Source organism: Glycine max, chromosome 15 (assembly GCF_000004515.6).
Source record: "Glycine max cultivar Williams 82 chromosome 15, Glycine_max_v4.0, whole genome shotgun sequence".
In the NCBI taxonomy this organism is placed as follows: domain Eukaryota; kingdom Viridiplantae; phylum Streptophyta; class Magnoliopsida; order Fabales; family Fabaceae; genus Glycine; species Glycine max.
This window is the reverse complement of record NC_038251.2, coordinates 17,119,903-17,264,081: the sequence shown is the minus strand read 5'-3', so window position 1 is coordinate 17,264,081 and position 144,179 is coordinate 17,119,903. Positions and strand designations below refer to the sequence as shown.

At 32.5% G+C, this 144,179-nt stretch overlaps 7 protein-coding genes, 1 long non-coding RNA gene, 1 other non-coding gene and 2 pseudogenes across 18 annotated transcripts in view; 5 read left to right on the top strand and 6 right to left on the bottom strand.

Annotated features, from left to right (window-relative positions):
• LOC100791187 (probable polygalacturonase) overlaps nt 1-4,412 on the bottom strand; it is a 5,831-nt gene extending 1,419 nt beyond the window's left edge. Inside the window, exons 1-4 of the mRNA XM_003547462.5 lie at nt 3,645-4,412; nt 1,940-2,060; nt 452-700; nt 1-73 (exon numbers count right to left, since the gene is read on the bottom strand). The exon at nt 1-73 is cut by the window's left edge and continues 81 nt beyond it. Of these exons, the coding sequence (XP_003547510.1) occupies nt 1-73; nt 452-700; nt 1,940-2,060; nt 3,645-4,064 (863 nt within the window). The 5' untranslated portion in view covers nt 4,065-4,412. The remainder of the gene's footprint in view (nt 74-451; nt 701-1,939; nt 2,061-3,644) is intronic.
• A 9,057-nt stretch (nt 4,413-13,469) lies between these two features.
• LOC100812066 (photosystem I chlorophyll a/b-binding protein 6, chloroplastic) lies at nt 13,470-16,404 on the top strand. 2 transcript variants are annotated; one of them, XM_003546465.4, is made up of 5 exons: nt 13,470-14,004; nt 14,141-14,308; nt 14,840-14,877; nt 15,137-15,651; nt 16,174-16,404. In XM_003546465.4, exons 1-5 carry the CDS (start codon nt 13,958-13,960, stop codon nt 16,186-16,188), a joined length of 783 nt encoding a protein of 260 aa, XP_003546513.1. In that variant the 5' UTR covers nt 13,470-13,957; the 3' UTR covers nt 16,189-16,404. The 2 variants fall into 2 exon arrangements, with proteins under 2 accessions (XP_003546513.1, XP_040866071.1); XM_041010137.1 differs by lacking the exons at nt 13,470-14,004; nt 14,840-14,877.
• An 11,423-nt stretch (nt 16,405-27,827) lies between these two features.
• LOC100790660 (pollen receptor-like kinase 3) lies at nt 27,828-30,775 on the top strand. The gene is made up of 2 exons (XM_003547461.4): nt 27,828-29,156; nt 30,207-30,775. Exons 1-2 carry the CDS (start codon nt 27,878-27,880, stop codon nt 30,773-30,775), a joined length of 1,848 nt encoding a protein of 615 aa, XP_003547509.1. The 5' UTR covers nt 27,828-27,877.
• LOC106796046 (uncharacterized) lies at nt 29,853-37,571 on the bottom strand. The gene is made up of 4 exons (XR_001384922.3): nt 37,153-37,571; nt 36,825-37,025; nt 32,162-32,584; nt 29,853-30,727 (listed from the first exon to the last, which is right to left on the bottom strand). It is a non-coding gene; the product is annotated as an uncharacterized lncRNA (long non-coding RNA).
• Nucleotides 37,572-38,584: 1,013 nt separating this feature from the next.
• On the bottom strand, nt 38,585-40,741 carry LOC102665474 (protein DEEPER ROOTING 1). The gene is made up of 5 exons (XM_006597817.4): nt 40,606-40,741; nt 40,434-40,509; nt 39,376-39,872; nt 39,078-39,267; nt 38,585-38,879 (listed from the first exon to the last, which is right to left on the bottom strand). Exons 1-5 carry the CDS (start codon nt 40,609-40,611, stop codon nt 38,860-38,862), a joined length of 789 nt encoding a protein of 262 aa, XP_006597880.1. The 5' UTR covers nt 40,612-40,741; the 3' UTR covers nt 38,585-38,859.
• A 15,645-nt stretch (nt 40,742-56,386) lies between these two features.
• Nucleotides 56,387-57,310, bottom strand: LOC102663726 (uncharacterized). Its single transcript, XM_006598348.2, has one exon. The coding sequence runs from the start codon at nt 57,308-57,310 to the stop codon at nt 56,387-56,389; it is 924 nt and encodes a 307-aa protein (XP_006598411.2).
• Nucleotides 57,311-69,677: 12,367 nt separating this feature from the next.
• Nucleotides 69,678-87,551, top strand: LOC102664679 (cleavage and polyadenylation specificity factor subunit 4-like). 9 transcript variants are annotated; one of them, XR_005888898.1, is made up of 7 exons: nt 69,686-70,326; nt 70,447-70,462; nt 70,592-70,680; nt 71,126-71,215; nt 73,698-74,802; nt 78,358-78,436; nt 87,185-87,209. XR_005888898.1 is itself a non-coding variant. In XM_041010133.1 (7 exons), exons 6-7 carry the CDS (start codon nt 73,767-73,769, stop codon nt 78,378-78,380), a joined length of 1,059 nt encoding a protein of 352 aa, XP_040866067.1. In that variant the 5' UTR covers nt 69,687-70,011; nt 70,117-70,326; nt 70,447-70,462; nt 70,592-70,680; nt 71,126-71,215; nt 73,698-73,766; the 3' UTR covers nt 78,381-78,605. The 9 variants fall into 9 exon arrangements, 6 of the variants coding, with proteins under 6 accessions (XP_040866067.1, XP_040866068.1, XP_025981436.1 ...); XM_041010133.1 differs by lacking the exon at nt 87,185-87,209 and having other exon boundaries at nt 69,687-70,011; nt 70,117-70,326; nt 78,358-78,605; XM_041010134.1 differs by lacking the exon at nt 87,185-87,209 and having other exon boundaries at nt 69,687-70,015; nt 70,117-70,326; nt 78,358-78,605.
• A 1,908-nt stretch (nt 87,552-89,459) lies between these two features.
• On the bottom strand, nt 89,460-89,566 carry LOC112999638 (small nucleolar RNA R71). The gene has a single exon (XR_003264849.1). It is a non-coding gene; the product is annotated as a small nucleolar RNA R71 (small nucleolar RNA).
• Nucleotides 89,567-103,796: 14,230 nt separating this feature from the next.
• On the top strand, nt 103,797-104,213 carry LOC102663598 (uncharacterized). Its single transcript, XM_006598347.1, has one exon. The coding sequence runs from the start codon at nt 103,797-103,799 to the stop codon at nt 104,211-104,213; it is 417 nt and encodes a 138-aa protein (XP_006598410.1).
• A 5,166-nt stretch (nt 104,214-109,379) lies between these two features.
• LOC100788543 (protein LAZ1 homolog 2-like) lies at nt 109,380-114,269 on the top strand (annotated as a pseudogene).
• Nucleotides 114,270-114,537: 268 nt separating this feature from the next.
• On the bottom strand, nt 114,538-132,968 carry LOC100788005 (uncharacterized; annotated as a pseudogene).
• Between the last annotated feature and the right edge of the window lie 11,211 nt (nt 132,969-144,179).

Below are 144,179 nucleotides of genomic sequence, written 5' to 3'. Positions count from 1 at the left end.
CCACTTTTTATTGCAATTGCATCATCCCCCACACTTATGTAACAGTCCTCTATCAACATATCCTCACAAGAATCTGTTCATATCATAGAAATTGAGACTTGTAAAAATTCCTGATACAAACAAACAAACAAACGGAACAACAATAACAACAAAAGTCTTATCCCATTAGGTGAATTCAGCAATAAAAATTAAAAAGTAATCACAAAAGGATTCTCTCTGATTTCATCCAGAGAGCATTACAGATAACATTTGACACATAAGGTATTAACAGAAGAACAGATAGTGAGTCAGATCATGTAATGTAACCTCTTCTAAGTTTATTTATTTGGAAGCCATCAAGATGATAGATTCTTTCATCAATTACCTTAGTAACTTAATGCAGGGGATAGAAATAATCAGGACATCATATATTAAGATATGAAAAATATAGCATTTTGTAGAAGATACTTGCCAGGATCTATGCCATCAGTATTTGGAGCATGAGAAACAGGAGCCAATATAGTAACCTTTTTTACTGTAACATTTTTGCAGTCATATGGATGAAGTGTCCAAAAGGGAGAGTCACGCAGAGTAATATTTGAAATCACAATGTTACTAGACCACAATATCTGAACAAGTGGCCCCCTTGTGTGGTTCAGAAGCTTCTGGCGATACTTTGTCCACCATGTTTGTCCCTGTCCATTTATGGTACCATTGTGGCCTGTAAACAAGAGAAACATAGAGAGAAAGTATAACACAAAGAAATGTATGAAGCACGGACTCTAAAACAACACGGAAACGGACACTTAAACTAATGTCTAAAATACAAGATATGGGGACACTGCATACACACAAAAACAGAAAGATTCTAATCAAATGAAATGAGTAACATATAATAAAATATCTAAATTAATGGTACATTCATCTTTTTAAACCAACTTTCTATGATTTTTTAAGTGTGTTAACCGTGTAAAAGTGACGACTTAAATGTTTAAGCCAATAAAGAATAATTTTTGAATCAGAAATCTAATAAGAAGTGTCAGATAAATATCAAACAAGTGTCTAAGTGTGTCGGTATTGAAAACGTGTCCGACATGATAACATTTCGAACAAGAGAGGTGTTTGTGGTTTGTAGAACAGTACTGTGGCATGTTTGTTCCTAATTAGTTCACCCTGCTTATAATTTCTCTGTACTACTACTTCATGTAGTTCATCTAATGTGAAACAAGTAAACTTCAAACTAAACTATTATACGGCATTTGGAATGATTGATTAAACAATCAGTTTTAGATTCATGATGATTGATGATATTAAAGAGAGATTTATGTTAGCTTAGGCCTTTCCCTTTTATGGGGTGTAGGTTGTTGAATGGTGGCACGGGCCAGTTTATTCAACTGAAAATAATAGGAAGGGGTTAATTAAAAACACCAAATAAACTGGTTTCTCATCTGATATCAAAACAATATTGGTTCATATTAATACACAAACTTGAAAATTTAACCTAGCAAATAAATTTAAACAAGACAAGCCGCCCTAGGAGGTTCCACATGTTTTGCATTGATGAACTACTGTCGAAATGCAAAAGTTATCAAATAGTAGTACTGTGTTGCATTGGCTAAAGTTGGACACTATTATTTTCTTTGAGACAGTTGATGTTCCTTCTTTTCTTCAAAATATAATAATTAGATTATATTTGGATGCTAAAATTTGTTTCTCCATAAACATTTATAAGAGAAGAAAATTAGAAGTGGTGAAATGAATTGAGTCTTCCTAATTTATACATCTTAGCTAGAGTTAGATGAAATAGCTTCTATAAAAGTTAAATGGATAGATTTTAACTTTATAGGAAAAACTCAATATTTCTTCTCTTATAATTAAATTCTTAAAAGAAAAAATTATCTAAATCCTGAAGTAAAAACAGTTGTCCTCGAGAGAGGATAATGACTTTTTTTATCCTTACCTGTTATGACAACATCTACAAGATTTTGACCATGAATTAAACTACTATATCGAGGACCGGGATGCTCCCTTCCATACCCATATGAAGGCAATGCAGGCATCAGTGGCCAATACTTTTCATCCTGTTAATCATCACACAGGATAACAAATATATAGTAAGTAAAATGTTTTAATCAAGAGATGTGGAAAGAGACATTAGGTTAGATGTAAAGCAAAAAATATAGAATTAGAGTGGAATAGTGGGACCGACATTTGGTTATTATTATCAAACTGCCTGATTAAGGAAATAAAAATAAAAAGTAATTATAAAATAATTTTGTTAAATTAAAATAGCCTCACAATGTAAAAGTGTAAGATTTAAAGTTTGAGTAAACAATATATTGACGGTATAAAGGATTTTTATAAAGTTATTTATTTACAAATTATTTTATATGATAAGTTCTAAACTTTAAATTTCTTATATTATCATCCAACAAAGGTTTTTGATTGGTTGATGAGGTAAAAATTTATTTCCAACGATCATCAACCATGCATAACTTTTAAACTTTAAATTTCTTATCATCCAAGATTAATGTAAGGTAAGATTAGATTTAAAAAGTTTTATATTATCATCTCAATATAGATTGTAATATAAGAAAAACTTATTGTTTTTTTATGTCAATTATTTTAAAAGTCACGCGCATAATAATTTTTAATTGATTAATAATATAAAAATTAAATTCATTATAATATATAAAAATTAAATTCATTGTAAGAAAACTTATTAACAAACACACTGGTCAGTAAATTGATTAATATTTTTTTTATTAAATATTATAGTATTATTAAAAATATAATATTGTATTTTCTATAAAAATTGACTTTAATTCCCTAATTAACACCTAGTTATCATTCCCATAAAAAATTAAAATATTTATGATAATAAAGTCCATTTCTATTCAAACTAACATTTTTTTTAGTGTTTAACTATAATATTTTTGGCGTGTGTGCAGAAAGGGAACTAAAGCCCCCAACAAACCATATTTCGCAAGCTCATCAGTCACTTAACTAGCTTCACGATCACCGTAAACATGACTCTAAGGAAGAGACCACCGCTAACAATATACTTGACATTAATTATTGGGATAAATTTAATTTAAATTAAAAATAATACCAACATACAAATCTAATTGAATTTTGACAATTTTTTTCATTTTAAATCACATAGAAAATGAACATTCGAATATATTTTTTGTTTTTATTTTCACGGAGGATATTCCTCAATTAATAATGTGTTTGAATTTGCTTCAAAGATATACATTTACCCATGGTAAAAGCTACAGTATGCAGGTTGAGTTGGACGTGCCTATTTGGCTCACAGACACACCTCCATAATGGATAAGTAAATTTTATTGTTTTTAATAAAAAATTTTAACACACATGATTAGGATCCAGGAATCGAATATCTGACAACATTTAAAAAATTTATCTACTAGTTAAGACAACATGTTTAAGAAAACTATCTGATGCACATGAAATCACACAAGATATATATAAGAAAAAAATAAAATTGATGCGTTGTTTTTTCGAACAATCACAATCTGTAACTTTCTCTTCCAAAACATGCAATATTTTTTTTGTACAATCTTCAACTAGTACAAGTCACTTTTAGTGTTGTTATCATTAACATTACTATTGAATTCAGATTTGAAAGAAAGAAAACCCACCTGAACTGCAAGTATGACAGCATCTCTCGCAAGAAAGAGAGTCATGTGACTGGTGAGATTAAACGGAGCAGTGAGCCACCGCCCAGGTGGCACATTCAGTTGTCCACCACCCTTATCCCCCAACTTGGAAATGGCACCAACGCCTCTCTCAAACGCCTCCGTGTTGAGAGTAACGCCGTCGCCAACACCGCCGAACTCCGTTAAACAGAACACCACCGGCCTTAGCTTCGGCGGCGTCCTCACGGGGACGCCGCCGAGCACAAGAAACCCGCTGATGGTGGTCCTCTGCCACACCAACACCGAGGCCAGCGTGGCCACCCACAGGAACACAAAGAGCGTCTTGTGAGACGCGAACGGCGCCGTTTTGGGGTGGAACAACTGGAACCATATGCCTCCTCCTTGTCCTGTGTTTTCCACCATCCTTCGTGCCTCGAACTGGTAATTACTTTACGTGGGTTGCTTCGAAAACGGTCGTCCTATGATGAATGAGAACGTGACGAGGTTGTTTTTATTTATTTATTTATTTGTTTACGTGGCTTGGTTTTGGAGGGAATGGTGAGAGAAGTGATAGTAGTAGTAGTCAGAAATCAGAATTGGGTGATGATTGATGGAGTGTATTCAAAGGCAAGCACTGCACGGTGTGTGAGGTTGAAAGGGAACGAGAACTGAAAGTTGCATGTTTCTAGGAAAATGATGGAACGATTGCAATTTGCAACCACGATTCAGAATGGTGGTTGAGAATTTGGAATTAATTCGACAATATGGTATGGCACATCATCAATACTTATATTAACAACATATTTGTATAATTGTATTGTTGGGTTCGTTTATGTAATCTAATCTAATATGATACATATGCATATATAAGTACGTAGAAAGTTTGAGTTAATCATTGTTGAATTTTAAAGCTCTTGAGATATAATTATTGCGTTTTTTTTTTCATTTTTCATATTGGTTTTAGAGACTACGTCTAGCCTGAGTTTTTTTTTTTTTTGAATATTTATTATAACTTGTACTTAGTTAAAACTTGAATTTGAAAATATAGTTAAACGTAAATGACTTTATGTTAGTTGATATGCCCATTTATCATTCCTTAAAATGAATTATTCATTTTCTGTAAAAAAAAATGAATTATTCATTTCCTTGTAAAAAATATTTATGTTGAGTTTTAGTATTTTCTTTTTAACAGATTTGGTTTCTTCAAAATAATTTTTTTATTTAATTAAGAAATTAAGGAAACATATCACTTATTTATAATTTCATTTTCCTAATTATTATTAACTTTCATACCCAAAAATAATTATTATTAACTTTGCAATATTTTATATGATGATTGGCAAAATTTATGAAGTGTGAAGTAACTGCTTGGAATTTTATTCATAAAAAGTTATATACATTAAATATATGATAAAATAAAAAATAAATTAGACCCTTAAATGATGATTGGAAGACCATGCAGATGTAAGAAATCATAATGAAAATTTATCTAGCCATAAGGATGTAGGTATTTTATTCAAAAGATTAAGTTATTTGTTTATAAATTAAAGAAAAACAAATTAAATTATTCTTTTTATTTTTAAACACTTATCTTCTCCACTTTCTAGGCGGAGGATATTGGAGAAGTTCATCCAAACACATTACTATCCTGGACGTTAGCTAACCAAATTCATGAATGTCTTGGTTCATAAGAAATATCATTTATTTTGAAAGTCAATGCGAGTTTTAGGTGATGTAATCGTTGGAACCACTACTTAATATAAATGTGTTGATACGATGAATATAAAAATCTCAAATAAAGAGATCTCTGGCAACTTGTTTTATATAGAAGACACTTAACAATATATATATTGTTGGTGCCTTTGGTGGAAATTATTTTGATAATTTATGTAAATATCAATTAGTTCCATATATATATATATATATATATATATATATATTCACTAAAAAAAATTAACTTTAACCACGAACCAATTTAAATATAAATTTTAAAAATGACATTAAAATTTTAGCGACGCTTATATCAGTAACAAATATTATATATTTGTCATTAAATTTAGTGACTAATAAATTATTATTTTCTTCTTGTAAAATTCGATGCTATACCGTGACTGTCTACGGCATTTCTAACGTATTGAAATAATAATGGTGAAAGTGACAAAGTAACATGATTTTCTTAGAGAGCAATTTATTTGCGTCACGTGATGGAGACCAATCAACATTCGATACACTATATTCTTTTTTACAAGTTACACATTTTTTAAGATTTGATTCTTTTATGGAGGTTGTAAAAAAAAAATATCTTTTAAGGAGAATATAACTTATAACAAAATATATTTATAATCATAAATTAAAAATTAATAAATGATACTATGATAAAATATATAAATAATAGATTCTAAATTTATTATATATTAACTATTATTAATTTAGTTAGTAATTTTAATTGCACTTTATGATTTAAGATTGATGCAGTCGTGACTTTGCCCACGAGTAAAAGAGGGTAGTTACACATTTTAAGTTCAATTATTATTTTCACAAACTCTAATTTTTCTATGGATTTTTGTATATACAGAATAAGATTAATACTTGGGTCAAACCATTTATTCTATTAATTAAATATTGTCTGAATTTGATTTCCTTGGAGGGTATGTAGTCATTATATATTTATATATTTATAAAGTTAGGTAAAAAAATATTTTGTTAAAAAATGAATTTTTATAAAATAAAAAATAATTTTAAAATATTTAGATTCATTTGATTTAATTCAACTCAATATGTTTATGATCGGGTTGGTTGGATTAGGATTTGTCAATAAAATTGTACAAATTCAACTTAATTTAATTCGAAAAATTCTGATTAGATTGAAAATAGTTTTAACTAAGAAACTCAATTCGTATATATATATATATATATATATATATATATATATATATATATATATATATATATATATAAACCAACGCATTTACATCCTCTAAAAAAAGCAACATCAATATTTTTTAGCATACAATTCTTAAAACAATTTCAGTATGTTTGATTACATGCAACTATTGAATTCGTTTATGAAAAGAATGGTTTGGATAAACTTTTCCAAAATTATTTCAAGGAGAAGACAATAAAAAAAAAGTTTCTTCCAGAGTTAAATTATAAAAGATCTCTCATGAATTTTTAAAAAGATGGTTTTTAATTTATGTATAATTTAATTTTAATTTATAAAAATGTTCATATTATTTTTTTCTCTTTGATTTTTTTTAAAGGATAGAACTTATCCTCGAGTAATCATAGAGAATTTTATAGTTTCACTTCCAGATTTGGCTTTTCAAGGAGGTATTGACTTCAGAACAAGTATTTTAAGAAGAAAAAAAAAAGAAGACAATTACAATTTTTACTCCCCATTCGAACTAATACACTTTCTTTCTCATTTTTTACGTCAAGATTATCCCACTAAACACACTATATATCGTTATCTCTTTCTTCCTCTCATGTAATTCTCTTTTGAGAAAAAAGAAAAAAGATCATTCCCTTCTCATTTTTTTTTTTCTTTTTGAAACTCCCCTTTTCTCATCCTCCCCCAATTTAATTCTTGGTAGTAAAGATATGAAACCGAGGCAGAGGGAAGAGACCTAGGTGGAGCCAAATTTCCCTAGCATGAGGGCAGTCACGAAGACAGTGAAGAGGGGACTCATAACCGTGAGAGCAATGAGGGCAAGCAGCAGCGGGAGACATATGTCTCGAACCGGACCAGGTTAACTGGCAAGGAGTTCTGGAGAATTAACGAGAACATTAATCTGAGTTTCTCAGGAAGCTTGAGTTTCCAAAGCCATTTAAAGTGAGAATACTCTAAAGAGAAGGAACATTGGTCTCAGCTTGCCACTTATTGGCCGAGGATGTTGAAAATAAATGTATTGGTTCAAGATTCAATTTAATTATCATGTATTTCATTATAGTTAAAATAATAAAGTATTATTTTATTTTTTTATACACTGTTTTGATAAAATAATTTATTTGATAAAGATTTTTGATTAAAATTAAAGAGTTGTTATGATAATAGATATTATAAAAATAAGAAATATGTTTCTTATAATTTAATTTAAATTATTCTTGATCATAAAATTATTATAAATAAAATATATATTAATAATCTGGATATGTTAATATATATATATATACACACACACGATAATATTTATCAGATGGATATTAATAAATCTTATTTATTATTTTACATATATAGATGATGCACATACGAATATGTGATTGCACAGACTTAAATTGAGATTTTCTATTGGTTAATATTACCTTGTATTGTCAATAAGAAATTCTTAGGAGGAAATATAAAATTTTCTTTGACATGAAATTATCATAGTAATTAACAAGTTATTTGTTATATTTTAATTTCATACACATAATACTTTAGAGTACAAGTTGAATGTATAGTGAATATAACTAAATACTTGTAGGATTAATGATTATTCAAGAAGAGATTCATCAACTCTAGGTGATGGGTTTGAACTCTATAATAAAATTAAAACCTTGGCTAAAGAATTTGAATGAAGGAAGAAATAAATTTTCTTAAGTTATTCATGATAAGTTAACTTATTAAAGTTTGACAATTATACCACAGAGTTAAGAGAGCGGCAAGGATGGAAGAAAATATTATATTATTTTTCTAATGGTTCTTGAAAGTAATACACACACATATATATTACTTCATGTTATCCGAACGTTGATGAATGTTGTCAGATGCCTATCTTGATTAATATATTATCGACTTAGTATTGAACCTACGGAGTCACACACGTACAAATGAGTGTTTTAATCTTTGTTAAAAAAATTAATTTTAATATTTTGATTATTTAATATGATCTTAGAATCACCACAACATGCATAAAAAATATTCAAATCAAAATTCAGTAGGTTGTTTGGACAATAAAATCTGAGGTATGAATGTACAGTTTTACCTTGGAATGCTATTTAAAAGCCTACAAGTAAACCTTGTTTTATGTAGAAGTCATTATCCAGTAATGCAATCACACAAAAAAACTTGGACTGAAACAAAATCTAGTCACAAAATAAGTTCAACTTCCAAAATAGTACCAAATTTTTTAATTGCCTTTGCTTTAACACATGAATGCCTTCACATCTTTCCTGCAGAAGAAAACAAGTTACCTGACGTAACTCAAAATTTTCCTTTTTAGTTCAACATTAAAAATAAAAAAAAATAAAGAAAGACATTATACAACATCAATATACTTGTCATGATATCAAATGTACCTCTAATTTTGCATCAAGGCATAAAAGACGAGATGCAATCCTCCTTCTCATCTAATGGAAAAGTTTTTATAATCGCAAAATTAATGAGATTTTTTGTCAACTAATTGATAAGTGCCAAATTTTAGTTATTTTTGGGATTAAATTGTTAGCACTTATCCTTTAATCGTAATGGTTTTCTTATAAACTACCCTTAAAAATATTTGTAACTATATATTGTACATTTACTAATATTGCTATTTAAATATGAAAGATTTATCAATGATTTTATAGGTTTTGATGGTTGTTTGTTAGATCCAGAAATAAAGCTAAAAGGAAGGGTAAAATGATTTTTTCATGAAGATTTCTGACCCTAAATACGCCTAGGCTAGCATCTAGCTTGCCTGGGCTAAGAGAAAACTTCAGCCCTAAGCAAGCCACTCGCCTAGGTGAGTTCCAGCTCGCTCGCCTGGGCGAGTTGATACCTTTAGCCCTAAGCAAGCAACTCGCTTGGGCAAGTTTCCCTACACTTAATGGATTTCTCTATAAATAGCCATGCAGGGGAAGAATAAAAGAGATCTAGCAGCCTGAAACCAGAGAGAAAAACGCATAAGAAGAAGGAGAAGAGGAAAAGTGGAGCTGAGGCATTGCAAAGTTGTGACCGTGGATCACTTCCTTCGTCATTTTTCTTGTTAGTCTTGTGCTCTGCACAATGATCGGTTAATTTTTCTTAAAGATTGGATGCAATCTTTGTACCCTTATGTATCCCTTTTTGATATCATATATATATTAATCTTTTCTACTCATTATTGGAAATTTCATTCTACTCATAATGTTTGATTCTATTTGATCACTAGTGTCATGAAATTGGATTCTAAGTGAGACTGAAAAGTAATCTTAGAATTTGAACTGAATGATTTTACTCTTTAAGTTACGTTGCTAGGAATAAAGCATAACGTTTTGATTGCAAAAAACATGAGAATATAATTGTATTGTTGGAATATTTATTGCATATGTGAGGGATCCATATTTAGTAAATATTCTTAGGTTTCAAGTGCGAGGAATCGACTAGGGATAACTATGTGTGCATCAGTAATGTTAGAAAATGAGTTATACATATTAATCTTTTTAGGATACTAAGGGTATGCACGATGAAATCCAAGTCTATGTTTTCTTGAATTAATTTAAAGTCGTTATTATTATTTCTGTAATTTACGTATTTTTTGATGCACTAAATTCCGTTATTTCCGTATTTTCCATATTTATGTAAATCCGTTATTTTTACTTTTCTTTTACTTTAAGTTATCTTTAGTTAATTAAATCAAAACCAATGACATTCGATTAAATTTGTACATAATTATTAAACTGATTACCTTTATCCGAATGAATTAAGTAAACTCAAGTTCCTGTGAAGACGAACTCTTTTATAAATGTCAAACCTACAACAACAATTGGTACGCTTGCCAAAAATCCTAACACAAATTGTTTTGTTTAAAGAGTAAAGTGAGGACTTATTAATTGAAAAATTAACATTTAATATTCAAACAATGCATATGCATGTATTTAACCACAAAATCAACCATTCATTTTTTTAATCAATGACTATAACTCCTCTGACTCCCAAAATCTTGCCAATCAGTCCTACATCTGACATATTGCCTCAATGGGAATAATTGCGTACAATAGCCTAAGTTAGCTATATTACCCTTAAGGGACATAGAAACTGAACCATATTGAAGGGAATCTTCTAAGAACCCATAATTTGAATCATGGAATGATGATGACTCTTTGTCATAACATAGTATTGGAGTTTCTTCTACCAAGTGGTCAAAAGCTTGGTTATGTGTTTTTGTTTGGGCCAACTAAAGGCAAATCTAGGTAGAGCAAGTCAATGTGACTAAGGGAGGACCAATAGTGGCTACACCTATTGCCACAGGTAAGCTGAAGAGCAGGGTGTGGATGTTACATAAGACAAATAAGGTGTATAAGTTTAACATCTCAAGTAATTGCCAATATAATCATATTGAACGAGATGTAAATACAAAATTAGATGATAAATATATAAACTTTACATTGACAATTAATAGTATTGTAGGAATTGAATGCGTGATCATGTAAATCAATGTTGCCTAACCTGACAATGCTTAACATATTTCAAGATAAATTTTTATTGGTCATTGCAATATAAAGGATTTCAATCTAAAGTTCTTGCGAAGAAATATAGGGGTTATTTCCCAAGAATCATCACTCTTTGCAGGAACCATCACTCTTTGCAGGCACCATCAAGGATAACTTGTCAACATTATCTTCCTTAACAATAGTTTCAAACGAAAGAAGTAAAATAATTTTTCTCTTCCTCTTTCATGCATATTCACAAACACATGGTTGTTAGTCGTCATTTACGACTAACTTTTGTATAGAAAAGTTTTATAAAATGTTTATCTTTTCCCCAATTTATGGTTCTTTTTGTAGGTTTGTACATATTTTTAGGTTTAATTTAATTTTGTTCAGTAGAAATGCCCAATAATGTGAATTTAATGTGTTTCAACTTCATTTTCAGGTAAAAAGGATGAAGATTGTGAAGGCTTGCAGTTGGTGTCTCGCTAAGCGAGGCTTGTGCGCTTAGCGAGAATCATGCGCTAAGCGAGGCACTTAACCCGCTTAGCGAGTTGGGAGAATCTGGAGGAGAATCTGAGAAGCGTTTGCGTGCTCAGCGCGTCATCAGCTCGCTCAGCGAGGCGTTTGTCTCTTCCCGCGCTAAGCGCGCACAGCTCGCTTAGTAGATATTCACTAACTAGCGCTAAGCGCGAAAATGGCACTAAGCGAGCCTTCGAGGACAGAAAGCCCTTTTTAAGGCTGAAGTTGGAAAAATCAAGCATTAATTCGGATAAAATTAGGCTAAGAGAGCACAACAGAGGCGCAAAACAGAGCAAGAAAGCCAAAAACCTCATCTTTCAAGAGGATCTTAGGTTTAGGAGTAATTTCTAGGTTCCTTGAGGTGGAGGAGACATCCCCACCACTGTGTAATCTGTTATTTTCTTCTTGAACCCTCATCTTGTAGCTGAAAAAGTGCTGCCTTACGATGGAAGGCTAAGTATCTCTGTTGGGAAATTCTGCTAAAACTTTATGTAAATTCTTAACTATCTATTTAAAGTTGTTTTATGTGTTCATTGCTTCTATCTGCACTTAATTATTGCATGCTTTTGGTTTGATCACCCATTGGTGTGTAAAGTTAGGATTTTTAGCATTGGAAAATGTATTAATCCTTAGAACTGGATAGAGTAGGGCTAGACAACTGCATTGCTAGACATAGAGTGCAGGGTTTTAGTTTTTGATATGCTATGATTGTAATGTTGTTCGGTTAGGCTAAGTTCGACGAGACATCCGAGAATGAGGTTTAATTAGAATTAGTCCATTCACGCGAGGAATAGATGATTGGTATTTTAGTCCTCAGCATAGAACACAGAAATAACATTAAATAGAGAAAAATATTTTAATTACATCAAACATTCAGTAGAAGGACCCGACACTTTAAATAACACGACAATGAGAACAAAGCACAAATAGCAAATTAATGAAATAAAAAAGAAACCCTAGATAATGGAGATGAGAAACCAACCTTGTATGAAGAGAGTGTGCGATTTGAATCAAGAGAGAACGGAGGTCGTAGCCACCGTGAGAGTGTGCGATCTGAACGAAGGTTATCGTGACTGTGAGAGAGTGAGAATGAGGGTCTCAAAGTCACAAGAGAGAGTGTGTGGGTGGAGAGGAATGAGCAAGAACGACTGAGGTGTAGGTCGAGAGTGAAGAGCAAGACCGAGTGTAGAGAGGAGAGAGGGAGGATCAAGTTACATAAATTGAGGATGTGAAGTGCAATGGAAACACAAGCAAAAGCAGGAAACAAGCCTCACATTTTAGAGAGATTTTGTGAGAGCAAAATAGAGAGAGTTTCTAAGGAAAAAAAATAGTGTACCAATTTGTGAGAGTTGTTTTCACAAATTGAAGATACATTACTATTGTATTTTGTATTCCCATTATTATTATAATGGAGATTTAAGAGGTTTGAGTTCGGTGGTTTTTTTTTTCTTAGTTACACTAAGAAGGTTTTTCTCGCTAAAAATTTAAGATGTTATTATTTTTAAGCTTTTGCATTGGTGCCTATTTTGTGTTCACATAAGAGGGAAATTGTGATCGCATTTCCCAACAATGTATATGGAATTTTGACACCTCCACAAGTGAAAGTGTTTAAAGTTATAAGCTAGAAATTTTTGTTTTTCTTCGTGTACTATATTGACTTGAGGAAGACTGAACATGATCCGTGACCAAAATGCTCTCATCCATGAAAAATAAACAGGTCCAAGAATTAACCAAGAAAGAATAGTTAATACTTAAATATCATTCATATTATTAATTAAAGAGATTGAGAGGATAGTTAATAATATCATTCCTATTTGTAAAATGTGTTGTTATATTTGGACTTGGAGTGTCGCGGAGGGGAGTGTTTTTTTTTTTTTCGGACAAAAGAGATGATGATAGTGTGTATTTAGTGGGATAGTACATTAGTATAAAAGGGGAGTGAAAATAACAACTTTTTTAAAAAAATTGTTCTGAATCTGAAATCAACACCTCCTCAAAAAGCCCAAATCTATATTAGTTCTGAGGGTTTTTCTTTATTTTTTATGCAATCTCTACCGAGTTCTAAGCAAAATAAAAGTCAGTTTTATTTTTTCATAATATTACTTTTTTTTATTAAATTTTATTTTTAACATATGTATATTTTTAATTTAATTTTTCCAGTTGCACGGGTAATAATACAACTATTATCTGATTATCCATATTAGTTCTGAGCCTCTGAAGCTCCCATATCCAGGCCACGTGTGGATTTGATATTCCATTGGCTCTCATTTCATATTTTCGTTCCAAGCAGAACATCACACCTTATCCATCATCTGGATATAGCAGCAGATAAAGCGTCAGAATTAAAACACAAACGAGGTTTTTATATTGTTCCATTCCACCTAATTCATTCTGCCACGCCTTCTTTAATTTCTCTGATTTGATTCATGGCTTTAGCACTTTCCTCCACTGCATTGTCAAGCCTTCCAAACAGGTCTTTCCCTTTGGGCTCAATCACTAGCATTATTTTGTACCTTTTTTTTTATTTTTATTCTGCAATATTTTGTACATTCTGTGTTGCTTCTTAAACTCTCTGAGTATGTCTACTTTATTTATTTATTTTTATGCAGAGAAATTCGTCAAAAGGGTTTCCCAGACAGAACACCCACATGCTTGAGTTTGACCAGAAGAACAGTTGCATATGCTACAAAAGGGGTCTCAGCTGTCTGTGAGCCACTTCCTCCAGATAGGCCATTGTGGTTCCCTGGTAGCTCACCTCCTGAGTGGCTTGATGGAAGGTATCCTTCCCATAAATTCAATTAGTCACAAAAATTCTTCAACTTTCAATCAATTTTCTGTTAATTTCGTTACACAAATTATACTTTTATTCTATATATCTAAGGTTTGAATTCAATTAGAATACACTGAATGGGAGAGCTCAACTGTCTATAGTGGTTTATACCAAAAAAATATACAAAATGTAAATGTTTATTAATGATGTAATTATAAATTTTCATATAATTAAAATTTATTAACTTTATGAATAGAAAATGACTAGAAAAGACTAGAATGATTTCTAATTCACACAAGTTCTTAAGTCCAAACCTTGTTATTGTCATTATACCTTAAATTAAGAAAAGAGTAATTGCTTGTTAATTAATAGTGTAACTGCACTCTCACATGTACAAAATTAAACTTTATGAATAGAAAATGGTTTAAGAAAACAAAAGAATATAGCATAGGAATATGTGCTTAATTGTTAGGTCCAAGTAGCAAGCCCTATTATCAAACACTTCGGCTTACTTATTTCAATTTTCTGCCCATTTCAGTCTTCCTGGTGATTTCGGTTTTGACCCTCTTGGATTAGGTATACAAGTCTTGCTTTTACTATGTACTTCAAAATGGTTTAGTGTCCATAGTCATGGGACTGTTGCTTCCTGCACCTCCATAAATTACTTCCTGCGCTCCATTACATTCGTCCAATTCAAAATGTAAAATTATATTCTGCATTGGACTTTCCGAAATATAACGAGATGCTGGTAGCAATTTACGAAAATGCAGGAAGTTTTTAACCTAGTTGTGGTTCACTAACAACCCATGTGGTTGTTTTGTTTTGTTTCAATCAGGGTCTGATCCAGAGTTGCTAAAGTGGTTTGCTCAAGCAGAACTAATGCATGCAAGATGGGCAATGCTCGCGGTGTTCGGAATTCTCGTACCCGAATTGCTCGAAAAAATCGGTTACATCGAAAACTTCTCTTGGTACGATGCTGGTGCGCGAGAGTATTTCGTGGACCCAACAACATTGTTCGTTGTGCAAATGGGCCTGATGGGCTGGGTGGAAGGCCGAAGATGGGCCGACATGGTCAATCCGGGGAGCGTTGACATTGAGCCCAAAGTGCCACACATTACGAACCCGAAGCCCGATGTTGGGTACCCAGGTGGGCTTTGGTTTGACCCAATGATGTGGGGGAGAGGGTCACCGGAGCCAGTGATGGTTTTGAGGACCAAGGAGATCAAGAATGGAAGACTTGCAATGTTGGCCTTTGTTGGGTTCTGGTTCCAAGCTATTTACACTGGGGAAGGACCCATTGAAAATTTGATGGCACACCTTGCTGATCCTGGTCACTGCAACATTTTCTCGGTAATGTTTTGTTGCTTCATTTATTCTACTCTCACCTTTATTAATTTGATTACAAAGTTTAAATGCAGTTACTTTTTACTTTGAATTGAATTTTTATTTCAGTAAACGCAAATTTCTTCGTAGATACTTGTCTTTTAACAGAAGAAAATAAGAATGAAAAATAAAATAAACTTTTGAATAAGCTAAATGAGAAAACTTTTATATATATATATATATATATATATATATATATATATATATATATATATATATATATATATATATATATATATTAATTTATGTATAAACTAATTTTAGTTTATGAAAATATTTTTTTTTCTTTGTTTATAAATTCTTGCATTAAAGATTGCCAGATTATTACAGAACACTGCAAAAAAAAAAAATTGTATTTAAATTTCTTCCTTATTTAAATTTACTCTTCCACTATTCTTATAGATTTTTAAACAATTCTCAAGGATATATGTGTTATGAGCTAGGGTGGTAGTTAAAAATTGTGAAAAATTGCTTCCCTTGAAAATGCAGGCTTTCACGCGTTAGTGCAATGTATAGTTTGAAGAAAAGAAGACGGAAGACGTGCGTCCGGAATGAACATAGCTTTATGCTGCACCAGCAATATCCGTTATTTACTTTATACATGTACTTTGCTTCCTAATCCAAGTTTTACAATTGACACAAGGGTTTGATTTTTTTAAACAAATTCGAATTACTATTGTTTTTTTTTCATCTTTTAAATTAAAAGGGCAATTTCGTGGATGGTACGGAACATTTTCTCTCAATCAGTCAAACCTCAAAGTAATGAAGTTAAAGGCTGCATTAACAGATTACAAAAGCTATATGCTAAGGATAAATTTGGTTGTGAAAGAGAAAAAAATATTTAAATTAAAATAGAGAAAAAATAATATGACATTCATACTGTATTTTACAATTTTGTCCTTAAATAGTAACTTCTCCCCTATAATCAAACTATCCCCAAGTGATAATTTGGTGTTACGTTTTTTTAAGGCTTTTGTTGAATAATTATATGAAAGATATGTAATGTTCTGATTGGTTCTTTGCTCATATCTATGACTTTGAACAATCACTTTATCAATAATATTCTTTTTTGCTGTGAAAAAAGTGTAAACTGATACGAAATGAAAAGTTAGATATCTGACTTCAACTATAATCAATTGAAAAACTTAATTTAAGATAAAATACTAGTTATTTTGTTATTAAAAAATGTAAAATAAAAATTGAAGTTAAAACAACTATGCTTTGTTTATTAACTTTTGGATAATAAATACGTTTCCTAACAAAGTGTTCAAACCCATGGGGAGATACAGGTAGAAAAACGAGAGAGAAAAAAAAGGTTAAATGTGTTCGATTTTTATAAAATATTTTGTTCATTTATTTTCCTTCTACTTTGGGAAGGATTAAAAATAAAAAATAAAAACAAGAAACTGAAAATGAAAAAATATAAATATAAAATAAACCAGAAATTTAAGATTTAATAAGACAAACATATTTTTACCAAAAAAAATACCATGAGTATTGGAATGATGAATTTCTTAAATGGATCTGAGTGTATCTCAGGAAATTGATCTTTGGCTTTAGATGGAAGGATACCTCGTTCAAAAAAAAAAAAAAAATAGTCATTCGCTGAGGGATATCCTAATTTAGAAAAAAAAAAAAGAATAATGATAGACGAACCATTCTTCATTTTACACAATCCACCAACACCTCACATTTTTCTCTATATCTCTCATTCTATCATATTATAAATCCTATTATACCTATATTTTTCTTTCTATATCTAGGTGTAAAATATCATAGAGTAATGATACATGAACCATATTTTATTTTAAACGCCTAGTCAATAGTTACATTTTTTATCTATTTCTCTTCCTATCACATCATAAATCGTATCATATCTATATTTTTTGATTTAAATATCTTTTTTGTTCATGCAATTTAGCATTTTTTTTTCAATTTCATCCTTGCAAATTACTTTTTTTCATTTTAGTTACATACGGCAAAATGTATTTGTTCTATTTTTCATTCTTAAAACATTTTTTGATTTTAGTTACGTATGAAGGGGGTTGGTTACTATTTAAGGGTAGTTGCAATAGCATGTGATAGAGTATATTCCTCCCTCCACATCTGAGCACTAGAACCCTAAACCCTTCTTAAAGAATAAGGATCTCTATGATTACTCATTGTCACCTCATTGGAATATGAGATTTTTGTTTCGGTCATTATTGAGATCGAGTTAGGAAGTGGCCTCATCAATTTGGTAATTAACTTCACTAGGGGGTGTTTGGGTGATCTATTCGGATAACTTGGATTATTTATGATACTTTAAAATAATGCTCTTTGTTCTTAAATTTTGCAGGACATGTACCACAGTTTCGTAGACTTTTTGGGTTTATTATGAGAAGCATTAACAAGGTCTATATTAGTCTTCAACGCTTTGACATCTTTTTTTAAAAAAATATTTGACAAATATGCATGCTCAATATTATTGTAAAACATACAAATAGAGTTTTTTGGTTTGGACACAAAAATTCAATGTTGATTTAGATGATGCGCATTTGAGTTTATAAGGTAAGGTGTAGTCCTTGTGCTACCGAATGTAAGGGTGCTAATTACACCAAATGTAGGACTACATGTAATAGCAAACATAGAGGTTCTATGCAGGCTAGTTGTAGCACCATCTCTCTTGTCATGTATTATATAACATGCTTCCTTAAGTGAGGATAATGTTCTCACTTACATTGTGCTGATATACAACTTATATTTACAACAATGTAGGCAATAAAGATTGAATTCTTGGCCAAGCCTATTATGTATACCCAACTCTAATCTTGTACTTCATGAAAATCCATAGTATATTGGCATTTACTTGCCACTTTTTATTCAATAAGATTCAAAAAGGTTTTATATAAGAATAAAATACATGCAAACATTAGGACTATGTACTAGCATCTTTACCAAGGTCCTGAAAAGCAATTAGCAAATATGCATAATTCATGTGTACGTTGTAGCTTTCCTAGGCTTACAAAACATCAACAAATCTATTTTAATATCCTTATGATTTAACCCATATATATATATATATATATTAATGTGTTGATGTTAAAAGGGCAATTTGGTTGTGTTGCTTTTGCTTTGTGAGATAATAATACTAAATTATATTACATCAAACATGGACAAAAGATGGCATTTGTTCATAAGTAAAATTCAATCAAATTTCATGACTTTGCAAGCCTTTTGTTCATTGGATTGTGTTTCATGCATATTCCAAATGATTTGATGTCACTAAGAATTCTTCTTTTTAAAATTTGTATTAGGTGACTTTTTATTTTTGCACTTTGGACAAAATGATTTGTTTCAACAAATTTATTTTGTCTTTTGGTAGTCATAGATTTGACAAATAATAGGAGGGGAACACCAAATGGATTTTTTCTTTGGTTAGTAATTGACTATGGCATGAATAAGTTCTTGTGTTCCATGTTTGTATTGAAGGCTTGTTAATTTTCCCTTCATCTAAACTATTGGCTAAATTTGTATTGCTTCTTTTTAACTTGTGTACATTTAAGGCCAAATATTTCTAGGCTTTATTTAAGCATTATTTATTTAGAGTTTAATCCACAATGCTTAAAAGCTGAAACAAAACTAAAATAACTAGCATATGCTTCCTCATTCAATTTTTAGGCATTGTGACAATTATTTTTTATTTTGAATTGAAGTAGAAATGATGTTACCTAATTTGTCATTATCAAAAACATAAAGTTTATCTATTTTGTTTTGATTTTTTTTTGTATCTATGTCTTATGTCAAATAACTTTCTATTATTAAGACCAAATGGTCAGCTTTGGTGGTAGAGATGCAATTCAAGTTTTGATGGTCAAGAGTGACAAATAATCACAAGTTGTTATCCTAAGAACACACACAATATCAAATTTGATGGTTCTCATGTTTGATAAAAAAAACAATATAAATTTCAAATGAAATTCATTTACAGAAATAGTGTTGCAAATTACTATAACATTTAAAATTTAGAATAAGAAATAGGATAGGAAACCAAAAGTAACAATAGCCAAGGAGTTTTACACTACAACCCATAAGCTTGAGAACTTAATTAATGCTTTTATAAATTTGATTGAGTTGTGAGATGAAGTAGAATTGGTATGGTTTATTATGAATTTGATGTCAAAGACTTGTGTAAGATTGGAAGAAATATGAGATGATCTATACACGGTTGATTTTCTTTTTTTGCCTCAAAGGCCAAGATTCATTAATTTCATACTCATTGTTGGTTGAGTATAGTGTGTTTGGATTTTATATTCTAATGTACTTTTGCTCTTTCATTATAGATGAATTGTGCTCATTTAGAAAATTATTTGCATGAGAAAAAAGAGGAAGCTCAGACACAAAAGTTTTGTTGACAAGAAGGTCTTGGAGTAACATTTACTACGTGCATTTGTTATTAAAATGTGCAACTTTTTTGAAAGACTCATGACCTTTGTTTATTCTCCTAGTGGTGTGGTTGGTTTTGCATATTCCTCGTGTAATTTGGCATAATCTTTGGCCAAGTAATTTACTTACATTAATTACTTATACCATGAGATGCAAAAGTCACTTGTATGCCTCATAGTAAGAAAGAATCACTTGATATATAGAGATGCAAAAGTCAATTTAAGGCAATTGTAGTTAGCTATTAATCATATGAATCACATATAGGCTAACAACATTGGCTAAAAAAAAATGCATCACATTATATTGTTAGATTTTAAACACTTAAATAATCATTTGAGTTAAATGCATAATTTAAGAAGTAATTTTTTTTAAAAAAAATAGTCAATAGTAAAAATCAATTTTAGACCTCATTGGTTAATTGTTTATATTAAAATGATTAGCGTCGCATAAAAATTGGTTAACCTCATAATCTAAAGAAAAAATATGCTTATGAAGAATTGGCCAAGTTAATGGTGAACAATATAGCATGTGAACAACTTAAGGCTACCTAATATTTCACTCACAAAAATGATTAATTGAATCTAAATATGTGGCTAACCTCGTGTATCGTGTGATTAATTAATCTAAATATTGTCACTATGTTGTTCTTAACTCTAATGTGGATTAATGTTTGCTCCATCAGTTCAAATGAAGGCTTGGCCTGTTGCCACATTTGTATTGCTCTTAGCTTAGGAATAGGTGTCTCTAGATCATGTAGAGCTCTTTGAAGATCAATTGACTCTTGAAAAGGAATTTGTCATTCCTTTTCAATTGCTTTCTTTGTTGTCAACCTATTTCATTGGTTCTCATAGAATCAATCCAAATCCTATAGTAGATACTGATATTCAAACATTGAGAAATGAATGTTTGTGAATGGACATGTATTATATTTATTTGAATAACGTTTTCATATTGTTAAGTTTGACAATAATACATGTGTTGAATTTATTTATGTGTTGCATTTGACAATAAGGTTCTCATGTTTGAAAGACTAAACTTGTATGAGAAAAGTTTGTTTCATGCCATTTGAGGAAATCACAAATGATTTTATTATAAATAAATTCTACCTGTACCAAAGGAATTACAAACTATATTAATTGGTTAGTTGTGCGCAAAGTTAAGGTTACTTTAGTAACTTAAGTAGTTACATTGAATTGAATTTCATTTTACATCTAAACTTTCATTAGAAATTACAAAAAAAGATGATGCTAAATGATTTGATAAGTGTCTAATGCACATGTTAATACTCACTATTGTTTTAAATTTAGGCACTATATGATAAAAATTTGTATTTATGCTATAAATGAGGTGGTTAAATCTATAATAAACAAATGTTATCTTCTAATATTTATTACTCTAAAGTCACTTGTGAACATGAATTTATTTTTTTTATGCATCAAGGACCGAACTTATATGAGGAAAACATGTGTCATGTCATCAGAGAATAATTCAACCTTTATCATATGGGGATCAGACAAACAATAATTTTTGGCTTGTTATGAATAAAATTAAGGTTACTTTAATAATTTAAGAGGTTATATTTGATTCAATTTCGTTTTACACCCAAACTTTCATTGGTTAGCTCTAATGAAAATTAAAGTTACTTTAATAACTTAAGTGGTTACATTCGATTGGATTTTGTTTTACATCTAAACTTTTACTCGTTGGTTAGACCAAAAGTTAAGGTTACTTTAGTAACTTAAGTGGTTATATTTGATTGGATTTTGTTTCACATCCAAATTTTCATTGGTTAGTTATGCCTAATGTAACACCCCATTTTTCGTAAAGTAAATTAAAAAGGAATTTTATTTAAAGATAAATAGAGTTTTAGAAAAATGATGAGGTTTTTATAATTAAATAAACAAGTAGAAATAAATTTATTAATTAAAATAATGGTTTAAAGGAAAATAAAAATGATATTTTATTTATTCATTTGATAGGAAATAAAATATAGTTCTTGTTTATAAAATAATAAAAATAAAGAAAAATAGAGTAAATAATAGGCTGAGAGTATCCTAGCTATAAATAGAGACATATTAAGTCAGTTTTTAGACTCACAATACGTCTCTACGCTTTCTTTTCCTCTCAAATTCATGTTTCCTTCTTCCCCTTCCAAGAACCCTCTCTTTTTCTTGCATACACTCAAACCTGTCTCAGTAAAACGACGATCCCAGACTCATTAACAATTGGATTGTCATCAAATTTGAACACGAGGTTCATAACATATTTCCCTATATACTCACTGTTGGGATTTTCAAGATAATGTCTATGGTGAAAGAAATTTCCCTCACACTGAACTTTTTTTTTCCCACAAACACCCAAACCTATCCAGTAAAACTACGATCTCAAAATCCTTAACCGTTGGATCGTCGTGAAATTTGGACATAACCTTTGGAACCCATTTTTGCACAGTCTCACTGTTGGGATTTGCAAAGTAATGTTTTTGAAGAGAAAAATTAGTCTTGCACGTTGACAGTGAAATGGAGGCTATAATCTCTTCTACTTCTATGTGAAGCTTCGAAATCCTAGCAAAACAACCAAAGGAAAAACTTGAGGTAAGGGATGAGTTTATCACAATTAGGGTTTGAATGAACATGTGTAGGGATCCTTAGATGATTAAATTGGGGTTTATTTGAGATGTTTATTGAATTATAATTTTCCTTTACGATTATAAATATGATATTGTTGTGTTTGACAGACCAATGAATGTCCTGATGCAAATAGGTTGATAAAATTGAGTGCTCTTAGTATTTTCATGTTTTTGACCTATGATTTTGATATGATTGTGTGAAATTGTTTGAGGGATTTTACTCCACATGTTGTGAGAAATATTTTTGTATAAATTTTTTGTACTTTGGGAAAGATTTGCTAGATTGGCATGGTAAATTGTTATATTGAGATTATGAAATGGTGATTCAAATTGTGAGTAAGTGACAAATTGAACCTGTGATGAATGGTGAGATACATGTGTATTGAGATGTTGTATGTATTGAGAAGTGAGCTATGAACTGTGCAATCACACTTGTAAGATCCTTTAAGGGTGAAGAATTTTTGTGCGACGAGTATTGTGATGGGATCCACTGTGGGAACTTGATGAGTTGAATCACTTTGATGCGCAATGAGTTAAAATGATTTTGAAAACAATTGAGTAGTGTGTGTATTGCATAGTTCATATGTAAAGTGTATATGATTCATGAGGTGTGATAACATGTTACTTTAGGATTGTACTATTGTGATTGAGACCGAATGTATGTGATAAATTGAGTATGTATTAACTTGTAATACATATGTACATTGAAATGTTGTGTGCATTGAGTTGTGAGCTATGAATCGTACAATCACATGACTATAAGGCCATTTAAGGGGTGACGAATTAATGCGCGACAAGTATTGTGATGAGAACTACTATGGGACCCAACGAGTTTAATCACAAGCGTGACAAGATAAAATTATTTTAAGAACAATTGAGGAGTCATGTGCTTTTTAGAATTCATAGATAGAGTATGTGTGCTAAAATATTTTCTGGGTTGAACCTGACAGACTCTTCGAAGTCTAGGCCTTGGGGGTAAATACATCTGGTTTGAGTGCTCCTTTAAGCCTGTGTCGATCGCACATGGTTGGAGCATTCTCGTAAAATAGTGTGACTATGACTGGTCTCCCTATGATTTTACCTAGTGAGAGTGACCTGACTTACCAGTGTATGGTTTATCTTGTCATTTACTCATAGGCGTTCGACAAGGTTTTTCACTGACATGGTACCACATTACACATAGGATTGAGTCTTAGTGTATCTATTGCATAATGCTTGTGTATTGATTGATTTAATGATATTATGTTTTGATCCTTGAGTACGTAAATGATGTGAAAATGAATTAGATGTGTTGTGTTGAAATGTGATGTTAGCGACAAAGTGGTGGAATGACTGTAAGCTTTGTTTAAGTAAGTTGTATTTTGTTTATATGATATGTATATCTACATGTTATCTTATTTCTCTCTATTAGTTATGAATGTGATAACTCACTCCCTGTGTTGTTTGTGTTTGGATCTTGTGATGATCTCGAACTTTGTGTTCGTGGGAGTAGATGATTAAGTGAATTGCGTTAAGGAAACTTGTGTTGAAGGACATCGAGACACAATGCTTTGATAGGATGTGACATTGGAGCATGAGTTTTTGTTTAATTACATGATGTTTTGAGCCAAAAATGTTTCTAACAAGTTTTATTTGGTAATAGTGAAGTGAATGTGAACCTTTTACCACGTGAACTCTTTTATTTTCATTGAATAAAATTCCATTTTATGTAATTCCGTATTTTCATGTATGTTATTATATAAATATGTATCTTGGGATAGAGGGTGTCACACCTAAAGTTAAGGTTACTTCAGTTACTTAAGAGGTTGCATTCGATTGAATTTCATTTTACATTAAAACTTCCAGTGGTTTATCATGCCCAAAGTTAAGGTTATTTTAGTAACTTAAATGGTTGCATTTAATTGAGTTTCATTTTACATCCAAAATTTCACTAGAAACTACAAGAAATGACCATCTTAATTGATTTGATAAGTATATTTACTTGGTAACTCTAATAATTATTTTAAATTTAGACACAACATATAAAAATTTGTATTTTTGCTATGAATAAAGTGGTTAAGTCTATCATAAATAATTGTTAACATCTTATAATTTATGGTTAACTCTAACATTTATCATATTATTACTCAAAAGTTACATGTGGACAAAAATTTTTTTTGCTCATGCCCGAAAGACTAAACTTGTATAATCGAAGTGTGTGTTATGTCATCTGAGGGAATAATTTTACCTATACCAAGGAAATCACGAGAGCTACTTTTACTAGTTATTTATGTCAAAAGTTAATGTTACTTTAGTAACTTAAGTGGTTACAATAGATTGAATTTTATTTTAAATCTAAACTTTCATTAGAAACTACAAAAAATGATGATTCTAAATGATTTGATAAGTGTAAAATGCATATGCTAACCCTTACTATTATTTTAAATTTAGACACATCATATGATAAAAATTTGTATTTATGTTATACATTAGGTGATTATGTCTATCATAATTCGAATAACAAATTTATTAAGAATATTTTGACATGTTATTAACCATATTTATCCATCACATTTTAGTCTTAGGTTCTTAGTGATTTCTCATCGAAAACAAATCATAGAATATTGCATAACATCGTGAAAGCACATAAAAATACTAATGACTGGTTACACGTGTAATTCTCTACTCTTATTGAAAGGGAATATAAGTAAAGAAATAAAACAAAAGTCATCAATTTTCACTTGTGCAAAATAGCCATTATGTCATTACATTTAAGGTCCTTATGAATTAATGGAAGATCATGTTCACGTAGACAAATAAGAACTTGTAATATTGGTGTCCTCAACTGTTTATTGCTTGTAGGCCTATATGCCTATATTTCTTCTTGCATCTGCACAAGCTATAAACTTATTGTTAAAGTATTTCTTAAATTACTTTATAGTGATTTAAAGGTTAATTATGTAAACATGCATGCATATCAATTGGGATAAAACAAAGTTAGTAATTTTAACAAGGTCATATCTAAAAAAAGAGTTAAAAACTTTCCCCGTGCTATATGTTTGGTTTGGTCCCCCTTCACAATAAATTTTGCTTCCAATGTTATTCAAAACAGAACCAAAGTAAAAACCTCCATAATATAATGAAAAAGTTATATTAAATAGAATCTTGAAAGTTTTTCAATCCATCAAAATATCCACTAGATAATCTTGATTATATTATCCAACTTTTGTCCATAACTATCATGAGAAAAAAATAATATACCCAAAAGAAACAAGTAAATGAACATTAAAAAAAACATTATTAAAGATAAGAAGCCTAGATACTTAATTTGCCATGGATATAACACTACATAGATACTTAATATTTTCAATTATGGTAGCAATAACACGAATTTAATAAAATGAAAAATGCAATGAGTAATATCCATTCCTCTTATCATTAATTACATGCTATAAATACACAAGACAAGTAATGAGTAGTTTGGTTGTTTCTTTCACCAAAATTGCAGCAAGCACTGAAGCACACACTGAATGAAAGCTGAAGATGACATCTCAATGGAGTAGAGACCAAAAAGCAATTGTGTAAGAGAAGCTAGAATCAAAATGCAAGCATAACAATTACGAGAAACACAGAAGCACACCCAAAGCACAACAGAATTGTATTGAACTCACCCTTTAAGAGAAATCACAGAGACAATGATTACGAAAGCAAACACATTAAGATCTTCAGCTAGACAGATTGAGAAGCAACAAATGAGCCTTGAGAATTGAATTGTACGTGTAGTAAGATGTTATATATGGAAGGGTTCGGCTTTTGAAAGCATGCAGGTAAAATTATAGGTGTTGCATTATTATTATAATAGCCAAGAAATATAAAGATATTAGACACTAAGATATCTACATTCCTCTTTTAGACCCATGTCACAAGAAAAAGGCTTGTGCATGGTGGTATTATGTTCTTAATACACGTAAATAGATGAAGGGATAACTTAGATTTTATCAAATGAACTAATGAAACAACAAAAAATAATAATTCAAAGTCATCAATAAAATGAGAAGTTGACTTCTTGATTCTAGAATGTTACAAGAAGGAAAGAAATACACTCTTGTTCCTGTTCTGACCTCTTAATCTATTGACAAATAATTCATAAAGACAGTGTAGTCATTTAAGTTCCTTTTTTTTATTGGAAGGGGGGGTGTAAGACAACATGAAGGCATGATACTTGTTATTAGGAAATTAAAAAGTTACTTTGTCATATTAGTTAATTCGCCATCTCAATCAAAACACAAATCAACTTGGTGCAAACAAGCACATGAAGCAAAGTCAAGGCTACAAATGGGATTCATTTATTTGTAGAAAATGTTCAATTTATTTTCTGTTGTAGTGTGTGAAGAAGACACCACTCAACAAAAAACAACATATGGTAGTTCAAGAGAAATGAATGATAGGATGGGATAGAAAAGAAAAATTACATTGTTTAGCATATATATAAGTTCCATGCGAACATTTTCAAGGATCTATCTTTATCATATAGAAAGCAAACTTTATCGCGGCAAATGAGATGCCCCAGAAACAATAGAAGTGGGTCACAGTGGGTGGTGACGGGTGGCAGCCAAAGCAATGGAGGTAGCAATAGGAGAAATAAAGGGAGTGACAAGTTTTGTGTTTGACAAATGAGAAGGAAAAACATAGCAACTACATAAACTCGCTTTGGCGTTGACAGCTAGGCCACCTCTAACGAGTGCGAAGGATAAACAATGTGCAAAAGAAGCATAAAAGGAGAAGTGTTACGCAAAATAGGGTCTTCAATTTGACTACAAGCTTAGCCTCCTTTTCCTTTTCTATTTTTATTTGTCTATTTATTTTCCTACCTAAATAAGCTCCAAATCTATCGGAATGAACCAAAGGAGAACCATGTGGAGTGCAACCTCCTTCTATTCTTAGAACCCATAATTCATTTCTGGCAAAACACACCCTCATCACCCATCCCCCCTTTCTCACACACAAACTCAAGAAAAAAATCCACACTAACCCAAACAAAATAACCTCCAACATGACACATACCCAAAACCAAAAAAACCAACCCCCACAGAAAAACACCACCACCAACAACAACCTTAGTTTCTCCGAGCAGCGGTCCCTTCTTCTTGCAATCACGCAATGGCCGCCGCTGTTCGAATCCACCACCACCTCTCATTCCTTTTCTTGTTCTTATTCTTCATCTCTTTCTCATGCGGGACTGAAACTGATTCCCTCCTCCACCTCAAGAAATCCCTCACTAACTCTGACCGCTCCCTCTCCTCGTGGATCCCAAACATCTCCCCATGCTCCGGCACGTGGCTCGGCGTGGTCTGCTTTGACAACACCATCACGGGCTTGCACCTCTCTGACCTTGGCCTCTCCGGCTCGATCGACGTCGATGCCCTCGTCGAGATCCGTAGCCTCCGCACCCTTAGCTTCATCAACAACTCCTTCTCAGGCCCCATTCCAAACTTCAACAAACTTGGCTCCATAAAGTCCCTTCTCCTCACCCAAAACCGCTTCTCCGGCACAATCCCCACCGACTTCTTCTCCACCTTAAACTCCCTCAAGAAACTTTGGCTCTCAGGCAACAACTTCTCTGGTGAAATCCCACAATCCCTAACACAACTCAAACTCTTGAAAGAACTCCACCTCGAATACAACTCGTTCTCAGGCCAGATACCAAACTTCAACCAAGATCTGAAGTCGCTGGATTTGTCCAACAACAAACTCCAAGGTGCAATTCCTGTAAGCTTGGCAAGGTTCGGCCCTAACTCTTTCGCAGGAAATGAAGGTCTCTGTGGTAAGCCCTTAGAGAAGACTTGTGGTGATGATGATGGGTCTTCTTTGTTTTCTCTTCTAAGTAATGTTAACGAGGAAAAATACGATACGAGTTGGGCGACGAAGGTGATTGTAATATTGGTTATAGCAGTGGTGGCGGCAATGATATTTCTGTTCGTGAAGAGGAGTCGGAGGGGGGATGGGGAGTTGAGGGTGGTGAGCAGGAGCAGGAGCAACAGCACAGAGGAGGTATTGATGGTGCAGGTACCTAGCATGAGGGGGGGCGTAGGAGATAAGAAGAAGGAAGGAAATAAAAGAGGGGATATTGTGATGGTGAATGAGGAGAGGGGCGTATTTGGGCTTCAGGATTTGATGAAGGCGTCAGCGGAGGTGCTAGGGAATGGGGGGTTGGGATCAATGTACAAGGCGATGATGGGGACAGGGTTGTGCGTGGTGGTGAAGAGGATGAGGGAGATGAATAAGATCGGGAAGGACGTGTTTGACGCTGAGATGAGGCAGTTCGGGAGGATACGACACCGGAATATCATCACGCCACTCGCTTACCATTACCGAAGGGAGGAGAAGCTCTTTATTACTGAGTACATGCCCAAGGGAAGCTTGTTGTATGTCTTGCATGGTACGTACCTACGCACTTTCTTTATTTCAATCCAAATTAATAATTTCACACTAAAACTCCTTCAAAATTGAAAAGAGGCAAATTTACAAAAATTAAAATTAAACAAAAAATTTAAAGGGACCAAAATTAAAAAAATACAAATTTACATGAATAAAAAATATATTTAAGCTTAACAAATAACTTTTTGTAATTCAATTCCCGACTAATAATATTTTGCTTCATCTAATAATAAAAAACAGCTTTTTTATACACTAATATTTGTTACTCACCCATGAAATGATGGAAGAGGGATAATAATAGAATTAAAAAAATAGAAAAGATAAAAAAAAGAAGCAAAAGATGTAAATGTAATACAATGGAAAAAATACCTACTAAGGTCTGCTTAATAGTGGAGAGTTTCAGAATTTGCATGATGTATTAAGTTCAAACATCATTCTACCCAATAAAAATGAAAAAAAGTGTAAAGTCAATGTAAAAATTGAAACCTAAAAGAATTAGAACTATTCTTTATGTCTCCGAATTTTCCATTTGAGTCGGTTATCTCTTTGTGAGAAAAATAGCATACCATAAATCAATTTCACAAGTAAATGATGCAATTGGTTGTTAAAAGATATAATTTCAATTCTAGTAGTCCTTTCCCTAAGTACACATCACCAAATTAGTCTACGAAATTCGTGACGTAATAAGTAATTTGATTGGAAAAATGCACATTGGAGGACATTGAGCGTAGTTTCAGCCATTTAGAAACTAGTACAACAACAGGTCCTGTATTTCAAGGACGAATGCGAATAATTGCCAATCTCACATATTGGAGAAACCGAAAAGATAGTTAAATGGCATCATTATTTTACAGTGTCTTATTCATTCAACCAAATTGTTAATAGCTTCTAAACACCTTTACCAAGCGATTCTGGAATCATGATGCTGTGCCTGAAAACAATTCTATTTGTGGTGTCAGTTCCATGGGTCAATTCCTCCCTCTAGTGTTATTGAATATTGATAGGGTGCAAGTGCAATATCTGATATATTTGTGACATTACATTTTCTCAGGTGACAGAGGAACATCCCATTCTGAGTTAACTTGGCCTACACGTTTGAACATTGTTAAGGGAATTGCAAGAGGGTTGAAATTCCTTTACTCTGAATTTTCCACCTACGACCTGCCCCACGGGAACCTCAAGTCCAGCAACGTTCTTCTAACTGATGATTACGAGCCTCTCTTGAGTGACTACGCCTTTCAGCCACTGATCAACCCCAAGGTCTCCGTGCAGGCATTGTTCGCCTTCAAATCCCCAGATTTTGTTCAGAATCAGAAGGTTTCGCAGAAGACCGATGTTTACTGCCTCGGTGTCATCATTCTTGAGATCATCACAGGGAAGTTCCCTTCCCAGTATCACAGCAATGGCAAGGGTGGCACTGATGTTGTGCAATGGGCCTTCACCGCAATTTCTGAGGGAACAGAAGCAGAGTTGATCGATTCGGAGTTACCAAACGACGCGAATTCGCGCAAGAACATGCTGCATCTTCTACACATTGGGGCTTGTTGCGCTGAGAGCAACCCTGAACAAAGACTAAACATGAAGGAAGCTGTTAGAAGGATAGAGGAGGTACAGGTTTAAAAATTGTGTCAGTAATTAAGCTAGCTTAGTTCAAGTTTCTTTTGTAGGTCAGAATTGCAGGACCTTTGGAAATATTATATCTTGCAGCATCTTGATCCAACTCTCGGACATTTTCATTAGTGATCTTGTGAAAGCAAAGTAGTTAGCACTAAGTGTGATTTTGTGCAAGAGATAACAACAGAACGGAACAGAGAATAATGGAGGAAGATAGCAGGGTAGAAAGGGAGAAAGATTGGAAAATGGTTATATGTTGTTTCGGAACTTCATAGCTTGGAGCATTTCTCATTGTCAAAAAGTACAAGTTTAACTTCATAGCCCTTGCCAAGTATATGCAACTCTCAAAAGAAAACCATTTTTGGACAGCATCCTTCAAGTTTGTAGAAACTTAATTTTAGTGGTTAAAAGTATTTTTCTAGTTTTCGTCTTACTATGTGTATCATATACAAGAGATTGATTCTATTTTCTTGCTCACTCCCCATTCAACATGTAAAGTTATTATTGTATATATATTAGCCATGAATACCAGTTGCTTTATGAAATGCCCCATTTCCAAGTCCCCCTTTTATTATTGTTATTATTTTGTATATTTTGGCATCAATGAATATTAACCGCAGAAGGAGAGGAGCACAACTTTTCTTTGGAATAGCAATGAAAAAAGAGCAAATACAAAGAATAAGAACACAGAACCAATCAGAAGGGATCTAGCCCCGCACGTGCTACATTCCTATAGTATCAACCAACAGAAATTGTTCAACTACTTGGTGTTTCGGTTGAGGAAATCAGGAAAAGAAAATAAAGATAAAATACATTCTGCATCATCCTTCCTCGTACTTTTCTGAAACTCTAACTAACACAGTCCACATGCTCATGCATAGCTACTTCTCCTTGCTTTGCATTCCTATCAGCTTATTAAAAATCTAGGTAGTTATAAAGCAAACTCCTTGTCTATGGTTGGGAATGGAAAGGTCACCTTTCTATCTCTAACATGCAATCACCTATGCATCTAATTTCTCTATGTGCCCAGCAGGTTGATCAATTCTGTAACAAATATCTTTAGAATTTTGGTAGATTGTACTATTGCGCAGATAGATACAAACGATTACTTGTATTAGAATCATGTTTGCTAATAGATATGATTTATGAGGAGCTATACTCTTTGAATTGCAATTTAAATATGATAAGGCTCAAGTATTTTGATTAAGAGTTATCTCTCTTCAGGAAAGTGTTGTTTGTTTAAGAAGTTGGTAGATCCATACAATAACTTTTTTATTAAAACTAATGTACATTAATAACTTGATTGTTGTAATTAATTATGTTCTTATAACATGAAATGATACACATTCATCTAAATCAAAGACTTTGCTGTAAACCATAGGAAGGAAATACCTGGAATAATATGAAGCACAACCCAATTTCATTTGTTTAATGAAATTGAGTTGTGTACTTCCATTTGTTGAATGAAACTATTATATGCCAAGGTGATATTTGGCTGATCTCAAATCCTTTGAACATCTATGCCGGTGTATGAGTTTCTATGCTGTAGATTCGCACCTTCAATTCTAAAACTTGTTTGATTTTTGGCTTTTTTTGGTCTTACATCACTCACTAGACATGATTCAATTGTGCAACCCCAATTATCTATGTGCATCCTGTCAAATCTTCCAATCATTTCTGTGTCTTGTGGCGTGCGACCAAGGACGAAGCAGGAATTGAAGCCCAACAAGGAAGAAGGTGTAGCAGAAAAGAAATCAATAATTATATATATAATCCTTTGTTGTCTATACTCCGACCACTATGGAACACAGCTTCCTGGACACACGCATACAGCTTGATAAGAATGATTATAATCATAATCATTGTAATTTTCAACATGATTGTGATTTGGTGTACATAGGTGCTTGTTTGCAACTTTTATCACGCTGATTTGCGCATTCAACCCAACAGTTAGAGAAGAACGATTGCAGTGAAAATAGTACTTCAAAATTTGTAGCTTTTGGTAAATCTGACAGCTCTCTAACCTTATATATGGAGTTACTTAGGTCAACTTCTTTAGCATTCATCAGATTTTGTAATAAAATGATACAAAATAAAGATATCACAGTTAATTTCGTATTTTTTGAATTAACAGAAAATTATAACAGTGAGACATGTAATAATATAACAAGCTTCTCGATGGCAAAGGTTTTGATTGTGCCACTCACCTCACAATTTCAATATAACAAGCTTTTAGGCAAAAAAGTTCTCTAGCATGAATTTTAGAGGATAATAATACCAATAAATAAATCTATGTTCAGTTGTCAAACATTGAAGCCCTTCAGCTAGAATATCATGTTGATAGAGGGAATCATAATTATATTCCACATAAATTGTAGAATGTTCTTAGCAATAATGTGAGGGCTTAACTTTTGTTTCTTAATTTTTAGCAAGTGAATTTGTATGCTTCTAATGGCCTCTACCTTGCCATCAAGGCAGAGGGAAAACTTCGAACATCATCAATACCAAAAGCATTCGAATGTTTTTCAAAAAGATGTTATGTTATACTTAGTTAGGCTTTATTAACCTTGTCATTTTTCAATGTTTCATAAATGTCATCGGGTTCCCACGATTGAGGCTTACCAGGTCTTCACTAGACTCTCAACAAATAATCTCCCAAGCCATTTCTAGCTAGTAAACAATTATGCATAGATATTGAATTATCTTCAGAGAAAGTTATAACAGGTCATTCAGCCTTTCGAATCAAAATGTAACATTCTAAAATTTTAATATAACAAATGTTATTAGTTTTAGTTTAAAAATTATTGGTATAAAAATTTGTTTGAATTAAAAATATTATCATATATATATATATATATATATATATATATATATATATATATATGATGCTTGTATTATTATAAATTAAATATTATTGAAATAATTGAATAAAAAGTTAATTATGTCTGTTTTCATTATTTTATTTAAAATTCATTGAGTTAAATAATTATTTTATCAATAAAAAATGATTAAGTGGTTGATATTATTTTATAATTATAAAAGAAAGTGTGACAACTCCATATCCTAATTAAAAGGATTAAAAGATTATTACTATTGTAATGATAATTGTTATAGTAATAATATAACATTGTATATATAGTTTTTATAAGATATTTGTTATATTTGAATTTGTGATCATTGAGAACGATTTAAATCTTATCATGTTTTATGTTAATATATCTTGAAAGAAAATAAAATGTTAGATAATGTTAATAATAAGATAAATCTAGATAATATAGTAGAAAAAGATAAAAAAAAAGATTTGATTAGCCAAATCTATTAAAAATATATCTCATGTGATCCAATCTTAAATCATATACTCTTGTATTATATAAGAACAAACAATTATCTTCTCTTATATATTTATAGACGGTCTCTCTCCAAAAATAGAAAATTAGTAGATTTTATAGAATTAAAAAGAAAGAAGAAACAAATAGAATTTTATTGATCTACTAAATGGAGAAGATGATAATAACCAAAGAATGCATGAATTACTAGTAAAACAACCTTCTTTATCTAAGCTTTCATTGTATAGATTTTTGGAAATGCATCTTTTTGAGTTGATCAGTTATAAATTGATAAATTAATACATTGATTCTTGTGTGAATTAATTCCTTGTGATGAATGAAAAAAATTAGGTTACGCAGTATTCTTGCAAGAAATTATTTAAGTGTCTCATATAATCATACCAACATGTAATTTTTACTATTGGTAGGGTTTAATTTAATTTTACAAAAAAGGGGTTTTGCAATGTACAAATCTTCAGTAGTTACATATTAAATCTTGAAATTTATTTGAAAATTCATGAATAGATTGCTTGAGTTTTGTGTTTAGTTATCATATATATCAACTAAAATATATTTTGTTGTGTTTTATTTCATAGTTAATTATTAATTGACTCATATGATACTATAATTTGGAGTATGACTTTCTGAGTTATTAGTGTGTATGGAATTAGAATATTTATTTGGTAGTTATTTGAAATGTTTTGTAATTATGTATGAATTGGTCATCATCTTCTAGGAAGTAGTAACAATGCATATTTTATTTTGAAAATTAAATATGCATAAGATACTTCCATTTATGATAGGAATGACAGTGAGACTTTATTGTATGGATATGAGTTCATAGATCGTTTGAAGAATCTGAGATCCACACTATTGTGAGAACCAAAGAGTTGAATCTAGTGATTTTGGGAATCACTGAGTTATGCTTTGATATTTTTTTTTCAAGAATTGAATGTAATGAAGTGTCGATGTTTATTTGTTGGAGTATTATTTCGTTATGTGAATTATTTGTGGTTGTTATATTTATATATTATTTTTAATTTAATTTTGTGGATACTATGGTTGAATTTTTTTTATTACCATGCTAGCTAAAAATAACACTATATGTGAATTTTTTTAGAACTTATTATTTTATTCGCTGAGATTATTATCTCATTTAAAGTATTTTTTTCAGCGGAAGAAGCTTTTGAGATGAGAAAAATTAAAAACTTAATTCATTATTAATTGAACTTTGTAGATACCCATATTTGTGAATATAATTATTTATTTAAGTAAGAACTCATTTACTTATAGTATTTAAAATATTTTGAACCATTCAAATTTCTAAATTTTTATTTTAAAACATTTGTTTTATTACGGGTTGTGAATTATCGATTTCACCATCTTCCATAAAGATTTAAGATAGCTTAATGCCATCTAATAAATAAATATGCAAGATCCAGAAAAAATGTTGCCCTTTGCATTCTAAATTATCATAATTGAGTTTCACTACATCATAAACTTTTGTAAGAGACATTTCTTTCAAACTCGTTTAACTCATTTACATAAAAAAAAAAAAGCCAAAACTTTAAGAGCTGATGAAATATATTTGCCATAATTCAGTTTCATTACATCTTAAACTTTTGTAAGAGACATTTCTTTTAAAATCGTCTTACTCATCCTCAAAGAAGATAAGTAAAACTTCAAGAGCTAATGGAATACATTTGCCATAATTAACCATCCTTTTTAATAGGTCATGAATCTCCTTTTTGATGATCACTTTGGTTAAAGCCATTCAAATTGAAAAGTTCAAGTCTAAGCCGATATATTTTGTGAGCTTGGCTAAATACTTGCTTATCTCTAGTGGTTACAATTATTCTGGATAATTTACACATTGAGGTCATCAAGAACAATAAGAACCTTCAGACGATCAATTACTTTATAAATATCATTGGACAACCAATTTGGTGTGTTAATTTACACATCATCTTTCATAGAAATTATTTCATGTCTGCTTGATTGTTCTCTTTTATTTGCTAAAAAATAACAACTTTAGTATTCATATCATTGTTTATTAGATACTTCTTCTGCTAAGGTTATCTTGTCGATATCACCCATGCCCCAAATTCCAATGATTTGCATATCAATGATTCTATTACTTATGTAATTATTTTTGTCAATTCCAACCATTCTTATTGAGTTAACTAGGGATTTACTCAACCTTGTCGCCTAAAGATCGACGATTCCTTTATGTAACTCGGCACCATTTCTATATGGAACACAGAGAGAGAGTGTGTTAAAATCAAAGCCGCTAATATTAGCTCACCTGTTTCAACATGCATGATGGAAAATTCCCTTTATTTTTTCCTTCTTTCCTAGTAGGGATTTCCTTAATAGATCAAGTACTAAAAACTAAATAAAGTGGCTTTGTTAAATGTATCTAAAAATCTCAGAAAAAAAATATCATTTAGAAATTGAAATATATTTAAATGTATTACTTGGTCGTAATTTAACCAGTAAACTCAATGGACCACCAAAGCATGGTTGGTCGTAGCATATCGATTATCGGTATTGGCTAAAATTATATATGCTGAGGTAATATCTAATAATATTCTGCTGAAAACATTTGTTTTAAAAAAAAATAAAGGTCTCATGTTTATGTAATCTAAGCCACCAAGTTCTGATAATATGCATATAACCATAAAAACAGCTAGAAAATATTGAAGATTTAAGGGGGAAGAAGAGCTTACATAAATTTTGATGACTTAATTCTAGATAAACCAGCAGATTCATTCCAAGCATGTCTCCAGACCTGAAACTTGGTCTTAGATTTCCTTTCATGCTCAGCAAATGCGTTTTTGTAACTCCAAATGTATGGTGTTGAATTGAAACAAGTGCAAACAAGATCTTTCTTTGTCTCCACACCCGAATATGTACGAGCTATAAGGTAACTGGAAAGGAAAATAAAGTTAGAAGTAAAGTGGAGAAATCGTAGAGTTCAAAAACCATAAACTTGATATCTAGAACAAGGAGAGGAGTTAGTGAGATAAGATGATTTACTACATCTTAAATTGATACCTGATTTGCATCCACAGTCAAATCCAAAAGCATACGATTCAGATGTTTTATGTGGCACGAGGAAAGAGCAAGAGGAATATATATTAGGGTTTGAGGACGGGGTCAGTGGAAAGGAAACAGCGCAATGGGCATTTTTCGGTTAGTTTGGTGTAGTTTTTCGTGTACTGTGTAGACGTGTTGTTCTTAAAAGTCCAGAGTGATAACAAAGTCGCACTCTTTGTTCAATTATGTGGCCTAACAGAATGCAAGGAAAAGGAAAAAAAAATATACAAGAGAATCAACCATGAAAACAAAGTGTACAATGCTAATGATGAAGAATACCTATTGGAATGGGATGACGAACGAAGAACAAGACCAACAACTTGCTCAAGTGTGTGGAGGGCAACAAGATAAAAGCTAAGTGCACAGTGCCAATTCCTACCCAAATTCACTCACTTAAGAGATGAAATTGGTAGCTATGGGTCCCACAAAAAATTTAAAAGCCTCCCTCTCTTTCCACTCAACAAAACTACTAAAAAAATGCATTTCTCTCTTTCTTACTCCTTTTTTTTTTCTCACCTACTTCTTACCAACCAGCCAAAGTGTTTAAAGAAGAGATGTGATCCCGTTTTTCATTGGAATTGAAAAGAAATAAACTCCATGTATTTTCCAATATCCTATAATAAAGAAGAAATAAGTTATATACTAATAATAATCATAGATTATGTCAATATTTGATATGTCATTTTAATTAATTCTTTGATTATTTTACACTATAAAAATAATTATGAAAAATAATACGAACTGATTTTCTTTCTTTCCGGTAAAGGAAAGAAAGAAAATAATAAGGAAAGAAAGAAAATAATAAGAACTGATTATTTTATACAGATATAAAAATAACTATGAAAAATAGCTACTATGGAACCACTGAGTCACTGATCGTCCTGATAAAGGGCCGTAAACTTTCTCTGTTTATTGTGTAAATATAAATTGTCATACATAAATATTTGTTTGGTGTTTTGTGTCTTTTGTTAGGAAACTAGTTAAGTTACTTTAATTCAATTAGTTTTATATCAAAAATCGAGTTATCTGGACTTATTTGTGCCAAAAATGCAATAAAATGTAACTCAGATTCCGACCTGATCAGCCAGCGTTATGAAACATTAATGCTAGCCTTATTTCTCAACCTGCCAGATTGTAAAATAATGTAAACCGGAGAAATTATTTTTATTAAATCATCTAAAATTAATTTGGTTCCAACCAATTTTTGTCAGGTATTAAGTTTTTATTATTTTTTTCCAGTAAATTGAATATATGTCAAGTAAAGATTAGTCGATATTATAAATTCAAGTTGGTGTTGTATCATGTAATAATTTATCGTCCACAAGGTTTTAACACCATAATGCAGTCAACCTTCAAAGCTTGAAAGAAAAAGAAAAAAAAAAGCTTGTTATTGTTGAATTAATCACACTTTATTACAAATATAGAAGTTAAGATCTCTCCCTTAAGAAACTGGAATTATGTTCTCTGACATTCATGTGCTACAAAGTTTTAAAGTATAAAACTTTTTCCGTATTCTTCTTCCAGTTTGTCACCTTTTCCTTGGCGTGATTCATACATCCAAAAGAGTAGGTACACTACTTCATCTTGCATGCTGTTTATGCTATACTATCTTCCATGTGCAAAGTTGAGCATGTATAATCAGAGTTGTACAGGAGAAGAAGCCGATTATATCTCAAGAACAATATCTGTTAAGAAAAAAAAATACGTATATATTGTAAAAAATAGCTGAAATTGACTTTGTTCCTAGATTGAAAAGTAGGAAAACATTCTCAATAATTGAATAACTCAGACATGATTACATGAACTTAAGCACTATGTCAAACTAATGTATGTGATTAATAGACCATATAATATAAATAAATTAATCAATGTGTAGAACTTACATTCAGAATCAGTCTTGACCCATTTACTTCCATTTTCTGCAGCAGCAGCAGCGAGTTCCTCTTCTTCATCATCATCCTCCTCATCATCAAACTGAGAAATTGGTGTGGCTTCAAGGTACTTCTTTACAAACGGTGTTGTTGAACATGAACCTTGGGGATATATCTTTTTCTGAAGTATTGCCCTCAAAATCTGTGATCACAAGCAAAGTAACAAGAGTAATTTAAAAGGAGGAGTTAAGTTAAAGGATGAGAACTGAGAAGTGAAAACAAGCTTGCAAGGTTTTGGTTTCTAATCTACCTTCTCCATTCTTGACTCAGTGGAAAGTGGATCTTTGAACAAAGGGGTAGGTTGAAATCCACTTTTGCAAGCAAGCATCTTCTTAAGAAGAAAAGAAAGTGATTTCTTCCCAACACCTTTCTTACTGCTATGATCCAAACTACAATCTTTTCCCCTGCTGAATATTATACTATTGCTTGGGTAGAAATTACCACGGCTAGCATTGGAGCCATCACAAAGAGAGTCATTTTCTTTGATAAGATCATTGGTGTGTTCTTCTTGTTCAGCTGCCAAATTTTGCCCCTTAAAAAATATGCTGAACTCACTCTGAAGATTGCCAACATCTTCAAGAGTGACCTCTTGTGTGCAATCCTGAAAGGAAGATGAATCCTCTGCGGCGTGGTTACTCCTTCCACCCGAATCTTCTTTCAAGTTGCTGCCCCCAAACGTTCCAATTGCAAGGAGTGCTTGAGGCCAGTCACTGAACTCTTGTTTGCAAGGTTCATGCCTCATGTAATCTGATGGAACAAAATCAATCATCAAAGATGATAGAATACTAGGTGATATAAAATAGCAAACACAAAGTTCAAATGGATATATGTTTCAAGTACTTTAGAATTGAAGCTAGTTGGTTTATAAGTTATAACTATATCAACTGATTTTTTTTAACTGTTACTTTCTCTTGTACTACCCTTCTTTTATTGAAAAGTGTAATAATTGAATCCTATAACCAACCTCTACCCAAATCTCCACTGACTCTACCTAATTAAGCTCAAGTGGCATGTTTCTTTTCCTGTAGAAGTGAACAAGGTTACCCAACACACAGTAGACACCAACCAAACCTTAATTCTGCGAACATTGTTTTGTTGTTCTTAGCCGTGAGCATTATTGTGTTCTTAACTCTGTACAAAAATAGTGTTTTATTATTATGTGCATCTAGAAAACAAAATTCATAGCTAGCCAACGTCATAATCAGACCTGAGGAGTATACTAAACCATGTAAAAACTGTGGCAAAAATTATGCTTTGATTGGAGAGTGATGAAAGCAAAGAAAAAGAAATAAAAAATAGAAAGCTTACGGGTAGTTGAAATTGAGTTACTTTGTTTCTTTTTCCCGTTGCTCCCATTGATCCTGTTTTGCATCCATTCAAAAATCTGCAAAGTGACACATCACCTACCTTGCTTAGAGATGCATGATAATTGGCAATGAACAATATAATGTGAACATAAGAGAAAGCAAGTTTTTCTTACCTTCATTTTTGGTGAATCAGCTTTGGAGATCCTCTAAGTAAAATATATAGAAATTTTTGCAAGATTTCACTGTCAAGAATGCACAGTGCTCGGATCCCACAATTGAGCCAAGTCCAGCAAGTGCTGAGCTGCAAAACGCTTTAAAGTTTAAATAGACTTGCTAATTAGTGGTTCAAGTTCCCAAACAGTGACTTTCGCAATTTCTTGATTTCTCTACGTTGTCTTTTTATCATCCCTCTTCCCAACCATAATTTTTTATTTCTTGTCTCCTTTGCTAGCTGATTTTTTATGGAGGAAAAGATAAACAAATGTGGCCATATATGTTAAAACGATTAGTGAAATTCAATCACTAATGAAGGATGTAAAACCTTCAAGAATGACATTATGTGGCACCCAAGTATTGAAGAGTTCAGTTTAGAGCCAAATGCATGCAGTAGAAGTTCATAGGTGGTTTTTTTTTCCATCTCTTTCCCTCTCTTTTTTTTCTAGAGATCGAGTTTACTAAGGAGTTTGTACTATTCCACATTCATAATATGTCAAAAACTTATAGGTGAATTTTTTTGTTTTTGTTGAAGTCGGATATTCCTAGAATTAGAGCAAGTTTATAAGCATGAACAAGGAAATGGACTCTTGACCACATATTTAAGGAAAAAAGTTATTAACTAACTATATCACATCATATTGATTACTTATCATATGCATAAAAGTAAACTTCAATAATTTAATTAAAATGTGATGCTTTCGTAGCCGGTTATAAGTTCTGAAATTTTTAAAAAATGAAATAGGTTTTAATATTTTGTGATTTTCAATTTTGAAATTTTAATATCAAATTTTAAACACAAATTCTAGAATTGCCATGATACCTAATGTACACCAAGATATTAATCTAAGAATGTGAACAATTACCTAACATTCTTAAAATAACTTAGTAACATGTTTAGATCAATACAACTAGGCGGGCCCTGAACCCTATCTAGACATAAGGCCCACACCTAAAAGTGACTCAACAAAATTTAAATAAAAGTTATGGTCAAGTAATAATGTTTTTTATGTTATCTTTATAGTTAAATTGGAATTATAATTTTTTTTCATGTCTCTTTTTGTTCAAATTAAAATGTGATATGTAATTAAAAATTATTATCATGTTGATTGTTAGTTTATTTTTTTTATGTACTATCTTCATAAGTTCATTTGAATGTCTTTTTAGCTCACCGTGACATTTTAATATGTAATGAATCTATGATAATAGATTTAAAACACATTTTTCAACAAAAATTATGAAACATAAATAAAAACTCAAATTATAAAGGAATAAAATCCATAGAGTTGACTTAATGGTGTAAAATCCTATTGTGTTTACGTGTGAGAAAACAATCTATTTAATAAAAGAAATTGTGGCAATCACACACTACCAAGTGAGATTAGTCTCCGACCTAGTGTTGACTAGTGGGTTTTGGGACACCCATAGTCTCTGACAGAAGATCAAATTTTTTTTATAAAGGAATAAAATAAATATTAGTATGTTAATAAGGAATAAAAATATATTAAGTTTTACAAATGATATTTTGTCATAGACAATAGTGACCAAACTAAAATATTTTCTTCAAGAGAAAAATATAAAATTAAATTAAAATAAATTTAAAAAGTGTGTTAAGAGATAGTACAATAGCAACCAACGAAATAATAGTGACAATTTACGAGTTGATTAATGTTATGTGCATGTGAGAGTAATAAAATAGACAAAAAGAGATTTTAAATTGAAAAAATAAAGTAAAAAAGAATTTCAAATAAATTAGTGAGGATAAAAGTGAGACAACAAAAAAATTGTAGTTTATAACTAACTTATTTTCATAAGTTAGTTCAAGTAGCTTATAAAAATAAGCTATTAATTACTTTCTCTATAAGATATTTTTAAAACATTATTTATCCCTTTTTATAATTTTTTTAATTGTTTGTTTCATTATTATTAATGTTTCATCAGTACCCTTAATTAATTATTAACAATTTTTTAGTAAAAAAACAAATTCTAAAAATTAATGAGATTATCTCTTTCTCTCTTTAATTAGGATTGGAGAAAATGAAATTAACAATTAGGAGATAAACAATGGAGCAATAAAAGAGTTGTGATTAGGTTAAAAAAATTAAGAGTACTTTTAGAACAACATTACATATCATTGATGAATTTAATTTAATGTTATTAACTAAATTAATCAAAGGTATGAATTAATTAAAAAAATATTATAAAAAAATGGAATGAGTATTAAAATAAATTTTTCTATCAAACACTTTTAATTAAATTAGTTAACTTAGGATAAGGCTACTTTTTTTTATATCTAAATTGTATTATATCTAAATCTCAAGTATCTATTTCCCTGAGTATTAAAACCTTACATTAATTCAAATGATAGGATAAATATTTACGTTATAGGAATGAAAACATTGCATGCTTGTAACTGCATTAATTTCTATCTCACTAGGATAAATATTTAATATCGTATGTGTAAATTAATTTTTTGTATAAAAACATAGTGATGTCTATTGAATAGGCACATAAAAAGGATTAATTTCTTTGACCACCAATTTTTATTATTTTAGGAATTTTATTGTTCAAATTTTATTTTGACAAATTTTACTACTTAACTTCCATAATTATAATTTCACAGATTTTATTACTTAATTTTTTTCACAAATTTTATCATTCTTACCAATTTTTTACCATCAATTTTTTTATACATTTTTTTTATCACGTTGGTAACAAAATGAAGTCATTTTATTTTATATTTAACTATTTTTGTGACACATTAGTAGTGGTAAAATGCATAAAAATTAAAAATTTAAATCGTAAAATTTATAATAAAATAAAACTTGAATGATAAAATTTAAAAATAATAAAAATTGAATAGTAAAATTTACAATAAGCCTAAAAATAACTATTGGATAGATAAATATTTTTATTATTCTAAAATATTTCTTTCATATATATATACTGTAAAAGTAATTTAGTATTGTTCTTCAACATTTTATATATTGTTTACTTCAACATAATCTTTATAAAATTATATTTATTTTATTTTCGCAATTATTCCATTCAAAATGTTATTATTTTCTTTTTTAATTATTCTCAAATAAATTATATATCCACGTCATAATTAATCAGTATAAACCGTGCAACCAAGGAGTCACCAAACGCCCACAATTGTGTGTGCGCTCCCACGCTCCATTATTCCTTTAAAACTAGTTTATTATATCGTATCTTGTGTTTATTAATTTTATAATTTATGATTTTTTGTATATTAATTTTTTTATATATATTTATCTATTATTTTTTATGTATTTATATATAAGTAAAAATAACTAATTTCGTATTGGTTAATAAAGTTAATTAGTTGATATTATTTAATTTTACTAATCTCAAGTTAAAAATAAGGTTATTTTTAAAATATCTTTCATTGAAATTTGATATCATAAATAAAAAAGAGTGATTGAAAATAAAACTAGAATGATATTTTATGAATGATAACATTAAATAAGACAAAATTAATTAATTTATTTATATTTAAGTTCAACATACAAGATAATTTTATCACTTATATATGAGTACATAAGAAGTATATTTTAATTAATAAAATATATTAGTGTATATATAAATACACACAATAACTATATTAATATACAATAAAATGTTAATTGTTACAAAAATTACACCAAAATTTTGTATGATGTATTTTCATATACATGCATCAAGCTTGAAATAAAGAAAAAATTTTGATTTGAACTAAAAACTTATTCCAAATGGGTGAATGTTATTATTAAAACTTCAAATAACATTTGAAAATATTTTTATCAATTAATTTTTAAATTTGATTCATAAATTAAATATTTCTTTCTATATTTTATTCTTATAATTTTTAATTATATGATACGAAACATGAGTTTGCATTTATAGCTTAATACATATTGCCTAGAAAAATATATTGTTAACTAAAAAATACTAAGAAAAAAATGAAATAAACTGGCTGATCATCTTCATATTACATTATTAAAGAATTTTAGAATTTTTATTAAAAAATACTAAAAGATGAATGAAATAATTTTTTAAAAATAAAAATTCTAAAGATAGAATTGTTTGCATTTAATAGAATAATAATATAGCTATAATAGAATGGATAATAAAATAAAATCTATTTACTAATAGAATAATATTGATTTGAATTAATTATTAAATAGAATAATATCATTTAATATTTTTAGAAGAAATGAATATGGGTTGACACGCGGTATCACCAAATAAAATCAAACATTTATTATATATATATATATATATATATATATATATATATATGGTTGAATCAATCAATTAATATATTTATCATCAATTTTTTTACCGTCAAATGCATGAATATAAATATGGATTAACGCAATATAAATAGAATATAAATAATTTAAAAAGTATAATTTTATATTGTCAAATTAAAAAAATAATATTTTGATATAAAAAAAATTAAACATCATTATATAAAAGTTGTATACATTAAAAATAAATATAAATGTTTAAGAGTCTCTTGACATAAAAATTAATGGTTAAAAAAATATTATTCGAATGAATTTTCTCTAGTACAGAATACTCATGAATCAAATAAATATAAATATAGATTAATTAAACATAAATAGAATATATAATAGTTCAAAAAATATAATTTTACACTTTAAAATTTTAAAATGAAGGATAATTTCATATAAATAAGTTTAAGCATCATTAATATAAAATGGTATACAATAAATCTAAATATAAATATCTAAGAATCTACATAGAAAATGATGATCATAAAAAATTTAATCATCCTAATAAATTTATTTTAATATGATTACCCGTGCAATGCAAGAATATAAATATGAATTAATATAACATAAATATAATATATAATTTCTTATACTTTCAAAATTTTAAAAATTAAACATCATTAATATGAAAGTGTACATTAAAATTAAATATCAATACCTACTTAACATAAAAAAAAACCAATGATTATAAAAAATGGATATGCTCTAATATGAATACCCATGCAACAAATGAATATAAATATGTATTGGCACAACATAGATAGAATATATAATAATTTAAAAAATATAGTTGATATTTTCAAATTAAAAAAAATGAATGATATTTTTATATAAAAGAAATGTAAACATTATTAATATAAAGTATAAGATTTATATACATTAAATTTAAATATAAATATCACACACTACCAAGTGAGATTAGTCTCCGACCTAGTGTTGACTAGTGGGTTTTGGGACACCCATAGTCTCTGACAGAAGATCAAATTTTTTTTTATAAAGGAATAAAATAAATATTAGTATGTTAATAAGGAATAAAAATATATTAAGTTTTACAAATGATATTTTGTCATAGACAATAGTGACCAAACTAAAATATTTTCTTCAAGAGAAAAATATAAAATTAAATTAAAATAAATTTAAAAAGTGTGTTAAGAGATAGTACAATAGCAACCAACGAAATAATAGTGACAATTTACGAGTTGATTAATGTTATGTGCATGTGAGAGTAATAAAATAGACAAAAAGAGATTTTAAATTGAAAAAATAAAGTAAAAAAGAATTTCAAATAAATTAGTGAGGATAAAAGTGAGACAACAAAAAAATTGTAGTTTATAACTAACTTATTTTCATAAGTTAGTTCAAGTAGCTTATAAAAATAAGCTATTAATTACTTTCTCTATAAGATATTTTTAAAACATTATTTATCCCTTTTTATAATTTTTTTAATTGTTTGTTTCATTATTATTAATGTTTTCATCAGTACCCTTAATTAATTATTAACAATTTTTTAGTAAAAAAACAAATTCTAAAAATTAATGAGATTATCTCTTTCTCTCTTTAATTAGGATTGGAGAAAATGAAATTAACAATTAGGAGATAAACAATGGAGCAATAAAAGAGTTGTGATTAGGTTAAAAAAATTAAGAGTACTTTTAGAACAACATTACATATCATTGATGAATTTAATTTAATGTTATTAACTAAATTAATCAAAGGTATGAATTAATTAAAAAAAATATTATAAAAAAATGGAATGAGTATTAAAATAAATTTTTCTATCAAACACTTTTAATTAAATTAGTTAACTTAGGATAAGGCTACTTTTTTTTATATCTAAATTGTATTATATCTAAATCTCAAGTATCTATTTTCCCTGAGTATTAAAACCTTACATTAATTCAAATGATAGGATAAATATTTACGTTATAGGAATGAAAACATTGCATGCTTGTAACTGCATTAATTTCTATCTCACTAGGATAAATATTTAATATCGTATGTGTAAATTAATTTTTTGTATAAAAACATAGTGATGTCTATTGAATAGGCACATAAAAAGGATTAATTTCTTTGACCACCAAATTTTTATTATTTTAGGAATTTTATTGTTCAAATTTTATTTTGACAAATTTTACTACTTAACTTCCATAATTATAATTTCACAGATTTTATTACTTAATTTTTTTTCACAAATTTTATCATTCTTACCAATTTTTTTACCATCAATTTTTTTATACATTTTTTTTATCACGTTGGTAACAAAATGAAGTCATTTTATTTTATATTTAACTATTTTTGTGACACATTAGTAGTGGTAAAATGCATAAAAATTAAAAATTTAAATCGTAAAATTTATAATAAAATAAAACTTGAATGATAAAATTTAAAAAATAATAAAAATTGAATAGTAAAATTTACAATAAGCCTAAAAATAACTATTGGATAGATAAATATTTTTATTATTCTAAAATATTTCTTTCATATATATATACTGTAAAAGTAATTTAGTATTGTTCTTCAACATTTTATATATTGTTTACTTCAACATAATCTTTATAAAATTATATTTATTTTATTTTCGCAATTATTCCATTCAAAATGTTATTATTTTCTTTTTTAATTATTCTCAAATAAATTATATATCCACGTCATAATTAATCAGTATAAACCGTGCAACCAAGGAGTCACCAAACGCCCACAATTGTGTGTGCGCTCCCACGCTCCATTATTCCTTTAAAACTAGTTTATTATATCGTATCTTGTGTTTATTAATTTTATAATTTATGATTTTTTGTATATTAATTTTTTTATATATATTTATCTATTATTTTTTATGTATTTATATATAAGTAAAAATAACTAATTTCGTATTGGTTAATAAAGTTAATTAGTTGATATTATTTAATTTTACTAATCTCAAGTTAAAAATAAGGTTATTTTTAAAATATCTTTCATTGAAATTTGATATCATAAATAAAAAAGAGTGATTGAAAATAAAACTAGAATGATATTTTATGAATGATAACATTAAATAAGACAAAATTAATTAAATTTATTTATATTTAAGTTCAACATACAAGATAATTTTATCACTTATATATGAGTACATAAGAAGTATATTTTAATTAATAAAATATATTAGTGTATATATAAATACACACAATAACTATATTAATATACAATAAAATGTTAATTGTTACAAAAATTACACCAAAATTTTGTATGATGTATTTTCATATACATGCATCAAGCTTGAAATAAAGAAAAAATTTTGATTTGAACTAAAAACTTATTCCAAATGGGTGAATGTTATTATTAAAACTTCAAATAACATTTGAAAATATTTTTATCAATTAATTTTTAAATTTGATTCATAAATTAAATATTTTCTTTCTATATTTTATTCTTATAATTTTTAATTATATGATACGAAACATGAGTTTGCATTTATAGCTTAATACATATTGCCTAGAAAAATATATTGTTAACTAAAAAATACTAAGAAAAAAATGAAATAAACTGGCTGATCATCTTCATATTACATTATTAAAGAATTTTAGAATTTTTATTAAAAAATACTAAAAGATGAATGAAATAATTTTTTAAAAATAAAAATTCTAAAGATAGAATTGTTTGCATTTAATAGAATAATAATATAGCTATAATAGAATGGATAATAAAATAAAATCTATTTACTAATAGAATAATATTGATTTGAATTAATTATTAAATAGAATAATATCATTTAATATTTTTAGAAGAAATGAATATGGGTTGACACGCGGTATCACCAAATAAAATCAAACATTTATTATATATATATATATATATATATATATATATATATATGGTTGAATCAATCAATTAATATATTTATCATCAATTTTTTTACCGTCAAATGCATGAATATAAATATGGATTAACGCAATATAAATAGAATATAAAATAATTTAAAAAGTATAATTTTTATATTGTCAAATTAAAAAAAATAATATTTTGATATAAAAAAAATTAAACATCATTATATAAAAGTTGTATACATTAAAAATAAATATAAATGTTTAAGAGTCTCTTGACATAAAAAATTAATGGTTAAAAAAATATTATTCGAATGAATTTTCTCTAGTACAGAATACTCATGAATCAAATAAATATAAATATAGATTAATTAAACATAAATAGAATATATAATAGTTCAAAAAATATAATTTTACACTTTAAAATTTTAAAATGAAGGATAATTTCATATAAATAAGTTTAAGCATCATTAATATAAAAATGGTATACAATAAATCTAAATATAAATATCTAAGAATCTACATAGAAAATGATGATCATAAAAAATTTAATCATCCTAATAAATTTATTTTAATATGATTACCCGTGCAATGCAAGAATATAAATATGAATTAATATAACATAAATATAATATATAATTTCTTATACTTTCAAAATTTTAAAAATTAAACATCATTAATATGAAAGTGTACATTAAAATTAAATATCAATACCTACTTAACATAAAAAAAAACCAATGATTATAAAAAATGGATATGCTCTAATATGAATACCCATGCAACAAATGAATATAAATATGTATTGGCACAACATAGATAGAATATATAATAATTTAAAAAATATAGTTGATATTTTCAAATTAAAAAAAATGAATGATATTTTTATATAAAAGAAATGTAAACATTATTAATATAAAGTATAAGATTTATATACATTAAATTTAAATATAAATATATAAGAGTTCCACTCTAAACACAAAACAAAATGATGATTATAAAATAAATTCAATCATTCCTAAGGATTTGTCCTAGAATGATTACTTGTGTAACATATGGATATAAATATGGACTAGTGCGACATAAATATATAATTGTTTAAAATGTATAATTTTTTTCTTTTAAATTAAAAAATGAAGTATGTTTTGACATAAAAAGAAATGTAAATATCATGCATATAAAAGTGATATATATTAAATTTAAATATGAATATTTTAGAATCTCTTGACATAAAAAAATAAATGATTATAAAAAATTTAATAATCTCAATGAATTTGTTATAATATAATTACTCATGTAATAGATGAATACAAATATGGATCATCTTATCATAAAATAGATTATATAATAGTTTAAAAAAATAATTTTTATAACTTTAAATTAAAAAAAAGATGAATAATATTTTGATATAAAAAAATATAAATAGCATTCATATAAAAGTGTATACGTTAAATTTAAATATAAATATATATAATGCATGTTTCTGTGATATGCACGAAACAAACTATTCATAGGAGAGTAATATTTTTATTATTTAAAAAAAAATAAAACTTAAAAAGAATAAAAAGAAATGAATATATTTTTATAAAAATAATATGACATGAAGACATAAATCTATTTTTATTTTAGTTTGTCATAGTCAAAAACATGTTAAAGAGAATATCCTTTAAAAAAACATGTTTAAGAGAATACTCTTATTTGTTGTCATCGCAAAAAGAAAGTGTTATTAAAAATGGTTTACCCTGAAATTTTAAAGGAATTATAATATCAGAGAGAGTGAATAATAGTCTCTAATAAATTCTTAATTTAATTTTTTAAAAAAATTAACATTTTATGATATAAAATAAAATTATATATGTATATAAATAAAGTTACAGACCATTTTAACTATATCTAAATATTTTTAGTCAAAATTATAAAGTTTTATAATCAACTTATCTGTTATAAAATCAGTTTATATAGTTATTTGAATTTTTTTATAATCATTTTTAATTTTAAATCAAAGTAAATAATTAAATGTAATTATAAAAACAAAGCACCAATATATATGAAGTTAATGGCTGTTTTTCTTTCCTTATGAAATTACTTTACATTATTCACTTCTATAAATATGGCACACCCGTTAACAAAATATTTATATAATTTCATATCTTAAGAAGCTGAATTACGTTTTATTTGGTTAATCATAATAATTGACTTTTCAAATTTTAAAAAATATATTATATATAAACTTGATAGGTTTTTTCTTTTTGTTTCATTATTTTACACTTTACTATATCATTAATATATCTCATAATTTACTTAATTTATTTTTCATAATTTTCATCATTAATATGTAATTCACTTGTAATTTAAATTTAATTCCTTTAAATATATTGATCTAGTTAGAATTTTTTAATTTATATAGAAAAAATATAAATGAATTTAATTCCTTTTTGTAAGTTTTTGAACCATTTGAAAATTTATAAATGAATTTATAAACTATTTTCTTTAATTGGATCTGTAAATTAAAAAGTAGATCATTAAGGTTAGTTCATATATATCTAATAAGATAATATGTTAATTCAATATGTTAAATTTTGTACATTACCCAATTTCGTAATGCAATAGTATAAAAAACTTTGATTATTATTATATTATATAAACACATAAAAAAATATGTTAAAAATATTATGCAAGTGTAAACATACATAAATTGACAAAAGCCAAAGAAAATATATTATTTATCTACAGTTATAATCACTTTGTAATCATAAAAATCACCCTTAAGTTCAAGACCAAGCAATAATTATATTTTAAGATGATTCTTAGCCTCCTTAAAATTTAGGAAAACAAATGACGATTTTGTTTATTGATATTAATGAAAAAGGTTAATTTCAAATTAATTTGGTGAAGATTTGGAGAAGTAAGGACATGTATTACTAAAAAAACTAAATTTATTGAAATTTATAAAAAAAAAACATATAATCGTGTTAACAGATCATTCAAATATAGACTATCAATTAATGTTTTAACATTAATTTAATGTAAACTGTCAATTAACATTTAAATTTTCAATTTTTGTAAAATAATTTAAAATTAATTTTAAATGACATTTTATAGAGGAACTCATGTTATAAAAAAGGTACATTCTGAATCTAACAATTTTTTTTTTTATTTTGCTCTCCCTTTTCACCTTATATACTTACCTAGTCTCTGAAAGCAATTTAATTAGAATATATAAATCATGTTTAATAATGTATAGATTTCATTATTTATCTCAATCTCACTATATCGTCACTCTATTTGATTTCTCTGTATACTTAACAACTTTAAGAAAATTCAATTATCATTAAAAATATAAAAAAAATCATTCTTACTTTACTTCAAGGAATTTCAAATTCAATTGTTATTAAAAAAATTAATTATTCAACCAACCAACGACTAATTAAAAAAATAAAATAAAAATAACTATACGAAAGATATTTTAAATTTTAATTTACCATTAATTCAAAAATTGCTAGAACTTTTTCCATTGAAAATATAAGCAAAATAAAGAAAGAAAAAACAAGTATTTTTTGTGTCAAAAAATGATTTTAAATTGAAATTAGCAGGAAAAAACAATGAGTGTGGATTAAAGGATTTTGACACGCAAAAATGATTAAGGAATTTCAGATTGAAAATCAAATTCAATTGCTATGATTTAATAACAAAATACATTAAAAATAAATTTGGTTAATATGAAGAAAAGGAAACAAAGAGTTGATGAGATAAAAAAAATGATGAAGAAAAAGATAACAAAATAGATAAATAAAAAAACGCAAAACATAAGAAAATTTTGAGTATAATGTTATTACAACATGAACGTACATGTAACCGTAAATATTGTTCTCATGTTATCACTTATCATCAAAACAAATACATAAAAAAAATTAAAAGACTTAAGCATGCAAGAGAAAAAAACAAATTTTCTCTTCTTTCCCAATAAAAGAACACATAAGAAGAAAGACATTAAAAAAAATTAAAAAAAGATGAAGAAGAAAAAGAAGCACATTAACTCTTCACCTACCTTTTTTCCTTCTCTATTTAGATCAAAGCATCAAAATTTTCTCTTCACTTTCTTTTTCTTTTTTGAAGTTAGTAACAATTTGAAAGAAATTGTTTCCTTCAATAATTCATTAAGCACCATTCGCTTATATACAAGATTACAAGCTAAAGATATATAAGCTAAAGATATGGCTAAAGATAAATCTAATAGATATAACAACTATAAAACTGAAGATAAGCCTAATAGCTAAAGATATAATTAAAGATAAATTTAATATATATAACAACTATATAAAATCAGAATATATTATCATATATTCTAACAAATCGCTGCAGTTGAAGCGGGGGGTTGACGGACATTGAGACTGTCTCGAAAATCCTCAAATAACACCAAAGGAAGTCCTTTGGTAAATATGTCTGCAATCTGATAATGAGACGGGACATGTAAAACTCGAACTTGACCACGAGCAACCTTTTCACGAACAAAATGTATATCCATCTCAATGTGTTTAGTGCGTTGATGTTGAACCGGATTACCCGCAAGATATATCGCACTTACATTATCACAATAAACCAATGTAGCCTTCTGGATCGGACAATGATGCTCCAAAAGCAGATTTGCAACCAACATGACTCTAAAACTACATTGGCAACCCCTCGGTATTCAGCCTCTGCACTAGACTGGACAAAGTAGCCTGTCGTTTAGCTGACCAAGAGATCAAATTATCACCAAGAAATACACAATACCCAAAGTAGATCGTCTCCTATCTGGGCATCCACCCCAATTAGCATCCGTATAAGAAACAAGAGTAGATGTAGATGATGGATAAAGATGAAGACCATGGTCTATAGTACCCTGAATGTAGCACAATATGCGCTTGAGAGCGTGCATGTGCTCATCCTTTGGGTCATGCATGAATAAGCACAATTGTTGCACTGCATATGTAATGTCAGGTCTGGTAAAAGTAAGGTATTGTAGAGCCCCACAAGGCTCCTGTAGAGAGTCGGATCCTCAAATGGAGTGCTTGATGTAGCACTAAGCTTTAGTTTAGTATCAACAGGGGTAGGTGATGACTTACAAGAAGACATGCCAGCATGATCAATAATCTCCATGGCATATTTCTTTTGAGATAAAAACAAATCACCTGCATGATGAGTTACAGCAATGCCCAAAAAATAGCTCAACTGTCCCAAGTCCTTCATAGCAAATTCCGAGCTAAGAAGGGTAATAATGGACTTACGAAGCTCATTAGAGGAAGCAGTCAAAATGATGTCATCCACATATAACAAAATATAAGCTATAGAAGTACCTTGTCAATAGATGAAAAGAGAATGATCCGAAGTGCTATGAGAAAACCCGAGTGTATGAACAAAATCAGCAAATCTCTTATACCAATCTGTGGTGCCTATTTAAGCCCGTATAGAGACTTCTTTAACAGACAAACATGATTAGGTTTTTGTGGGTCCCTAAAACCCATAGGCTGATGCATGTAGATAGTCTCATTAAGTTCACCATGTAAGAAGGCATTTTTGATGTCAAGTTGATGAATGGGCCATGCCTTAGACAAAGCCAAACTCAGAACTGTGTGAATAGTTGCTGGTTTGACCACCGGACTAAATGTATCACCACAATCTACGCCAACCTGTTGAGTTTTGCCATCACCTACAAGACGGGCTTTATGCCTCTCAAAAGAACCATCAGATTTTTCTTTATGAACAAAAATCCACAATGACTGAATTACATTAACATCAGGCGGACGGGGCACCAACTCCCACGTCTTATTTTTAATAAGAGCATCAAATTCATCATTCATAGCCTTTTTCCAATTCAGGTCCTGAAGGGCTGACACGGGGTTACGTGGCAGAGGGGATTTAACAACAGTGGTATGAAGATTAAAGATCTTCTTTGGCTTAACTATCTCATGTTGGCTGCGTGTAACAACCCGAGGAGGTGGGCTAGGACGTGAAGAAGGGGTTGGACTAGGAGGAGGGGAAGCAGTCCCTGGACAATTCGTACAATTAACAATATTCTTCATTGGCTCAATGGTTGGGCCGGTTGCAATATTAGGGGAGTTAGGCCTGAATGGAACTAGACTAGGAGTTTGAGCATTAGGAGTAGTGGATTGAGACACTAAATGGTGGACCACGTATGGGTTTGGGCCATCATCTAAGAAATCATAAGTATGAATATGAGGAGTATGTATTTTAGCAAATGGAAATTGTGTCTCATCGAAAATGACATGACAACTTATAATTATTTTCTTAGAAGATAAGTCATAGCATTTTATAACCACAATGATTCAAAGGATATCCCAAAAAAACACATGGAGTAGAGCAGGGTTGAAGTTTATTTATGGTAGTGGAAGGAAATAGAGGATAACATAAACACCCAAAAACTCGAAGATGAAAATAGGTCGGATCCTTATGATAAAGAACCCTAAGAGGAGATTTATAATTTAATAACTTATGAGGAAGAATATTGAGAAGGTAAGTTGCCATTTGCAAGGCATGATGCCAAAAGGAAGGAGGTAATGACGCATGGGCAAGTGAAGTACGAACAATATTGTTAATTGTACGAATTGTCCTTTTGGCTTTCCCATTTTGAGGAGAGGTATGAGGACAAGACAATCGGAAAGAAATACCATTCACTTTACAAAAATCCCAAAAAGGCTTATTATCAAACTCTTTACCATTATCACATTGTATATTCTTTACTTCCCGTTCGAATTGAGTTCGGATGAAAGTTCTAAAATTTATGAATGTGGAATAAGCATCTGATTTGTTTGACAAAGGAAAAGTCCACAAAAATTTAGAATAATCATCTAACAACAAGATATAATATCGGTGCCCTGAGGAACTCAAAACAGGTGATGTCCAAAGATTAGTGTGAACAATATCAAATGGCATAAGAGTATGAGAATGTGACAAAACAAAAGGTAACTTAATATGTTTTCCAAGAGAACATGAATGACAAATACAAGAATCTCTAATTTGATTACATTCAATAAATTCATTCTTCTTAAGAGAATGCAAGATAGATACTCCCGGGTATCCCAACCGCTCATGCCAAAGAGAAGGAGCCAAGGCAGCAAAAGTAGAGGAAGAAGTGGCTGGAGTGGTGGACTCGGTGATAGATAAAGCGTGCCCCGACTCTCACACCTCATTAGAGGCATCCCAGTCTAAAAATCCTTCACAGATAACCCAAAGGGATCAAATTCAACAGTCACAGAGTTATCAGTGGTAAATTTTCTAACCGACACTAAGTTTTTGATTAGTTTAAGAGCACGAAGGACATTTTTCAAGGCTAAAGGAGGATGTGGGGAAGGCAAGATAATTTGACCATAACCACGAATAGGAATTGATTGACCATTACCAACAGTGATACCACGATGATTGCTCATATCAAAATAAGACGTGAGATTACCTGAGGTAGATTTCATATGAGAGGTGGCACTGGTGTCCATATACCAATTCGGATCTGGAGAAGTAATACCGAGGGTTGTGGCTGTGTATGCCTGCTGAGGTCTGGACCCAAGAATACCGGGTTGTTGGCACGGAGGTTGCTGATAATTGAGCCTGGCCCATGGAGCAGCTAGGTATGGACAAGGTGGAACGACCCACTACATCCATGGCCAAGGCCATTGCTGACCTGCAGGCCAGGGGTTGTTCTGGGGCTGCTGCTGTCCACCCCCGCGATTGCTGCCACCGTCACCTTTACCCCCGCCACCAGAGCCTCCCTTGCCAGCGCCTGAGTTATCACGACCACCAGTGTTGTTGTGACTCTTTCTAGAATTGCCACGATTTGAATACAGTTTTCCACCATTATTTGTGCGGCGTGCTAATGAATGATCAGACATCTCTTGAGATTCATCCGAGTCACGAGCCACCATGGCGGAGGACGAGGTCTGAGCCGCCTTCTTGAGGCCAGATTCTTCAAGAACAAGCATCGACCGTGCTTGATAAAACTGAGGCAAGGGATCACTTTGACGGATGAGTGTGGCCACTCCCTTGTAGGGTTCAGTGAGACCGGACACCAATTGCAGAACCAACCTACTGTTATCGACTGGAAAGCCGACATTCTTGAGTTGATCCGACAATGACTTGAGATGTTGACAGTAAGCAGAGACACTTGAAAAGGCCTTTGTGGTTGTGTGGGTGAAATCATACTCAAGTATTGTAACGGCACGAGAGTGTTTGTTATCTTGGAATATATCATGCAACCTATTCCAAACCTCCATTGCCGTGGTATCGGGTTCAAGAATAGTATGTAAAAGATCATGAGAAATGGTGGCATAAATCCATTGTAGAATGGTGGCGTCTAGTGTCAACCAGAGTTCTGTCTCCTCCTCCGTTGGTGGTGTCTTCTGCTTGCCATCCTGCGGAGGAATTATATGATCAATTACCCTATGGGATCGTGCGTGAATTTTGAAAAGTTCAGCCCATGTCGCGTATTGGACATTTTCCATCTCAAGAATGATTGGGACATGATTCTTGATGTTGGATACAGCAAGAGCAGGGTGAAAGGTAGATTTTAAGTCAGTCATGGTGATGGAGAAGAATGGGAGAAGAAGAAGAAAGGGGTTGAACGACGCTAGGGCCTGTGTGCAGAAGGCTGAGGAAGGTTAAAAAATCTTTCCCTAAGCAATCTGATACCATGAAAGAAATTGTTTCCTTCAATAATTCATTAAGCACCATTCGCTTATATACAAGATTACAAGCTAAAGATATATAAGCTAAAGATATGGCTAAAGATAAATCTAATAGATATAACAACTATAAAACTGAAGATAAACCTAATAGCTAAAGATATAATTAAAGATAAATCTAATAAATATAACAAGTATATAAAATTAGAATATATTATCATATCTTTTAACACAATTCTTAATGTTCAAAGGAAAACATGGAACCAACTTGCTTCCTCTGTAGAGGGATATGTAACACTGATTCTCTGAAGAAGAAAAAAAAATACATGAGATAAGGGTAGTTACTTAATTTTAAAAATAAAGGTGGTTACTCAATTTGTTTCACAACCTAAGAATCTTCTTTCACAATTTAAATATGTATCTACACAAAAAAAAAGTATGCTTTTGTGAGATAAATAGATGCAAATTCATGTAAAAAAAATTCATCATGAGAAAGGAGGAAAAAATATTACGAATATTTCCCACCTAAAGAATCCACTTTCCCAACTCAAATATGTATATGCAAATAGAAGAAAACAAAATTAGTATGCTTTAGTGAGATTAAAAAAATTAAACCATGTAGATTCAAATGAAGAAAATTCAAAGAAAAATGAGGCAGAAGCAATTGAAATTTACTGAGTGAGAAAATGATAAATGGGAGAAACTAGCTTGAAATGAATGGTGGGTAATTTATAATAAATTATTCATCAATTCAAATAATATATTCATTAATTTTATACGTACAAATGCTAATAAAGAATATATTTATTAATTTTCTTTCAATTTGCTTTTAAAATTAGTGATTTAATACGTAAATATTAATTTGTTTATTTTGATTAAGAAACACAACTAAAAATATAATCTGATTAAGATCCTTTATTATTTTCCTTTTATATTATTAGTTAATTAGTTAATTGAATATATATTTTTTACTTTCCTTTTAATTTTATTTTATTTTAAATTTTTTAATGTCATTTCAAATTATCTTACACGAATTTGAGTTAATCATATCCAATTTTCTTCTTCCAATTATATGTGTAATTGATCCACAAAATGCTCCTAATTGTAACATAACATTTATTTATATTCATGAACAAAATTATTTATTGATTTAAATTATTCATTTATTATTTTCCTTTTATATTATTAATCAATTATGCATAAATGATAATTGAAAATATATTTATTACTTTCCTTTATTAAATTCTGATATATAAAATTATTAGTATATCATTTTATAAAAAAATGTTTATTTACTTCAATTTACATATGACGTTTTAAATAAAAATATAACATTTTAAATATAAAATGATAATTATAATATAAAAATACTTCTAAAATTATACTTTTATCTTTAAAAAGAATAGAACATTTAAAATTACTATTTTAGCCTTGAAATTATGAGCTAAAAAATATTTTCTTTTTAGGATGAAAAATTATATAAAATTACACTGTTATCCTTTTTATATATATATATATATATATATATATATATATATATATATATATATATATATATAAATTTAAGATTTAATGGAATGATTAAATTAATTTAATAAAATAAATATAAAATTTACATTAATTAATTGAATTATGTTGAAAGAATAAATATAAAATACTCATGTGACATCATCTCATATGATAAAATCATATATATATATATATATATATATAAGATTTTAAATCGAGAATGCTTAACTTACGTGATTTAACTTATGGATGATAGCCAAAAGGAAGAGTATATATTGGTAAATAGAAGGATGCAAACTCATCATGAATTAAAAAGCAAACTATGTAAAACGATGCACTGCATGCTGTGTGGCATCAGCATGAACATTGAGGGTGTTGTGCCATTCCCATTTAATAATGCAGGATATACATAATTATGCTTTGCTTACCTTTGACTACCGGTGTAACTGGATTGCAACAACCGTTCAATTCAATCTAATTTAATCAAATTTATCATGTCTTTAAGATTGATTTTAATTTAATAAATTCAATTAAAATTAAATTGAATGATGAGTTTCGAGTTTTAAATTTAATCAAAACCTAATCTTACTTGTATATGATTAAATTAATTACTAATATAAAAATCTTAAATTAAGTGTAACTCATTCATTATCATGTGTTGTTTATCTTAAGGTAATATATTATTTTAAAATTTATCTTTTTTTATTTATTTTAAGGGAATACATTATTTTATAAATAATATTGTGAATATATATTTATAATTTTTTTATTGTTTATCATATGAATAATACTATGTTTTATGAATATTAATTTTTAAAAATATTGTTGCTAAAATATACTTATTAGTTTTTAGCTAGTTTGATATTTTTTTTCAAGACATAAACACGAGATAGTTTTTTAATGACCCAGATCATTAACACAATTCAACCCAAGGTAGTTTGGATTGACAAAATAAATAAAAATAAACTCAATCTAATCCAGTTAATTAAATTGATTAGATTAAAAAAATAGAGAAAATTCAATCTAATTCGGGCTACTTACACTCCTATTTTTAACTAATCAAGTAATTTTTTGTTTTAAATCAGATTAGGGAAAAATAATACACCTCCTTGTAATGTTAGGAAATGACAAAAATTTATAATAAAATTTACATAGTCTATCAATAGAAAAAATCCGATAAATATAACAAGTTCTATTGATTGACTAACCAAGTATCTTAAAAGAGAAACGTGATGAAAAAATAAAAAGGAGGTGAAACATATTGTTACAAGTTAAAGTTATACATCCACAGTTAATTCTGGCAGTTTGACATGCTAAATTAAATCACGGGAAAGATATATTTTAAATTTTTTTTTTCTAGCACAGTAAGAAAACATGTGTAATAATATTGGAAATTTGGAAGCAGAATAGATTTGATGAGGCCAAAGTTCCCGTTGGCTGTCCCTTACTAACCGAACCACTATAACTCTGCTGCATGTCATTCCCATCACCATATCTCCACCATGCATTTCATTGGGCAGTTTCTCCTAGACAGTACCAAATTCCACTGCCCTCAACATTTTATATCTATTTTTATATCATGATCTTATATTTATTTTCCTTTTTTTTTTACATTAATGGATACCGTACATGCTTGCGTTCATTGATAATATTTGCATAAATTTTATTCTTTCAAATATTTTATGTATATTTTAAGGCAGAATTATTTAATTTACACGAAAGAAAGTTATTCTGAGACTGACCAATGTACTTTTTTAATGGCATTAATGAAAGTTAAAGTGAGTTTACAATAATTCATATACTCTACAACTGAGCTATTCATAATAAATTACAACATTTAATAAAAGTAAAAAAAAATATCAATAAAATTTTGTTCAACATCAGCTCTAGGCAAAGAATATTTAAGACAAATTTTGGAATCAAAGTTGTTTTTTTATAAGCCAAGTGTTACTTGTTGACAAGTACATCAAATTTGTGACAAATATTAAAGTATTCGGAAGTCCGAGTGTTGAATTTACCGGGACTTTATTTGTAGTGACATGGATTCAAACCCAATTTATAAGTAAGAGATAAGGAAATAAAATAATAGATAAAGAAAGATAGGAGATAAGACAAAAAATTAAAAGAAAAGATAAAAGATTTAAAGATAAAAATAGAAGATAGAAAAGATAAAATATTTAAATAAAAAGATGATAAAGATAAGAATAGAAGATAAAAAAAGATAAGATAAGAAAAATAAAAAATAAGAAAAATAAAAGATTAAGATGAAGATAAAGAAAGACAAATTGAGGATGTGATAATGTTGGGACCTAACTTGCCTTATTTTTCCTATCACATCTCCCAAATGTCTTTGCAAAGACACAATAGATAAAATGTTAATTCTAGATGTTTGCTTTAATGATGGGCATAATGCAATCACTCTATGTCTAGCAATGATTTTATTAAGATACCATTTCTTTTTAGTTTTATTAGAAATTATCCTCTATCGAGCGACTAATTCCTAAAATTGATGCATGTAAGACATTCCTTGTATTTCTATTAAGGATTATCCTCTGTCGAACATCGAACCCCTAAAGATGATGTAAGGATGAATGATACATGAAATTAAAATAAGAAAAAATAATAGGAAAGAAAACACCTGTTTGCATTGATAATTATGAAGTGTACAATACATCTTTTGACTTTTTAGGCTTGTCAGACCCTAATTAAGGATTTAGCCTCTCATAGCCATAAGGGGTCTTACACTTGAAAAAAAGTTTAGAAACTAATGGAAGAGAAGGGATGGAAAAAGGACAGAAAAAGAAAGATTTCTCCTACTGTAGACACTCAGGCTTAGGATGTATTCATTAGAGAACTCTGAGTCTTTGGGGTGATGTCTTTTCTCTTTGACTTGACTCCCTTCTTATAATTGTTGGAGTGGACTTGGACCTGATGTAAAAAATCTTCCTTATTCATATTTTTTATATTTTTGGGATCTTTTTTGTTTTTAATCTCTCCTTTTCATATTTGTAAATCATAAATAAGAAAAATATCAATTGCTAACATTTAAGTAAAAAATAACTACTAAATAATTATTTTTAAATATATTTTTATTATAAAAAATAACTCGTATTTAATTGTTATCACCAAGTTTTGATAGGATATATGCAAAGGTTTCAATGTTGAAGTCAGTATTGTATGAGATAATGGAGTGTATAAAATTAAAGACAGTTCTTTTCTTTATACTTAGTTATAGATTCTTTTTAAGTTAAAGTGATGTTATTAATAAACTGTATTTAACTCTGTACTTCACATTTCCATGTGTGGTAGTATTTTTTTTTATTGGTAGGAACAAAAAATATGTATTAGAGATTTTCAAATCATGAAAGGCATTATTAGACTTTAGTTAAATAATTGGGTGTGATAGCATGGAGAAAAAGTACTTTATTTATTCATTACATAAGCCTAAGTAATCTTAATTAGGGAAGTTTAAAACACATACATTTAAAATTAACACAATTAAGATTATTTGAAATACCAGTAACATGCCAAATGTTATTTGCTAGCTATTACATATATTGGGTTTTTTGGGTATACAAAATTGGGTGAAAAGGAAAAGAAGAGCGGAAAGAAAGGATAGGTACCTTGTGCGGTATAGAATAAATGTCATAGTCTTTTCGCTAAGAATTTGTTGAAAGAGCTTCGTCCACATCTTTCCTTCTATTTTTATTTTTCTTTATTTTTATTTCATTTTCACTTTGGATAGTGAACAACTAAACATGCTCTAGCCTCTAAGAGAGATGTGAAAGCAATATGGCTTGATGGCAGCCCCTGAACTTGCGGCTTTTCAAAATGGTTTTTGTTCCCTGCCTCGTTGGATTCACTAGTCTAAAGGCTTATGAAGACTAATACTTTTGGTTGATACAGAGAAAATTTTCATCTTCTCATTGATTTTTTTGGATTGAGCTCGAGCAAATGAGGTAGGCCACCTCATGGAATTTGAAAGTCTGATCGAATTTGGATAATTTACACTGACTAATAATATAGTTAGGATGGAACCAGCCCAAAGTCACGTTTGTGAAAAGTTTGATTATAGAAATAATAGTATTTAAGTCATTATTTATCTATTTTTTATTTTTTACAAAATATTTTGTTCCCTTTCATATAGTATATATTCATCGTGAAAATAATGACATTTTTTCTCCTTCTAGACAAATATTTTTTTTCTTTTTTTTAAGTCTTCATTTTAATAAAAAAATACAGTTAATATAAATTTTTCTTTTATTATAAATTCATTGAAGGTTAATTATATTTGTACCCCGAGTTTCTACATTTGGGTCCATCCCCGATTATATGTGTCTTTTCTTTTATTTGTGCAAATCAAGGTATCACCACAAGAAAATTGTCAATTCACCGTACTAGGTTTATGACGGTTCCACTTAAACTGTCATCGCTTGATTTTTGCGGCGGTTTAAATAAGAGTAGCGGGGAGTTTAGTCAAATGCCGTAATTTGAGTCAATGTTTCTAAGTGTACAGTTAACAGCCGTAGATTTAGGAAATTATATTTTAAAAAATAAAAAAGCATATCAATTTTAGTTCCCTAATAATTCCTCTAAATTTTTTTACAAACTTGCTTCCTCTCGCTTTTCCTTTTGCCTCTCAAACGAATTGTTATCTCTTCTTCCAAACATAAACCTGAAGCATTGAGATTCATTTAAGGAATTTATTTTTTTCAAAAGATATTTTTTCATAGGCATAAGTTAAGGATTAAATCTAAGATACATGCTTAAAAAACAAGATTATCTACTATTTATATCACATCATGTTTTTGTTGTGAAAGAATCCTTTATTTTCTTCCTGTTTCGAGCCTTCATTTAATGCACGAAGAGGTTGACATGTTTTTGCTTTTGACATGTCCACTTGTTGGGATATTAACAAGAGTACCACATTGCTAATGTAGCACAGTTATATGTAAGTATCACCTCTACATGAAATTGTGCGATACTTGGATAATAATAGTAAAATTATAGACAGTGAAGTTTAAGGTATTGCAAATAAAGATAATTGCAAGAAATTAAATAGATTAAAGAGAAGAAATTTGGTTGTAGAATTTCGTCTAACACTTGATATGCGCGCATAAAAAATAAAGTTTATATCAATAGAAGAAATTGTTGGGATTTAATTTCATTAGATGTCTTTCACATGCAATCACTCATTATTCCTACTCAATTAACATTTAATTACCATCAACCCAAAAAATTATTCAAGCTTAATTCCTTAAGGAAAAGAACCTAAATTGATTGATTCCATTATCAATCCCTTAAATTATTGTAACCAAAGTAATTTGGCTTTAACAATGATCAATTCTCTTTATCCTATCCTTAGGCATAAAAATGATTGGTTTGTCTTCTTCAATTTGCAATTTAAAAGAATTTTTCAATTACAATAGAAATTATAGAATCATGCAATTGGTTGATTAGACCAAATACAAACATTAACCATAGAAGAAGAACAATAACAATCTTTATTGAATAGAAATAAAATGCAATTGCATGAGTAGTAATCTAATTACATTAAACCCTAACAAATGATGAATTTACCTACTCATAGCCATGGAAGAGGTAAAATTTGATGATGAAGAAAAAGATGGAGAAGAATCCTTAGGCATAGATGCTACCACAAGCTTTTCTCTCTTAAAATAGCCTAGAATCTGCCTTCCCAACAAAAGCTAAACCTAAATTATTTATAAGCTTAATGGGCTTGCTAAGTCGCAAGGGTATGCAGGGGACTATGCATATTATGTAGGGGGCTGGTCATAATTTCTGAAGTAGAGACTAATTTGTGCATAATTTCTGAAGTAGAGATCTAGACTAATTTGCACGTCTCATGCATGGAGTTATGTAAATGGTCGTGCATATTATGCAAGGGGCCTGCATAATTTTTGAAGCGGAGACTGATCTGCACGCCCTATGCATGAGGTTATGGAAGGGGTCGTGCTTATTTTCCAAGAACTAAATTCAACATTTTTTAGCTCTTTTTTGACTCCTTTGAATCTTTTGAGATCCTTCATTTTTTCCTCTAATGTCATTGATAGAGCTCTAAGTTCTTCTCCAAAACTTCCTTCAAAACTCACAAAAAATAAACAAGATCAAGTGTAGAAGGAAATAAAATTTAAGGTTAAACTATGGAAAACAATTATTCAAAACATAAATAAAAATCAACACACACAAAGTTCAAAAGCATAAGAAACATCTCATAATTGCACCAAAATGGCTATAAAAATGTAGGAATATATGACAACTATCACTACTTTTGCAAAGGAAAGAGAAGGATCGGGTAGGTGTGATTTCTTTCCAAAAAGATATTGACATTCTCTAAAAGTGTGTTCTACTTTTGCGTGCACTTCTACTTCTGCCTTCTTGTACTAAGCCTTGAAGAGTAACATGCTTTTGATTAGAAATTGTATTTATACTCAGAAATTTCTGCTTTTTAGTTATAGCATATTCGAAAAACACAAGAAATAACAGTCTAAGGTTATAAAAATATAAGCTTAGTTAACCTAATTAGCATTCAAACTTTATAGAATAAAGAGCTCTAGCACATGTTTGCTTTGGATGAAATTTTTTTAAGTAAATATATAAACCATAGTGTAAGTTTTCTTAATAACACTGGACAAAAACAACACATTGATGGTGAATAGTTTATGAAAGCTTTTGAACGTGTCTATTTCATTAGCGCTTTGGATGCATAACTTTTAACAGCAGCATTGAATGAAAATCCAAATTAGCGTGTTGGATGCTATCTATTTAAAACAATTTTTTCGTGTCTAATGTAAAAATGATTTTACCCATATCAGCATTAGACACATTTTCTTTCTACATAGCTCATTAAATTTTATTAATATGTAAAAGTTTAATATTTTTTGTTATCATTACAATTATCAGATTAATTTTTAAGGGTTAAACATTTTCCGTGTCTTTGGTTTCAACAAGTGTAAAATCTTTTATTCTTGTTTTGGTTTCAACAAGTGTAAAATCTTTTACACTAAAAATACATATCCATTAAATTCAATAAACTAATAATTTATTTTTAATCTATCCATTCTAATTTGATTTAAGTTTTATTCAATTAATCTGCTTGACCCTTTATTTTTCGGGTTTTGATTTCATAATAATTCCAAAATCTTACCTTACAATTAGACTCATGTTCAAAGAGGAATTAATTTCGAAATATGCAAATAAAGCATACCACTGCGTCCGCATGCCAAATTACTATTCAACACTGTATGTTCATTCCTCATATTACTAGAGCAAGAACAGTAGCTTGTTGCATATATGTTATATTTTTTTTTATCAGCCAAAACAACTAACAAGTATATTAAGATTGGGTACAAGGGGTACCCTCCCCATATATATACAGCAAATAGAGAGCCAAGTTACATGACAGAGAAAGAAAATACAAATTGCATAAACTTTTAACTTTTCACTGCATAACTAAGTCCTATTCACTTCTAAGAACACTAAACCTTTCTCTGCATAACCCGTATACAAAAAACGAGTTTGCTCAACATAGAGTCTCCCAACTAGACATCATCTAACCCACTTACTATACAGATATCCCCTCCTTGTAGTCAGTTGTATACCAAAAAATCCTAATACGTACCCTATAGTTGCATGTTATGTAGTTACGTATTATTATTATTATTATTATTATTATTATTATTATTATTATTATTATTATTATTATTATTATTATTATTATTATTATTATTTTGAGAAGATATTATTATTATTATTATTATTATTATTATTATTATTATTATTATTATTATTATTATTATTATTATTATTATTGTAAGAAATTAACTTTAAAAACAAGCCAAAATATTATTACAGTCATTCAATTTGAATAATTAACTTTAAAAGTCTAGGTTAATATATAGAGTAGTCAGATGAGAATTCGAAAGCTCGAACTTTTATCCTTAAGTTTATTATCCTAAAGATGTAAACATTATAATTCAATAGTAAATACATAAAATATAATAATTTCCATATATTAGTGTTTTAAAAAGGTTATAATGAATTTTCGTCTTCTTTTGTTTCTCTCCTTCTAATAATCAAGTCTACGAGCAAATCATTACGATGCGGCTTAGCCACAACATATGTCTCCCGCGTGAGATTCGGGCCAAAGTCGGTGACCCTTGTAACATTATCCTTCCATGCACATTGTCTAGTTACCATCGCAAAGATTGATAGGGATTTCTAATTACATGATAGTAGCAAAGAAAGTGACATTTTGACAAAATTAGTTATCATACCCTTATTATATATATTAATGGTATAATCCTTGTTTCTCTTGTGTTGTATGTATACTCCTTTCATTTGTGGGTATATTGCTATTTTTTTTGTAATGTTCTTTTTTTTTTTTCTCTACACAGCACGTTTTTGTCCTTGTTTTTTTTTTCATAGCACCTACACCATTGATTGCCCTACTATTTTGACTTTAACAACTATAATGTCATTGACTAGGAAGACATGATTTTTTTCTTACGAAATATGTATCTAATATGATCCTAATGCGTTAATGAAAACTAGTTTAAGCACATGATTGAGAAATTTTATTTTTCAAGAAACTATTTGTTATAGATCTCATCTAGAAGGCTTAATTAGGTAAATTAACAAAGTCAATACACTAACTGAATACTATTAGTTCAATCGCGTCTGTAGACCCAATACTCTTAAGAATTGAGAATCTTTTAACCCTATATTGACGTTCATGCAGTCGTGAAGAATAAAATCTGACATAATTAAAATGTTAGCAGTAAACAATGAACATCATGAGATTGACTCCTAGATATACTTTTCACATCTCATCACATCAAGTAAGAATCACTACTATAATCTAAGACAAGTGATATAAATAGATCATAAAGGCCTTGGGTTAGGTATAATCTCTAGCTTTTGCACTTTTAACCTCCACATACAAATACCAACTTGAGCGTTTTCTTTGTATATACTGATATACACCTCTATAGATCAGTTCAAGTTGTGTGGAACAAGAAAGATTTTGAGCAAATATTTCTTCTCTTGGACTGGTTCTAAACACAATTATTATTTTTAAATTCTCTATCAGAAAGCTAAGAAAAAGAAAACGATTATATCTCAAAATAAACTAAATGAAATACTTATTAATTGATAAAGTGCACATTCAAAAGTATCTTCAAAGCAATTTCTATCCTTTTATGAATTAATATAATCAGTTTTATACAATTGAAGAATTAATGACAATTTATTTATTTTGAGATAGTTACTTAATTAGTTTAGCTTTGCAAACCGAGGGTATTGGCAAATTAAGGAAGGGATTGGGGATTGTGAATCAAATTAGCGTCACCACATATAAAAAGGTGTGGAACGGGCAAGCAGTTACGCCGAAGGGATCAGTGTGTTGCATCTAAGTTAGTAAAGAAATATTTAAGGGTTAGTTAATATCATGGCATACACAGTGTCATCGTGGCTCTAATGCCTAACTTGTAAGGGTAAAACAACTCCTTTAAATTAAAAATGTACCCTTTTTAATCTTAAAAAATTGTCAAGTGGAGTGGAATAACACATAATCTCTCACCTGATAAGTCGTGCATTTGAGTCTCTACTTGTCTTTTTAAAGTGAGGTGAATCTAAATAACTCTTTAAATACTCTCTAATATCGAAGACTTTTTTGAACTTTGGCCTAGGATGTGATCATTCCTTTCCCTACATTAAAACATAGATAAAAATATGTTCCTTTCTAACTAAATAAATTCTTCAAGTGGAACATTTTTGTTCTGTACGGAACAAAACATAAGCATGTGAAATAGAGACTAGTTGGCATGGGTTTTGCATTATAATCGTGTGTCTGTCTGCCCCCAAATGGAAGTCTTGCCCTTAATGGAAAGTATGTAGCTCGCGTAGCAAGGAAATACTAAGTCAAAAGCATTAATATTTAATAGTACGTAATGATCTTTACAGCTTTCCGTGTTTTGATTGGCCTTAAAATTCTCAAATAGGGACGTTCAATATAGATAGATACGGTTTGAAAAAGATAAATTCCACCAATAATGATTTTGAAGGGTACAAAATATAGCTATGATTTCTCCCGTGAAAATTAACCGGAAAGAGTGGTTACTGGGATTCGGTACTATAGGTCTAGATTACTTACGTGTGGAACTTGATATCCCCTCCCAATAAGTTTTCAAAGCTAAAATAGTGACATTTACCCACATTTTCGAACATAAAACGGGATTATAGTTCAAAGCAGCTGCAGATCCAAGCAAAAGCTAAATATTAACGAGAACGATAATAACAAATTCTTTATCATATTCTTTTAAATACAATTTTTATTCTTAAATTGTATAAAACATTTTACATAGTATATAATCATTTTTCTCGTAATTTTAAAAATGAAAGAACATTGAAAATTATAGATTTCTGAATTATAACCGTTAAGAAAACAAATTAAAATTGAAGGGTACAAAAATGTAGGATCCATTTGTTAGACATGCATGGCATGGATTTCATAATGAAGCTACACGTGTCCTCTAGTAAGGTGACATAGCAAAACGTGTCAATTCGTTGCACAAACATGTAAAGATATCTTGTTAGACATGGCAAAGATATGCATGCACTACTAGAAAAAACATTTTTTGCTATAGCAAAACGACGACAGTTCCTTAAGAACCGTCTTAGTATGTAATACAGTGATAATTTTATAAATATGAGATCTTAGAAACTATCTTTCTATGACGATTTTGCGAAAACCGTCTTAAAAGATTGTCATTCTAAGACTAGAAGAGAGTATGTTTTTAATATTTATATCTCCCTCTCGCGTGCTTAAATGTTTGCTCTCCCTCTCACTCGCCGTAAGCGAGAGCCACAGAGACCTCTCACTCTTTCCCTCTTTCCCTTTCAGATCCCTTTTTCACTGGTTGTGGTTTTTGGTGCTGCACAACCAAAACCAGATCTTCAGATCCCTCTTTCCCTTTCAGATCTGAACGCGTATTGTCCCTCCCATGGCGTCAAAGTGCATCCTCAAGGAGCTCAAGGACTTGTAGAAAGACCCACCAACTTCTTGCAGAGTTGGTATCCCTTTTTTAGCGGTTATGGTGCTTCCCTATCAAGTTTTATTCTTTCCACTTCCGATCCCTAATTAATTGCCATTATTTTCCCCTTTTCAAAACCAGTTCATTTCGCTTACTAGTGTTCCCACAATCGAAACAAAAGCTTTCCCATTTTGCTTCATCATGCGAACAAGTTCCACCCAACCCTAAGTTGAAAACTTGAACGTCCGTTGTTCAAAATTAGACTTTGAAGAAAAGACATGGCCGCAAGAACAGTTGCCAAAGACATAATCACTCTTCGTGGTTCCGCAACAATCGTTAGCAAGTTCTTCGGTATTCATATCATTTTTCTCTTTTTTCGCTTTCCTCCGATTTCTTTGATTTTTGCATACTTGTGTATTTTTTGTGAACTTTTGCCTGATTTTTGTTTTTTTGGTGATTTTTTCAAATCAGAATATGCTGCCAGCAGGTTTGATCCTTGTATCCTGCATTTTTTAATTTTTTATTTATTTTGGGCCTTATTTTTTGCATTGCAATTATGCATGTGGCTGGAAAAGTTATGATATTTATAAGTATTTTAATATGGGAATTTGATCAGCATTCTCTACAACCATGGAGTTTATCCAGAAGAAAGCTTTGTGAAAGTTAAGAAATATGGCCTCCCTATGTTGCTAACGGAAGATGAAGGTGTCAAATCTTTTCTAGCAGATCTAACCTCTTAGCTCTCTAGTAACTAACACCCTAATTTGTTTCTTCTGTCGTGGTTCTTTTTTCATCTCTTGGAAGCTATAGAGAAATGAAAATAAGTCATTGTTTAGTTGGAAAGTATTGTTTGGATTAATTTATTCATAGTATAAAAGTTCATTTTAAGAAATGGTTTCGAATTTGTTATCATTTTTCCCAAACTATTTTGATTTCAAACGTGTCACACTCTAAATTTGCATGGCATATTGTCTTTTGTCACAACCGTGTTTTTTTTTTAAAGTTTTTCTATAAAATAAAATAAATAAATTAATAAATAAATTAGTAAAAGTAATTAGGTCATAAATTTCCACTATATAAATCAAATGTTAACCTAGACCAGCTTTTACAAAACACTTATGTTCCTTTTTTTTTTCTTCTCACGCACAAGAACCCTAACAGAGCAACCGGAGGAGGAGCTCTAGAGAGCACCAGAGACGTCATAATTGCTAACGGAGAACGTTTGAGCGACTACATCGAGGTAAGAGATGAGTTATTCACGCTTAGGGATTAGAAGGAACATGTATAGGGATCCCTAGAGGATCAATTTTTGGGTATTTTGGGTTGTTTTTATAAAATTTTAATTCATGAACCCTTTGAAATTGAATTTTTCATATGCTAAATTGAATGTAATATCTATTATTATGAAATTCTATGATTCTGTTTAGTGCATATTGATATGATATTGTTTAGTGTATATTGATATGATATTGTTTAGTGTATATCAGATTTTTTAAAAATTATCAATTGTTATTACTTGATTTATTTTGTATATCAACGCGTATGATTGTTCGTTGTTTGGCGCTTGTAATTTACCATTTTTTTTAGAATGTGTCAGTGAATTGTTATCATTGGAATAAAAAATTTGATCCAAATAATTGTATTCCTTTTTGTTTGTAATCAAATTTTTTTAACCACGCGTACATACTGGGCTTTGTTGAAATATATATATATATATATATATATATATATATATATATATATATATATATATATATATATATATATATATAAATGGTTGTACAGTAATTACAATTATTTCTTCATAAATGGTTGTACAGTAGTTATGTTTTCCGTTTTAAATATGTTGTAAATATTCCTTCATCATTGGTTGTGCAGTAGTTACGGTTTCTGCTTTAATACTATTGCAAATATTATTTTATGTAATTATATGTGTTAATAATTGCAAATATTACTTCATAAAGGCTGTGCAACAATTACAGGTTCTGCTTTACAAATTTACATATATATACATATTTGTTAATTCATGTAACTGTACTATGACGTATGACATATATTATTACATATAAATATATTTATACGCTTTAAGGTTAGATATATTTCATTGATCATAATTTGTGCTTACCTATTAGTTAAATTCTTACTAGTTAATTAATCGAGACTTAGAGGTACATATCATTATTTTATCCCTAAGTGTTTTGATTTGGTTAGTGCGTATATACTACCTGGAATTCTTATTATTAATATATTCCAGTTTAATTTATATTTTTGTTGTGTCAAGTAAATGTTACTATTGAATAATATGTGTAGGATGCATGAGATGCGATAAATTATTTTATTATGAAAATGTGATTGAGATAATGTGTAAGGGATAATCATTTGATACGTAATGGATTGTGAATTACATGACTGTTGAGATGTTGTATGTTTTGAGTTGTGAGCCATGAATTATGTAATCACACAATTGTAAGACCCTTTAAGGGCGACGAGTTAATGCGCGATGAGTTGTGATGGGATCCACTATGGGAACCCGATGAGTTTAATCACTTGAGGCGCACTGAGTTAAAATATATATTTTTAAAAAAATATACACAATTGAGATTTTGCATAATTCATAGGTAGAGTCTGTGTGTTCAAATGTTTTTTTGGGTTGGACCTGAATCAGAAGGGAGATGCCGTGACGGACTCTTCGGAGTGTAGGCCTTGGGGGTCATCCGGTTTGAGTGCTCCTTTAAGCCTGTGCTGATCCCACATGGTTGGAGCATTCTCGCAAAGCAGCGTGACCTTGACTGGTCTCCCTATGATTTCACTTAGTGAGAGTGACGTGACTTACCCATTGTGAGGCATGTTTTGTCATGTACTCCTAGGCGCCCGACGAGGCTTTTCACTGAAAAATGGTACCACATTGCATGTAGGCTTGAGTCTAGAGTATTTGTTACATAACGCATGTGTTTGACATTCATTGAGTTAACAATTTTGGTTTGATGTCACTTTCTGGAGTGGATGAACTTGAATGGATGTGCATAATGTGTGTGATTTTGTGAAGTGATGTTAATTATATAAATTCAACTTTAAGTATTATATGTTTTACATGCTCTAATATTTTATTATATATGAATGTGATAACTCATTCCCGGTGTGTGTTTGTGTTTGGGTTGATTGCCATTTGTTCAGGTGAGCCATCACATGATGAGTTCCATGATAGAGCCGGAGAGACTTAGTCTGTGATAGAGACATGCTCTGATAAGGGTGACATTGGGGCATAGGATTTTACTTCGCATGTTATATTTTCCGTAAACGATATAATTGTGTTATGTTTTCTGTTTTTAGTTTTTTTTATTTATTCATTCAGCATGGACGACCTTGTTTTGAGCTGGGATAACTTTTTTATTTTTATTCGAACAATTTCTATTATGTTTTCATTAAGTGATTGCGAACCCTTTATCTATTGAAATCAATTTTAAGTCAATGTGTTTTAAAAAAAAATTCTGCATGATTTTATTTCCTTTTATTCGTTATTTGTGAGGGTAGAGGGTGTCACATTTAGTGGTATCAGAGTAAGTCGAACCTTTCGGCCATGTGTGTTATGAGCTTTATGTGTTTCCTTGTGTACTCTAATGTGTTGTGTTTGTTTTGTTTAATTAGAAGTGTACTCTATTGTGTTGGTATATTTTGTTTTATTTTTTTTCTCTTTTCAAAGTTTTGTTGCTTGCGTGACATAGGAAGTAATGGATGGGAGAAATGAGCGAGAACAACTCCTTACCGAGGCCTTGAACAACTTGGCGTAAGTTATGGCCAATCAGGGAGGCGGTGGAGGAGCAACTATGTACCATGGTTTAGATCGCTTTCAAAGGAACAACCCACCTACCTTCAAAGGGGGTTATGATCCTGAGGGTGTTGAGGCTTGGCTGAGGGAGATTGAGAAGATTTTTTGGGTGACGGAATGTCAGGACCATCAGAAGGTGTTGTTTGCTACTCACATGCTAGCATATGAGGTGGAGTATTGGTGGGAGAACACTCGCCCACGTTTGGAGGGAGCAGGTGGTGCTGTTGTCCCATGGGAGACCTTCAAACAGACTTTTCTGGAGAAGTATTTTCCAGAAGATGTGAAGAATAGGAAGGAGATGGAGTTCCTTGAGCTAAAACAAGGGAGTATGATGGTGGCAGAGTATGCAGTGAAGTTTGAGAACCTTGTAAGGTATTTTCCTCATTATCAGGGGGAAGCTAGGGAGAGGTCCAAATGCGTGAAATTTGTCAATGGCCTCCAACCAGAAGTAAAGATGATGGTAAATTATCACGGTATTCACAACTTTGCACAGTTGACCAACATGTGTAGAATCTTTGATGAAGATCAGTGGGAGAAGGCTACTTTTTACAAGAATGCCAATGCTAGTCATGGGAAAGAGAAGAAGCCTGTGACTCACAGTCGTGCTAAGCCATATTCTGCCCCTCCCGGGAAATATGGAAACCATTTTGGGGGACAAAGGACTAGTGGAGGACATCACCTAGCTGGTGGGAGTTCTCAGTCAGTTAACAGAGTGTCTCAGCCTGTTGGTAGAGGTGGTGGTGGTGCTCCTACTACACCTACTACGCCAACCCGATGTGCTAAGTGTGGTAGGATGGGTCATTTTGCTCGTGAGTGCCCAGATAGTGACGTGACTTGTTTCAACTGCCGAGGTAAGGGCCACCTCAGTACCAGTTGCCCACATCCGAGGAGGGAGAAAATGAGTGGAAGTCTGAATAACCAGAACGGACAACCAAGGACCACAAGGAGAGTGTTTGCTTTTAGTGGTGTTGATGTCGCACAGTCTGATGATCTCATTCAAGGTATGTGTTTCATAAGTCAAGTTCCCTTGGTTGTATTGTATGATTCAGGTGCGACCCATTTGTTTATTTCTCGTGTCTGTGTTGAAAAACTTGCCTTGCCTATGTCTTCCTTGAAATTTGACTTGATTGTGAATACACCTGCTAGTGGGTCTGTTTTAACTTCTGATGTGTGTTTGCAATGTCCTGTCTTAATTTTTGATAAAAAAATTTCTTATTGACTTAGTTGTTTTACCTTTGAGTCAGATTAATGTTATTCTTGGTATGGACTAGTTATCTTCCAATCATGTGTTATTAAATTGTTTTGAGAAATCTGTTGTCTTTCTTGAGTCTGGTGTGAGTGAAGGTGATATGTTTTTGTCTGCTAACCAAGTTGAGGCATCTTTAAGGGAGGATGCACATGTATACATGATCTTAGCTAGTATGAGTGTTGAGACCAAAACCCCTGTGAGTGATATACCATTGGTGAGAGAGTTTCCAGAGGTGTTTGAGGAAGTGTTAGGATTACCACCTGAGAGAGAGGTCGAGTTCTCGATAGACCTAGTGCCCGGTACTGAACCCATATCCATAGCACCTTATAGGATGTCCCCTGTAGAGTTGAGTGAGCTTAAGAAACAATTAGAGGAACTCTTAGAGAAACAGTTTGTGAGGCCTAGTGTGTCACCCTAGGGAGCGCCGATGTTGTTAGTTAAGAAGAAGGATGGGACTATGAGGTTATGTGTAGATTATCGTCAGTTGAATAAGGTAACAATTAAGAATAGGTACCCTTTGCCTAGGATAGATGACCTGATGGATCAATTAGTGGGGGCTTATGTATTCAGTAAGATAGATCTTAGGTCAGGTTACCACCAGATTAGAGTGAAGCCTAAAGATGTTCTGAAGACTTCCTTTAGGACCCGTTACAATCATTATGAGTACTTGGTTATGCCTTTTGGTGTGACCAACACCCCTGGTGTGTTCATGGATTATATGAATATGATCTTTCACCCCTACCTAGATAGTTTTGTAGTGGTCTTCATAGATGATATCTTGGTGTATTCTAAGACTAGAGAGGAACATGAGGAGCATATGAGAGTTGTGTTGCAAACCCTCAAAGACAATAGACTGTATGCTAAGTTGTCCAAGTGTGATTTTTGGCTAGAGGAGGTGAGCTTCTTAGGGCACGTTATATCCCAGGGAGGGATAGCAGTAGATCCTTCCAAGGTAGAGGCGATGATGAGTTGGGAGAGTCCTAAGTCAGTGTTTGAGATTAAGAGTTTCCTTGGCTTAGTAGGATACTACCGTAGATTCATAGAGGGTTTTTCTAAGATAGCCTTACCTTTGACTAAGCTTACTCGTAAGGCTCAAGTTTTTGTGTGGGATGCCTAGTGTGAGAGTAGTTTCCGTACCCTTAAGGAAAGGTTGACCACTACACCAGTTTTAGTGTTACCTGACCCGAGTGAACCTTTTGTGGTGTACTGTGATGCGTCCAAGATGGGTTTGGGTGGAGTGCTTATGCAGCGGGGATAGGTAGTGGCCTATGCTTCTCGACAGCTTAAGATACATGAAAGGAATTATCCCACACATGATCTTGAGTTAGCAACCATAGTTTTTGCTCTTAAGCTTTGGAGGCATTACCTTTATGGATCTAAATTTGAGGTGTTTAGTGACCATAAGAGCCTTAGATATTTGTTTGACCAAAAAGAGCTTAACATGAGGCAGAGGAGATGGTTAGAGTTCCTTAAGGATTACGATTTTGAGCTTAGCTATCACCCAGGTAAAGCCAATGTAGTAGCTGATGCCTTAAGTAGGAAATCCCTTCAAATGTCTGCTTTGATGGTTAGAGAGTTGGACCTCTTAGAGCTATTTAGAGACACGAGTTTGGCATGTGAGATCACCTCTAGTAGCATTAAGTTGGGTATGTTGAGAGTTACCAGCGAACTCTTGAGCGAGATCCGTGAGGGTCAGAAGTCGGACCCATTCTTGTCAGCTCAGTTAGAGTCCATAGTCGCAAGGATAGAGAATAGTTTTAGAGTGGGAACTGATGGAGTCTTGAGATTTCAGGATAGGGTGTGTGTGTACCTAAGCTTAGGAGAACGATCTTGGAAGAGGGTCATAGAAGTAGTCTGAGTATCCACCCGGGAGCGACTAAGATGTATCAGGACCTTAGGCAGATGTTTTGGTGGTCGGGTATGAAGAGAGAAGTTAATGAGTTTGTCCTTGCATGCCTAGTGTGTTAGAAAGCTAAGATAAAACACCAAAAGCCTTCAGGGAAGTTGCAACCTTTAGAGATACCTGAGTGGAAGTGGGATAGCATCTCCATGGATTTCGTGGTGGGGTTACCTAGGACCCCCAAAGGTTTAGATTCCACTTGGGTTATTGTAGACAGGTTGACCAAATCTATTAACTTCATCCTAATTAACATTAGATATTCCTTAGAGAGGTTAACTAGCTTGTATGTCAATGAAATAGTTAGACTACACGGTGTTCCTTCTAGCATAGTCTCTGATAGAGATCCCAGATTTACCTCTAGATTTTGGGAGAGTCTTCATAAAGCCTTGGGGACCAAGCTTAAGTTGAGTTCTGCTTACCACCCATAGACTGACGGTCAAACCGAGCACACCATCCAATCCCTAGAAGACCTCTTGAGAGCCTGTGTGTTAGAGCAGAGGGGTAGTTGGGATAGTTTCTTACCCTTAATAGAATTTACATACAACAATAGTTTTCACTCTAGTATAGGTATGGCACCCTACGAGGCATTGTATGGTTGAAGATGTAGGACACCTCTATGTTGGGTAGACCTCGGTGAGAGCATTGCCTTAGGACCTGAGGTCGTTCAACATACCACTGAAAAGGTCAAGTTGATCCAAGAAAGAATGAGAGAAGCCCAAAGTAGGCAGAAGAGCTACTGTGATAAGAGAAGAAAGGATCTTGAATTTGTTGTAGGTGATCATGTATATCTAAGAGTCACTCCGTGGACTGGGGTTGGCAGGGCATTGAAGTCCCGTAAGCTCACACCTAGATTCATTGGTCCCTTTGAAATCCTAAAGCGTGTCGGCCCAATGGCCTATCAAGTGGCTTTGCCACCATCTCTCTCAAATCTCCACAGTGTCTTCCATATCTCTCAGCTAAAAAAATATGTCCATGATCCGTCGCACGTGATCGAGTTGGACAATGTCCAAGTGAAAGAGAACTTGACATATGAAACACAACCACTGAGGATCGACGATCGTATGGTTAAGCAACTAAGGGGGAAGGAGATTTCCTTGGTCAAAGTAGTATGGGGAAGTGCTTCGGGCGAGGATGCCACCTGGGAACTAGAGGGTCAGATGCGTGATGCATATCCTATCTTATTTGATACCGGTAAGTTTCGGGGGCGAAACTTTTTTTTTAGGAGGGTGGAATTGTAACAACCGTGTTTTTTTTTTAAGTTTTTCTATAAAATAAAATTAATAAATAAATTAGTAAAAGTAATTAGGTCATAAATTTGCATTATATAAACCAAATGTTAACCTAGAGCAGCTTTTACAAAACACTTTTGTTCCTTTTTCTTCTTCTCACGCACAAGAACCCTAACAGAGCAACCGGAGGAGAAGCTCTAGAGAGCACCAGAGACGTCACAATTGCTAACAGAGAACGTTTGAGCAACTACATCGAGGTAAGGGATGAGTTATTCACGCTTGGGGAATAGAATGAACATGTATAGGGATCCCTAGAGGATCAATTTTTGGGTATTTTGGGTTGTTTTTATAAAATTTTAATTCATGAACCCTTTCAAATTGAATTTTTCATACGCTAAATTGAATGTAATATCTATTATTATGAAATTCTATGATCCTATTTAGTGCATATTGATATGATATTGTTTAGTGTATATTGATATGATACTGTTTAGTGTATATTAGATTTTTTTTAAATCATCAATTGTTATTACTTGATTTATTTTGTATATTAACGCGTATGATTGTTCGTTGTTTGACGCTTGTAATTTACCATTTTTTTAGAATGTGTCCGTGAATTTTATCATTGGAATGGAGAATTTGATCCAAATAATTGTATTCCATTTTGTTTGTAATCAAATTTTTTGAACCACGCGTACGTACTAGGCTTTGTGTGTGTGTGTGTGTGTATATATATATATATATAAAGTAGATATTAAGCTTTTTGGGTGAAAGTGCCTATACATGATTCCTCGTGTTGCTGTTTGAGATTTCTATAACAATAATAATAATAACAAATAAAATAAGGTTATAGAAATTATTTGCTTTTCATAAATAAATTAAATATTATTATAAAATTTTTATTTTATTTCTTTTCAGTTATATATGTTATATAAGCTAGTAATTACAATTATTTCTTCATAAATGGTTGTACAGTAGTTATGTTTTCCATTTTAAATATGTTGTAAATATTCCTTCATCATTGGTTGTGCTATAGTTATGGTTTCTGCTTTAATACTATTGCAAATATTATTTTATGTAATTATATGTGTTAATAATTGTAAATATTACTTCATAAAGGCTGTGCAACAATTACGGGTTCTGTTTTACAAATTTAGGTATATATACATATTTGTTAATTCATGTGACTGTACTATGACGTATGACATATATTATTACATATAAATATATTTATACGCTTTAAGGTTAGATATATTTAATTGATCATAATTTGTGCTTACCTATTAGTTAAATTCATACTAGTTAATTAATCGAGACTTAGAGGTACATATCATTATTTTATCCCTAAGTGTTTTTATTTGGTTAGTGCGTATATACTACCTGGAATTCTTATTATTAATATATTCCAGTTTAATTTATATTTTTGTTGTGTCAAGTAAATGTTACTATTGAATAATATGTGTAGGATGCATGAGATGCGATAAATTATTTTATTATGAAAATGTGATTCAGATGATGTGTAAGGGATAATCATTTGATACGTAATGGATTGTGAATTACATGATATTTGAGATGTTGTATGTTTTGAGTTGTGAGCCATGAATTATGTAATCACACAACAGTAAGATCCTTTAAGGGCGACGAGTTAATGCGCGATGAGTTGTGATGGGATCTACTGTGGAAACCCGACGAGTTTAATCACTTGAGGCGCACTGAGTTAAAATATATATTTTTTTAAAAATATATACAATTGAGATTTTGAAAACAATTGAGTAGTTGTGTGCATTGCATAATTCATAGGTAGAGTCTGTGTGTCAAATGTTTTTTTTGGGTTGGACCTGAATCAGGAGGAAGATGCCGTGACGGACTCTTCGGAGTGTAGGCCTTGTGGGTTATCCGGTTTGAGTGCTCCTTTAAGCTTGTGCCGATCCCACATGATTGGAGCATTCTCGCAAAACAGCGTGACCCTGACTGGTCTCCCTATGATTTCAGTTAGTGAGAGTGACGTGACTTACCCATTGTGAGGCATGTCCTATCCTGTACTCCTAGGCGCTCGACAAGGTTTTTCACTGAAAAATGGTACCACATTGCATGTAGGCTTGAGTCTAGAGTATTTGTTGCATAATGCATGTGTTTGACATTCATTGAGTTGACAATTGTGGTTTGATGTCATTTTCTGGAGTGGATGAACTTGAATGGATGTGCATAATTGTTGGATTGAGTGGCCTCAGAATAATTAAGAAGGGGGGGTTGAATTAATTATTCCTAAACCTTTACTAATTAAAAAATTACTCTTTTAAGGCTTTTACTAAATTGTTAAGAGAATGAGGAGTAGAAGAGAAACTTAACAGAAATTAAAAGCGGAAATTAAATGCACAGCGGAAAGTAAAAGTGTAGGGAAGAAGGAAACAAACACACAAGAGTTTTTATACTGGTTCGGCAGCAACCGGTGCCTACATCCTGTCCCCAAGCGACCTGCGGTCCTTGAGATTTCTTTCAACCTTGTAAAAATCCTTTTACAAGCAAAGATCAACAAGGGATGTACCCTCCCTTGTTCTCTTTGAACCTAGTGGATGTACCCTCCACTAGAACTGATCCACAAGAGATGCACCCTCTCTTGTTCTCAGTCAAACCCAAGTAGATGTACCCTCTACTTGTACCACAAAGGATGCATCCTCCAATGTGTTAAGACAAAGATCTTAGGCTGTTAAACCTTTGATACTCAATGAATGGGGATACAAAAGAATTCTCAGGCGGTTAGTCCTTTGAACACTTTTGTATTAGGGAATGGGAAGAATCAAAAGAATTCTCAGACTGTGTCGTTTTGAATTCTTTGACAAGGGAGAAGGGAGACACAAATAAATTCAGGCGGTTAGTCCTTTGTTCTTTTGGAAAAGGGAGAAGAGAGACACAAAAAGAATTCAGGCGGTTAGTCCTTGGCGAATTCTTTTTGGCAAAGGGAGAAGAGAATGGAAAGGATGAATAACACAAGTTTTCATGGTTTAGAAAACCAGAAAACTTCAGAAAGCTTTTGGTACAAAGAAGAAGAAGAAGTTCAAAGAGATTCAAGGCTTGTAAAGGATTGATTGGAAAAGTAAAGTGTAAAAAGTCTATTAGATTGAAAGAATGAATTTTTTTTTCAAAATGCAAAACAAAGCCTTGCTTTTATAGACTCTTCATGTTTGGCCAAGAAGACCATTTAGAAGAGTTATAACTTTTAGAAAAACTTAAAACCAATTTGAAAAAGTCAAAAACCTTTTGAAGAGTTACATCTTTCGATTTATTCATAAACAGTCACTGGTAATCTATTACCAAATCAGTGTAATCGATTACACAAAGCTTTTGTATGAAAGGATGTGACTCTTCACATTTGAATTTGAATTTCAACGTTCAAAGGCACTGGTAATCGATTACCAAAACATTGTAATCGATTACAGCTTTTTGAAAATAATTGGAACATTGTAAATTTAATTTGAAAACTTTTTCAAAACAATTTTGCTACTGGTAATCGATTACAACAATCTGGTAATCGATTACCAGAGAGTAAAAACTCTTTGGTAAAAGGTTTTGTCTAAAACTCATGTGCTATTCAAAGTTTTGAAAAAAAAACTTTTTAATACTTATCTTGATTGAGTCTTCTCTTCATTCTTGAATCTTGAGTCTTGAATCTTGATCTTGATTCTTGAGATCTTGAACCTTGAATCTTGATTCTTGTCTCTAGACTTTCTTCTTGATTTTTATCTTGAACTCTTGAATTGTTCTTGATTCACTTGAGTTGTTCTTTGATTGATCTTTGAGCTTTTTGTCATCACCTTTGTCATCATCTTTTGTTATCATCATTGTTATCATCAAAACACCTTTGAATCACCTTTAAATCACCTTTGATTCACCATGAAGCTTTGCTTCTTCAATCTCCCCCTTTTTGATGATGACAACTTCTGAAATCAAGAAACACACACACTTTTTCCTAGTCGATCACTCACATAAATTCTCCCCCTTTGTTTTTGAATTTATGCTTATCTTAAAATTAAATTAATTACTCATGTGAGTTCTTGATTTAATCCCATTTCTCTCCCCCTTTGGCATCAACAAAAAGCCAAAGTGCGTATCAAAATATAACTAAACATTCATACAATGTTCATGAAAAAATATCAACCAAATCATGAAGCAAGAAGCAAGAACCATAAAAACCATGAAGCAATCAACCATGAATAGATTAACTATAAAATCCACATAGTCAAATAACATACTTGTTCAACCATACCATGCAAATAAGGAAATAGTAAATTGTTCAAATACCATAATAATATAGAGAATTATTTTGATAAGTCACTAACATCTATTAGTCCTAATTTTCTTCTAATGTTATAGAAGGTATCTTTACTTAGTGGTTTTGTAAAGATGTCTGCAAGTTGATTTTTAGTATCTACAAACTCTAAAACAACATCACCTTTTAGAACATGATCTCTAATAAAATGATGCCTAATTTCTATATGCTTGGTTCTAGAGTGAAGAAATGGATTTTTAGATATGTTTATGGCACTTGTGTTGTCACATTTTATGGGAATGTGATCTAATACTATTTCATGGTCAGATAGTTGTTGTTTCATCCACAAAATCTGTGCACAACAACTACCAGCAAAAATGTATTATGCTTCTGCTGTGGATAATGCTACACTATTTTGTTTCTTGCTATTCCAAGAAACAAGTGCAGACCCTATGAATTGACATGTACCACTAGTACTCTTCCTATCTATTTTTGATCCAGCAAAATCTGAATCTGAGTATCCTATTAGGTTGCATAAAGTATTCTTAGGATACCATAATCCTAAACTAACTGTTCCTAATAAATATCTTATAATTCTTTTCTAATAGGAATTTACTTAATTTTTCATACCAAGCCCTAGGTGCTTGTTTTAGGCCATAAAGTGTCTTCTTTAATCTATAGACATGGTCTAGTTTTTGTGAATCTTCAACCCAGGAGGTTGTTCCACATATACCTCCTCCTGAATTAGACCATTTAAGAAAGCACTTTTGACATCCATTTGATATAGTTTAAAATTCATAATAGATGCATAAACTAATAACATTCTAATGGCTTCTAATCTAGCTACAGGTGCAAAAGTTTCTTCATAGTCTATACCTTCTTCTTGGTTATATCCTTTTGCTATAAGTCTAGCTTTATTCCTGATTACTATACCATTTTCATCCAATTTGTTTCTAAATACCCATTTAGTTCCTATGATTGGATAATCTGAAGGTTTTTCTACTAATTCCCATACATCATTTCTTTCAAATTGATTTAATTCTTCTTGCATAGCTACTATCCAATGGTCATCTATAATAGCTTCTTTAAAGTTTTTAGGTTCTATTAATGAAACAAATGCCATATTATTGCATAAATCTTTAAGAGAGTGTCTAGTTGTTACTCCTTTTGAGATATCACCGATGATGTTGTCAAGAGGATGATTTCTTGAAGTTTTTCATTCTTTAGGAAGATTATCATTTTCTTGTGCTGTGTCATCTTGATCATCCTTGTCTTCATCATCTCTCTTTCTTTTCAGATTTCTTTTTTCATTTTGAGTATCTTCCAAAGTATCTGCAATATCATCAACAAACTCCTTTCTTGGGGAGGTAATATTAGTTTCATCAAAAGTAACATGTATTGATTCCTCAATTGTCATAGTTCTTTTGTTGTATATTCTAAATGCTTTACTATGTAAGGAATACCCAAGGAAGATACCCTCATCTGCCTTGGCATCAAACTTTCCTAGACTTTCTTTACCATTGTTTAGAAAAAAACATTTACATCCAAAAACATGTAAATGTGCAATGTTTGGTTTTCTATTGTTAAAAAGTTCATATGGGGTTTTCTTAAGAATAGGTTTAATTAAGGCTCTGTTCATAATATAACATGCGGTGTTAACTGCTTCTGCCCAAAAGTATTTTAGAAGAGGTGTGTCATTTAAAAGAGTTCTAGCAATTTCTTCTAGGGCTCTATTTTTCCTTTCTACTACTCCATTTTGTTGGGGTGTCCTTGGTGCAGAAAAGTTGTGTTCTATGCCATACTCATCATAAAACATTTCAAAATCATTGTTTTCAAATTCACCTCCATGATCACTTCTGATGGAGATGATTTTGAGATTCTTTTTGTTTTGAATGACTTTGGCAAGTCTTCTAAATGCATGAAATGCATCATTCTTATGAGTAAGAAATAAAGTCCAAGTATATCTAGAATAATCATCAACAATTACTAATGCATAGTAACTTCCACCAAAACTCATGACCCTAGATGGTCCAAACAGATCCATGTGTAATAATTGTAATGGTTGAGTGGTAGAAACAATATTTTTAGATTTAAAGGATACTTTTGTTTGTTTACCTTTTTGGCATGCATCACATAACTTATCTTTTTCAAATTTTAATCAAGGCAATCCAATAACTAGATCTTTTGAAATTAATCTATTTAGATGATCCATGTTAATATGAGTAATTTTCTTATGCCACAACCATGGATCACAATCTTTACTTGAAAAGCATCTATCATTTACAGATTTTTGTTTTAGATCAATCATGTAAACATTATTTTCTCTAAAACCTATATGTTCAATATCTTTGTCATGCTCATGCTTAATAACGCATTTTTCATAATCAAAATATACTTTATATCCTTTATCACATAATTGACTAACACTTAATAAACTATGCTTCAAACCTTCTACAAGCAACACATTTTCAATTGGAGTAGAAGAAGTCGTACCTATTTTACCGACTCCAATAATTTTACCCTTGTTGTTGTCTCCGTATGTAACATGTCCACTTTTCTTGGGGGAAATAATTGTGAATTTGGATACATCACGCGTCATGTGCTTGGAACATCCACTGTCTATGTACCATTGCTTCCTTACAAAATCTTCTTTGTTATTCTCATCAGATTTTGTCATGAGACACAAGTTGACTTGGTCTTCATAATGATCTTTGAGTAACCTGTTCCTGAAAATACGTTTGAAAGACAAAGAATCTAAAGAGGCCATTAATCTTGAAGTTGTTAGACTTTCTACAAGAAACATGCTCTCATACCACTTGTTGGATCGAGTGGCCTCAGAATAATTAAGAAGGGGGGGTGAATTAATTATTCCTAAACCTTTACTAATTAAAAAATTACTCTTTTAAGGCTTTTACTAAATTGTTAAGAGAATGAGAAGTAGAAGAGAAACTTAACAGAAAGTAAAAGCAAAAATTAAATGCACAGCGGAAAGTAAAAGAGTAGGGAAGAAGGAAACAAACACACAAGAGTTTTTATACTGGTTCAGCAACAACCGGTGCCTACATCAAGTCCCCAAGCGACCTGCGGTCCTTGAGATTTCTTTCAACCTTGTAAAAATCCTTTTACAAGTAAAGATCCACAAGGGATGTACCCTCCCTTGTTCTCTTTGAACCTAGTGGATGTACCCTCCACTAGAACTGATCCACAAGAGATGTACCCTCTCTTGTTCTCAGTTAAACCCAAGTAGATGTACCCTCTACTTGTACCACAAAGGATGTATCCTCCAATGTGTTAAGACAAATATCTCAAGTTGTTAAACCTTTGATACTTAGTGAATGGGGATACAAAAGAATTCTCAGGCGGTTAGTCCTTTGAACACTTTTGTATTAGGGAATGAGAAGAATCAAAAGAATTCTCAGACTATGTCGTTTTGAATTCTTTGACAAGGGAGAAGGGAGACACAAAAGAATTCAGGCGGTTAGTCCTTTGTTCTTTTGGAAAAGGGAGAAGAGAGACACAAAAAGAATTCAGGCGGTTAGTCCTTGGCAAATTCTTTTTGGCAAAGGGAGAAGAGAATGAAAAGGATGAGTAGCACAAGTTTTCAAGGTTTAGAAAACCAGAAAACTTCAGAAAGCTTTTGGTACAAAGAAGAAGAAGAAGTTCAAAGAGATTCAAGGCTTGTAAAGGATTGATTGAAAAAGTAAAGTGTAAAAAGTCTATTAGATTGAAAGAATGAATTTTTTTTTTTTCAAAATGCAAAACAATGCCTTGCTTTTATAGACTCTTATGTCTGGCCAAAAAGACCATTTAGAAGAGTTATAACTTTTAGAAAAACTTAAAACCAATTTGAAAAAGTCAAAAACCTTTTGAAGAGTTACATCTTTTGATTTATTCAGAAACAGTCACTGGTAATCGATTACCAAATCAGTGTAATCGATTACCAAATCAATGTAATCGATTACACAAAGCTTTTGTGCAAAAGGACGTGACTCTTCACATTTGAATTTGAATTTCAACGTTCAAAGGCACTGATAATAAATTACCAAAACATTATAATCGATTACAGCTTTTTGAAAATAATTGGAACGTTGTAAATTCAATTTGAAAACTTTTTCAAAACAATTTCGTTACTGGTAATCGATTACAACAATCTGGTAATCGATTACCAAAGAGTAAAAACTCTTTGGTAAAAGGTTTTGTCCAAAACTCATGTGTTATTCAAAGTTTTGAAAAAAAAAACTTTTTAATACTTATCTTTATTGAGTCTTCTCTTCATTCTTGAATCTTGAATCTTGATCTTGATTCCTGAGATCTTGAACCTTGAATCTTGATTCTTGTCTCTAGACTTTCTTCTTGAGTCTTGAATTCTTCTTGATTCTTATCTTAAACTCTTGAATTGTTCTTGATTCACTTGAGTTGTTCTTTGATTGATCTTTAAGCTTTTTGTCATCACCTTTGTCATCATCTTTTGTTATCATCATTGTTATCATCAAAACACCTTTGAATCACCTTTGATTCACCATGAAGCTTTGCTTCTACAATAATATGTGTGATTTTGTGAAGTGATGTTAATTATATAAATTCAACTTTAAGTATTTGATGTGTCATCATTTTCTCCTATTTCTTAACCCTTTTTGTCACCATTTTAATTACTGATTAGCCTTAATTATCAAATTAATTATGCAGTTTTATCATTTGGCCCTACTGGACTAATTTTGTGTTTTTAATTTAATTTCAGGAGAATTATAAGCAATTGGGCTTTAATCCAGAATTGGGCTTGGACTTGAGGAGAGCAGACAATTTTATTCTACCAAATCTTATCTTATCCAAATTTTATCTCATCTAGATATCATCTAGATTTTATCTTATCTTATCTTATCTAGATTTTATTTTATCAAATCTTATATTATCTTGTCCAGATTTTATTTTATTAATGGGCTTGGACTTAAAGCAGATTTGTAAGCTTTGGGGGCTGAGAACCTATATAACAGTACCAAGGTTTTAGTTTAAGGAGTCTTTTCGTTTTTGGAGAGAGAATAATTTTAGGTTTTGCCATTCCAGTTTTTACTATTCACGTAGCAATAAAATTTCATTTTCTGCTTCAATCTGCAATTTCGTTTTCTACTGATTAATGGAAGGTTAAGTCTCCAGCGTTGTTTTCTCTTGAGGATCAAGTACAACTCTCTTTGAGGTTTTATTATTACTATTGAATTCTGATCAGTTTTTCCTCTTCACCAATTACTCTGTATTTGTTGCTATTAATCCATGCATGCTTAGTGCTTGATTAATTGTCTCTGTGCTTAATTTATGTTCATGCTTAATGATCAGTTTCGTTCATGATTAATTGGTGTATGTGTTGCTTAATCACATAATGACAGCCTTATGTTAAATTTCGCTTAGTAATTTAATTTAGGGTTGGATTAAGTGGTTGAACTGATAAAGGATAAATTCTCGTAACCTAGGATAAGAGACTTGCTTGTGAATCAAGGGGAAACAACGTGCTTTAATTATGTTATTTTCTAATTAAAATTTGCTCGCTGTTTAAATTACAAAAACAAACAACCCCCCCTATTCATTACTGTTTTATTACTACCTGTTACGAACGTTTGGTTGACCATTGCTCGTTGGGAGACAACCTAGGATCACTTCCTATATATTGCATTTTTAATGTTTATTTGATTCGGGTATGGCCTCGATCAAATTTGGCGCCGTTGCCGGGGATAAGTGGGCCAAAGGTTCATAATAGTGTTTAGTTATCTTATTTTGTGTAGCGTTCTGTTTTGCATTTCAGTTGCATTCCCTGTTTAGCGATTGTTCCAGCTTTGTGTTTTGCTGTGAACAGTGATGAACAGTGATTAGCAACTGGGAATTAACGATTGATTTTGAAATTTAATTAGCGATTTTTATTTTGATAGTTAGAGTTGCTATTTATGGCTGATTTTTTGTGTGGTAGCTTCTTTTAATCCATATTTTGTGTGAAAAATACCAGGAGCACTTGGTGTGGCAGTATTTGAGAGAGACAAAACTTTTGGGAACTTGTTTTTAGCAAAACTTAAAACGGCCATAACTTTTGCTCTGGGTATCAGAATGACTATTATTATATATGCATTTGGGGTAGAAAAAAATTTCCCATAGTGTGGCAACCTGCTTTAGCCGGTTGGGGTCTCCCAAACTCGAAAAATCAGCTGTTTACTAAGTTTTTTATTTTTTATTTTTCAAGTATTATTGTCCTATTTTTCTAAACTTTTCTTAAGTATTTTTCATAGTTAGACTTTGAATTTTTGTTTCAAATTTTTGTGCTATCTTTTCATGATTTTAGGGTGTTGCTCACAAAATTTCAGCTCATTTGGATATAATTTGATTATAGTTGTAGTTTTAACCCTCCCCTAGTGCTTGTTTGAGAACACATTATTTGCTGCATATAGCGCATGACTAAGGGCAATCTAGGTGATTTACAACCCTTTGATCCTGAAATAGATAGAACCTTTCATAGATTAGTTAGGCATAGTGTGCATCCTGATCATTTTGTGCATTTCGAGCATTGTGAGCATTTTGAGAATTCTGAGTATTCTGTTGCTGGTGATTCTGAATATTCTGATTTTGAGCATTCAACTACTAATTTTCATACTGAGAACATGGATCAACCTCCACCTCGTGAGAGGACTCTTAGGGAGATGGTTGCACCTAATTTCACTTATGAAAGCTTGTGCATTCAATATCCCGATGAGGGTGTTTCATATGTTCTCAAGACTGGACTGATACATTTGCTGCCCAAGTTTCATGGTCTTGCAGGTGAAGATCCTCATAAGCAACTTAAGGAGTTCCATATTGTTTGTTTCACCATGAAGCCCCCTAATGTCCAAGAAGATCATATCTTTCTAAAGGCTTTTCCTCATTCTCTGGAGGGAGTGGCAAAAGATTGGCTATACTACCTTGCTCCCAGGTCCATTTTCAGCTGGGATGACCTTAAGAGGGCATTCTTGGAGAAATTCTTCCCTGCATCTAGGACCACCGCCATCAGAAAAGACATTTCAGGCATCAGGCAACTTAGTGGAGAGAGCTTGTATGAGTACTGGGAAAGATTCAAGAAATTATGTCCAAGCTGTCCTCACCACCAGATTTCTGAGCAACTCCTTCTTCAATATTTCTATGAGGGACTTAGCAACATGGAGAGGAGTATGATTGATTCTTCCAGTGGTGGAGCTCTTGGTGATATGACCCCTGCTGAGGCTAGGAATTTGATTGAGAAGATGGCTTCCAACTCCCAACAATTCAGTGCAAGAAATGATGCTATTGTTCTTAGAGGAGTCCATGAGGTGGCCACGGATTCATCTTCATCTACTGAAAATAAAAAGCTTGAAGGAAAACTTGATGCCTTGGTCAACCTAGTAACTCAGCTTGTTATGAATCAGAAATCTACACCGGTTGCAAGAGTCAGTGGTCTATGTTCTTCTGCAGATCACCATACAGATCTCTATCCTTCTTTGCAGCAATCTGGAGTCAATGAGCAACCTGAAGCTTATGCTGCAAACATTTATAATAGACCCCCTCAGCAGCAAAACCAACAACAACAGAATAATTATGATCTTTCAAGCAACAGATACAATCCAGGTTGGAGAAATCATCCAAATCTAAGATGGGCAAGTCCTCCACAACAACAACAACCTGTCCCTCCTTTCCAGAATGCTTCTGGTCCAAGCAAGCCATATGCTCCTCCACCAATATAGCAGCAGCAACAACAAAGACAACAAGCAACTGAGGCCCCTCCTCAACCTTCTTTAGAAGAGTTAGTGAGGCAAATGACCATCCAGAATATGCAATTTCAGCAAGAGACAAGAGCCTCCATTCAGAGTTTGACAAATCAGATGGGGCAAATGGCTACTCAGTTGAACCAAGCTCAGTCCCAAAATTCTGACAAATTGCCTTCACAAACTGTGCAGAATCCGAAAAATGTGAGTGCCATCACCTTGAGGTCTGGCAACCAAATTCAAGTGCCTCCACTAGTAGCAGCACCTGCACCTGAACCTATCAAGCTTCATTCTACACCTGAAAAAGAGGATGAGATAGTTTCACAAAAGAGAAAGCTTCTTAACAAAAATTTTCATGCAGGTGGACCTTCTTCTAGTAATTCTGACTTACTGCAGCCTCTTATCCCTCTTCCATTCCCACCTAGAGCAATTCCAAACAAAAAAATGGAAGAAGCGGAAAAGGAGATCTTGGAGCCCTTCAGGAAAGTAGAGGTGAACATACCTCTGCTAGATGCCATCAAGCAGATTCCAAGATATGCCAAGTTTCTAAAGGAGCTGTGCATCCACAAAAGGAAGCTCAAAGGCAATGAAAGGATTAGCATAGGCAGAAATGTGTCAGCATTGATAGGTAAATTTGTTCCTCACATTCCTGAGAAATGTAAGGACCCAGGTACTTTCTGTATACCTTGCATTATTAGGAACAGTAAATTTGAGAATGCCATGCTAGATCTAGAAGCATCAGTTAGTGTCATGCCTCTGTCCATTTTCAATTCTTTATCTCTTGGACCTTTGCAATCTACAGATGTGGTGATTCATTTGGCAAATAGAAGTGTTACTTACCCCACAGGTTTCATAGAGGATGTACTGGTTCGGGTTGGTGAACTTATTTTTCCTGTTGATTTTTATGTTCTTAATATGGAAGAGGGATTTTCCCATGGTTCAATTCCAATTATTTTAGGCAGGCCATTTATGAAAACCGCCCATGGTTCCTATGGAATTTGGTGATATTGTTGTTCATTTTAACATTCTTGATGCCATGAAACATCCATATGAGGATCATTCTATTTTTCGTGCTGAGATAATTGATCAGATTGTTGATGATTATATGCTTGATTTTGATTCTGTTCTTCATGGTAGAAAACATCCATTTTTATCTGATATGCATACTTGTCATTCCTTATGCATTGAATCTGAATCTGAGTTTGAATTTGATCCTATATCTGATTTTTATGTTGAGAATGAATCTGAATTTGAGTCTGGTTCTGATTTTCTGGGTGTTGTACCTCTTTATGTTGATTTTTTAGAGTCAGAATGCACTAACCATGTTGCAGGAAGTACATATACTTCTGACTTGCTTTATGAGGTACAGGCTGAGGAACCTTCTTCTTCCCCTACCCTGGTTCCTCCCACTATTCATCCATCACCCACACCAGAGTTGAAGCCCTTACCAGCAAACCTCAAGTGTGCTTACTTGGAGGACAAGGAAAAATTTTCAGTGATCATCTCTGCCTCCCTTGCTGCTGAGCAAGAGGAGAAGTTGTTGCTAGTGCTCAAGAAGCACAAGAAGGCCATTGTATGGACTTTAGCAGACATTCCTGGTATTAGCCCATCTACCTGCATGCATAGGATACTTTTAGAGGATGGAGCTAAGCCAGTGAGGCAGCCACAGCGGCGACTCAACCCCGTCATTCTAGATGTGGTGAAAAAGGAAGTGACCAAGCTCTTACAAGCTAGAATCATCTACCCCAATTTTGACAGCCAGTGGGTGAGTCCAGTCCAAGTGATTCCTAAGAAGACAGGCCTCACAGTGATCAAGAATGAAAAGGATGAGCATATTCCCACAAGAGTGCAGAACAGCTGGCGAGTCTGCATTGATTATAGGAGGTTGAACCAGGTAACCAGAAAAGATCATTTTCCCCTGCCATTCATTGATCAAATGCTTGAGCGCTTGGCAGGTAAATCTCATTACTGTTTTCTTGATGGTTTTTCTGGTTATTTACAAATTCATATTGCTCTTGAGGATCAAGAAAAGACCACATTCACCTATCCCTTTGGCACTTTTGCCTATAGGAGGATGCCCTTTGGCCTATGCAACGCCCCTGGTACCTTCCAGCGATGTATGCTTAGCATTTTCAGTGATTTTTTAGAGACTTGCATAGAGGTGTTTTTGGATGATTTTACTGTTTATGGATCCTCTTTTGATGCATGTTTGGATAGTCTGGATAGAGTTCTTAATAGATGCATTGAAACTAACCTTGTGCTGAATTTTGAAAAATGTCACTTCATGGTAGAACAAGGTATAGTTTTAGGGCATATCATTTCGAATAGGGGCATAGAGGTAGACCCTGCAAAAATAGATGTTATTTCACAATTGCCTTACCCCTCTTGGGTGCGAGAGGTTCGTTCTTTTCTTGGTCATGCAGGGTTTTATAGGCGCTTTATCAAGAATTTTAGCAAAGTGACCCTTCCACTATCCAATCTGCTGCAAAAGGAGGTGGAGTTTGATTTTGATGACCGATGCAAAGAGGCTTTTGATTGCCTCAAGCGTGCGGTGACTACCACCCCTATCATCTAGACACCTGATTGGACAGCCCCATTTGAGCTAATGTGCGATGCATCCAATTACGCATTGGGGGTTGTCCTTGCTCAAAAGATTGATAAGCTGCCTCGAGTGATCTACTATGCTTTCAGAACTTTGGATGTTGCTTAAGCAAATTACACTACCACAGAGAAGGACCTATTAGCGATAGTTTTTGCTCTTGAGAAATTTCGTTCATATTTACTTGGTGCTCATGTTATTGTTTATACTGACCATGCAGCTCTAAAGTACCTATTGAAGAAGGCTGAATCAAAGCCTAGATTGATCAGGTGGATGCTTTGGCTCCAAGAGTTTGATTTGGAGATCCGTGATCGGAGTGGTGCGCAGAACCTCGAGGCTGACCATCTGAGTAGGATTGAGCGTGTGTCTGAGGACTCACCCATTCGGGATGATTTTCCGGATGACCATTTGTACATTTTGTGAAGTGATGTTAATTATATAAATTCAACTTGAATGAACTTGAATGGATGTGCATAATGTGTGTGATTTTGTGAAGTGATGTTAATTATATAAATTCAACTTTAAGTATTATATGTTTTACATGCTCTAATATTTTATTATATATGAATGTGATAACTCATTCCCGGTGTGTGTTTGTGTTTGGGTTGATTGCCATTTGATCAGGTGAGCCATCACATGATGAATTTCCATGATAGAGCCGGAGAGACTTAGTTTGTGATAGAGACATGCTCTGATAAGTGTGACATTGGGGCATAGGATTTTACTTTGCATGTTATATTTTCCGTAAACAATATAATTGTGTTATGTTTTCTGTTTTTAGTTTTTTTTTATTTATTCATTCAGCATGGACGACCTTGTTTTGAGCCAGGATAACTTTGTTGTTTTTATTCAAACAATTTCTACTATGTTTTCATTAAGTGAATGTGAACCCTTTATCTATTGAAATCAATTTAAAGTCAATGTGTTTTTTTTTTAAAAAAAAATCCGCATGATTTTATTTCCTTTTATTCGTTATTTGTGAGGGTAGAGGGTGTCACATCTTTAATTGAGTCACTTTTTTATTAATAAACCATTTCTTCACTCCTCTGCTTTTTCAACCCAACCCTTATTCCTGTGTGTGTGAGTGACTGACTGAGTTTGTTTATCTCAGCTGATATATATGTCACTTCATTGCTCTATTATAAGCAAAACGACATGATACATTGTCGTATTATGGATGATGGTGGTGCCCATTAGAGTGCACGGTGCAGCCGCGAGGTCGAACCGGAAGGAGTGGGACTTAGTCATAAAGTTACTGACTGAACTGATGGATGCTGACTCGGATGAAGTGGGAACACGATGGGCGATTCTCATGGTTGGTTCAAACGGCTATGGAAACTACAGGCATCAAGTAAGTTAATTTGGTTTTGGTGTTTTTATTTTTTTGGATTGGTTCAAAGACCAAGGTGTCTCCTTTTATTTATTTTCTAAAATTAATGAATTAGTTTTATGTTTTGAGTTGCTCTATGTTTTATATTAATGGTTTGGTTTATGGATTTTGTGATGAATTGAATTAAATTAAAAACAAGCAGATGTGTGCCAAGCGTACCAGTTGCTGATAAAAGGTGGACTAAAAGAAGAGAACATAGTGGTGTTTATGTACAATGACATAGCTTCCAACCAGTCGAATCCTAGACATGGAGTCATCATCAACCACCCAGAGGGAGAATATCTGTATGCTGGTGTTCCTAAGGTGAGTTTTTTTTTTGGTTGATTCTCTAACGTATAATTTAAGCTAACAAAATCAAGTGCTTAAAGGAGGATTTCCTTAGCTGCTAATTAATTAATTCTGCTACCATCGCATGTCATTCTTTCTTATTTTTGGCTACTCTCTTTTGTTTTCTTTTTTGAAAATAAAATGGAGCAACTTGTCTGTTCGAGAACCTACGATTTAGACTTTTTTTTTTATGTTTTTGAAGTAGATTAATTGTATATCAAAGTTAATTTCTCACTGTGACACCCTCTACCCTACACATATATGTACTAATAATAAAAGAAATAATTAAAAAAAATTAAACTTAATTCAAGTTTTTAAAACATATTTAAATACAAGCCTTTCAAGAGGGTAGCAGGCTCACATTCACCTTTCTAACATCATCATAAAACTTTTCTAAATAAATAATAAATTCACTTCGGCTCAAACAAGGCCGTCTGTAAAACCCTATACCCCAATGCCACATCCTATCAGAGCGTTGTGTCCCGGCGTCCTTCAGCACATGGTTCCTTAAAGCAATTCACCTAGTCATCTGCTCCCCCGAACACAAAGTTCAAGATCATCACAGGATCCAAACACAAACAACACACGGGGAGTGAGTTATCACATTCCTAACTAATAGAGAAACAAGACAACTAGATATACATATCATATAAACCAAATAAAACTTAGTTACACGTAATTCACAAAATTCCACTACTTTGTCATTCAAAGTTTACTTTTCAATCATCAATCACATTACACAAGAATCACATGCTCTAATCAAGACATAATAACACATCAATTTCATAATAAACAATTAGCACGCGCATGAAACAGTTATGTTAAGACTCAAGCCTATATACAATGTGGTACCATGTCAGTGAAAAACCACCCTGGAGCGCTTAGGAGTACATAACAAGACACACCAAACAATGGGTTTGTCAGGTCACTCTCACTAAGTAAGATCATAGGGAGACCAGTCAGGGTCACGATGTTTTGCGAGAATGCTCCAACCATATGGGATCAACATAGACTTAAAGGAGCACTCAAACCCGATGACCCCCAAGGCCTACACTCCGAAGAGTCCGTTAGGGCCTCTCCCTCCTGATTCAGGTCCAACCCCTAAAATCATTTTAGCACACAGACGCTGCTAGTGAATTATACAATACCCACGACCTCACGCTCGTGTCTTAACCACGTACAACATATTGCGCTACAATTTAACACTGGTTCCTAAATAGGAACCTACACTTTCTCTTTAACACTGGTTCCTAAATAGGAAACCTACACTTTCTCTTTAACACTATGCATTTACGCTTTTCTCAAGATAACACTGGTCAGGTTATTGTATAATTCATAGCTCACAATATAATTATTGTCACATCAAGCGTCAAACACACACTTATTCACAATCAAATATCATGCCCACAATTTAACATCTCATAATATCACATCAATCATCTCATTTTTTCATGTATATCGCAAATTGACACATTCAACTTTGTACTACTCAATCTTCACTATAATATTATAATACCATTATAATAACTTATTACACCTTATAACTCATGCACATCACACAATAATAATATTTGCATGATACAAAATATATATAGTAAATTAAACTACATTGTTTTTTTTGTCAAATGATTTCTATAACAATTAATTTAATATTACATCAAAAGAAATTACCACTAGACATTAACCTTACAATTTTCTTTAATTTATTATTCTAGTATTACAATAATTATATACACATAACATGTTGATCATCGTCGTAGAAAAATTAGAACAAGATAATAATTTATATAAAATAAGTCATTGAATAATATTATTTAAAATATAATTTTCGTTAATAAAAAGAGCTTAATTTTTCTAAGGGGTTCACACTCAATACAAGAACACATCAATCTCACAGCCATTTCTCATTGGGACATCAACTGATTCATCAAACAAATATAATTCACTGTAATAATCATAAGGATAAAATGAAAATTGCAAAAACACCCCAAAACTCATTCCAATTGATATCTCTAAGGATCCCTACACATGTTCTTACTAATCCTCAATGGTGAATAACTCATCATTTACCTCTGAGCGGACTCACGTGTCTTCAGCCAGCGATAGTAACATCTATAGCGGTTCCTTGAGATTCCTTCAGTTATTCTTCCGACTGCTCCGATAGAATTCCCAAACGTCAGAGAGACGGAGAAGAGATTGAAACCTCCACTTGTACTGTCTTCATGCGATTCATTTTTCTCCCACCACGAATATTATCTCTAAAATCCCAACGGTGGAAGAGTGCGAAATTAAATTTCGAACAACATATCCATATTTCATGAAAATCCAACGGTTAACGAAACCGGGATCGTAGTTTTACCGAGACAGTTTTGGGTTTAAGCGGGAAATTAAAATGCTGCAATGCGAAGGATTTTCCTCTAAGCTCAGATATGATTTTGAATTTCCCAACGGTGAGAATGTTCGAAATTGGGTTGTGAACGTGATACTCAAATTTCACGACGATCCAACGGTGAACGAGTATGAGATCGTCGTTTTTCTGAGACAGGTTTGGTGGGCTGCGGGAAAAAGAAAGGGTGTTGAGAGGAGAAGGGGAAAAACGAAAATGAGGCCAAAAAGAGGCACCTGACTTAACATAATTATTTATACCTAGGGTACTCAGCCTATTATTTGCTCTATATTTATTTATTTATTTATTTTATAAAAACAAACTCTATTTTATTTTCTATCAAACAAATAAATGAAATACCCTTTTTATTTTCTCTCAAATCATTATTTTAATTAATAATTATATCTCCTTATTTATTTATTTATAAAATCTCATCATTTTTCTAAAACTCTATTTATTTATAAATAACAATTCTTTTTAATCTAGATTACAAAAATTGGAATGTTACACTCACAACATCCTTTGAACAAGGATAAAAATAGGAAGAAAATAGAGAGGTATGTGAAATAAAATGGACTATGCAATGGAAAGACAAAACAGTTTGGGATAATTTAGATCATGAGAAAGAGTTGTCATTCCCTTAGCATCTTGTCTCTTGCTGCTACAATTTTTGTTTATAGCTAATGTGCCACCTCTCCCTTGTTCAGATCAATGATGCTAGTTTTTCCTCTTCCCCTTGCTCATCTCAAATTCTATGGGTCCAACCCAGATTGCCTTGTTCTGATTTTACTCCTTTAGAGACTAAAGTGAAAGTTATACCCATTGATTAGAAAATCAAAGGTTGAGACTTGAGAGATTTAAATAGCTACATATTTTATTAAACATTTGTATGCATTTAATCATGATCTGACAATTGATTTTTTTCAATCAAATAACTCATCACTTTACTCTTTAAAGTAGCTCCTTCACTTGGCAACTTCCTTTTGTTCATGACACAACTCTAAAGCCTTCAAATATTTTTTTTGTTTTAGTTTCTCTACCAATTCACTAAATAATTCTTCTTCACTTTTTCATGCCTGTAATACCTGGAGGGGGAGTGCATCTTATGTTTGGTATAATTTCCCTTCTGTCTTGATTTTCTTTGTGCTAGGATTCATTATGGTTATTTACTAAGCTGGACTACTGGTATATGTTGAATGTCTATACTATCACATACTCCAAGTTGCATCTTCTTTTTATATTATTCTGGTCTCTCGGTTTAATAATTATGTTTTGCAGACCTTGATATACTTTTATGAGCCAATAGAACTGGAACAATATCAACTTATTGAAGGAAAAGTGACATTATCACAAAGCCAAGGAAATCATCGGAATCTGAATATTGAACTTGTATATGTGATAATGTCCTTCTACCCTTATTCTTGTTAATGTAATTTTTTTTGCACTCTAACAACATTCCCTAACATTACAGTACACGAGGTCAATCATATGTCAAAGTGTATGTTATGTGAAAGTGTCTGACAACATTCCTTGATGGAGTCTGTTATGGAGCAACTAAGGAAAGTTGCAAGTGGATAAACAGTGACCTATTAGAATTGTGACTTGATATTTTTTTATCACTCAGAAAAAAACTAAGGATAGAGACAAAGAACTAGCTTGTTACGTGATGGTTTCCTTAATCATCTGTCAGTAACAAAGAAAAACGTATCAGCAGGGCCTGGGACAACTTGTAAGATATGACAACCATAGTCCGAGGAGTTGGCTTTCTTTGCTAGGAAATCAGATCATGCATTTCCTCTGTTACTTGATTTATAGAATAGGCAAATATAAACTTCACATTTAATTAAGAAAACCAACCATCATTGAATTATATGGAAATTAACATTAGTTTATATTATATGATTATTTTGGGTAAAAGTAACTAAAAGTTTAAAATTTAGTTGAAAGTTAAAAACTTAGCTAGTAACTAAAAAGTGATAAGCTAGTTTTGTTGAATTAAAAGTAAAGTTTTCTTAGCTAGTTTCTAAATTATTTTTAATAGTTGAAAAATTTAGATTTTCTTTTGATCTAGATATTGAGCTTGATTTTTTATGAAGGCAAACGACCAGTTACACAGATGGTTTGAAGACAACAATGCATTTGAGCGTGCCATTAATGGGGAGTATGTCTATGACCCAATATGAACAAATATCATCCTTAGGATATTGCATTCCATATCTATATATCACATAAGTGTTGTGTCCTTCCTTTTCTGATTTATAGGTGGATTTTATTACCATGTGGGGATGAAGCAGGTCCTACGAAATCTATATGCCTAAGTCAAGATGAGATTAAACCCTGCACAATCGGGTACGCCTTAAGTTGCTCCTACTTACAATGTAGTTACATAATCATATATTTTGATATTGTATCTATTATGCAACACAGTAAAATGAAAAGAAAATTACAAGAACAAAAAAAAATTAAAATTGCAAGAATGAAAAATGTATTTAAATAAAAAATATATATCAAAATAAATTAATTCCTTAAATAGATTTAAGTATTTTGATACTTGAGCTTTGGACTAAGATACCTAATTCCTTAAAACTGATGGAATCCAAAGTTTTGCTTGGAGCGTATGATAACTGCTAAATATGAACTATTTTTTATAATAAAAATATATTGAAAATATCTTTAAAGATATTTATTTAGCAATTATTTTTGGCTTAAATGATATAAATTGATATTTTCTTATCTATGGCTTTTAGATATGAAAAAGAAAGATTAAAATGAAAAAAAGATCTAAAAGATATCAAAAAGATAAACAAGGAAGATTTTTTGCATCAAGTCCAAGTCTACTCCAGCAGCTATAAAAAGGGAGTCAAGTCAAGGAGGAAACACACCAAGTCTCAGAGCCTCCCAGTGCATAAATACATATCATGAGCCTCTCCCTTAGGGGAAACCTTCTTCTTAGCCATTCTCCCCCCTGCTTTGTTTGGCTTGTTACTTGTCATATATCACTCTCTTAGCCTTTGAATTGTAAAGCCTCTCATAGTCATGAGAGGCTAAACCTCCTCAGTTGGGGCCTGACAGCCAAAAACTCTTGTAATGTAACTATTCTTCTTATCTATTAATGCAATTTTAGTTTCTATTGTTCTTTCTTTCTTTTATTGTTATTGTGTGGTTTGGCCATCCATGTATTTGTTTTAGGGATTATTCATCGGGAAGTTGTAATGTCTAAAAGAACTAGGAAAGAACATCTCAACATTACATTGCTAGGCATAGCGTGATTTTGGTGTGCCTCTGCATAACATCTTTTTACTTAATGATGTTTATTATTTTGTCTTTGCAAAGGGATTTGGGAAAGAGAATATATAAATTAGGCTCTTCAGCGTGAGGGATTCGGGTTGAGTATATTAGCAGATGTGAGGTGGAAATTGGAAAAGCATTCAATAGAGAACATCATTAAAATTGCATCAAGGGTAGTTAGGTATGCTAGGTCCCAACATTATCTTATTCTGAACAGGCCCTTAACACAAAAGCCATTATTTAATTTTCTCGTTATTTTCCCTTTTGTTAGACAAGTGGCCTCAGAAATCTTAAGAAGAGAGGGGGATTGAATTAAGATTATGCTAACTATTCCCCCAATTAAAACCTACTCAGATTTTTATGCAAGTTCTAAGTTTCCTTTATAATAAATTACTTAGATGATGAATCAAATGAGCAAATTGAAATGAGACTAATAAACAACAGTCAATATAAGAGATAAAGGGAAGAGAGAATGCAAAATCGGATTTATACTGGTTCAGACACACCCTTGTGCCTACGTTCAGTCCCCAAGCAACCCGCTTGAGAGTTCCACTATCTTTGTAAATTCTTTACAAGTACTGAACCACACAAGGACTTTCCTTCCTTTGTGTTCAAATTTTCCTTACAACAAGAGATTCACAGTCTCTTAAGCCTTTGAACAGAAAGAAGATGAAGAGTAAATGATCGCTCTAGAAAGAGACAGATATTACAATTGAGGCTCTCAAATCCTTATGAAAATCACAAGTGTTTGGCCAAGGAATATTAAATTATAAAAGATTTTTGTTTGAGAGGATTATGCATTTTGTGAACAGGGAAAAACTCTTTTGAAAATCCGTGCTCAAGTTACCTATTTACATGCCTTTGATGACCATTCAAAAATCCAATGAAAAGATGTGACTGTTGGCAAATTTTCTGAAAACTTCTCACTGGTAATCGATTACCATATTGGTGTAATCGATTACACAATTATCTTTCTTGAAAAGTTGTGTCTCTTCATTTAAAATTTGAATTTCCAACGTTCAAAGCCACTGGTAATCGATTACATGTTTTGTGTAATCGATTACAAGGTTTTTCAAAATATTTTTGAACGTTATAAGCACTGGTAATTGATTACAAATTCATGGTAATCGATTACACCTTTGAAAAACCATTTTCAGAAATGTTGGGCTTCTGGTAATCGATTACAGCCTTCTGGTAATCGATTACCAGAGAGTAACAAGCTTGGAAATATTTAAGATAAAAAATCTCTTGGCCAATCATTTGTGCTTTTCAAAATCTTTTCTAATAGTCTATCTTAAAACCTATCTTAATTCTTTTCTTGAGACCTTTGCCTTTGCTTGAAATCTTGCTTTCTTCATTCTTGAATGATCTTTATAATTCCTTGGCATCATCAAAATAACTCTTGAAGCTTTGCTTCTACACCTTTTACCTTCTCTACTTCAAATTTCATCTTATTTTATCTTTTATTCATCTTATCTTTTATTTTTCTTATCTTATCTTTCTTTATCTTCTATCTTCTTTCATCTTTATCATCTTTTAATATTTCATCTTTTTATCTTCTATTTTTATCTTTAAATATTTATCTTTTCTTCTAAATCTTTTTCTTATCTCCTATCTATTATTTCCTTATCTCTTGCTTTTAAATTGAATTTGCATCAATCTAAATACAACCAAAGTCTCTGTGGATTCGACACTCGGACTTTTGAGTACTTTACTACTTGCCACAAATTGGTACACTTGCCAATCGGTTAACAAGTTTTTGGCGCTGTTGCCGGGGAGTTTGTTTTTCATATTTAGTTGTTACTTATCCTAATCTGAAAAGCAATTTTTAATTTTGTTCTATTTTATTTTCTCTTTTGTGATAACCTGCACGGTAGTGCTCTCTTTTCTTGTATGTGAGGTACATTCGCAAGGGCCCTTGTTCCCTTGGACCTAGAGATTGAAGCAACTTGCAGAAAAAACAATGCTGCAAGGAAAAGGAGGGAACAACTAGAAGTACAAAGCAATCAAGAAGAGGGAGGACTTTCACCATCTGAACGATCCTCTCCCAGTCCACACTCAGTCTTTGAGGAATGCATCATGGCAAAAGACTGTCAGAGAATGACGCTAGAGGACTACTCTAGCTCCTCCATACCGCTGTACTTCACCTACATAGCCAGGCCAGAGGTGCAGGCGACCAACATCTCATACCCACATTCCCTCATCCAGCTGATTTAGGGGAATCTATTCCATGGACTACCAAGCGAAGATCCGTATGCACATCTGGCCGCATATATCGAGATCTGCAACATGGTAAAGATAGTGGAAGTACCTGAAGATGTCATCCGCCTCAACTTATTTTCTTTCTCTTTGGCTGGTGAAGCAAAAAGATGGCTTCACTCGTTCAATGGGAATAGCCTGCGAACATGGGACGAGGTGGTGGAGAAGTTCCTAAAGAAATACTTCCTGGAATACAAGATCACAGATAGTAAGGTGGAAATCGCATCCTTCCACCAACACCCTGATGAATCATTGAATGAAGCACTTGACCACTTCCAGGGGTTACTCCGGAAGACTCCTACACATGGGTTCAACGAGCCAGTTCAGCTAAACACTTTTATTGATGGCCTGCAATCTTAGTCCAAGCAACTCCTTGATGCCTTAGCCGGTGGGAAGATCAAGTTGAAGACCCCAGAAGAAGCCATGGAGCTGATAGAGAATATGGCAGCCAACGATCATGCCATTCTCTGTGATCGAGCCCACATACCTACAAAGAAAAGCCTTCTTGAGCTCACTCCTCAAGATGAAATGTTGGCTCAAAATAAGCTTATGGCCAAAACCTTGGAGACCTTCACAGCGACTCTGAGTAATCTTCCTCAACAACTAAATGCAGTGCAACCTCCATCAGTTTCACACAATGGAGGATGCGACATTCATGGAGGTGCTCATGAGTCAGGCTCATGCATGGTTCAAAACACATCTAACGAGGTCAACTACATAGGAAATCAGAATCACCAGGGATTCCAGCAAAGCAGACCACCAAGCTTCTATCAAAGAAGTAACTTTTCACAAAGCCAAGGATGGAGATCTCATCAAGGGAATAATATCAACCAAGGGGGGCCATCCTTTCAGCATCCCAGCTAAGAGCCAAGTCATCAAGAGAAACATACTAACTTAGAAGAGTTGCTGATACAGTTCATGCAGAAGACTGAGTCACATGAGAAAAGCACTGATGCAGCAATTAGAAATTTGGAAGTTCAAATGGGCCAATTAGCTCAAGAGATAGCTGAAAGGCCTACTAGAACTTTCGAGGCCAACACTGAGAAGAATCCAAAGGAGGAATGCAAGACAGTTGTCACTAGAAGCCAGAGACAAAAGAATGAAGAAACTGACAAAGTGTTGCAGGATGCAGACAAAGAAGAGGGTGCTGAAGAGGAGGAGAAAACCCCACCACAAAATACCAAGATGCACCCATACCAAGAAGCCAAGAGAGAGGAACCACCGATTGTGATAAAAGAGGCACCGTATCCTCTAGTGCCAACAAAGAAGGATAAAGAACATTACTTCAGGTGGTTTCTTGACATATTCAAAAGGCTAGAGATTACTATTCCTTTTGGAGAGGCCTTATAGCAGATGTTGTTATACTCAAAGTTCTTAAAGTACCTCCTTACTAAAAAGGGAAAGTACATCAACAACGAGACCATTATCGTAGGAGGAAACTGTAGTGTAGTGGTTCAGAAGTTTCCTCCTAAGTTCAAAGACCCAGGAAGCGTCACCATCCCTTGCTCTATTGGAGATATATCGGTAGGAAAGGCTTTCATTGATTTAGGAGCAAGTATCAATTTAATGTCGCTTTCCGTGTGCAAGAGAATAGGGAACCCAAAAATTGACCCCACTAGGATGATACTCCAGCTGGCAGATCGCTCCATCACCAGACCATTTGGAGTAGTGGAAGACGTCCTGGTCAAAGTCTGCCACTTCACTTTTTCGGTGGACTTTGTAATCATGGACATTGAAAAAGACGCTGAGATCCCTTTGATTTTGGGTTAGCCATTCATGGTGACTGCAAATTACGTTGTGGACATGGGAAATGATAACTTGGAGATGAGTGTGGAAGACCAGAAAGCCACCTTCAACTTGTTTAAGGGAAGTAAGCATACCAGTGATAGCAATACTTGTTTTAAGGTGGAGGAAATTGAGCAAAAAGCTAACCTCGTTGGGGGGGCACCTAAATTCTTTGTTCGTAGAAGAAGATGAAGTCAAACCAATAGTGAATCATAAAGACTCTTCTAGTATCTTTCTAGGGCCAAAACACACCAAGACCCAAGCTACTCCAGACATTCCACCAACTCCTCCACCAGCGGTTCCTCCGCCAGTTATCTCTCCTCCACCTACCGGCCAAACTTCTATGCCTTTTTCTCAGCCGGAACAACTTCTCTCTATGTTGCATAGCCTCCACCATAGCTAGTACTTACTAATGCAGAACCTCCACGCTCTCTCCCTCCAGCAGCCGGTGATGACACCAGAGGCATTCCTAGCCCAGGTTGCTTGGCCAGGAGGCCAATGTCCTTCTGTTAGGAAGGGTGACACCTTTGGTGTAGCTAAGGATGATTATGTTGCGGACATCAGAGATGCTCACAGAGCTTGGGATCCAGGACCTACACAGGATTGAGGGCCCAATACTTTTACCAGGATTAATTTTTTCCTTTCTTTTCTTTATTTTTATTGTCTTTAATATTTATTTCCTTGTTGGTTGTTTGTTTTTCTTTATTTTAATTTCTGCAGTTTGTTTTTATTTAATTTCAGCAGTTTAATTCAAGTAGTTTAATTTCAATCATGAATAAAAAAATTTGCATGATAGAGATAGAGGAAATTAGTAATGGGTTGTGACTTGTTTTGGATAAATTGATGCATGAGATAATGATGAGATAATTGTGAAAATTCTTATTCTTATGCAAGCAGGCATTATTGTGAGTGATGAAGTATGAATCGAAAACACAAAAGTGAAGAGGTTAGCATGGTTGAACGGAAATCATGATATGGTAAGCCAAGTACTTCATAAATGTCTGGTGAGTTGTGCGAACCTTTGATTATGAGAGAATGATTGTTCTTAATTCCCTGATTTTGCATGATTCTTAGATTGTTTGAGTACATACAGAATGTGGAAAGGATCAAGGGCTTGTTTGTATTAAATTATTCAGCCACTTAGCCAAATAGCCAACCTGTTATTTGAATGAATCCCTTGCACCCCGTTGAGCCTAATGCAATAAATTGTTTTTGAAACCTGAGCCTAATGAAATTAATGACCACCTTATCTTAGGTTGTAGGAGAGCATGGGTCAAGGCAAATTTACCCTTAATTTGGGGGAGTTGAAATTTTGGTTGGGTGAAAAATTTTATTTCAAGAACATCACCAACAGCACACACACAAAGATAAAATATGATAAGTTGCTACAGTACCAGTTCAATTTCTATTGTAAAAAAAAAAAAGAAAAAAAACATTGAAAAACAATGTGTTTCAAATAAAGAGCTGATAGCAACCTAAGTTCCAAATTTGTGTGCTGTTATGAATAGTAGAAAAGTTGGGGCTATAAAATATAAAGCCACAGGTTATCTAGAAATATGAGGTAGGTGCTCTCTTAGAACCTAATTTTGAATCCAAAGAAAAACCATGAGTTCCTTGTTAGCTTGACCACGTTACAAGCCCAAAAAGTCCTTAGTGATCCACAATATGTGTGTATGATTACATTAACTGAGATGAAGTACAAAGTTGGGAATATTAAATTCAGTCATTAGATTGAAAACACTTTTAGCCGAGACACTTGTGCGATGAGGGAAACACTAGCCTTGTGAGGAATGAAGTGTGGTAAGTCTTCCTTGATGAAGTCTTTACTTGCTAACCTTTTTCATCTCCGTGTGTATTCCTTCATACATCTATCTCAAGATCAAGACAAATGCAAGCTCAGGATCAGTCAGTGAAAGGTTTGAAAAGGTTTCGCAGTTATCTCATGTGTTGATACATTCAGAACTTGTCTTTTGCTTGAGGACAAACAAAGTTTTTAATTTGGGGGATTTTGATAACTCCTAAGTATGAGATATTTTTAATAATAAAAATATATTGAAAATATCTTTAAAGATATTTATTTAGCAATTATTTTTGGCTTAAAGATATGAGTTGATATTTTTCTTATCTATGGCTTGCAGATGGGAAAAGGAAAGATTAAAATGAGAAAAAGATCCACAAGATATCAAAAAGATAAATAAGGAAGATTTTTTGCATCAAGTCTAAGTCCACTCCAGTAGCTATAAAAAGGGAGTCAAGTCAAGGAGAAAACACACCGAGTCTCAGAGCCTCCCAGTGCATAAATACATATCCTGAGCCTCTCCCTTGGGGGAAACCTTCTTCTTAGCCATTCTCCCCCCTGTTTTGGCTTGTTACTTGTCATCTATCACTCCCTTAGCCTTTGAATTGTAAAGCCTCTCATAGTCATGAGAGGCTAAACCCCCTCAGTTGGGGCCTGGTAGCCAAAAGCTCTTGTAATGTAACTGCTCTTCTTATCTATTAATGCAATTTCAGTTTCTATTGTTCTTTCTTACTTTTATTGTTATTGTGTGGTTTGGCCATCCATGCATCTATTTTAGGGATTATTCATTGGGAAGTGGTAATGTCTAAAAGGACTGGGAAAGAACATCTCAACATTACATTGCTAGGGATAGGGTGATTTTGGTGTGCCTCTGCATAGCATCTTTTAACTTAATGTCGTTTATTATTTTGTCTTTGTAAAGGGATTTGGGAGAGAGAATATATAAATTAGGCTCTTCAGCGTGAGGGATCCGGGTTGAGTATATTAGCAGATGTGAGGGATCCGGGTTGAGTATATTAGCAGGTGTGAGGTGGAAATTGGGAAAGCATTCAATAGAGAACATCATTGAAATTGTATCAAGGTAGTTAGGCATGCTAGGTCCCAACATTATCTTATTCTGAGCAGACCCTTAACACAAAAGACATTGTTTAATTTTCTCTTTATTTTCCCTTTTACCTTCTCAACTTCAAATTTCATCTTATCTTATCTTATCTTTTATTTTTACCTTATCTTTCTTTATCTTCTATCTTCTTTCATCTTTATCATCTTTTAATATTTTATCTTTTCTATCTTCTATTTTTATCATTAAATATTTATCTTTTCTTCTGAATCTTTTTCTTATCTCCTATCTATTATTTCCTTATCTCTTGCTTTTAAATTGGATTTGCATCAATCTAAATACAACCATAGTCCACTTTATTACTTGTCACAAATTGGTACACTTGCCAATCAGTTAAAAGCGTAGTTAAGGGAAATATTGTTACAAAACTATATAGAGGTATGATCATAGACAAAGGTCAACTCTTGCTTGATATGGTACCTAGTTAGTAGTAATGCATTGCGTCAATATATATAGATGAATAGCTATTCATGTATATTAATATGATACACATGCATTACAGTGTATCTTGTCCAACTTTGCAGTGGTATATATGAAAAATAATAGTCAACATTAATGATATTTGTATATTATTTTTTAATTATATTTTCAACTAATAAAGAAGAATAAAATACAATTTAACATTTTTTTACCACGTAATATATTAAATGAAAGATAATTCAATAATATGAAGGTAAAATAGTTAACACATTAATAATATAAAATAATTTTATAGTTATTTTATAAGTTATCATGATAAATTTATTAATTTTTTATATTAATTAGGTAATTCAAAAATCATACATAATATAGCACTACGTCTAAGAACATCTTATTTTTTACTAATAATATTTATGTTTGGATGAGTATTTGTAAAATTGATTTTAATTAAAATTGATTTTAAAGTAAAATAATTTATATTTAGATGCTTTTAAACTAAAAAAAATTGCTATAAAAATTAATATAAAGTTTTTTAACTCAAAACAAAAATTATTTCCTATTGCTTTTAGTGCACGTGAGTGAAGTTCCACCTAGAAGGAAATTACAAATTATAACTTCTACCTTGTTTATTTATATTTGATACAATTTTATTAGATAACATGCATACATAATTATAACTACATTGTTTAAGACTTTCTATTATGCTTGTTTTAGGGGGCAATATTTTTTGTTCCTTTTTTTCTGTATATATTAGCATGCAGAGTATATGAAATAACATGTGGTTAGAATAGAAATTTGAGATTGATGGTAAAAAATGTATATGAGATTTTTATTTTTTTTAAAAGGAAACACATTCTAAGACGGCTCTCTGAAAAACCGTCTTAGAATATTTACATTCTAAGTCGGTTTTTTTGATAAAACCGTCTTAGAATCCTTAAAATATTTTTTTTCTAAGACAGTTTTTCAGATAACCTTCTTAGAATGTGTGTCTTAGAATTCTTAATATATTTCATTTAAAAAAAAATACATTCTAAGACGATTTTCTAAGATGGTTTTTAACAAAAAACCGTATTAAATATGTATCATTCTAAGACGATTTTTAGTTAAGAACCGTTTTAGAATGATATTTTTTTAAGACGATTTTCTGTGAAACCGTCATTGAAGACTTTCTATGATGTTGGCTACGACGACGGTTAATAACCATCATAGAATGCCCAAATCAACCGACGTAGAAACTGTTTTTTTGTAGTACTGATGGTTGTTACTTGTTTTGTTGCACTTGCAACATTTTGTGAAGAGGTTTCGAGTTTGTCTTTAGTGTAGTTTCTTTTTCTGACTTGTTTAGCTTCATGGATTCCCTTCTTTATGTGGTAGTTGATTCTTTGTTCGTGTTTTTTTATTGTGTTAATTGAACTCCATTTGTTACCCTTAGAGCATGAACTTCAAATTTGTTCATTTTATATCAGCAAAGTATAAATGTAAAATATTCCTTTTGTATAATATTGTCCCCTTAACAACATGCTAGAAAGTGTAGGCACGTGTGTTTCCGTAGCACAATGGTATGGTATTGATAAATAATATTCATGAAGTGACATCGAATTAATTCTAATAAACATAAACGATGGAAGCATTTTAACCTTTGAATGGTTGTTATTATCAAATTGAACCTTACTCATCTATCTTGTATTCATGAATGCTGCATTTTGCATGCTTTGGTTTGATTATGATCATTCACACCAATAGGATAATTTGCCATACATGCATCTTGACTTGCAAAAATTTTGAAGTGTTTGGAGAGTAAGATGCATGAGGAATGGCATCAAATCACTTCTCAAACTTTGAAGGAACAAACAAAAACCTTCGCCCACCTGCTCTCATAATTGTGGGGTGTTCCATGCTTGTAGCTTTAGTGATCTCCATTCTTCTCATTCTGCAACATCTTTGATCATATACCAATCCTGTAGTGAGTTATTTTTCTCATACCTATTGAATCACGGAAGTTGCTTCTTCTTTTTTTTCCTTGGCCTTTTTATATGCCATGAGGTGTTGTTATTGAGTTCTATGGTTCTTGGTCATTGAAGTTTTATTCAATGAAATAGCTATTGAATCACTGAAGTTGCTGTTTTTTTTTTCCTTGGCCTTTTTATATGCCATGAGGTGTTAGTGAGTTCTATGGTTCTTGGTCATTGGAATTATACTCAATGAAGCTAGTGTTTCAAAATGTAGTGCCTTCAATTATCACTTCTTGTCTGAGAAGAAAAAAAAGAGAGGAGAAAATAACACGTTATACACTTTGACACATTCAAGTTGCAAATTCTAGCTTGAATAAAATCCTTAAGTAGCTAGGAACAGCTTCGGCTAAACCGAAATTGGTTTACATTCAGGAGCAGAAGTGGATTGTTGTCGTTATTTCAATGGTCCCTATCTATGCTACCAAGTCCGTAAGATTCTATTACTCTAAAACATATTCCTGACTTCTTTTTGACATGGTTGGGTTAGTTATTTGAAGGAACAACTACATCTAGTCTTGAATTGTTTTAATGTTGTATTAGGATACAAGCAATGGGTAATATGATAGGCCTTTCCAGTTGTCCTAGAGTTTTTTCCCCCTCGGGTATTATGGTAAAGGGATCATGGAATTTACCAAATTGTCGTTTCCCTAGGCTAGTAGAATTTGGTTTTTAACCAAATTTAATGGCGTTATGTGATCCATATAGCTTATGTCACCTAATGGAATACGATATTGTTATTGTTGTCTATTTTGTACAGTAAGGGTGTTCTTTGGCCAGTTTTTGCATCAACCATGACTAAGTCCCTTAGTAGGCAGTTTTAAGGGTGCACTGCTTCAGCTTGACATATTTACTAGGCAACTTTAGGGAATTAATTAAATGTAATTTTACTCACACTTGCATACCTATTAAATTATATCACCTATGATTAACCAACTAGTAATCCTGTTAACCTTACTAGTTTCATTAATTCTATATAAAAAAAAACTAAAAGATCATAAATGAGGTCATTCATATGGGAATATAATTTCTTTTATAGGAAAATGGTTATGCATTGACAATGTAAAATTTTTTTACACTGGCATCCAATCGCAATCCACCATGTATGGTAAGATTGTTGACTTTTAAGATAATCACTTTAAAAGTCATATCTACGGTGACTTGTGATTGGATCGCAGGGTAAAATTACGTTTAAGATAGGTGTCAATTCATTACTACAATCCCTTAAGATCACTGATAAGGTTGTTTGCACAGCTCACTACAACATGATAATTACTTTTAAGTTTGGTTATAACTTGTTTGTGTAGCTTGTTCAGGCTTAATTATTACTGTAATGCCTCCATAAAAAAGAGTCCCTTTAAGAAACTAGATAGTCAGCCCCCCCCCCCCCCCCCCCCCTTGATTTTTCCTTATCTTAGGGACAACACAATTGTAGAAAAAGCTTATCAATTGCTGACATTGAGATTGAGGGACAACATATTAGAAGAATTGAAACAAGATTTATAGAAGGACCAACTCAAAATGAAGGAACAAGCAAATAAAGATAGAAGGGAAGTTGAATTTGATGTCAATGATATACTGTATTAAGCTCAACCCTATTAATTGAGGTCCTTCAATAAAAGGTTTTATGGGCTATTCAAGAAATATTTTGGACAGAATAGGCTTAGTGGCTTATATAGGTTCCAATTAACAAAAACCTCAAGGTTGCATCCTATTGTCCATGTTTCACAGCTTAAGAAAGCCCTCCTAGCTAGGCAATTCCACCATTCCTAGCCGAAGATTGAGAGTTTGTAGTGGAACTTGAGGTAGTGTTGGCAGAGAGGAAATAGTCAAAAGTGTTATGAAGTCTCACATCGCTTGCCTCAACTATCAGGGTGCAACTTATATATCTATTGAGAAATTTCACTTAATTCCAATTGGTTTTAAGATGAAATCTAACCTATAGGTCTATGGAGGTTATTTTCAAATAGGCTCACTCCAAGAATTCCACTTTGAGGACATGGTGCAGCTCGAGGAGAAGGCCATTCATCTATTTCATTTCTCAGTTATATGTCAGCAGTGAAATTCTCTTGTAATCAGATTCTTCAAGAATTATGAACTTTCTTCACTAGAAAAAAAGGAGGGGGAAAAGTTTAGGAAACCACCTACATTGCAAACTTTAAGCTCATGGTTTACTTCTGTGCCATGAAATTGCATGTTAAATGACACTGGTGCGTGTTCACATCTTTTCAATCCGAGTTACATCTCCCTTGTTAAACTGAGTGAAAAGCATATTTCATGCTGATGTCTTGATCAAATTTCTATATCTAAAGAGTTATAAAGTAGTGACACAACATCAACGTAACTCAGCTTTTGTTTTCTCTCTCCTTGTCATTCCAGATTATTTCTTTGTGGAATCCTAGATTATCTCTAGCATGTGACATTTTAAGAAACTACTATGAAGCCTTTGCTCTGTATTCTTTTGGCAGATTCCTGATTGCTTGTCTTGGTAAGTTACTCGCAGTAACCTCAATGTATTAAGAATACAGCTAGGGATGCATTAATATCATGCATATCTAGTATTCTTCTCAGCTAAAATTGGCTATTTGTCAAATCCAGGAAGTAAAAATAGAAATTACATGTGTTATACATGCTACTGAAAACCATTCATGAAGGTATTGGTCCTGTGGCACTGGGAATAAAAAGGTTTTTAGAAACACTTCTGCTTCTCAAATCAATAACTTATATATTTGATGTTAAACTAACTTCTATGCTATCCTATCACCCCAAACCCCTAGTAAAAATATGTTGTGTTAATGTTACTTCAGACACCTAATATTTTAAATTTCTATAGCATTTTTTGGCTCATATTCTCTCTTCATTTTACTGGGCATGCAATCCTGTTTTAGAGAAGACCACACCTCGTGATACTAAATGACATATCTATGAAAATATTTCACTTAACTCTAATTTTTCAAATACAATCTGCAAGGTGGTGAAGGAAAGGTTGTAGAAGTACTTGAAGATGAATCTGCATAACAACTTAGTAAATCCTTGTTGGATGGTTCAGATGAGAATCACGGCATAGAAAATAGATCTTTTGCAACTTCTTTTGGCATCCATACAAGCTTGGAAAATATCTTCTCATAACAGAAAAATTTGGTCTTGTTCAATATGTAAGTCACTGAAGTTTCCCAAAATATGAGTTCATTTTAGCTCTAAACCGACTCTAATGTCACTATGATATAGAGCAGATGATCCTGAAGACAGTTTATGCATTGTTAGCATTTATATTGGAATTGGCTGGTGTTTATGGCGATGGGGAATTCAAGTGGTACTACGGGTATGTTTTTCATACAAAGGTGGAATCCAAAATTTGGTATATCATTGTCTCACATCATAAACTAATATATCCCTCGAATGTTTTGACCATGCATTTTTCTTTTCTGTGAAATTGTACACACTGATTAATATTAAGCAAAGGCATCTCAACTTAGTTCAATAATAAACATGGTCTTCCACATTTTGCAGGTATCCATATATAGCAGTGGTATTGAACTTCAGCCAGATGTGGGCATTATACTACCTTGTTCAGTTCTATAATGTTACTCATGAGAGACTTCAACCAATAAAGCCACTTGCAAAGTTCATCAGCTTCAAGGCTATTGTGTTTGCTACTTGGTGGCAAGGTGTAGGTATTGCGGTATTGTGTACATTTGGAGTGCTACCCAATGAAGGAAAATTCCAAACTGGATTGCAAGATTTCTTAATTTCAATAGAGGTAGTTCGTCTATATACTATATAGTATTGTGGTCTTTTTCATAACCCCCTTTAAGATATAACAAAGACATTAAGAAACTAAATTTGATGGGTATTTTTCTGTTTATCTAACATAAGGGATTGTGATCCATTTTGTTAGCTCTTTGAACTTTGCAAGGTTTATCTCCATTTTTTGTGTGCAATCCTGGGAAAATGGGATGAGTGAATGAAAAATCAGGGTTGATTCTTTTCAATATATTTATTTTAGGGTGAAAGGTTTAAGCTTCCATGTACTGAAGTGATATTTGGGTTACTTAATTCTGCGAACCATCCTAATCAAATTTCTTTTACTTTTCATAAATTAGTCCTAAATGAACACAACTTAAAATATTTTCAATTTCATTTCTTATCCAAGACTACTTTCATGTCCATGGCAATGCAGATGGCCATTGCAGCTGTTGCTCATGTGTTTGTATTTTCTGCAAAACCATATCATTTTCTTCCTCCTGCTGCATATGGAAAAATCACAAAGGAAACAATAGGAGCAGCCTTGGAGATAGATGAAGGGAGCAAGTAGAAATCAGTTGTGCTTAAAGAGACAACAACTCAAGTTGAGGCTCCAACAACTACCGTCATAGAGAGCGTCCAGGATATTGTTGTCGAAGGTGGTCAACGAGTAAGTTCATTGCATAATAAAAACAAAAATTGTATTAATTATCATATCACTGTTAACCCCATCCTATCCATCATGCTTAATGAGGATCATTAATTTTGTATATCAACAAAAAAATCAGGTTGTCAAGGATGTTGTACTCACAATAAATCAAGCAATAGGGCCAGTGGAAAAGGGAGTGACGAAAATTCAACAAACCTTCCATCACAAAATGGTGGTTTCATCATCATCATCAGAAGAAGAATCAGATATACAAATTGAGAAAGATGTCACTAAATCTTAGCGGTAAAGGAAATGAAATTGCAATGGTTTACCTCACAAATGTTAGTACTTGCTAGAATAGATAGTATAAATATTATTTGTAACTAACAAAAGGATTAAATGACAATAGATTTCCTTTCAATTTGTTTATTTTAAACAATGAAAATCCCTTGAGATAATGTGTCTATTATTCACGTAATAAGCAAAGAGTACTGCAATATTTTTTGTTTCTTTTCTGAAGCAAAACATTGAAAATTGACTTTCTATTGAAAAATTTACCATGCCGGACAATATACTCTTGGAAATTTTAGACTACCCAATTTTGGCAAGAAAATGAACTATAAAACGAAACTGATGACTTCAACATATATATTTCCAAAATAACCACCTAGTAAACAGAAATTTCTATGTTGTATACAACAACCATACAACGTGTTGAGGTTTCAGTTTTCATTTCCAGAACAGCATATATCTGCACAACAGTTGAGGTAGTTGAAGCATCCTAAGCCAACACAAAGTTAAGTAAATGCAATTGCACATTGGATGTTTATCTGGGTACAGACCTGGATGCAGCACATGCAACAGAAGTTCTTGCAGCAGGTGCCACAACAATTTATGGAAGCCTTAACAAAGATTTCAGCCCCATCAGGCCCTTTTGTTTCTTCAGATCCCGGTTGAATGTTTTCTGTAGTTGCAGTTAAGTTGCCAAATCCTATACCTAAGGGAGGGAGAAAAATAATTCTCTGCCCTTGTTCTTTTGCTCCACTCTGAGGATGGCTTTTTTTTACACCTTTTTGCCATGATTTAGAAGAAAGGAAGTGAGATTTTATCCATTTAAAAGAACTATGTAAAACCACAATAGCAAATTGAATTATGACTTATGAGTATTCAATTAAAACAGGCAAAGCAACAAACTAAACTTTAGTTTTTTCTATGTCATGTTACCATACATCTAATACAGAAAGGGATACATTTCAAAGTATGAAATGACAAAAAATAGGTTTACATAAAATGACATCTATTTTATTAGGAAAAAGAACCTCAAAACTTTTGATACATACTTCTTTCTTTCCATCTGATTCCTTGACTTTCTTTCAATCATTCTCAAGAATTGTTGTTCGCGTTTACTCGGAAATAAAGCCAGTTTGTAAGCCTAGTTTTGCAACCTGCCCAATTTAAATGATGTGGCACAGGAAAAAAATTCTTAGAGAAAAGAATTGGCCGAATATTGAATAGAGGAAACATTACAACTCAGATGAAAATTCAACTCATGCACTTTAGTACGTGGAGTGGTAGCACAGAAAACTAATAACAAACCTTTTGTTCTAATTTTTCATCTTTTGAGAGCCATGCTTGAGCAGTAAGATACTCTATTTGATATCTTGCACAAATCTGTGGAAAGAAAAGGTAGTGCGGAAGAATATCAATTAACAGTAAAGGAAATGAAACAAAATAACAAACATTGTGCATATTTAGAAAAATAAAGACGAAGCAAACCAGTACTTTTGGTACATGCACACTTTAGAAAATAAAGAAGGCATGGTTCTTTTATGTACCCTCAGAAAATCATAGGGATGATATGAAAAAAAAGGGAATTATGATTAGTTTGTCCAGCACCCAATTCAATAGATCTTCTTAAAATGGTAAAATATAACTCATATATTACTCTGCTTCATGAATTAACAGATCCTTCAAAGTTCAAAAAGGATGGCAGAGTACCAAAAAAATTCCTAGCACTCAAACAAAATGTGGAACATCCTCTCCGGAAATTTTAGATATAATTTAAGAAGAAGAAAAAAAAGACAAACAAACATGAATCGTAAATAGGCAAGGTGGTGCAAAGATTATTACCCTTTGTACAGGTATGTCCTTAGCGTCTTGAATCTTCATATCTATCACAAAATTACTGAAAACAGGCAAGACACCTTTAATTTCAAAATCTTTGGAAAAACTTCCCTTGTATCTTCCAGATAAAAGCAATGGACCATCTGAGGAAAGATCTAGAATGTGAGAGGGGCACACCTATCACAAAATATTGCAAATAATGCCATTAGAGTGAACCACAAGTTCAATGGAAGAGTTAGATAAAAAAAATGCAGCATATAATAGCACGTATGTTACAGAAACTTAATTGTTGTAGTTGACACATGACATGTGAATCCCATCATGGCATCATTTATTAGTCTTCACTCTTTAATATTTATCTAAAGAAGATATAAACAGGGAAAAAAACATGAAGAAAAAGTATCCTTAAATGGCGCAACACCCAAGGAATCAAGTAACCAGACCTTGTTAGTTAATTGATTAGCCTGGTATAAATAGAGGCAGAGAGTGTAATGGAGTATGAAGTTGGTCCAGTTAGTTCTGGGTGGGAGAGTCTAGGTTCTTGAAATACTGGGGACGACACCATTTTATCATTCTGGACCCTAGATATCCATTGATCCAGAGTTGGAGATTACTCAATAAACTTATAATGTGATTTCTTTATGTTCCCTATTTTCTAGTCCAGTTCTATCAGACAAGGTAGAAAAACTGAAGCAAATGAATAAAAGTCACGAAGCATTTAGTGAAAAGGGAAAAAGCAAAACATGGGTGGCATTTTTTATCTCCCTTCTATCTAGCCAGGTACCAGTAAAACGTTTACCTCAACGTCATCCACATCATTGAATATACCCATTGTAATATTTGCAAGAACAAGGGATGAAGCTTTCTCAAACAATTTCAGCATCTGAGGCTCGATCAAATCTGGCAATAAATAATTCAAATAGGTCATAAAGCCACTGAAATAACTTGTCTTGTCGAACACCAAAAGTAATTTTGAAAAGGTTGACAAAAATTGCTCACTCACAGCCCACCTACTGGTAGGTAGCCAAATAGCAATTTTACTCTACTTTTGTTCTACATATTGATGCATCTCCTGCAATTAAACAAGAAGAAGAGTGCCTTTCTATAAACATTGTGAAACTTATATGCAAAACCACTGTAGGCCCTCTTATTTTTATGACTAGTTAACCCAATCAGGTGCTACAAATGGAATGCATAAAATATGCAATCAGCCTTTAGATAATTTGTTAGGTATATGTTAATTGACATGGTTCGAAGATCAAAATTTTACTAGAATCCAACATTGTCACTTGGCTCATAACAAAAAAAAAATGATAAACAATGATAATGATATTTACTTTTTTAAGTTAAAATTCATAACTTGCCTACATCCAATGCTGCAAAATGTTGGCCCCGACCAATCATAGAAAGCATTCGCAAGAAATAGTGATTACAGAATGAACCTGGGATTGAATAAGGTTTTACAATTAACATTAGGAAATAAACTAATAACAAAATTTCACAATTAATGAAAAAGCATAAGAATCTTTAACTTTTAATCGGAAAAGAATGTAATAATGTTAAAATTCCAATCCAAGCTTGAAATACTAGAAAGAAGAAATCATACCTATGCCAAAAGTATAAATTCAGGGGGATATTGACTCTCCATTGGTCATATGATTCTTTATCATATCACATATTTGTCTCTCATCTTCAACAATTCCATCTTTAACTAGGAAAATAATTGGAACTGAACTTTGAGCATCAGATAGCATCCTTATTGCCTGAAAGAAAAGACAGTAAAAATATACAAATATACAATACAACTCTATCCAATGACAGTGAACAAAAAAAAAAAACTATGATGACTCTAACATGCATAAAGTCTGAAGAAGTTTTGGCGCAAAATTCTGTTGAGAAGGATGGACACGTGTCAGACGATCCACATCACATGGGAGTTAGGAAAAGCACACAGTTGAGGAGAGAGAACATATTGCTAAAGGACTTCACACATTTTCGCACATTAGGGGTATGATGAAGGTAATCTTCTCTCCGAAGCCTCTTCCTCTCTAAAATTTTGATTCTATTTTCCTCCTTCCTCTGAGATATTTTTCTGATCTTTCCGAACTTCAAGTGATCATCGTGAGTTGTACTGCCATTATTCCGTGAAGATTGTTCGTGCCTTCTTTTTTTATTTGTCTAATTCTTTTCCTTAACTGATTCTGCTCTAGTGTTTCTAAACATTATTAGTTCAGTTTGATAATCGGAAAACTATATTGTTATGTTTGATAATAAATCTCTTGGATTGAGTGATGAGGTTTTCCTTAATTGTTTCATTAGTGGTTTAAATCCTGATATACGTAGAGATGTTGTTGCTATGACTCCTCCTAATTTACTTTGTGCAGTAGCCTTAGCTAAGCTTTTTGAAGAAAAATACAATCCAGTCCCTAAATACACTTGTAGCTCTTATATACAAAAATACTCTTAGATCTCCACTACTCCTGTTTCTATTAGTTCCCAACCAAAAATTCAAAATAAAAATAGTTTACCCGAACTTTTACCTACTCCTCAGGGACCTCCTTTGAAATCCTCTAATGTTAATAAGATTAGTCCCACGGAAATGTAGTTGAGAAGGGAGAAAGTCCTTTGTTATTTTTGTGATGAGAAGTTTTCTTTCAGTCATAAATGTCCTAATAGGAAATTTTTGTTTCTACAGTTGGAAGAAGAGGATGTTGAGGATTCTTCTAGCTTGATTGCACCTTCGGATGTTCAGGAAGTTGAAACTATAGAACCTGATGATCATCACTTGTCTCTAAATGCTTTGAAGGGCGGTGTAGGAGTTAGTACTATCAGATTAATGGCCTATATTGATAAACTTCCTGTGACTGTGCTAATTGATGGAGGAAGTTCAGACAATTTCTTACAGCCTAGAGTGGCTAAGTTTCTAAAATTACTAGTTGAACCAACTACTCAATTTAGAGTAATGGTTGGTAATGGTAATTATATGACTGCAGAAGGATTAGTTAAACAACTTAAGGTTCAAGCTTAGGGTAATGTTTTTCACTTGCTAGTGTTTTTGCTTCCTATATCTGGTGTAGATCTCATCTTGGGAGCAAGCTGGTAGAAAACAATTGGACCCCATATTGCAGATTATGATGCATTGCAATTGAAATTTCTAATGAATGGAAAATTCACTATTCTACAAGGAGGTCATAATTTGATGCCTGAGCAGGCTCAATTACACCATATCAGGAGGATGATAACTACTAACTCTATTGTTGCGGTTTATAGCATGCAGTTGCTGGAGGAGAATGTCTCACCTAAGTCCTTCTTGGACCTGCCTACAAGCATGAAGCTTGAGTTAGTTCTATTGCTGCATAATTATAGTGTTGTCTTTGCCACACCTATCAGTCTACCTCCTTAGCGATCTCATGATCACTCAATTCCCTTGTTGGAAGGGTCACAACCTATCAAGGTTAAACCTTACAGGTATCCACATAGTCAAAAGGAAGAAATTGAGAAACTAGTCTCTGGTATGTTGGATGAAGGAATTATACAGCCTAGCAAAAGTCTCTTTTCTTCTCCAATTATTTTGGTAAAGAAAAAGGATGGCTCATGGAGGGTTTGTAGTGACTATAGAGCTTTGAATGCTATCACAATTAAGGATTCTTTTCCTATACCTATGGTGGAAGAGCTCGTTGATGAACTGTTTGGAGCAACATTTTTCTCTAAACTAGATCTCAGGTCTAGTTATCACCAAATATTGTTGAATATGGAGAATAGACATAAAACTGCATTTAGGACTCATCATGGCCACTATTAGTGGTTGGTTATGCCTTTTGGCTTGACCAATGCACCTGCAACCTTTCAGAGTCTCATGAATGATATTTTTGTTGGATTGTTAAGGAAATTTGTCGTAGTATTTTTTGATGACATATTGGTTTATAGTGCTAATTGGAAAGATCATTTGTACCATTTGGAGGTTGTTTTAAATATTCTGCGAAAGCATAAGCTATTTGCAAGATTCTCTAAGTGTTGTTTTGGGGTTCAACAAATTGATTATTTGGGACATACCTCATCAGGATCAAGCATAGCTATGGATGCAAACAAATTAAAGGCAGTTCAGAATTGGCTAAAGCCTATGAATCTAAAGCAATTAAGGGGCTTCCTAGGACTTACAGGTTATTATAGAAGATTTGTTAAGTCCTATGCTACCATTGTAGCACCTCTAGATCTATTGAAGAAGGACTCTTTCAAATGGTTTCAAGCTACTGCTCAGGCTTTCCAACAACTTAAGATAGCCATGACTTTTGCACCTGTCTTGGCTATTCCTAACTTCAATGAACTTTTTGTATTAGAAACTGATGCTTCAAGGAGGGGATCGAGTTGGTGTTGTGTTAAGCCAAAACAAGCATCCTATTTCTTATTTCTCAAAAACGTTGTCTGGTAGAATGCATAAACAATTGCATATACTCAGGAATTCTATGTTATTACTGAAGCTTTAGCTAAATTCAGACATTATCTTCTTGGTCATAAGTTTATCATTAAGACTGATCAGAAAAGTTTAGAAGAGTTAATGGAGCAGAAGTTGCAGACCCCCTGAGCAACAATAATGGCTTCCTAAGTTCTTAGGATATGACTTTACTATTCAGTACAAGCCTGGGAAAGAGAACATGTTGGTAGATGCATTGGCTAGGAGTTTTATGATGGCCATTTCCAGCCCAATTCATTCATGGATAAATCAAGTAATTGATAAGACTCAAATTGATCCTCAATTGGTGAAAATCTATCAAAGTTTCCTACAAGGCAAACCTTCTTATAATGATTACAGCATTCAAAATGGATTATTGATGTTCAAGGATAAAATTGTATTACCTAGTGATTCTGCACTATTGAATTAGATCATGAAAAAGTTTCATAGTACTAAAATTGGTGGGCATGCAAGGGTCAATAAAACAATAGAAATATTAGGGCTCAATTTTATTGGAGTGGAATGAGGAATGATATTAGTAAGTTTGTCAAGGAATGTTCCATTTGTCAACATGCCAAAGTTGATAATGTGTTGCTTGCTGGTTTATTACAGCCTCTTCCAATTCCTCAACAAATTTGGGTGGATATTGCAATGAATTTCATTGTTCAGCTACCAACTTCTCAGGGGTTTTCCACTATCCTTGTGGTTATGGATAGACTTTCAAAATTTGGTTATTTCATCCCTTTAAAAGCTAATTACAATGCTAAAGTGGTTGCTGAGGTTTTTATTAACAACATTGTGAAGATTCATGGATTTCCAAAGTCCATAGTATCAGATAGAGAGTTTTCATCAGTTCATTTTGGCAACAACTATTTAAATATGAAGGTACAATACTGTCCATGAGCTCTTCTTACCATCCACTATCTGATGGACAGACTGAGAATCTTAATAAGACATTAGAGATGTATTTGAGGTGTTTTGTATTTGAACATCCAAAAAAATTGGGTTTCAATGCTTCCTTGGGCTCAATTTAGGTACAACATTTCTTTTCATCCAAGAGATCCCGATCAACTTAAGGAGTCCTTATAGCAAAGAGACCAACTTCTTTCCAAGCTTAAAGCGAATTTATGGAAGGCATAACAGTATATGAAGATGCAAACGGATAAAAAAAGGAGAGATTTGCAATTCAAAGAAGGTGATTTGGTTCTTGTGAAGCTTCAACCATATCGACAACATTCTATTACTTTAAGGAAACATTAGAAACTAGGAATACGTTTTTTTGGTCCTTTTCCAATGCTAGAGAAGATTCAAAATGTTGCATACAAGCTTAAACTTCCAGAATCGGCAATTATTCATCCTATTTTTCATGTTGCTCTGCTTAAACCATTCCATGGCATGGTTTCTCAACCTTATGTTCCCTTGCCCCTTAATTCCAGTGATATGGGTCCAGTCCTCAATCCTTTGAAGTTGTTGGACGTGTGTGTTGTTAGGAGATTGGAGAAGGAAATCTCACAAGTATTGATTCAATGGGAAGCTACTAAGCTAAAGATGCTACTTGGGAAGATTTGCAAGACAACATGAATTCTTATCCTCAGTTTAACCTTGAGGACAAGGTTGTTTTCGATGAGAAGGGTAATGTAATGTAACATGCATAAATTCTGAAGAAGTTTTGGCATGAAATTCTGTTGAGAAGGATGGACACGTGTCAGACGATCCACATCACATGGGAGTCAGCAAAAACACACGGTTGAAGAGAGAGAACATATTGTTGAAGGACTTCGCACATTTTCTCACATTAGGGGTATGATGAAGGTAATCTTCTCTCTAAAGCCTCTTCCTCTCTGAAATTCTCTGAGATTCTGATTCTATTTCCCTCCTTCCTCTGAGATACTTTTCTAATCTGTCTAAACTTCAGGTGATCATCGTAAGTTGTACTGCCATTATTCCATGAAGATTGTTCGTGCCTTGCTTTTGTTATTTGTCCAATTCTTTTCCTTAACAAATTTTTCTCTAGTGTTTCTGAACATTATTAATTTCGTTTGATAATCGGAAAACTATATTGTTACGTTTCAATGACCATCAACAATCATAAAAGATAGTTTGAGGGTACGCAAATGAGATTAAAAAAAACAATGTGTTTCTACATGCATCAAGTTGAGCATATATTGATTCGTTTGTTTAGTAGACAATACATTACACTTTGGTTTGGTAATTTTGTTGATGAACGATAAAGATTAGAACCAAAACATTTATTTGTTACTAACAAAACACTAATGAAAAATTGAAAAATAATGTCAAAATAAATATAAAATTCGCCTTCAAGGAAAAAGAAATTTTGTATGAATATTAAGTTACCATGTTTAAGGGATACAAAATATTTGTATCACCCCCTTCAATAAAATTCATGTTAATCCACTCGATCGCCCTTTCAACAGCATCCTTTGAAACCAATTTCATTGATTTTGAAAATTGATATATCTCTCCATTAAATGCTATAATACTAAATGAATCATCAAGATCGAGCTTAGCGAGAGCAACTGATAGTGCATTCTTTGTATCATCCATTAGCTTTCCCCGCATGCTTCCACTTATGTCGATCACAAACAAAATGTCCTTTCTGAATATCTAAACATTGTAGGACTAGCAATGTGAACAAAAAGAAAATTAAAAAATTATATGTAAAATGCACAGATGCAAAATCTTTCAGATATTGTATCAACCTTCCTACCCTTTAGATTTTCAGGAGAAAGGTACAAGCAGAACATCTCTCGTTGATCAAAATCATCCACCAATGGAGATTCCAAAAGAACACCACTACTTATATGACTTGAAGAATCCTGAATTTACACAACATGCCTAAGTGAAGCTTTCAAAAACTGAAGCTACAAATAAGAATGACATTAAAAGTGGCATTGATTCTTACAGGCACAACATATGTAAAGCTAAAATTGGTTTTTGACCATGAGAGAACATCTGATTCATACGAGAAACCCATACTCCCAGCATTATGCCTCACTTTCTGTTCAGCTAGGGAATAGAATCACATGACATGGCTAATTGGTTGTACATAAAATATCACCTTGAGGACAAGGTGGTTGTACATGACATGGGAGGACTGGGATAAGTTACAGGAGGACTATCACCTTGAGGACAAGGTGATTTTGCAAGGGCCATCGGATGATAGCATAGTAGTTACAGAGGTGCAATTAGCAGAAAGTGGTGCAAAACAAGTAGAGCAAGAGGTACAAATAGCAAGCAGCACCAATAGGAAGATTTTGAAGCCTGCTTACCTCAAAGATTATGTCTAAAGATCTGGAATCCTGAGGAATGATGTTGTGTGATTGTTGTTGGAGGCTAGGGAGACAAGAATAATGATCCTGATATTCCAATTGCACAAAATGACAAATTCTGTTATGTAGAATATTAGTATAAATACACTACTATGTAATAAACAACATCATGAATGAAATTAAGCTTTCACCTTATTTCTTTCTTCTTTGGAGGCATTGGTCCTCGAAACCAGACTACCCCATGTGCATTCCTATCACTTTGGTGTTCTCGTTGCCCTCGTCCATGGCTGATTCTTCCAAAATTCCCACCTCCCTTGAAGATGCTATCCTCAAACTCACTGCTCATCAGTTATCTCTTGGTGAGACTTTGCAGATAGTCACCCTCCAGCTCGATGAAATCCTTCATTGTCTTTTACTTGCAATCGCCAATTCTGCACCTGCTTTCACCCCCTCAGCTTCGTCGCCTACACCTGCAATTACACACAGAATCAAATTAAATGCCCCTTGTTTTGATGGGACTGACCCCTTGGGGTGGATCTTTAAGATCACCCAATTCTTTGAGTACCATGGCACTCCAGAAGCCGAGAGACTTATCGTTGCATCATTCTATATGGACAGTCGAGCTCTGGCTTGGTTCCAATGGATGTCTGGCAACGGCCAGTTCACCTCGTGGTCGATGTTCCTCTAGGCGTTGCAGACTCGCTTTGCACCCTTTCAGTATGAGGATCCTACAGGGTCCCTGTTCAAACTAACCCAACGCAGTACGATGGTGCAGTACCTCTCTGATTTTGAGGACCTCGCGAACCGCATTATTGGCCTCCCTCTGCCCTTCTTGCTCAGTTGCTTCATGTCGGGCTTAACTCCCAACATCCGCCACGAGGTCCAGGCACATCAGCCACTGACCCTCGTCCAAGCGACAGGCCTCGCCCAACTCCAGGAGGAGAAGCTCCTCGATGTCCGCCACCCTCCCCGCAACCGTCCCTCTCAACCACCACCACCCTTGCACACAATTTCACCCTCTCCTATTTGTTTTGTTCCCACCCCACCCCTGTTACCACCACCTAGTCACACATTTTTCCCCACCATGAAATGCCTATCCCCCGAGGAAATTGGCTCACGCCGAGAGCACGGGCTGTGTTTTAATTGCGATGAGAAATACCACAGAGGGCATCGTTGCTTTTCTAGGGTATTTCTTCTCATCTCAGAGGATGATGAACCCCTTCTTGCTATTATAAACACGTGTGACCCAAAACCCAACCCAGAACCCCTCAATCCAGTTGACCCGTACCCGGCCCAAATAAGCTTCAACTCACTGGCAGGCCATGTCGCTCCAAAGATTCTCTGATTTATGGGCCTCATCGGCGATCGCCAGATTGTCCTGCTAGTGGATGGTGGAAGCACCCACAATTTCATTCAACTTCAATTGGTCTCTCAATTGGGTTTGCCCACTCGCACCACTAATCCCTTACAAGTCATGGTCGACAATGGTAAGCAATTGGAGTGTAATTGCCTATTTGAGGCTGTGACGATGGTCATCCAAGCTACACCGTTCACCGTTGACCTGCATGTCTTACCCATCGCATGCGCCAATGTCGTCCTTGGAGTCCAATGGATGAAGTCTCTCAGCCTCGTACTCACTGACTACAACACTTTATGCATGAAGTTTTTCCATGAGGGGAGCTTTGTGGAACATAAAGGAGACACAGAGTCCACCTGGAATTCACTCTCGTCCTCGAAATTTCATCACCTATGCCGCAAACACCCCAATAGCTTGTACCTCCATGTGATAGTGCTTTATGAGGCTTCCTTTACAAAAGCTAGCTCTAGCTCCGATACTTCTCCTCTCGTCCAAGCTCTACTTGATAAATTCCAGTCCCTGTTCCAACCTCCACACGCTCTGCCCCCACCACGAGACACAGACCACCGCATTCACCTCCTACCCCAAGCCACTTCGGTGAATGTGCACCCCTATCGTTACCCCCACTATCAGAAGCAGGAGATTGAAAACCAGGTCGAGTCTATGCTTCAGAAGGGCCTCATACGACCCAACACCAGCCCCTTTTTTGTCTCTGGTATTACTTGTCAAGAAACAGGATGGATCGTGGCGGTTTTGTATGGACTATCAAGCCTTGAATGCACTTACCATCAAGGACCGATTTCCCATACCCACCGTCGATGAGCTTTTGGATGAATTGGGGGGAGCTTGTTGCTTCTCAAAGTTGGACTTGCTACAGGGTTATCACCAAATACGTATGTACTCCAGTGACATCTCGAAAACAGCTTTCCGCACTCACCATGGTTATTACAAGTTTCACGTAATGCCATTTGGTCTGTGTAATGCACCCTCCTCCTTCCAAGCCACCATGAACGCTTTATTCTGACCCTACCTCCGGCGCTTCATCATTGTCTTCTTTGACGACATCTTAGTCTACAGTGGCTTGTTGGCAGAGCATCTCACCCACTTAGAAGTCGCGTTTCAGGTATTACTTACTCATCAGTTTGTTCTCAAACTCTCTAAGTGTTTTTTTGCGCAATCTCAGGTTGAATACCTTAGACATGTCGTCTCGTACGAAGGGGTGCAACCAGTTGCTTCTAAGTTGGAAGCCATACTCCACTGGCTAATTTCACAATCGACCAAACCCGTCCGCAGCTTCTTGGGACTTGTAGGATTCTATCGGTGCTTCATCAAAGGCTATGCCACTATTGCAGCATCTTTAGTGAAACTCACCATGCTCGATCGCTTCCAATGGACGGACCAAGCTCAAGTAGCCTTTGAGCATTTGAAACATGCTTTGTCCTCTGCACCAGTGTTAGCTCTGCCGGACTTTGAGCTCTCGTTCAGTGTGGAAATATATGCCTCCGGCACGTGGGTATGGGAGTCGTTCTTTCACAGCAAGGCCATCCCATAGCCTTTTTCAGCAAGCCCTTCATACCAAGACTCCTCAGCGCGTCCACCTATGTGCGTGAGTTGTTTGCGATAACCACGACGGTCAAGAAGTGGTGCCAATATTTGTTTGGCCACCGTTTTATCATCATCATTGACCACCGGAGCCTCAAGGAGTTGCTCACTCAGGTGATACAGACCCCGGAGAAACACACTTACTTGGCAAGATTAATAGGCTACGACTATCAAATAGTTCATCACTCCGGTGCTCATTGTTCGGTGTGCCGGCAAGTGTACCAATTCACACAAGTAGTATATTAAAACGGTAAGATCGAGTATCGTATCCACAAGGAATTTGTTTCACTAAAAAATTATACATTCAGTGTGCAAACATTTGTATACACTAAAAGCGAGATAAAAATAACGTTGAATTTCTATACTAAAATCTAGTTGAATTTAAACTAAATATCTAGAGTTTGAGAAGTAAAAATAGTCAAGTAAAAAGCGTCAGGTCGTTCTACTGAATTTTCCTTGATGTTTATTATGTATTTTTCTCTATTTAATGTTATCCTAGTATTCTTGTGCTGAGTGTTAACTCGTTGGCAAGTGTACCAAGTTGTCACAAGTAGTAAAGTACTCGGAAGTTCGAGTGTCAAATCCACATGAACTTTGTTTGTACTTAGATTAATGCAAATCCAATTTAAAAGTAATAGATAAATAATTTAAAATGAAGATAAGAAAATATAGGAGATAAGATAAAGATTTAAAAGAAAGGATAAAAGATTTAAAGATAAAAATAGAAAATAGAGAAGATAAAATATTTAAATTAAGATATGATAAAGATAAAAGAAAATAGAAGATAAAAGATAAGAAAAGTAAAAGATAAAAATAGAATATAAAAATAAAATAAAATCAGAATATGATAAGGTTGGGACCTGGCCTGCCTTGTTTGCCTAGGATGTATGAGTTTATGATTTTTCTTCATCAATTTAGGTGACTCTGTTCTACCCACATCTGTTCAATTACTTGCCCCTGATTCCTCACGATGACAAGCCTATATTATTTATCTATCTTCCAAATTCCTTTGGAAAGACTCAACAAATAAATTGCATGAAGTATGAATTCTAGATGTTTGCAAGAATGCATGGGCATAAAATTATCATTCTATTCCTAGCAATGATTTTCTTATGAAATTCTTTCTTTTTGTTCTATTAGAAGTTACCCTCTTCCGAGCGTCTAACCCCTAAAACCAATGCATGCATACCTTCTATAACTCTTATTTAGAAGTTACCCTCACCCGAGCATCTAACCCCTAACAGAATATAAAGATGAATAATGCAAGATAAAAGCAGAAAAGATAATAGAATAGAAAACACCTTTGCATTGATAAATAGTGAGTACATCATACATCGCTTGTCTTTTAGGTCTGCAAGGCCCTAACTAGGGGTTTAGCCACTCATGGCCATTGAGGACTTTATAATGGATGGAGTATAAGAACTGATGGGATAAGAGAAGTGAAAGAAAGAAAAGGAGTAAATGAAACCCCTAGGAGAAGGGGGTTCTGTTGTGTCTCCCTCCTCCTTGGCTTGACTCTCTTTTTATAATTATTGGAGTGGACTTGGGCCTGATGCTAGAAATCTTCCTTCTTCGATATTTTTTATATCTTTTGGATTTGTTTTGCTTTTAATCATATCTTCCTGAGATTTCCTAATATTTTGGATATTTTCTTGATCTTTTTCTCATTTAATCTCTCCTTTTCATATCTACAAGCCATAAATAAGAAAAATATCAAATCTTAATATTTAAGCCAAAGATAACTACTAAATAAATATTTTTAAAGATATTTTCAATATATTTTTACTATCAAAATAACTCATATTTAGCAGTTATCACTGAGAAATTACCCAAACCAAGATCCCTCTAGTGAATGAGCCTAACTCTCTTTAAACCTCGTCCTTGATCCCTCAACAAACTCAGCCTAAAAGAGTTGCATTAAGTCTACAGCATAAGATGGACTAGATCACTACACTCCATTCCTAGACATACAGTTTTATAGCTTGCTCTACCAAGTTCTAAGGCTTTAGAGCACTTTCCAACGCTAAAAATCCTAACTATACATACAAATGGGTGATCAAGTCATAAGCATGTAAAAATAAGCATAGATAGAAACAATGAACACATAAGAACAACATTAAATAGATAGTGAAAGAATATTACATCAAGGGTTCAGCAGAACTTCCCAACCAAAAGGCTTAGCCATCCATTATAAAAAAATGTGCTCTCAGTGCAAGGAAGAACAAAGTTTAGTGAAATAAAATGACAAAGAAGGGTTGAGGATGTCTCCTCTAACCTCTAAAACCCTAATCTCACTCCTCTAACCTAAGCTTTCTTAGCAGCTTGATTTCTATCGCTTCAGCTTCTCCCTAGACTCTGTTTTTTGACTCCTCTTTTAGTTTCTGCCAACTTCAGTATTTTAAAGGCTACTTGGACATTTTAGCTTCTGAAGGCTTGCTTAGTGAGACTAGCTCGCTAAGCAAGAGTAAGTGAATTTTGGCTTAGCGGCTGGGCACGCTAAGTGCAAGAAGAGACAACTAACTCGTTGGGCAAGCTGGCGACACGCTAGGCGAGCATATCTTTGACTGATCCTCTTCTAGGGTTTCCCAACACGCTTAGCGAATGTCACTCACTAAGCGGATCTTCCTCGCTTAGAGAGACACCAGCTACTTGAACCTTCTCTTCTTTTAGCCTGAAATTGAAGTGGTTTCAACATTAATTCACAAAAATGAGAGTATCTACTATATAAAATCACACTAAACATGAAAATATGTACAATTCCTACAAAAAGAACAATAAATTGGGGGTAAAGCGCCATTTTTGTGCAAATATTCAATACAAAACTTAGTCGTGAATAACGACTAACACTCATAATAAGCTGCAGATGCTTTGTCACGCATGCCAGAGCAGGAGTCGTTTTCACTAATGACCCTTTCTGTGTCGTGCCTCATCTTTATGGAGGAACACCACCGATAATTAGAAGCTTGTGTTGCTTATGTAGAGCACTGCAATGCTATTTTACAATCACCGGCAGCACACCCCGAATTCATAATTGTCAACAATCTCATTCTTCACCAGAAGCGCATTTGGCTACCACGGGATTTCCAGATGATCCCCACCTTGCTCACCGAGTTTCACTTGACTCCGACAGGGGGTCACATGGGCATAGCCAAGACCCTTGCCCAGATATCAGAGAACTTTAGTTGGCCAGGTCTCCATAATGATGTGAGAAAATTCATTGCCCAATGCGTTGATTGTCAACACACCAAGTATAAAACTAAGAAAAGTGTCGGGTTGTTGTGCCCGTTGCCAGTGCCGCATCGGCCATGGGAAGAACTTTCCCTGGATTTTATCATGGGCCTTCCCCTCTATCATGGCAACTCAGTCATTCTTGTTGTCGTGGACCGATTTTCTAAGGGCATCCCTTTGGGAATGTTACCTGCAGATCATACGGCTCATACAATAGCTTCTTTGTTCATGGAGATTGTCGGCAACTTCTGGCGAGAGTTATTCCAGTTTAGTGGGACACAGTTACGGGTAAGTTCTGCTTATCACCCTCAAAGTGATGGTCAAACGGAAGTTATGAACAGAATTATTGAGCAATACCTTCGGGCTTTTGTGCACCGCAAACCGCAAACATGGGGCAAACTTCTTCTCTGGGTTGAATGGTCCCATAATACTTCTTGGAATGTGGCAACAGGGACTACCCCATACGATATTACTTTCGAGCTCAAACCGTTTAATTTCCTAGATTATATCACGAGGTCATCGAAATTAGATGCGGTGGAGGAGATGCTCAAGGATAGGGATGAAACTTTCCAAATCATTCAGAAGAAGCTCCTCAAGGCTCAAACCACGATGAAGCACTTTGCAGATGCCAAAAGAAAATAGGTGACGTACCAGCCCGGAGACTGGGTCTTGCTTAAACTTTGACCTTACCGACAAATGTCGGCCAAAGCTTCCTCGGAGGTGCAGGGTAAATCAGCCAAATGATTCTTTGGTCTCTTCAAGGTGATTGAATGCATAGGACCTATTGCCTATCATCGACAACTGCAAGAGGATGCTCATATACATCCAGTTTTTCATTGCTCAATCCTGAAGCCATTCAAAGGGACACCTAAGCTTGATGTTGCTGCCTAATTGCCTGGTCATTTTTTCTAGGATTAGCCCATTATCTCTCCCTTGGCTATCCTGGATTATCGCAGGTCAGCAACAACAGAACCATCGCAAGTTTTGGTGCAATGGCACGAGTTGCCCCCTGATAACACGTCATGGAAGGACTAGGATAAGTTACAGGAGGACTATCACCTTGAGGACAAGGTGATTTTGCAAGGGCCACCGGATGATAGCATAGCAGTTACAAAGGTGCAATTAGCAGAAAGTGGTGCAAAACAAGCAGAGATGAGGTACAAATAGCAAGCATCACCAAGAGGAAGATTTCGAAGCCTGCTTACATCAAAGATTATGTCTGAAGATCTGGAATCCTGAGGAATGATGCTGTGTGATTGTTGTTGGAGGCTAGGGAGACAAGAATAACCATCCTGATATTGCAATTGCACAAAATGAAAAATTCTATTATGTAGAATATCAGTATAAATACACTACCATGTAATAAATAGCATCATGAATGAAATTAAGCTTTCACCTTCTTTCTTTCTTCTTTGGAGGCACTGGTCCTCGAAACTAGACTACCCCTTGTGCATTCCTATCACTAGACTGCTTATCCAAGTTCTGCAACTACAAAACATGGTGGTAAGTGTTTGTATACTTGATTTTAGGTAATAATTGATTTTGCAAAATTTATATATTTTGATTAAAATTAAGTTTGAAAAAAAGTGATATATGCTTGGAGTCTTTTATTTGCATATATAGCCTTCCCTTGGCCATGGTCACCAATAACGGTAGACAAATTGATGTTAGTTCATTGACATTAGTTAATTAAAGGTAAAAGTAATGTAAAAAAAAAAAGAATATCATATGTAATTTGAAAAAATAACATAAGATGCGAGTGTAATTTACTCTATTTTAATAACAAGTTCAAATCAAAATTAGTATAAAATTCTCAACTGCATGCAAATTTTGTTTCCTTTAAGTCAAAACGAGGTTTTAGGGGCACAATCACATTTGGTTGAAAACAAGTATACACAATTTATTTTTTCAGTTTAATTTTGATGAAATGTAAATGTATGTAAATATTTTTACACTGTTATTAATTAATTAGTAATCACTTTTGAGATATATCTTAAAGTTTATTTTCTATGCACCGTAAAATTTTCACATTGTCCTCCGATAAAAAAATTATTATAAATTACAAGTTTGGATTGGAAGCTAGTATAATATGCCCTTACATTGTTAATACATAAACTGTTTTTTTTTTTAATAATTATTATAACATTTAACAACTGTCTTATAGAAATTCTATGATACTTATTCTAAAAATGTAAAAATTTTGGTATTGTTACTAAGAAACTCTTTAGTCCCTCTTGGTGTGGACAAACTTTTTGAGCTATTGACCAAAAAAATTATTCCAAAATTCTAAGATTTCTAAGTGCCAACCAATTATTTTACTTTAAAAAATGTGACAATTTAGAATTGATTGTGGCTAAAACTTACAAATTTGACCTATCCAGTAAAAACAATAAAGTGCTGATACGAATGAGAATCAAATTATTAATTAATTAATAATAGATTGAAATATGTAATTTATGGTATCGAGTTAACGGTCATATTAGCCATTAATGAATTCATGGTTACGAAGGAGACCTCATAAAAATTTTCAATTTCGAAGGATCAAATACGAAATTCTGATATATATCAAACATAAAAAAATATATTTAAGTATTAATAATAATAATAATAATAATAATTCATTTCAGGATGCACCCGAGGGGGCACGGGCAGGGCGACGAGGCGTCCGGCTGCCGCAGACGCAGTGGAGTCTCCACGAACCAGAGACGTTGACGAACGCGGCGGCATTAACGTAACAATGCGCTTGAAGGTGAACATTTCCAATCATCTGGAGGGGAAGAAATAAGCGCCGGAGGATCGCACTTTCCATGCACGTAGGGCTGGTAGCTGGGAACGTCAGGGTTGTCGACCGCGAATGACGGCGTATAGCATGAGCCTGTCGTTGCCGTAGTATATGCGCTTGGTGAGCCGCAGCCCCTCCTCCACCGGTTTGGAGAATTCTTCTGCCATTGTTGCTAAGAGAGATGAAGAAGGAGGAGGTTGGGATTGGAGAAGGGAGACATGGAAATGATGAGGTTTCCTCTCTCTCTCCCGAGGGATAAAAATAGAAGATGTAGATACGCTCACAACGGTCCACGAGGCACGTCGTCGTTTTCATGATATTATGTACGTATGTGTATTGTGATGTCAGCCACCCCAACTTAGTGAGTCATACAATAACTTGCCGGCCATGTATGGATGCTGCTTGTCCAAAAAAAAGTTTGTATTTGATAAAAATCAAATATTTTTTTTAAAAATAGATCATTTTTCTGGGTGTGAGTTATGCTATTGTGATGTGACTAACTTGAAATTGGATTTGTGTCCTGTCACCGTACGTGTGATGGTTTTTCTCTTGATTTTAATTTTTTTTATTTATATTTTTAGTAAATTTGTGTTTAAGATTAAAATTAAAAAGTAAAATCTACATGAAATATAAATGAATAAAATATTTTGCAGAAACTAAAAATATAAAAAGTACAAACTTCAAATCAAGGACAAAACTACCAAAATTAAAAAAAAAAAGTAAATAGACGCTTTTGTCCCTAATGTGTAATTCGCTGACAAATACACCATGAAAGATGAAAATATAAAATTTAGTCTCTAAAAGTGTAAAAAGTACGACAAATATATCCTGCCGCTAATTTTCGTCTGTCATCGTTAATAAAGTCGTCTACGTGGTACAGAAGGACAAATTTGTCATCAAAATGATGGCTAACGTGGATTGCCAGTATAGGGACATATTTGTCATAATATTTTTTTTACTTTTCATCTTTTCACTCCGCTGACAGATGCATCCATAAAAGATTATTATTAGTTTATAATTTAATGCTCATATTTATTTAGTACTTATATAATATATTTTTTAAATTGCCTTTTAATATATATATATATATATATATATATATATATATATATATATATATATATATTATTTTGATTTCCTTGTCAAAACCTTAATCTTTACCGTTAAAAAAAAAACTTTATCTTATATCTTATAATTTTATCAAATTTCTATTAAATTTCTCAATTTTAATCTTTAATATTATTTCATATCTCAATTTCAACTTAAGTAACCTTATATTTAGATTGAAAATAATATTTTGAGAGTTGAGTAGAAAAAATATAAATATGAGCATTAAAAAAAAGTCTTTTATTTCTTCAATTAATTATTAATCTTTATTATGTGCTCTTCCATAATATGTCAAATGGAGTGCAATGTCGCTGCAGCCTCTAAATCAGCGAGAGATACAACTCTACGTTCCGCAAGTAATAAACATTTGTACTAGTTTTTTTAAGTTAACCTCTATATTAGTTTGAGCATTATTGTATTTTTTATTTAAATTTATTTGGGTTCTTTATTTGTTAGTGATTGTTTTTCATTTCATTCATATTATGTATAATAAATGTTGTCTCGAGAGGAAGCACATAAGGTTTATCCACAGGATTGTTTCATATTTGAGATGTGTGTGTGTGTATATATATATATATAGACACACACACATTTTATTGATTAAGGAAAAAGACTTATAATTTCACTTTAGTTCTATCTAGTTTAAATTTTCTGAGACTTTTTTTAAAAAAAATAGTTGATTATATTATTTTAAATAAATAAATAAATTTGGTCATGCGGCTCGTTGTATTTTTTCTACTCGAAACACATGACATATTAATTTCAATCTAAATATTAGAGTATTTAAGTTGGAATTGGGATATAGAATAATTTTAAAGATTAAAAGTGAGAAATTTAGTAGAAATTTGATAAAATTATAAAATATAAGATAAAGTTTTTTTAACAGTAAAGATTAAGGTTTGACGAGAAAATCAAAATAATAATAATATATATATTAAAAGACAATTCAAAAATATATTACATAAGTACTAAATGAATAACAGTAAATTACAAACACATAATAAAAATAATAATAATAATAATAATAATAATAATAATAATAATAAGTTACAATCTATTATTAACGTCCGAATATATTTGTCATAAAGGACTAAATTTTATATTTTCATCTTTCAGGGACGCATTTGTCAGCGAAGTCGAAAGACGAAAAGTCAAAAAAATATTATGACAAATATGTCTTTATGCTGACAATCCACGTTGGCAATCATTTCAGTGACAAATTTGTCATTCTGTGCCACGAAGGCGACTTTATTAACGGTGACGGACGAAAATTAAACGGCAAGATATATTTGTCACACTTTTTTATACTTTGAAGAACTAAATTTTATATTTTCATCTTTCAGTAAACGCATTTGTCAGTGAATTACACATTGAGGGACAAAAGTGGTTATTTACCCTATTTGATTTGCATAATTTTTGTTTGTTTAATATGTCAATATTGAATGAGGATTAAATATTTTTTTGATTTTTATACAATTTATCTTAAAAGCAATCTTTCTGCAGGTTTAATGTATCCTATTTTTTCATTTTATTTCTTTGATATCCTATTCATAATAAATTTGATAATTGAAATATGTAATTGTAATGTAAAAAAAATTATTCATTAATAAAAAACAAATGCTATGGATAATTGGTATTTTTGATTGTTAGCATTGGATTTAGATAGCTTATGTTGCATGTGTGTGGTTTGTTTATAAGAATACATAATAAAAAGTGTAATCGAGGAAAGAGACTGTCTATAGAGGATAGTTAGTGAAGGTCGACTTATGGAGGATGCCGACAGATGGTTGCAGAGAAATGAGGATGAATAGAAGCTAGGATTGTCAGAACACAAAAGGGCAATACTGCAAGTGAAGTTTGAAAGTTTTTACTTGTCCTTTTTTTAATTTTGTACAGCAACACAGTTTATGGTGATTTGATTTTGTCTCAAAAAGCTTGATATAAATGACACATAAATAAAAGGGAATTTCTATCCCTATAATTTATAAGGATTGTCCATCCATATCCTGATACGGATTGTCGATCCGTATGTCTCATACAGAATTTTTTATGACTTTTTTTAATAATGGTCTAAGCAGGTATCAAATTTGTGTCTCGTGCGTTATTAATAGAACACTCTGTTAGACAAGTGGCCTCAGATATCTTAAGAAGGGGGGGTTAAATTAAGATATTCCAAACTACTTCCCCAATTAGAAATCTATTTCACTTTTTATTCAAGTTATAAATTCCCTTAATAATGAACTTCTTAAATATTGATTCAAATAAAACAATTTGAATATGAATATAAAGCAATAATAAACAAAGGAGATTAAGGGAAGAGAAAGTGCAAACTCAGATTTATACTGGTTCGGCCACACCCTTGTGCCTACGTCCAGTCCCCAAGCAACCCGCTTGAGAGTTCCACTATCTTGTAAATTCCTTTTACAAGTTCTAAACACATAAGGACAATCCTTCCTTTGTGTTTAGAATTCCTTTACAACAAGAGACCCACGGTCTCTTAATCCCTTAGAGAATGAGAAGAAGAAGAAGAATGAATCTCTCTAGAAAGAGATAGATTTTACAGATTGAGCACTCAAATAATTCCTTAATGAATTGCAATTGAATTGGCCAAGGAATTCTTAAGAGGATAAAAATGATTTTGCTCTTTGAGAGGATAAACACTTTTGTTCTGAAAAACTATGAGCAAATTTGTGTTATAAGTCACATATATATAGACCATTGGTGGTCATGAAAAAGCCCTTTGAGAAGTTGTGACTCTTAGAAATATTTTTCTGAAAATCTTGTCTGGTAATCGATTACAGGAATTGTGTAATCGATTACAGCTTTTAAAATTTGATTTAAAACGTTTATTAATTGCTGGTAATCAATTACCAAAATTGTATAATCGATTACACAGTCTAAAATTTAAATTCAAATTTTAGTAGCTGTTGTAAAACGTATTAGGCCACTGGTAATCGATTACATCCTCTGGTAATCGATTACCAGAGAGTAAATCCTTTGAAAAACACTTTTTAATTTAAATTACTTGGCCAAACCTTTTGCTAATTCAATTAGGAATTTCCTTCCTAATATACTAGTGATCATCTTGATGTTGTGACTTGTAATCTTGAAGTATTGTCTTGAATTTAATCTTGAAAAGCCCATTTGCATCAATTGCATCATATCATCATGATCATCATCAAAACACCAAAGGCAGTTGCATCTACACACTCAAACCAATTGAGCTAATAGACAGATTATATTATAAACAAATAGTGTCGCTATATATAACACTAAAATTTCTAATTTGTATTTAATGTACATGTAAATTTACATAATAAATTTTGTGATGATTATTTTTTATCTAATAATTAATTTTTTTACATATATAAATTATAAATAAAAATCATAGATTTAATAAGTATTTACATATGTAAAAAATATCAAATTTATTTAATTATCAATTGTTATAAAAAAACATCTAAATACATCATTCAATTAAATATCATATTTATTTAACTTTTAATCATTATAATAAACATCTAAATACATCATTCAATTAAATGTCAAATTTGTTTAATTATCAAATTTTGTAAATAAAGTAAATGAATAAAAAAATTTCTTAAAAAATAATTTTTTTAAAATTTTTACTATCACGATAGTATATAGACTGGGTCGTTAAGGCCCTACTTTTGTGGGGTTCCATAAATTTTGTAAACAATTTTTAAAAAACTAGTATTTAAGAGTTGATACTAAATTAAGGTATTTTTGTAAAAATGTATTACTTTATTTTCAAACAATATATATTTTTGAATTTTAGGTGTCTTTCAACTATAATTTACACCATTAGTAGTTGATTATTAGATTTAATGGGTATTGTTTTTTAAAAAAAAACTAAATTTTAATAGTTGATTTTGCATTGTAAAGTACAAGATTACTAAATTTTAAACAGATTTGAAAAATATATTCTATATTTGAAAAACTCATTATATAATTTTTGTGTCTATTATATATATCGACACTATTTGTATATAACATAATGTGTCTATTAGCTCAACTGATTTGAGTGTTTTATTAATATGAATATTATAAGTTGTCCCGTAATAAATCCAGTTGTTGTTGATATTTTCTTCTCTTCTCGGTCCCTTCTTCCACAAGTCTGGCTCGAAGAAGGAAGAGATAAGGGGGCCCTAAGGAAAATATGGTTAGAAATCCATAATAGAGTCTGACCACAGCTATCAAATTAGTTATTTTCATGCATTAGAATACTAGATTATCCAGTATAAAAGATTGAAAAATCATCTCAAACCTCTCTTTTTCTTTTCTATTGCAATTTCTGGATTCTTTTTCTATTGCAATTTTTGGATTATTATATAACGATTTTTCAACTTTTCATTTTTCAGTATGAGCATACGGATCGTCAATCCATATGAGTCATATGGATTGTTAATCTGTATGAATCATACAGATTGTCGATCCGTGAAAAAGTGAAAAACATTTTAATCCTTTCACTATGTTGCTGGGTGTCCCTAAAAATTCCCTAAATAAAATAGCCGTAGAGATAGTTTAACCCTGGAAGGAACAATTGGCTGCAATTTGTGTTAATTGAAACTTTTATGCATTTTGGAGGGCTTCTATTTGATATGTTGGGATACTTTAAGCTAATGTGATTTTAATATAAATTTTCAATAAGTATTTTTTAGGTGGGGATGTGGAAGGGAGTTGTTATGTTTTGGTGATAAAAAATAATAAAAATCAATAATTGATTATGTTAATTCAATTTGGTTATTTTAAGTAATAATATTGTTAATAAAAACATTAAAAACTTATTTACATTAAATTTTTATGATTCTTAAATTAATGAACATAATGATTAAAATAATTTTTAGTACATTGGATTTTAAATTGATTATAAACTTATGATTTAATTCAATTGCTATTAACATAAATTATATAAAAACAACAACTCGTATATCACACAACTAACCGACTAGTATATATAAAAAGAGATGAGTTAGAATAATCGATGCAATCCTTTTTTGGGACCAAATGCATGACAATTTCATTATTATATGGAATTATTAGTATTGGAATATATACTTACTAGTGCATATTCGCATGCAATGCACATGATAAATTATTCATAGGAGATTAATATTTTTTATTATTTTAAAAAAATAAAAGTAAGAAAAATATATTTTTTATAAATATTAATTATTTGTGGAGATATAAATTTTTATCTATGGAATAATAAATCGAACACTCTCGATTTGCAATGAGATTTGACTATTATTTTTTAGAAGTTATCTGTTTGTAAATATTATTTGTATCATATATTTCAGACTGTTTTAAATAAATTTCAGACTTTATATCTTATTATTAAATTATTATAAATATTATTTTTGGATAAGAATTACTTCGTCTTTATAAGTTTTTTCATGTTTAATTTTTTAAGGGAATTAGGCTTCTTTTCGTACTAACTACTACATGCTAGGTGTAAAAAAATGTGTCAAAAAACCAACTACATGCTGCTTTTTACATATTGTTAGTTTTTTTTCCTCAATCTTTAAAATTTAAGAAGATATTTTTTTTGGCTTAATTGTATTTTTTACTTTTAACCTTTCAATTTTTGGTAAATTTTATCACAACAAATCAATTTGGCACATTTATCATCTACTTATAAGAAACTTGTGCCAAATAAATACAAAAGTTGAAGGTAAAAACCAATGCATAAAAGTTGAAGGTAAAATTTACCAAAAAATAAAAAAAAATCTACGGTAAAATTCACCAAAAAAATAAAAAAAAATTGGGTGCAAAATTTGCCAAAAAATAAATAAAAAGTTGGGGTAAAAATTCAATTATGTTATGGGTAAATTGGGGAGGGATAACATTTACAAGTTTCTTAAATATTAGAGGTAAATGTGCCAAATTAATTTATTGGTATAAAATTCGTCAAAAATTAAAAAAAAAATGATGTGAAAAGTGCACTTAAACCTTGTTTTTAATATTAGTCCCTATTCTTTATAGTTATTTTATAATTATTATAATGATGGATATTTATTATTATTTAAGGTTTGAATTTATAAGAATAAAAAACATAATAATGTAAAACATATGAAAGAACTCTATTATTATTATTATTATTAGAGAAAAATGGTTATGCGCATTGATAGTGTAAAAAGTTTTACAAAATCATCTAATCACAACTCATCATATATACTAAGTTTGTTGAGTTTTAAAATAATTATCTTAAAGTAATTAATTCAAACATTAATTTGTGATTGAATAATAATGTAAAATGATTTTACACTATCAGTCTACAAACATTAAAGTCTTATTATTATTATTATTATTATTAAAGTTTAAATTTATAAGAATAATATATTATAAGGTTCGTATTAACCATTTTGAATTTATTATTATTATTATTATTATTATTATTATTATTATTATTATTATTATTATTATTATTATTATCCTCCTCCTCCTCTTTTGAGCTCCTTCTCCAAGTGTGTGTGTGTGAAGGGAGTACCTAAAAAGGGACTTTGACGCTCAAATCAGTCTATGTTTTTTAGTGAGTATAAAGTATAGAAAATTTTACTTACTTGTTTCTACTACTTTGCCCCTATTAATAGACTAGGACCACTACAAGGTTGATAAATTCCCTTACGATACACTAGAACCGCGACTAGATAGTGGAAGTTAGCTAACGATTGTGGTAGTGAGGTTGAGGTTGTGGCCAACCTATAATCGATCTATAAAGGGACCCATACAGTACACAAGTCCCTCTAAGCTTTGAGTCTAGAGTAATCAAAAGAGCTTGACAACAAATATGGGCGGACTTATTGAAGTGTTTTGGTATGGCTGACTTGATTGATATCAAAGCCATTTCACGGGGCCGGTCGTCGTGATCGGCCTGTTGTCATGAAGAATAAGATTCAAAGGTCATGACTGTAGTTGATCGATGTGAGGAGTAGGATATGAGGTTTGCGACCTCAGTCAACTGATATGACATTTGCGTTTGGTCAAGGCGAGAATATTTTGGACAAGGTAAGACGTGACTTTTGTTTTGGGGCACAATGTCCTAAGAGATCTTTTCAGACAATGACACGTGGTGTGTCATTTGTGGAGAGGGACAATCATGTCCTTTTGTGGGGTGTCTTTTCGTGTCCAGTCATAAAACCCCAATGGCAACAAACTTAAACCTTTGATGGCATTTTGCTTGTAATCTTATGATTGTGCCCCTTATGATTGTTTGTAACCTTTGAGGTCATAACTCATGGTGGGAAGTCAAAAAGTTTCATTTGGATTTTTCTAGAACTATAAAACCCAATGGTCCATGGTCCCTTCCTCTTCCTACATTCCCCTGCCATCTTTCTCATTTTTCCTTGTCTTCCATCTTCTTTTTGGTTATTGTGTGTCTGAGAGGGAGGTTCGTCGGTGGAGATTGGGCTATGTTATTTGCTTTGCTTGGCTCTACCACTCTCTTATTCCTTGGGCTTGCTATTCTCACCTAGGTATGATTTACTCTAGTTTGAGTTTCTATCTTCTCCATTTTTGTATTTCTTGTTCTGATTCTGGTGGGATGATTCTCCACTTGTTCTTTGCAAGTCTATACTTGTGAAGGAGGTGTCTAGTGTGAGGGAGAAGTCAGAATCTTTTTCTGACTTCACTATCTCCTTTCCTCTCTCTAATAATGATGTCTTCCAAGCTTTGATGATGGGCCGAGAGGTTTCTGTTAATGCAAACGTCCTCGCAGGCAACACCGTGGGTGATGGGGTTAATGTTGCTCCATCCAACCCTGATGAGGGGGTTGATGTCTTTGAACGTTTTAGGCAAGAGGATGAAGCTGCTAAGAGGGAAAAAATGAGTGTAGCTAGGAAAATAGAAAAGGAAAAGAAAGGTAGGGAAGAAAGGGTTAGAATAATAGGTCTCAAACAAACGAGAAAGAGGAAAGAGTATCCTTCGGTCGACCTCGCTAGAGATACTTGGGTTTCTGGAGAGGTCAATACTCATGCCTTCATTTTCCTAACCATTAGATTGATTATTGACCTAAAGCAAAGGATAAACCTTACCTACCACAACAACTTCGACTAGGTTGTTGTTGATCATTGTCTTCCCAGTGAGAGGGTTTATCTCACCGCTAGCAAAGGCCAGCCTGACTTCATGTATGTGTGCAAGGATATGTTCCAAGATTTAAACATAACTTTTCCATTTTCTGATTTTAAATGTGTCGTTCTATCTAAGATGAATGTTTCCCCAACGCAACTTCATCCTAATAGTCGATCCTTTCTGAAGGCTTTCTCTACACTCTGAAACTATTTAAACATCACTCCTACGGTCAATAAGTCTTTGTTCTTTTATTGGGTGGAAACGAGTGAGGATGGTAAGGTCAGTTGGGTTTTCATGACTAGTGCCCTCTTCTGATGTAGCCATCCTTGTAACAACATCTGTGGCCACCTCTGCCTCCATAGTATCCACCACAATTAAAGTTGTTCCCTCGGATGAAGTCGTTTAAACATCCCTTCTAGACTAACTCCTCTATCTTGTCCTTCAAGACTATACATTCTTCTATAGAATGGGCATAATTCCAATGGTATCTACATTGTTTGGTATGGTCTGCTTAACTGTGTGAGCCCGCTAGTAGGGGGAGCACAAGTATCTTTGCATTGAATGCTTCCTCTAGTATACGTGCTCGACTCTCTGTAAGGGAGATATACATTGCAAAATTTGGTTGTCTGGGTTGTCTCTTAAAGTCTCTTTCTTTCATGGGCTTCAACTTTTCTTTGTTGGATTCAGGCTTCTTTTGGTCTCCTTTGACCTTGTCGCGATACTCAAACAGTTCTTCCATTTGGATATACTTGGCTATGTGGTGTCTTAACTCGTCCTTATTTGCTAGTCGTTTCTTACATAGACTATCTGCGAATGCCCCAGGCTTGAGCGCTGCTATCATGAAGTGAAGTGCTAGCCTAGGTTCGAGGTCTTGGATTCGAACTGCAATTTATGGAAACCTTCCCATGAAATCTCGTAATGATTCGTTGTCGGCTTGTTGCAAATTTATCAATGTCATCAACGTCATGTGATAGAGTCGATATGTGGCATATTGAGCATCGAAGCATTCTACCAATCTGTCAAACGTCTCGATCATCCAAGGAAGGAGTTAGCGCCACCACATCAAAGCAAGACCCTTGAGAGAGCTAGGGAAGTCCTTACATAAAATGGTGTCATCATCGGTGAATAAATTTACCTGCGTGATATATGCCATCAACCAAAGGATGTCGTCAACATAACTTGGCAAGTTGATTGTGGGACCTTTGGTGTGATCACCCCATGGTGTTCGTTTGATGGTTGGTGTCATGTGACGAGTGCTCCACCTTTGTTGCAACGGGGATTGAATGTTGTAATTGGGCTCGAATGAGGTTATTTTCTTCATGCAAGGCTTCTAAATTTACCTCTTGTCTTTGCCTTAGGGAAGTAATTTCTTCTTCATTATTTTTTTTGGAGTGCTTCTAGTTGCTCCTTAAAACCCTATATTATAAAGCTTTCTTCCATGGCCATCAATCATAATGTCGAACTCCTGGTCATTACCATATATCTTGTAACCCAAGGAAATTTTACTTTAGTCCCACAACAGGCACCAAATGTTCTTACCACTTTTGAAGTGATCTGACATAACTAATCTTCCTTTTCTGAGCTCTTTCTCCAAATGTGGGGATGAGGTGGGGGTGAGGGGATGTACCTGAAAAGAGACTCCCACACTCAAGTCATCCTATGTTTTTTGGCGAGTGTAAAGTATGGAAAATGTTACTTACCTGTTTTAGCTACTCTGTCCCTATTAATAGACGAGGACCACTACCCCCACAATTTGCTAGGATCGCGGTCAGATAATGAAGGTCAGTTAATGGTTGTGGTAATAGATGTTGTGGTTGCCCTATAGCGGGACCCGTACAGTACAATTTTATTGTGAAACAATATTCATCAATATAAATTATAATATTTCTGGAAATATTTATATAAAATTTTTGGGAATCAAGCATTAACGTGATATTTAAAAAAAAATTAACACGGAAAACTTTAATTATTTTTATTACAATAAAACTCTTTTTTAATTCAAGAAAATTACATTATCATTCCTCATAATGTTAGATTCTTAAAAATGATTTTTAAAATATAAATATAAATACCAAATGTAGAAGTTTAAGATTTTTAACCTAAGATTCCTAATAAACTTAAAAGAATTCGTGTAGCAAACACTCTTGAATAATAAAACAAAAATAGAAATAAGAAACTAC

Bases quoted from the DNA above. Each gene is read 5' to 3' on its own strand.
- LOC100812066 (XM_003546465.4), top strand. From the start codon at position 13,958: ATGGCTTTAGCACTTTCCTCCACTGCATTGTCAAGCCTTCCAAACAG. The intron at 14,309-14,839 runs GTATCCTTCCCA...TGCCCATTTCAG, and splicing joins CCTGAGTGGCTTGATGGAAG to TCTTCCTGGTGATTTCGGTT. The intron at 14,878-15,136 runs GTATACAAGTCT...TGTTTCAATCAG, and splicing joins TTTTGACCCTCTTGGATTAG to GGTCTGATCCAGAGTTGCTA.
- LOC100790660 (XM_003547461.4), top strand. From the start codon at position 27,878: ATGGCCGCCGCTGTTCGAATCCACCACCACCTCTCATTCCTTTTCTTG. The intron at 29,157-30,206 runs GTACGTACCTAC...ACATTTTCTCAG, and splicing joins CTTGTTGTATGTCTTGCATG to GTGACAGAGGAACATCCCAT.
- LOC102665474 (XM_006597817.4), bottom strand. The intron at 39,873-40,433 runs GTAAGCTTTCTA...TTGTTCCATCAG, and splicing joins TAACTCAATTTCAACTACCC to ATTACATGAGGCATGAACCT. The intron at 38,880-39,077 runs GTAAGTTCTACA...TTTTCTTAACAG, and splicing joins GGTCAAGACTGATTCTGAAT to ATATTGTTCTTGAGATATAA.
- LOC102663726 (XM_006598348.2), bottom strand. From the start codon at position 57,310: ATGACTGACTTAAAATCTACCTTTCACCCTGCTCTTGCTGTATCCAAC.
- LOC102664679 (XM_041010133.1), top strand. From the start codon at position 73,767: ATGGCCAATCAGGGAGGCGGTGGAGGAGCAACTATGTACCATGGTTTA. The intron at 74,803-78,357 runs GTATGTGTTTCA...GAACCCTAACAG, and splicing joins GTCTGATGATCTCATTCAAG to AGCAACCGGAGGAGAAGCTC.
- LOC102663598 (XM_006598347.1), top strand. From the start codon at position 103,797: ATGTTGTTATACTCAAAGTTCTTAAAGTACCTCCTTACTAAAAAGGGA.